Genomic DNA, 144,179 nt, shown 5'->3' with positions numbered 1-144,179 from the left:
TTGAATCAATCTGGTTTAGTCACTTTTTAAAAAATATTTATCAATTTAGCTTAGAAATACTAAGGAATTATCTATCATATGATCTTGTCCATCCAACTTGTAAGTTTTATGAATAAATTTGAGCATAAGAGCCTCTTTAACACCTTCCTCAATAAAAATAGCAGCCAAGGTTGTATTTATTCTGTGTCATCACCCTTTCCTCCTTAGGTCTTTGCCTTATAATCATGAGACGGGCCCATAGAATCCTCCTTTAAGGATTTGCCATCAGAATTTTGGACATTCAGAAAGGTCTCCCACCATCCGTAACATTTAGTACTTTGTGCTTTTGCCAGCTGCTATTTGCATACAGGAGTGAGGCAATTACCTAGTGAGTTGACACCTGGCCATCAGCACAACATCAACATCTTAACTTAATTCTTTGTGGCAGGCATATCTTATGGAGAAATTAAATGTTACAGTGGTACTTATAACTTCAGATGGTCTTAAAAATACACCTCTAAGTGCCGAGGGACTACTTAATCTTTTTGTTGTTTTTGTTCTCTTGTTTCTTTTTCTTAAAGTCATTTGGCTTGCATCATTTATAGTTTGCCATCTAGTCTGAAGATTTTCTATCATTTGAAAATACTTTATTCTGCTGTTATTTTATATGAATGCAAAGCATTGCTTAGCTTTTGTGTATGTGTGTGTGCACTCACATGTGCACATGTGTATTTTAAACATGCCATATTTGGCAAGACTTCAGTTTTCTACATTCCTACTCCCCAATGCCCTTAAGTGACTTTAGTTTCAAAGGCTACCTGACTTACCAGAGATACATCGATGGGTACATTATTTCACCAGAAGTAACCAAGGTGACTACTTTGCAAACAACTATTGACTCTAGATCTCCTGCCAAAATTTCAAACACCATGAGACAGCATTGGAAGACATCCAATAAGAGTTTTCACTTTGTAACACTGAGCTCCAGGGTTGTTTTGCAGGATTCATACGGCACATAAGGTTGATAAGGGCAAGGGAGTTTTGATAAATAAAGCAAACAGCTTCAAAAAAAAAAAAAAAAAAAAAACCATTGGTGTTCTGTAAGTGAGCAGTCAGAAGAGGTAACCGTTGTGTCCCTGAAGCAGAGCCAGCCTCCAAAAAGCATTTGTCTTCAGGATCCGAGGAAGATGTCCTCTGCCTGTGAGATTGTCACCATCTGCCACTTGAGATCCTCTAATATAAGATGGAGTCTGTTTGTTCTGCCATTAGAGGTTACACTTTCAATATGCACCTGCCAAAGGTATCATGTTGTTTTAAATCCACCTTTAGGTATGTTTGGTGTTGGAATGAGAGTCTTCTGGGCTTCTAAAATGATTGAACTAGACTCTGAACTCCTCGAGGGCAGAGACTGGGTTTTTCATCCATACAAGTCACCAATCCTGGCACCATGGCTGGCACAGCCTGAGCATTCAGCAGACCTTCACTCTTTTATAAATGAACTATGGACACTGTGAGATGAAGAAGGGACCACCAAAGATAAACCTCACTCATAACTTTGCTTTGTGCCTTGTTCTCAAGTGTCAAACTAAAATAATGCTGGGTTAGTCTAGCAGTTCAATGCAGGTCATCCTGGACGCATGAATGTTATAGGCTCTGGGTAGTAAAAGTATTTATCTGTTAGCTTCTAAGAGACCCACTGCCTGCGTGTAAATACAAGGTACCAGGTGAGGCTGAGATTTACTCTGTGGTCCCTATTGTCCCACAATCACCTGCTTACTCAGTGGACAACAGGAGCAGTGAGGGGCCTAAGTATGTGTAGCTATTTATGCTGTCTTTCTTACTCTTGGGTTGGAGTGAATAAATGGGTAAGTTGACCACAAAGCAGCAAGAGTCAGGATCAGACCAAATAAAGTTGTTGCTTAGGTTCTCGTAGAAGAGCTAAGCACTAAGTGGAAGAAAGGGCTGAGAAAGCGCTAGTGGTTCTTAGTATCTCCTTCCTAGTTCTGAGCAGATCAGCCTGGTCTGAGAGTTGCACACATCTTTCTTTAGAAAGCAACTGAGCAGACGCCAGCCATTACTAGAATGTGCTCCTGAGGCTCTCACTCTTGCCTCCCCTATAAACAGCTGATGAAAGAATTCCTGAGTTGAATTTTGGTAAATACACTTTTCTTCACTTTTTTTGCATTTCGGTGTTTTCTGTTGCCTCTCATGGATTGCCTACCATTTGACTTTGACTTTGATTTAGATATGGCTGCAGTACAACACAGAGAAGCAGGCTGAAATCTGGGAAGTGAAAAGCTCAGATCAGCTGTTTGTGAACTTGTTCCAAACTGTAGGAGAACAAGCTATGTGGAGGACTATTAGGAGTGAGTTAGCACTGGCTGGAATTTAAACGGAAAAATCTTTATGAAAGTAAATATCAAGGGTGATCAGAAAGGAAATTTGAAAAAGGAAGGACACATTTTAAAAGTGAGGCAATTTCTGTATTAGAAAAGACTGGGATATGCCAGCGTTTCAGTGACTTAACAGCACAGATTCATTTCTCACTAATACAGCATCCATTGTGAGTCAGGCGGCCTTTCTCCATTAATTGCTTGTTTCCAGCATCCTCGTATGATCTGAGGTTACCACGGCAAGGGAAAAGGGAATTGGAGGGTCTTGAAGATGGTTTTTAAAGGACAACTGAAAGTGACAACACCTGTGACCTCATCCTGCAAGCCAGAACCCAGGCATTTGGCCCCAACCTAACTGAAGTGGAAGCTGGGGCGTGTAGTATTCCTATGTTTCTAGGAAGAGACGGAGAAATAGAATTTGTTGAACCACATGCATTGTCTTTGCAACATTCCACACTTCTAATCATCTCCTAACAATTCCATTCTTCTCATTCATAAAACACACTCACCCTTTTTCCAAAGGAGACCTTCCTCGGGGGGCCACAAGTCCCATATCCAGCTGAAAGTCTTGGGGGTCTCTGGCATAGACTCCATCTAGATCTGAAGATCTATGAACTAAAAAGACACACACTCAACTGATAAACCAGGGTGAAGTATTGGTAGGATAAGAGCAAAAAGGTACTCCCGTTTAGAACATGGAATAGTGGGAAACCCACAGCAGTCACTGCTTGCAGCTGTTCTGAAATTCCTCTATGAGGCATGGGGAAGACTTTCTGTCGGGTGGGGGCGCCCCTTGACTAGTCCTGGATCAGGCTGTCTGGGAGGAAATCCCTTGGCCAGTGTTCTTTGCTCACCACGTCTAAAAAGGGCACTGGGAAATATGCCCTCACTGGGGGCTGTACAGCCATCTCTGCCAGCTTCCTGTTCAAAACCATGAACATGGGATAAAGTGCCCTTCACAGAGGCTGAGAGTGATGGCATTGGTATTTAGGGCCCCTCAGGAAAAAGTGAAGTTCATGGGGATGAGAACTGAGCCTCCTCAGCCCCCACCCCAGCCCTACACACACAGAAAGCCACATCAGGCTGACTCAGGAGCCCTGAGCCCCACTCCACCCGCCACATGCAAAGGCTCCCGGCTCTCTTCTTCTCAGCCACTGCTCTGCGCTCCCTGCCCTGCCCACTCGGCTCATTGTCAGCACTACGGCCACTTCAACTGTCTTCTTGCTTCCTCTCACTTTTATGGACTGAATTGTGCCTCCGCCCCCACATCCATATGTGGAAGCCCTAACCCCCAGTTCCTCAGAATGTGATTATATTCAGAAATATGTATGTCAAAGAGGTATTAGGTTGGTGCAAAAGTAATTGCGGTTTTTGCTATGGTTTTTTAACCTTTTAAACCACAATTACTTTTGCACCAACCTAATAATTAAGGTTAAATGGAGCCATATGATTGGACCATATTCCTATATGACTGATTCCTTAAAATAAGAGGAGACGCCAGGGAAGTGCGTGTTCAGAGGAAGGACCATGTGAGGACACAGTGAGAAGATGGCCATCTCCAAATCAAGGAGAGAGGCCTCAGGAAAAACCAGGTCTGCCCGCACCATGGTCTTGGACTTCCAGCCTCCGGAACTGTTTAAGCCACCCTGTCTGTGGCATTGTGTTATGGCAGCGCTAGCAAACTAATACACAGATTTGTCCGTTTCCTCAAATTCTTCTTTCCGTGCCATTAGCCTTCTTCCCTCCACCTTCTCGCCTTTAGTAACACAGCTGCATAAAAAGTAAATAAAGTGAATAAGCTCTGAGGTAAAATTAGAGATAACCTTCTGCCTCTTATTTTCCTCAGCTATGAGATAAGTAAGTATCCATAAGTGGGGAGACTATGTGTCTAAACCACTTCCTTTGCAAGTACCTAGATGACACCTTCAGATTCTTCACGTTCCATCTCCCTTCCTCTTTTAAGGCATCAGTTTTCAAGGTATATTAAAATTATTTCTGTTGATTTAAAATATTTATATTTCAGTAGATTTTTCCCTTTCTTTAATTTTGCATTGCAAAATTTTCAAAACAGAATGACCTATGTGCTAATATGGATTAAATTAGCGTTTGTTTCTCTGGGAACTTAAGTCCCACTTATGATGAAGTTTCTTCAGTAAAATATGCTTTGAGTCCTAAATATTCTATTCACAAGTGAATCTTTGGGACATACTAATAAATTGAGACTGTTTAAACATGGTAGAATTGAAAGAAGTCATAAATCTTGATGCTACAAGATGCTTGTATTTCTTTGGCAATCAGCTTTATTTATTATGAGACAAGTAACTTGACCTAATTATAATAGGAGCAGAAATCTAAGAGGCGACTGGCATTGCAACTTCGTCCTCCAGCCCTAGAAAATTATACAATGAAGGGGTGACTTCATCATGCCACAAGCAAAGGCCTGCTTATAGCCAAAAATAGGCCTCGATCCTCAGCAGGCTGAACATTCCTGAAATTTCACGTAATAACAAAATAGAGCATCAATATAGGGTATTCAGTAAATTAACGACTGAATAGAAGGACAAAGACTTCTGTACTTCTGTCCGATTCTTGCTTACCATCGGCTCTGCTTCCTATATCTGACACTGCTACCTGGACCCACCTCTCTAAGATCTGTCAGCAACCTACTCCGCTGTGCACAGACCCGAGGCCCTCTCCACCTCCACTTCATTTTAGCAAATAGTAAACCTGCCTTATCACATAATGTGGGCCTGAGCTTGGGCCAGCTGTGTTCTCAATTCTGTGTGTAACTCTTTCTCAATATTTTAATAGAGTGGGAAATCAATAGAGAGAAGCAAAAAGGGCTGCTAGCAAAGCAGCCAAATAAAGCATTGGCAACTTGTTGGAGGCTACACTAAGAAAAACAGACCCCAGAGTGCAAAACGCCTCCACACAAATCATTCGTTGACTTCATCACTATCTTCAAATGTTTGACCTCCTACTATGTGTAAGACACCAGATAGGAGCTTTGGTGAGCTATACCATTGACTGAAATACAATTACTCTCCTCGTGGAGCTGGCGTTGCCTGGAATCACTCCAAAAAACTGATGGCGTAAAGGCACTTTCAGATAAATTTCTGAGAAACTAACTGCTGACTCTGCTTGATTGTCTTGTTTCCATGGCCAAAGCACACCTAGGGACACCTGCCCTCATGCCGCAGCCAGCTCGGCACCTCGCTCCTCAGGGACAGCCAGCCCTTGACAGACACACCACGTTACTTGGAGTGCTGTGTACTTCAGGGCACGTCATCACCAGGTTTCCTGGACCTTCTCCCTAACCACGTTCTCCCAAGCACACCCTAAGAAAAACTCCAAAGAAAAATGGTTTCCTGTACATATTTCTCTACATGTAGATATTTTTATGTGTTTTTTTAATTAAAGTTTATTGGGGTGACTGTTGTTAGTAAAGTTACATAGATTTCAGGTGTACACTTCTGTATTACATCATCTATATCTCACATTATGTGTTCACCACCCAGAGTCAGTTCTCCTTCCATCACCATATATTTGACCCCATTTACCCTCTTCTAGAATCCTCCTTCCCCCTTACCCTCTGGTAACCCCTAAACTATTGTCTATGTCTATTACTTTTTGTTTCTTAATTTGTTTCTTCTTTTGTTGTTTTCAGTTTTATGTACCACATTCTTATGTTTTAAAAGAATAATTTCTGTTTCCAGGGGAGTTTAAGTGAATTTCACTTTTTTCCTGCCAGAAAAGTTAAAAAAAAAAAAAAAAAAAAATTACATTTACATGGTGCGTCGGTGATAGTGGAGATAATCAATAACCCCCGTCAGCATTTTCCTGGTTCCCTTATCCCTTTCTCCTCTCCAAAGGTTTAGAGAAACCAGATAAAATTCCAAATTGGGAATTTAAGAGGAACATAAATTATAAATGAAAACCCTAACTAAAACCGCTTTTCAAACCATCTTTCTTCGTAAAAGCAAATATGGCAAATTGGTGAATCTAGATGAAAGTGGGGGGGTCTTCTCTGTGCTCCTTTTCCTTTTCTCAGGGTCTGAAATGTTGCAAAATAGCAAGTAAGGAAGGGCATCATCCTTTCCCTTGTAAGCCCACCCTTCTCTCATAAGCTCTGTCACAAGCTCTTATAGTTCTTACAACTGCCATTCTTTAATCCCTGATAAATTGCTCTAGTGTTGCATCTATACTCTAACTTTGCAACAGGCTGCTGCATGACTTTCATTGGGAAATCGTCCTTTAGAAAATGGAGTTGAGGCTAGTAGACGTTTTTGGTGTCCACTTTTTTCTCTGAAGGTGGGGGTTTGTAAAAATATAGTAATGTAAAAACTTATGAAAATTTTTAATTTTTCTAAGTTTTTTCATGTATAACTTCGTAGATAAGAAATAGACTTTGTGGGGCCTGTGAAATCGAAGGCCTCTGGTTTGGAGGATGAGGTCCCTAATGGTAAATATATATATGCTGGTGAATTCAGCAGATACAGACTTGCTATACAAACAGGGACTTTGTAGAGCCAAGCCTGTCCTGTAATTTGCTGTGCAACCTTTTTAACAAAATCGTTTCTCATTCACTACAATCAGTTTCTAGCTCGAATGAGGGCTTAGACTAGATGAGCTTGACTGGTCTGTGCTGCTCGATAAAGCATCGTGCGGCCGGAATACTTGGTGTCACTTTCTAGGTCCAAGTATCTGGATTGGTATTAGTCGTGGTGCTGGGGAGAAGCTGGTGAGTATTTATTGGGTTCCCATTGTCTACTAATAAGACCCATCCCAATGCGCCTTAATCACAACTGCCTCAAAAATGCCAGGCCCTGATCCTAGAGGAACAACCCTTGTTAATTCCACAATTAACAAATCCAAGCTATTGGTGAGTGAGGGGGATGCCTTCCTCTGTTGAGGGGAGTGTAGTGTGGCATTGCAATATTGTATTTGATTATACTGTCGCTCCTCACAGTCTCACAGGGTCCTTTTGAGGGGGGGTCATCAGCTTCCTGGAAACCTGGACCAGCTGAGCATGGCAGCTGCACTGTCCTCGCCCTCTGGCCAGATGGTGCTCCCAAACAGTAGGGATTTTAGGACAGAAATGACATCATAGATTTTGTTTACTGTGGCCTGTCTTCAATGACCCGAGTCAAGACAGTCTGTCACTTGGATTTGCTAGAGTAAAGAATGCTGGCTCTGGAGCAGAACAATCTAGATTCCAATACTCCCAGCTCTGCCACTTGCCAGCACTGTAACCTTAGGTCAGCAACTGACTTAACCTTTCTGGAGTTCCCGCTTTCTCCTCTGTAATGGAAGGGTGACAGTAACAGGTGTTGCAAAGTTAGAGTATAGATGCAACACTAGAGCAATTTATCATGGACTCTTATAAGACTCAAATGAAATGACCCACGTGAAGCATTTAAGCCTGGACCTGGACTGCAGTAACCCCAAGTAAATTTAGTCAGTAACAGTCTCTTTTAGGCCTGTGTGGTCTTAAATCAAGTTACTATATATGTATCTATATATCTATCTACTATATCGATAGATAGATATATAGATATGTATAGATATGTATTTTTTAAATTTATTTTAGGTCCCTGTTTCAAAAAATCATCTCTTGCCTGTAACAGAATGGCTTAGCCTTCAATAAAGTTCTAAGTTAAGGTTGTTTACGAGAAAATTATATCTGTTGTTTTTTAATGAAGTCCCCTCAGATGCTTTTTCTTTTAAGTGAAAAAACAATATTTCATATACTAGTACATTTTCTTTTTAAGTTAATAAGATTATAGCACAAAATAAGCTTTGGAATTGCTATCTAACAGGCTGGCCAGCATTTCCGGTAAAGAACCAAACAGTAAATATTTTAGGCTTTGCAACCACATGGTCTCTGTTGCAACTACATAGCTTTGCAATTGCATTGCAAGAACAGCCCTAGACAAGAACACAAATAAATTGGTGTGCTTGTGTTCCCATAAAACTTTACTTGTAGACACGGAAACCCAAATTTCATATAATTTTAATTATGTTATGAAATAATAGTCTTCTTTTGATATTTTTCCCAACCATTAAAACATGTAAGAACCATTCTTAGATTTCAATCTATACAAAAACAGGTAGAGGGCCACCTTTGGCCCACAGTTTTATCAGTTGCCACCCACTACTATACAAGAATAATGAAAGCTGTGGAAAGAGGTATGGACGCCTACAGCAAGTTATAAAATATGTTAAGAAACCACATTAGACATTTAGTTAAAAACAATTTTCTACAAAACATCATTTTGTTAACCTTAAGCCACATCTAAATGAGTTTAATTTTCCTGCTGTAAAAACCTATGTAAGCGATAATTCCATGGTAATATGAAATAGCAAAATTTAAAATATAATGAGTTTTATGAAGTGTAATGGAGATTTTTTAGTTGAATGATTATTTTGCTTTTTCTAAGAGATGAAGGATGAACAAAATTGTTGCAGTCTGTCAGTAGGTAAATTGTTAAATATTCTGAATATTTAAAAATGGAAGAGCTGCTCCAGTCCTTCTCTGGGGATGAGGGGTGGGGGGTGGAGGTGGTCCCAATTCCCGAGTCAGGCCCTGCATCTTAGGTGTCTCTTTCTTCACCTCAGCCTGCAGCGCCCAAACTTCTTGTGTTCTCAGGGGTGGGGGTGAGGGCTCAGGCCTGGACTGAGCTTTGGGTACAGGACAGCGGTGACCAGGACCCTAGTTGTGCCATCTTCACCTGACTTCACCCAGCGGGTCCCCCACCCCCAGGCACGGAGGCCCCCTACTAGAGCTGTGCCGTCCTTCAACTACCCCTCCCCAGGGAAAGATGATCAGGTCAGGTCTGGTGTGGGGTGTCCTGGGAGGGAGCTCAAGTCCTTACAGTATTTTCCGATGAGCATTGAGAATCCCACAGAGGAGAAAGGGGCACAGCTCATCACCATGGGTGACTGTGATGAACAGAGATGGACAGAAGTGAGAGCCCCAAGGACAGAGTCATCCTCCTGCACCACCACCCAGACCTGCCTACAACAGCCTGGTAGAGGCTGGGGGCAGGGGGAGGATACACTTAATGGGCCCAAGAAACCGGTAGCTGGGATCCTAGTCGTCACCACAATCCTGGCAGTCTGAGGGGTCCCTCTGCATCCCAACTACCATCATCCATAGGTTTGGAGAAGGGGCTTTGGGCTTGAGTTTCTCACTTGATCTGTTTCTTTCACTGGAGACTGGGGGTCTTTGTGTTCCTTTTGCCTCCTAAGACTTTGTCCTTCCTTTCCAAGCCCCCATCACATTATGGAGGGGAAGGGGAGAAGAGTCCTTCAGCTTCTCTTGCTTTCAGCGGGGAATATTTTCAGCTCCTGGTCCTTGAATGACAGAATGTCTGTTGGGGTCAGAAATGGGCCCCGACCAATCGGCACTGACTCCCTGACTCCTCTTTGGCTTCCCGGCTGGCTTCTCCAGCCACAGTTTTGCCTCCCACAGGGGAGGAGTGATGGGAGGTGAAGGCATTAGAGAGCCACACAGAAGGGAGTGGGGGTACCCAGGAAGGGGATAGGGCCAGAGCCTAATCAGGAATGGAAGACGCTCACCTCCCAGGTTGCAGCGTGGCTCCAAAGGCTAGGCTGGCGGCTGACCTGGGCTGTCTGCCTCTCCTCCTCTCTCCCACATCCCACCCAGTGGTCCCACCTGTTCTCCCGAGTGACTACTATCGAGGCAGGTTGGTGGTGGTGTTGGAACTGACAGCTCCCGGGGAAAGACAGGAGTTCAGTGAGGTGGGGGCGATGGGAGAGAAATACGAAAGGGAACTTGGCGGAGGATGGAAGAACTCCAGCTGTGGTGGAGCTGAGGGGAAAGCACCAGCTGGGAGTCTGGAAACCTGGTTTTTGCTTACAGAGTCACCACCAAGTAACTGGCGAGCCACTGGACTTTTCTGAGCAAGTTTCCTAAACACCACGACATGGGGATTGCAATCACAATTTAGCCCATCTCGCAGGACACATGTGAGATAATAGATGGAAAAGTCCTTAGAAAAGAGAAGAGTGGTGTTAGAAAAGATAAAAACGCCGTTATTAGGGGAACTGGATGAGAGAACGAGAGCTACACTAGGGCGCTGTAATGGCAGGCATGGACGCAGGGGAGCTTCAAGGGCTGCGGGAGGGAAAGCGTGGGAGCAAGTGATTGGGGTGGGCCCAGAAAGCACCTTGCAGATTCCCAACGTTGGAACCCCCAACAGTGAGGAGGGAGAAGGGACGTCCCCTCCAGCCTTGCCCCCTTTCTCCAGGGTCTCCAAAGCCTCAGTCACCGTGTAGAGGTTCTCCCCACACCCCTGAAGCTTCTCCACTTTCCTGTGGTGGGTAGTGTAGGGCTCTTTACAAGTCCATGTCTGGCTCCCTCAGTTGCAACTCTGGGTCCACCCTTGTCTCTTCCTATCCCTCTTTCATCCATTGCCTTGGAAGGTGTGTGTGTGTGTGTGTCTCACAGAGAAGGGGCTCAGTAGGTCCTAGTCCTGGTTCTTCCCTGACTTCTGACTTCCTGTGTGTCCTTGGGCAACTCACCATCACTCTCTGGGCCTTTTTGTAAAACAAAAATCCCCGTAGCTCTGGTAGCCTGTGAGATTCTGGGTGGGGGCATGGCCCTAGATGCCAGCTCCTCTCACGTGGCCTGGAATTCTCAATCTACCCCCACCCCACCCCACTCTTCTTAGAGTTTCTAGATCTTTCACAAGGCTGAGTTTTCAATGTCCAGGGAGTTTTGACATTTGCTGCTGGCTGTGACAGATACACACCTGGAGCCCTGTGCAGTCTTGGTGCTCTTGGAGTCTTTTCTTGGTTCTACAGGAAGCCTGGCCTTGCAAGAAACCTTCCCTGATTGACTGCATGATAAATTGGCCTGATCCTAAAAGTTAATGAGAAGTAAGGGCTGACCTCAAACATTTGATTTAGTGTGGGGAGTTGAAGGGATTCCTTTAGCGTTCTAAAAGAAGACGACAGTAATTGTCATAAGTGCAGAAATGAATATTGTGACTCGGAGAAGATAAACTGGATTCCAGGGACCTGAGTCAGACATGTGGGTATGTTGGTCATACGACATTAAACAGGGACAGAGAGACAAGAACAGAGAATGACCGTGATGTGCTGGCTGCAGGGGCTGGAGACCCCAGTGCCATCCTCACCTATGCAAAGCGCTGTCATGCTCAAGACAGACTGGGCTTTCTCTGGCCCAGTAACAGATCTTGGCCCCTTGAGAGGAGAGGACAAAGAGGCAGGCGAAGTAGAATGAGCAGTTTCCAATGGATGTTCTGCATTATTTATTCCTGCCCTGATAGGAGGGGAAACTTATTCCGGTCCCTGAGAGTGGATACTCCGAGAACTGACTTTTGTTCAGGTAGCTCAAAGTCAAAGCGATTAATATGCATTTGCCAAAGCCCAAAGGCCCTTTGAGGCAAGGAGAATTATTTGTCCACACTGGGCCATTTAGAAGACACTAAAAAGCCCTACTGCATTGCTTTTTGAGTTCTTATAAACACTTTTAATAACACCCCTCCCTACTGCCAGGCTGTTGTTTCTCATTGTTATCATTCTGACTGCCTGTAACAAAAACCTTTTTGCTACTTCAAAAAAATTTCTAAAACATGCACATCCACGCTTTTATTTCTGAAAGGTGAATCATTTCAAAATTATCAAATGTTACAATGTTTTCTTAATATTTATAGTGTAAGTAAAAAGGTAAATAAATTTACATATAAATATATACAGGATGTCACTGCCAATATTATAGCTGATAACTACAATACTTAAAATATTTTACAGAAGCACTGCTGTACACAGTAGTTAAACACTATAATGTGGTCTTAAATTAGTTTTCCTTCAACTACAAGTCATTTAAAGATAAAAAGTATTTTATTTAAATAGGATACAATGTCAAGTCACATTTAATGAACTCTTTGCATGTTTCATATCCAAAGTCATTTTCATATCCAAATGACCATATGGTTATTTTCATCCAGTTTTAATTTTAAAACATATCACATAAGAACTTCTTTCTTTTCACTGATGCATGGTTAATAATACCAGAAAACCTGCCTTCTCTGAAAAAGAAAATCTTCTCTTTAATATGGAATCTAATGAAAGTATAAATAAGATAGCTGAAACCTGACATAGACATTAGAGTTTCTAGAAAGAATAAATAAAAGCACAAAGGAAAATGTTAAAACCATTTTAATGTTTTCAGGACAACAGATCATTATTTTCAAATTCCTGAATACTGGATATAGGGAAAACTGGAAAAGATTTTCTCTTTACTAAAAGGCATAATATAATCCTTTGAAATATGCTTTATAATATAAATCTATACCTGAAGAATCATACATCTAATCAAAAAAATCATGCACTTTCACTAAAACGTGAATTTGTACCTATAATTGTTGCGTAGTTTTTATAAAAATAAAGTTGTTTCCTTAGGAAAAAAAATTCTGCCAATTGGAATATCTTCATTCTGGGGGGGAAAAGACTTTCTCCTCTGAAGATAATGAAGTTTCGTCCCTGACTTCATGAACATTCACTGACTTCTTCAAATGAAAACACATTATTGTGCTCCTAGAAACAAGTTTCTTTCACTAGCACAGTCTGAGACAGCTTCTGGAAACTTTCACGAAAACATTTAGATTCACAAGCAAATATCGGTGAACAGAACTGGACCTAGTGAATCAGCTCCACCACCATTAAATCCATCTGTCCAAAGGGACGGATAAGTGATGGCATTCCGCAGTCCTGTCACATCATCTAGGGTCCTCTTTTTCCAACCATATATTCACAAATGTTTCAATTTGTATTTAAACTCAACATCATTTAATGGTGGTAAAACGCCCAAGCCTGCACGGGACTGGTCCAAAGGAGGACATTTAACATGGCTCTCCACGAGCTCTAGTTCAAAATAGGAAAGCATCAGAATCAAAAATTGCTTGATTTCCTGAACAGCAAATAATCTTCCAGGACATATTGTAGCTCCTGACCCGAAGGGCATGTAGTAATACTTTAACTTGAGTCCATTGCTGTAGAAGAAGGTGGTCTTTGTTTTCCCATTTTCATCCAGGTATCGATCATATTTAAAAGTCTGCAAGAAAAATACAAAGAAAACAAACCTATAAGCTAGTTTTACATAAATGTATCTCTTTGTTGACCTGGAAGCTCTAAAGAATAATTTTCTTTTTAAATTCAATGTATTAGCAGTTTTGCAAATACTCCACTGTGAATCAAAAACTGACAAGGAACAGAAGCTTAATGAAAGTCGATGGGAAAAGAAAGCTTTATAATACCTCCTATTTTGCCTGGGTGACTAGTTCCTCAGTTAGGCAGAGCTTGAAAGAAGGGTTCAGATCAGAAGCTATGAGGGTCAGTATATTATCAGCCTCTAAGCCTTTAAAGGAGACAATCCCTATGGCTTTGATGATCAAATCAATTCTACAATGGTGAATTTCCTCTTTACTTCGATCTGGGTAGACATCACCTGCATATTGAAGTTTGATGAACAAGCACTTACCAAAGGATCTGGGTAGATTTCTGGATCTAAATGCATTAACTGTGGATAGAGAGCTATGATGTCATCTTTGCGGATATTGTAGGAACCATCCTGGAGGTGCAAAGTGAAATCCTCTTTAGCAGTCCGGATGTTCAGGGAGGCACTGGAAAGCCGCAGAGACTCCTTGATAATACTATCTAAATATTTTAAAAGGAAGAGACAAGAAGAGGGAAAGAAGAAGGAAGAACAAATAAAGTATTTAAAGGCTACATAGTATATACAGTTTGAAATGCTTCTAGCAGCCTATAACACAAAGCTAAACAGACTACAGGAAGCTGCCAGATACAAATTTCCCAAAGTTTTCAGTAATTCAATTGTGTCTGAATGTGTTTTTTAATCTGGTAATCTGAGTCCAGAATAATCTTTTGATAAATATATAATCTTCTGAGTCATCAATGAAAACTAGATTTCCATAATTTTACGGAACAGGAATCTTATTTCTACATGACACTAGACAATGCAATTGGGAAAATCAGTAAATCACTTTTATGTGAATTATTCAAAGTTTGTCATTTTTGAGATTTAATATATTGATAACACTTTTACTTAGAAACATTTTTCCAGAGGTTTGATGCAGCTTCAATTCAGTGTTTACAAGAACCCCTTTTTATCAGTACGCTATCTGATGTTGTATGACAAGGCTCCGCTGCCTGGTAAAGACACAAAGGGACAAAAGAACCACCCTGATAATAGCTAAAATATACAGATCTAACAAGAAGGTTGGCCTGACCGTCACCTCTCTCCCTGTCATGTTTTCGGTGCTTAGCACACGATTGTGTGTAAAATCATAGCAAGTTAGCACTTTATTTTACAAATGAGAAAAGTAAGGCCCTCAGAAATGAAATGATATGTCCGAGATCTCCTGTGGCAGAGCAGAGCCCAACAAGGGAACTGCGCTTCTGGCCTCCTAGTCCCTTCCACTAAGACACACTGCCCCTCTGAGCATACACTGGTTTCTTTCCTCTGGACAAAAATAACAAAAACAAAAAGAAATCTCTTTCTTACTATAAAAATAGAATTTTTTGTATTTTTATTAAATACAAAGAAGAAAAAATAATAAAAATAAAATAACCTTCAATCCCATCACCTAACGCATGCAGCTAATTATAGTTTCTTGATGGTACTTTTTTCTCCTTGATTTTGTGAACATAAATAGTATGCTCCCATTAACCATAAAATTGGGAAGAGAAATAATAAAAGAGACAGAATAGGGTAATGCAAAGAAGTGGTGGAGAGTATAGGATCAAGGGTCCCACATTAACGCTGTAATTGGTTCCACCGTTCAATCCCAGACAGTAACTTAACCTCTTTCAGTTTCCTCACTTATTATGTAGAAATAGTAACAGTCCCTAGTCACAGAGTTGCTGTGACGGTCAAAAGAGACAACACATGCAAAATACTTAGCATAGTCCCTAGAACAAGTATGTGCATAATGTATACTGACAACTACTGTTAGTCAGACAGAGAGAATGAAATGTAACATAGTCAGCATACCGAGCACTGGCATATCATTCAGTTGAACTTGAGTCAAACAAATAGCATTGCCCTCAAAACTGATTTTTTGACCAGCATTCTCGAGTGTTTTATTCACTTCTTCAGTAGCTGCTTTCATTGCTTCAGGGCTCCTATTAAAAGTGAAAAGAAAAGATGTACAGAAAAGAACTTTTTTCATACACCAAAAGGTATGCAAACAGATTTATAACATGAGAAAGTACCAGGAGTCTTTCTTTTTCTTTCTATAGTTGAATTTCTGCCTTCTACTAAAAGAAAGAAATAATTGGAAAAGTTGCTAGTTACCTAATCATTTGAAATAAGCTCCAGAAAGTGGCCGGAATGGTGTTTGCTTGCGATGCCCACAGGACAGCGAGTTGCGTCTTTGCCTTCTCCATGTCATCCAAGGTGAAGAGCATGTCATTCAGAAACCTGACCAGTTCCGACATATGGTCTCTCTTTCCCAGGTTCTCATGCCTCAAGCCCTCCGCCAGCTTTTCCCGGGCATGGTGTGCGGTCTTGAACACATGAATGGGAAGGCCTGCTACCAGGGCTGGAAAGATTTTGTCAAATTGCTTGAAGTTGTCAAGGCTATTCAGAATAAGTGCTTTTTGTGCATCTTGCCCTGCAAGATCTCTGCCAAACAGAGTTAAATACCCAGCTTCAAACATCACTCGGTAGCAAAAGGCATACATGCCTTCTGTCACCCAGGCAGACATCTTTGATTCAGGTTGAACAGGAGATCTCATGACAAGTTGGAGGTTTTCCATCATGGCTTCTGTGAGGGAATTCAAGGCATCACCCTGCAGAGTTTTGACAAAAGCTTTGTTTATGTTTTCAGTGGTATTTCCATCACTCGGATCAATGCTTCTGTGTCCAAATGCCTGACAGAAAATGAAATGTGTATTTCACTGATATGTGGTATATAAACCAAAAACAACAAAAGAACAAGACAAACAAATGAGAAACAAAAACTCATAGACACAGACAATAGTTTAGTGGTTACCAGAGGGTAAGGGGGCGGGGGGTGGGAGATGAGAGTAAGGGGGATCAAATATATGGTGATGGAAGGAGAACTGACTCTGGATGGTGAACACACAATGGGATTTATAGATGATGTAATACAGAATTGTACACCTGAAAAATCTATGTAATTTAGTAACAATTGTCACCCCAATAAACTTTAAAAAAAAGAGAGAGAGAGAAAATGAAATGTGTGGGGAAAAACATTAAACCTGACCCAGTGCTAGTAAATGACTGAAAAATAAACTAGATACTTTCATAACTGGGAATGTTTCATTTGCAAAAAATTTACCTATTAAAAACCAAATGAGGAGGGCAGGAGGATTGGCCTTCCTACATACAGTTTCATAGTACTTTATTAATAAATGGCCAAATCATTTTGCCTTCCTTTATGACCAGGTTAAATCCCAGTTCTTCAGTGAAACTTCCCTCAACCACTCTCTTTGCCTATTTCTTATTTTTCTTTCACTGGAGCACTTGTTTGCACATTAATTTGGTACTAATCAATAATGGTTTTTAACCATTAGTGTTTTCTTATATTTTTTGTAGACTTTAATCTACTTAGAGGCGGACACCATGTCTAATATGCCTTTACAGAGACTCAGTAAATATTGGTTAATTTTTTTCTCCATAAAAGAGTCACTTAGGTTACATCTAAGTGATGCCAAAATATTTGGTCAATTCCTTAACCAAATTAAACAATGGTGTGGCATTAGTGTGTTAAAATAATTGTTCAATGTTAAGTTCTCAACACATGCACTCTGGATGTTGTGTAGACATCATTGATATGAGTGAGTTTGTACCTCTTACTCGTACAGTGCCATCTGGCTCAGTAAAATGTTTAATTGTTATTTCATCCTCATTAGCTGGTTAAGAAATGACAAATCTATACTTATTTTGAATTTTAGAATGATTAGTACCAAGAGGTTATATTTAGTTTGATTATATTTCTAACAATCTCCATGTAAGGGTAACTCTCTTTAACATCTCTAACTTGGGAGTACCTCAAAATGACTAAGTGAGCTGACATAATAAAAAGTAGAAAACAAACAAATTTCACATAAATGCAAAACTGGTTACCTTTGCAGAAGTAGTGAAATGAAATTTTTTCCAATCAAAGTATTTTCCATGGCACAACACTTTATGGTATGACAAGGGATTTGTGATGAAGTGGACATAGTTTCCCATTAATTTGCAGGTAAAAACATGACCATGTTTCCTTTGATTTGCTCTGAGGAACTCAAGAGGATTGGCACCAAATTGCAGAGCACACCCCAGGAATGGAATTGACCCATTCTCCAGAGGTGGTTCACCCATTTTTCTGAAAGACACAAATATGTGAGAGTTATGGAAAATTATACATTGTTTTTTATTTAAACCACGTTTTCAGTTTTTTACTACTGACTTCAAACTTCAAAACTCTACTGTTTACTTTTTTGTGTGTTGATAGGACCCTGCTCTTTTATTAAAATAATGGATTATATTAACCGAGTAAGATGATATGTTGGTGAAAATGATTACTAACTCCATCCATCCATGCCTATATTCTATAAACACTTACTGAATGTTCACTACGTGCTGGTCACTTTTCCTGGTGATGAGGATAAAAGGATGAGCACGGACAAGATTTTTGCTCTCGATACAGAGGTGAAACTACATTCTAGCTTTTATATTTGTTTCTAAGCATCATTTGCCTAAGTATTTGATTGTTTTCTTTAAAGATATAGAATACTGAATGGCAGAGAGAATTGCAGAACTGTAGTTTTCAAACTCTTCATTGTTTAAAGATATTATTATGATGATGATAGTTAAAGACAAGGAGAACCTCATTTGAGAAATTAGCTTATTATAAAACGAAATTAAGATAAGTACCGACATGACCATCAATTGTAATTCAAAGGTCTTTCATGCCATTTTAAATGTTTTCATTAAAGAATATAAACATCGTTTTCCAACATAAACTACTATCCCTCATGATCAAATAACATAGTTCAAAATAGTTATTTTTTTCTCTTACTTCAAATAAGCAGTTTAATTAAAACTAAAAATTATCACTCCTGAATTAAAACATTTTAAGGGACAAAAAAAACACAATATTTACATACCTTGCCCCCAAATACTCTTTGAGACAATCAGAAGTTAAATAATCTATGGCTATGTATCTGATTTATTTGTATTTCTTGTATTCTTGAACCAGTTATTAATAAATGACACATACAAATAAAAGTGATGTCATATACACTTAGGTTTCCCAATTCACCATGATTATCATTAATAAGAAAAAAAGTAATAAAATGATCAATGCAGGCTCTATGCTCTGGTCTAAACTTAGGCTGAGCCTATGCAATGCATAAGAATTAGGTGAAAAAAATAACATTTATTTAGTCAGGGCATCTATTTAATCCACATAATGGAAAGAAGCTCTTTTCATTACAGATCCCACTTACTACTTGTATCCTTACTAATCCAGACTTCCTCTTTATATACCTACATAAATATACAGAGATCTCATAAAATTTGTCAGTTACGTTTAACAAGTTTGTACATTTTTGCATTACCGTTGGTATATCAATACTAAAAAGAAAACACGGTCATTATACCTTTTGTTAGATATAATTAAAAAGATACCGCTTTGAAATCTGAATTCTAAATTTTTTAATTTGAGAAAAAATTGAAGAAGAAAATGCTAGTGTATGTAAGTATAGATTTGTTACATAACAATGAAGGTAAAAGAACATTAACTGAATGAACTTAGATGTATTTTAAAGATAAAACTCTTCTTACCTCCTCCTCATTCCAAGAATAAGCCATAAAAAACAGCACACTGACATAACAATCCCCCAGATCAAAGATATGGTCATCATTTTGCAAATCTAATGCAAAACTTTTGAAGAGGAGACTCTTGTTAGAAAGGAAAGGATATCACTGAACAGAAACTGCAGCTAGACTTTTATATATGGAAAGATCTTGCACTTGAGTGACCAAAGCAAACAATTAACTATTTGTTCATCATATTAGAAAAAGAAAACTGGCCTTGAACTAAGTCCACAGGTATCAGAAGAGGATCCAAAACAATCAGAGACGTGCAATACTTGATAAGTTGAAGGTCTGTCAAATACATGTTGACTTAACAGTTCAGACTTGGGAATGACAGCTGGTATTGCAAGTTTAGTATGGTTATAAAAAGAACACATAAACCTGTTCAGGATGGACATATCAAATAGAGATGTAAAATATAATAATTTAAAGAAAAATAAGCGTAAGTTATCATCAAGCTAATGATTTGATCTTGTTACCTTTTTAAGAAGAAATCAACTTAAATGGTTTATGAGAGAAACAATGGTCAAGGTCAAAGGAAAGAGAACTGGGTGAAATGTTTCTGGAGCTTCATGTTTCATGTGCTTTTACAAAATCATAGATATACCATATTACTCACCTGATATCCTCAAGAAAGTATCCCACATAAATGCATCTTCCAATTAAACAGTTTTATGGAAGCATCAAAACTTTATCAACTATTTTTTCTAATTGAAAATATGTTTATTAATTTTTCTAATTGTTAAAGTAATACAATTTCATTTCAAATAACTAACAACTGAAATATATTTCAGTAGAAAGTGAAAGTCAAGTCATAATTTACTTGTTTTTCAACTCACCACTCAAATGTAACCACTGTTGTTTGGTATACATATATCCTTCCAAACTTTATTTCCATGTACACATATATATTAATTGAGCACCTAGTCTGTGCCAAGAACTCTTCAAAGGTATTCTGGTAGCAGGCATTAATAAGATGGACATATTTTCTACTCTATGGAGTAGAGAGACAGATAATAAAATTCAAGTGTTATGAAAAAAATAAAACAAGGTGTAGAGAGTTGTTGGGGGACGAGAACAACTTTAGGGATGGTGATCATAAAAGGGCTCTTTGAGGAGGTGATGGTTGAGATCTGAATGATAAGAAGAGATGAGCCAAGTGAAAATCAGAAGGAAAAGAATTTTAGGAAAAAGGAGCAGCAAATGCAAAGGTCCTGAGTCAAGGATAAACTCAGTATATCCTTGAAAGATATACCAAGAACCAGAAAGATATACCAAGAACCAGAAAGAAATTAAGATAAATCAGAGCAGGATGAATGAGTGGAAACTTGGTTAAGATATAAAGATAAAATGTAGTCAAGAGCTAATTCATATATAGGGACTCAATAGAGTAGGGAGAGAGAGCTTTTGGAGGCCAACAGGTCAAAATACTGTTTTGGACATTTGAAATTTGAGAGACCTATTAGATATCCAAGGATCAATGTCAAATTGACAGTTGAGCTTAAGAGTCCGAAGCGAGGGAGAAAAGCCAGGCTTGGAAATAGAAATCTCAAGTCATCAGCGTTTGGATGGTTTTTAAAGCCATAAGACCTTATAAGATCACCTAGGGAAACAATAAAGACTGAGGAATAAATAGAGTCCACGACCAAGCTATAGAACATTCCATTTGTTGAGGTCAGGCAGAGAGTAGGAGAAGAAATGGGTAAGAAAGAACCAGGAGGAAAACCAAGAAAATACGGTGTCTCAGAAAGCAAGAGGAGAATGCATTTGAAGAAAGATGAGTGATTAACTATATCACACGCTACTTTTAGGTCAAGTAAGATAACAAAGAAGTGACCACTGAATTTGACAACATGGGGACAGATGGTGAGTCACACATCAACACACTCACACAAAGATGGGGTTACATTAAAGACCATTTTCAGAGCCTGTAAAGCAATGAATATATATTGCGGACATTTCCTGGGACAAGACATATGTATTGTATATATGTTTATATATCTTCATTTTTAATGTGTGTATAGTCTTCCATTGACTAAATGTACTTTAATTTAGTTGACTGATTCCCTACCAGTGGACATTGGTTTGTTTTCAATTTTTGGCTATAGAATCCATAGGTTTAGTTCATGCTTTTTTACCGTCTTAAACAGAGAACACAAGTGTTTTTTGTGACTGTGATTTATGATCATAATTATTAATATCAATCATTGCATGGTAGTACATAAATTTCTGAATCTATTTTGGTTTTTTAGGGCTTTGTGCACATTAAAGATATTGAGTCTGAAGTGGTTTTTAAAATTACCACATCTGTTGTTGTTTTTTTCTATATGACTCATTAATAGCTAAACATTTGCATGGCCTATCACAGCAGGATATCACACTTAGAGAAATGACAAATCTAATATCCAAACAATTTAGCCCTTTAGAGACACTTCTCAAATAAAAAAATGAAAACAAACTACCATGTAAAGGAAAGGGTACATGGGAACTCTAAACACTATCTCTGCAATGCCTGTGAATTAAAAGTATTTCAAAATGGTAAAGGGGAAATACATTCACAACCCAGGAAAACTTCCTTAAGTCTTGTCTTTCTCACCACCTCTCAGAACACCACAGATTGTTTGAAAATATAGCTTGGCTAATATTTACCTCAATTTCCCTACCCTAATTTATTCTTTTTACTCGTTCCCTTACTTTCCTTTTTCTACACAACAAAAGCCGAAATACACACAATTTTCTTTAGTGGGCTAAGGAAAAGCAGCAGCGTGAATTATCATACTCATTTTTTCTTGTTATATGTGGTGAATGTCTTCCTTCTGAGGAAGTCATTTCTTGGCATCTATCACACCCTTAATAGGCTGTTTCTAACCTGGTGAGTAGGAATGCAGATGCTTGTTATGCTTGTCAAAATTGTTAACAGGCTGCAAGGAAACACCTAAAAGGTTTCCTGAGTCAAGTGCTTAAAGCATCGTGCATGGATTTTATGACATCTCAATGTGTTTAGTGTAGCGCTCAGAGTATCAGGTAGTAAGTAAATGCTAACAAAGTTGAAAAGTTCTTTGCTTGCTTTTTTACTCTCCTCTGTTTCAAATTGTAAAGTTTTATTTTCTCCCTCCCACTTTCTCTCTTTCTCTCTCCACACACACACACACACACACACACACACACACACACTCACACACTGAACACTTACTATGTGCGTCAGGCACTGCATCAAGACTAGGGACATAGCGGTTATCAAGGAAGTCATGAGCCCTGATCCTGGGGGGTTCCAGTGCAGCAGGGGAAAGCCTAAGGGCCCTAACACAGAAAGGAGTGTGTTTTATCAAGGAGTGTGTAGTTTACCAAGGCCTGCCATGATAAACTAAGCTTACCTAAATTCTCGAATCCCTCCATAGCTTGTCAATTTCTTCTTTATTTGTAGAGAGTAGTGTAGAGTACACACTTACTGACGTGTAGAGGAAGAAATTGTTCTGAGTCTCGGAGAATATAGGGCCCGAGTGCAATACCACTTCCCCATGAATAGACATATACAAAACATGGAAACTCAAACTACAGGCACAAAGTAGAAAGAACAACTAAAGCTGTTAGGTTATGTAAACTGATGGCCCATTTAGATGATTTCTAATAAGAAATGCAATAAGCATAGTTTACAAAGAGCTCCCATATCAATATGTTTGCTTTAAATAAAATGAACTGTGAACATAGTCAAACAACTGAGTCAAACCAGTTGTTTTCCTGAATTTTCAAGTCAAACTCAATCTCTATGGTAGAACTATAGATTGCCTCAATTAATGCAAGGCTCACCATTTTCCAAGAGCATCCCAGAGCTGCCTGGGTCAAGACAGCACATCAGGGTCCTAATTCAGGGCAAGTTAGTGGGAGACCAATGTGTAACAGGCTGGTAAGGTCTTATAATGATTAATTTGGGGCTTTCATAATAAGCTCTTAGGAAATGTGTCTATTCACATTTGAGCTATGCCTTCAACATTTTTTTTTTAGGAAAAAAAACAGTTATGTTATGATAGATATGAAATATCTGATTCTCAAACATAGTTTTGAATCTTAAACACATGGTGTTGTGGTTGTAAATGCCTGGTATATCTATATGTGTCCATTGAACAAATACGATTTCATAGGACTGAAAAAAGGTGTCAATAAGTTGTATTTCAGAGAATCATAATAATGTTTACATTAATTTTGAGGTTTTCACTTTTTAAAACATTTATATATATATTTTCCAACTTGAATGAAATAATCAACTCAGTTAGGCAGAGCAGGTATTTTAGCTACTTTAAAGATGAGGAAATAGGGGCATGACGGTTTAGTGGCTAATGTCGCAAAGCTTGAAATAGTTCAAATGGTCAATGGAATGGAAGCTGGAATTAAAACTGAGTTTACATCTTGGCTCTGCCACTGACTATGGGTATATTTTTGAACAAGATGCTATCCTCTCCAAGTCTTCTCTTTCTTATTATCTGTAAAATGGGGATAATAATAGAGAACTAAGATAATAATAATGAACTAGGACAATGTATGTAAAATGTTTAGTATAGGGCTTGGCACAATCTATGCTTAAAAATGTTTGTTGTAATTATTAAGTGGCAAATCCAGGAAACAACCCCATAATTTTCTGAATTAAAGCCCAGGATTTCTCCTGCACAGCTCAGAACCTCACAAGCAGTTCAATGGAACCAAAGAACATCTCATCTGGTTATAGATTTAGGAAAGGGTAAGCATACCGCCTACATGTTCAAATATAAAGTTGATTCATCAAACATGTTCTGAAAAACAAGTACATGGAAGGTGATGTTAGGTCATGAGGTAGAGATGAGTAGATCATTCAGCAAATGTTTTTCATGCATTTCATTCATATTAACTTATATTTATATGCTTATGATTAACTTATCTACCTCTGTATCTCCAGCACAAAGTAGGTGCTGGAGATGCAGAGGTAGATAAGACAAGCAAAGTTTCTGGCCTCAGGCTGACACAGCGAATCAACAGAACAAATCCACTCTTTGATTTCTGAGAGTGTAGTTTCTGTTAACAGGAAACATCAAGCAATGCACCGGTGTTTTGTGCCAAGATCTTCACATACTTGCCTCATTTACTCCACATGGTAGCACTATGAAATGGACACTCTTGTCTCCATTTGTAGATGACTCAATGCTGAGAAGCTCTGGCCCTACGCTCCAGTTTAGTCCCTGCTATGCTGTACAGGGAGAACTCCTTTTGCCCAAGTTAAAGGCAGGCCTGAGGACCTACTGTGTTCCCCCCAAAAAAGACCTAGCCGGACCATCAGCTCTACTGTGTCTTTTGGAGCAAAAATTAATATAAGACCCAGTATTAAATTATATATTATATTATATTATATTATATTATATTATATTATATTATATTATATTATATTATATTATATTATATTATATTATATGACTCGGTCTTACATTATAGTAAAATAAGACCGGGTCTTATATTAATTTTTGCTCCAAAAAACAGCAGAGCTGATGGTCCGGCTAGGGCTTATTTTTGGGGAAACACGGTAGAATCAAAGAAGGCTGCCTTGCTTTTTATGATAAGTCTGACTTTAATCTGAACCTTCTGGATATTAGGCCAGGAAGCTCAACTGGACAGAAAAAGAAGCTAGATGAATGGTTTATTGGATTCATTTTGGGCCCAACCAACCTCACCAGAAGGTTAAGAGAACTCAGGAAGAGAAAGAAAGGAGAGAGGAGATAGAGGAGAGAAAGAGAGCCGACCCTTTTTCCATTCATTGCTTACCATGAATAGTGCTGTTAATAACCATTCATGTTCAAGTTTTAGTGTGAACGTATGTTTTAAATTTTCTGAGTATATCGCTGAGAATGGATTTCCTGGGTCATACGGTAACTATATTTAACTTTTTGAAGAACTGTCAAACTGATTTCCGAAGTGGTTGCACCATTTTACATTCCCACCAGGAACGTATAAGGGTTCCAATTTCTCCATGTCTTTGTTATCACTTATTATGGTCGGTCTTTCTTATTGTAGCCATTCTAGTGGGTATGTCATATTATGGTTTTGATTTGCATTTCCCTAATGACTAATGATGTTGAACATCTTTTTATGTGATTACTGGCCATCTGTAAATCTTTGGAGAATCTATTTAAATACTTTGCTCATTTTTTAACTGGGTTATTTGTCTTTCTATTGTTCAGTTGAAGAGTTCTTTCCATATTATGGATACTGTACCCTTATCAGATATGACTTTCAAATATTTCCTCACATTCTGTGGGTTGTCTTTTCACTTTCTTGATAATGTCTTTGGATACACAAAGGTTTCTAATTTTTATGGAAGTCCAATTTATCTACTTTTTTTAAGTGGTTACTTATACTTTTGGTGATACGTCTAAGAAACATTGTCTAACCTCAGGTCATGAAGACTTAACACCTATGTTTTCTCCTACACGTCTTATAGTTTTAGCTCTTATATTTAGGTCTTTGATCCCTTTTGTGTTACTTTTTGTATATGGTGTGAAGTATGAGGTCCAACTTTACTCTTTTGTATAAGGATATCCAGTTGTCCCTGCACCATTTGTGGAAAAGAATGCTCATTCCCATTGAAGTATCTTGGCACCTTTGTTGAACACCAACTGACCATACATGTAAGGGTTTATTTTTGAACTCTCAGTTCCATTTTCCATTGATCTACATGTCTATTTTTATGGCAGCACCACAAAGTCTTGATTACTGTAGACCTGTAGTAAGTTTTGAAATCAGGAAGCATGAATACTTCTACTTTCTTCTTTTTCAAGATTGTTTTGGACATTTTGGATCTGTCACATTTCCAGATAAATTTTAAAATCAGGTTGTAAATGTCTGTGAAAAACAAAAAGGAAGCTGGGATTTTGATAGGGATTACATTCATTCTGTAGATCAATTTGGAGGATGGTCTCATCTTAACAATATTAAGTCTTGTGTTTCCATTTATTTAGGTCTTCTGTAATTTCTTTCAATGATGTTTTGTAGTTTTCAGTATACATGACTTGCACTTTTTTGTTAAATTTATTTCTAAGTTGTTTTATTTTTATTGATAGTATTTATAGAGAATTGTTTTCTTAATTTCATTTACATGTTGCTCATTGCTGGTATACTGAAATAAACTAATTTTGGATGTTGATTTTTGCATTCTGTAACTTTGCTAAAACTTTTTATTAGATCTAAGAGGTTTTTTTGTGAATTCTTTAAGATTTTCAATATAAAAGATCATGTCTCCTGAAAATAGAGGTAATTTTCCTTTTAAATATGTATGTCTTTTATTTATGTTTCTTGCCCAACTGCCCTGGATATAACTCCAGTACCAGTACTATATTGAAAGGAAGTGGCAAGAGCAGATGTCCTTGTTTTGTTCCTGATCTTAGGGGAAAAGTTTTAGTCTTTAATCATTAAGTATAATGCTAGCTGTGGACTTTTCTTAGATACCCTTTATCATGTTGAGGTAGTGCCTTTCTATTTCTAGGTGTTTTTGTTGTTGTTGTTCTTTTGTGTTTTTCTAGTGTTTTTATCATGAAAGGGTGTTGAGCTTTGTCAAATCATTTTTCTGCATGTACTGAGATAATCATGTGGTTTTTGTCCTTATTATATTAATATGTTGTATTTCATTGATTGATTTTTGTATGTTGAATCACCTTTGCATTCCTTGGATAAATCACATTTGGTAATAGTATGCAGTCTTTTTTATATGTTGTTAGTATTTGTTGAGGATTTCTGAACCTATATTCATAAGAATATTGGTTTATAGTTTATTTTACTTGTAATGTTTTTATCTGATTTTGGTATCAGATAATACTGGGTCCATAGAATGAGTTGGAAGGTGATCCCTCCTTTTCTGATATTTGGAGAAATTGTGAAGGATTGGTGTTATTTCTTGTTTAAATGGTTGGTAGAACTCACAGTGAAGCTATTTGGTTCTAGGCTTTTCTTTGTAGGATTAATTTAACACTTCAACTTCAATATTTTTCTTGTTAATGGTCTATTCAAATATTTTATTTCTTCTAAAGTCAAGTACAATAGTTTGTGTCTTCCTGAAATGTGTCATTTCATCTGGGTTATCTGATTTGTTTGAATACAATTGCTCTTAGCATTCCCTTATTTATTTTTCCCTTTTTATTTCTGTAATGTTGGTAGGAAAATCCTCTCTTTCACTCTTCATTTTAGTAATTAAATTTCCTCTCTTTGTATTTGTCTTTTTCTGATCAGTCTAGCTGAAGGTTGGTCAATTTTCTTGCTCTTTTGAAAGAACCAACATTTGGTTTTATTGAATATATCTATAGTTTTTCTATTCTCTATTTCATTTATTTCTCCTCTGATTTTTATTATTTCCTTCCTGCTGCCTGCTTTGAGTTTATCTTGCTCTTATACCTTTCTAGGCTCTTAAGGTAGAAAATTAGGCTATTAATTTGAGATCTTTCTCTTTTTTAATATAAGCAGTTATAAATTTCCTCCTAAGCATTGTTTCTACTGTATTAATTTTTGATATGTTGTGCTATTTGTTTCATTCATCTCAAAGTATTTCTACTTTCCTTTGTGTTTTCTTCTTTGATCCATTGGTTATTTAGGAGTGTGTTATTTAATTTACATATATTTGTGAATTTCCCAATTTTTTTCTGTTATTGTATTCTAATTTTATTTCATCATGATTAGAGAACATATTTTGTATGATTGCAATCTTTTAAAATTTATTAAAACTTGTTTTATGTTCTAACATATATCTGTCCTAGAGAATGTTCCACGTATTCTTGAGACTATATTTTGCTCTTGTTGTACAGAGTGTTCTATATATGTCTATTAAGTCTAGTTTGTTTATATTATTGTTCATAGTTTGCTTATATTATTGTTCATAGTTTGCTTATATTATTGTTCATAGTTCGTTTATATTATTGTTCAAGTCTTCTAGTTCCCTGTTGGCTTCCTATCTCATTGTTCTATCTATTACTGAAAGTTAGGCATTGAATTCTCTAATCATTATTGTTGAATTATTTATTTCTCCCTTAAATTCTGTTTTGCTTCATGTATTTTTGGGACTCTTTTGTTAGTTGCCTATATGTTTATAACTGTTATAATTTCTTGATGAATTGATCCTTTTGTCATTCTAGAATGTCTCTAGGAATAATTTTGTCTTACATTTGCTTGATTTTTCTCCTATTAATGTGTAGTTTTAGAAAATATTAAATATATTCCAACCATAGCACAGACCAAAGGTAATATGAAAATACGTTAAATTTTGGTTGTTTTAGAGTTCATTCATTACTTTTCCCCCGGATGTACTAATATATATTTGTGTTAGAATCTGGTTCCGTCTCATGTTTAAAGTTAAAGCTCATATCACCCTCTAGTGGACAACCAGGTACACTGACACTTCCTCTGTAGTTAAGGAAATTGGAGGAAGCAATTAACTCTCACGGGTGAAATTGGAAACCAAAATTAATTTTAGATGGTAATAAAGAATAAAAAAGCATTTATTTGAGCAACGGGAGCTACAGCCTTGGAGACACAGATTCAGGCAGCAACCTAAATTGTGTTCTACCGAGACAAAAGGTAGGCCATCTTTTATAGAGAAAGCTCCCACCCAACTTCCCAATTTTATGCAAATAAGATTTAACATATTGTGCAGTCCGAGTCACGTAGTTTTGATTGCTCAGTATACATTCAAACAATGATACAATTTTCATAGTTCTAATTGGACAGGGCAGGTCTCACTCAGTCCACTGGTAGAAAGCCAAAACCAGGGTCTTCCTGCATTGGTTGACTCAGACAGCATAAACAAACAGGGTTGTATAGTATGGGAACATCAATTTGGGGTTCTTCCCAGCATACAGAGTACATGAGGAGACCCCGTCAGCAAATGGCCACTAAACTCTTATTATTCATAAAATTTGGGCCCCCAGTGGATCGTTGGGAGTCCATCTCAGCAGACAAATTCATTCTTGGGGTTCACATCAAATGAATCTTTCCTCTCAGGGTCCACATAACCATGAACTAGAATCCTATAAAGCACTGTATAAACCCAACTTAAAGAAACAGAGCTCATTCTCCCACTCCATATTTTGGAACCAGCAAAACCTGGGCTCAGAGAAGCCTCCATTTTGTTGTTGTTGTAAGCCAAGGTCTTGGTATTTACAAAATAAGATGTGAAAATGTTAAGGGGTCAGAGCCCGGAGAAGCTCCAAACCTAGAGATATCAGGATAAGTCCACATGGAATGTGGACAATGATGAGAAACCCAGCAGTGGATCAGATTGCGTCATAGTTGCTGCTTGACTTATATTGACCATACGGTTGTTCTGCCAGGTTGTGGTGCTGGATCTATATGTAATGATATTCCCCCTCTAATTGTCTTCAAAATTTTTCCTTTAACTTTGGTTCTCAGCAATTTGACAATGGTGTTCTTAGGGTTTCCCCCCACTCTCTTGAATCTCTGGCTTGTACTCTTTCATTAATTTTGGAAAATTCTTGGCCATCATCTCTTCAAATTCTTCTGCACTTTTCTCATTCTTCTATGATTCCAATTACATGTGTGTTAGTTTGTTATTATCCCACAGTTGTTTGTTTTCCTCTTTGTGTTTCAGTTTGGATGATTCCTATCAACTTATTTTCAAGTCCACTGATTCTTTCTTGTGTAGTTTCCAGGCTGCTTGTAAGCTTATTGAAAACATTTTCCATCTCAGGCCTCATGTTTTTTACTTCTAGCATTTCCACTTGATTGTTTTATAGTTTCTGTCTTTCTAATGAAATCCCCCTTCTGTTAATGCTCATTGTCCATTTATTCCACTAGATCTTTTAATGTTTTAATCATGGTTCTTAAATTCCCCGTCTGTGAATTCTAACATCTTTATCCTCTCTGAATCTGGATTTGTTAAATGTTTTGTTTCTTTATTTTTGTAGAACCCTGTAAATCTATGATGCAATTTAGATTCATCTAAGTTAACTAGCAGTGACTAAAAACTCACCAAGAGAGAAGTGAGGATCTGTACTGGGGACTCTTTCTTGTTCAATAGGAAGGCTTGGATGTTTACGGTCCAGAGCTACATCTGATCAAATGTATAACTGAAGCAAAAAGGGCCTCTGAAACCCAGGCCCCCATATAAGATAGCCAGACTTTGGAAAAATAACTAAATGTGTGAATACAAAAGTTTTAAAAGCCACAAAATAAAATATCAAGTCCAAGATACCCAGCAGCCTGCAGAGGGATTCAGGCAATTAGCAACATCAAACAAGGATACATCTGGCTATATAGAACTGGTGTTTGTTGTTTGTTTGTGTGTGTGTGTGTTTGTGTGTTTATTTGTTAAGTAATAGATATCATTTTTTAGGACAGATTTAGGTTTATCAAAAAATTGAGTAGAAAGCAGGGAGTTCACATATATTCCTTGCCCCACAGTTTCTCCTATTATTGACATTTTGTGTTGATGTGGTATGTTGCTATAATTGATGAAACAATATTGATACACAGTTGTAAAAAATAATATAAATAAAGCCACTTTAAAATGGAGTTGGAGCTAACATCCTGTAAAAGTGATACTCTATTTTAACATTCTAGTTTAGTTCAATTTAACAATGTAATTAGTTTAGGATTTAATTTAGGACTTAAAATTTTTTTTTCTTACCTTTGCCTTCCTCCCCTCCTGCTGGTTTAAATGACTCCATTTGCACAAGGCCAAAACCTTTCTCGTTAATTTACAGGACAACTGGCTTTAATAATTCTGTTTTCTCAAGACTGCAGGCATTCCTTGTTACCAGGTTGAATAGTCTTGTTTACACAAGGCAGAATACATACCTCCTAATTGCAGAACAAACGGACTTAATGGCCCTGCTTTCTCAAGACTGCAGGCATACTTCCAAATCTGCCTAATCTCGAGAGCACTGATTTAGAAGAGGTTAGACTTCCACCATCTGCTTTGTTAACAACTGGAGATTTCCCTCCTTCAAAAGAGACTGAGATAATTTTATCTCTGAGACAAACCAGGCTTTTCCTCTTTTCAGATCTTGGCGCCCAAAAGTTGCCCGATCACCTCCCCCGTGCCTTTGTTGGGGAGATGGGAAAGGTAGTCTTTGTGACAGGACCACTGCCTGTCCCTGAATGCTGGCATTTTGGAATAAACCTGCTTTGCTTTCCACCAACCGTGTCTTTCGTTCTTTGGCTAACGAGGTGGCAAGCAGCCGGAACTTAACCCAGCAAAATCCCAGAGGAACTGCCATGCATGTCTTACTCTTCTAACCTTTGGAATATTAAAACTGGGCAAAGTAACCTTTGGACTGGGCCTAAGGCGGCATTGTATTCCAAACATCTATTTGCAAAGCTAACAGGAAAGCAGATATGACTACTACACTGAAAATTAAAACCATTCTTTAGAATTAGCATCACTACATGAGCTTACCTGCACCTATAGAAACTCCTTCCTTTTATTCATGTAATTATTCCCCTTCCCTTTCTCATAAATACCCCCTGCCTTCATCTCCTAAGCTGAACACCATTTGGATTTCTGCTTCAACGAATGAGTGTTTTCCAAATTCTTTTGAATCTCAAATGAACGCTGTTGCCTCTCACTTTGTCCTTTTATTTTTTGGCTAACGTTGTTAACTAAAGTCAATGGCTTACATTGGTATTCACCCTTTGTTTGCACAGTTCTATGAGTTTTGATGCATGCGTAATGTCATGTATCCACCATGACAGAAGCATATGGAGTAGTTTCACCGCCCTAAAAATCCCCATGCACCTGCTCCACCTACTCGTCACTACTGTTACTGGGCAAAAGGCCCGGCTGCTCTCCACACGAAAGCCAAATCTCAAGAGGCGAAAAACAAAAGCAGGGTTTATTCCAAATGCCAGCCTTAAGGGAAGACAGTGGACTCCGCATCACACAGACTGCCTTCCCACTCTTAATGAGACACGTTAGTTAACATGTTGTTAGACAAACAGGAAAGATCGCTGGTGAAATAAACAAAAAGCAGCCATATCCTGAAACTCCAGGTTCTGGAATGTCTCCTTCACTCCAGGACAAAAATATGAGAACGCCCCTTGAGGTTAATAAATTATCTCAAATCCTTTTTGGCCGGACAAAGGAGCAGATCTGATAGATAAGAATGGGTTATTTCATTAATCTCTTCAGGATGGACAAAGAGGACAAACCATTAGAAGCCTCCAGCTCCCTTCCCCAAGCAGGCAATGGAAGGTATGAAAGTAAGAACGTTTGCCTCAGTCATGGGGCACCCCCATTCGGGACCCCCTCTCACTAGGGAGCTCTGACCCTTTGCTGTCAATAAACTATCCTCTTTTTAAAACTCTTTGCCTCCCTTGGGTCCGTGTTTCCTTTCTTTGGTCTCAAGAGACACGATCCTGGCATTCACTCACTCAAAAGTCCCCTACATTATTTGGGGACTCACAGAGAAATATTCCTACAACATTAATACCGCCAAAGGTTTTATAGACACGCAAAGAGAGGCAGAACAAAGGAAGGAGAAGTTGGCCAGGCAACAACAGGAAAAGGCGCTTCCTAGAGGCTATTCTGCCCCCATACAGATGCAAAAAAAAAAAAAACCCTCCAAGTTACAGGGCCAGGTGTGCACACTGGTCCAAAGTAAACAGAACTCACATTCCGGACTGATATGCATAATAAATGCACACTAAACAGAGTTATCAAGGTTTAGGGGGAGGAGAGCAAAGCAAAGAAAGGAAAAAAAAAACCTTTCAAGAAGTCCCAAGTCAAGCCACTGTCAAATCGAATTACATCAGAGGTTTAAATTTTAGAAACAGAAGATTTAGGGTCAGCATTACACTATCTCTCCAACAAACTCCTGGCAACCACTGATCTTTTTATTGCCTCTAGTTTTTCCTTTTCCAGAATGACATATATTTAGCCTTTTAAGATTGGCTTCCTTCACTTACAATATGTATTTATGGTTCCTCCATGTCTTTGCATGGCTTACTAGCTCATTTCTTTTTATTGCTGAATGATATTTCATTGTATGGATGTTGTGATGGCTAATTTTATGCATCAACTTGACTGGGCAACAGGGTGCCAGATACTTGGTTAAACATGGTTCTGGGTGTGTCCATAAGGATGTTTCTGGATGAAATTAATAGTTGAATCAATATATTGAATAAAGCAGGTAACTTTCCCCACTGTGGGCAAACGTCAGGCAGTGCATTAAACACCAGAATAAAACAAAGGGCTGAGCAAAAGAGAATTCGCTCTTTTTGCCTCAGAGTCTTCAAGCTAGAACATCAGTCTTCTCTTCTCTTAGGACTCAGACTGGAACTTACCCCATCAGCTCCCCTGGTCCTCAGGCCTCTGGACTGCAGATCTTAGGACTTCTCAACCTCCATAACTGAATGAGTCAATTCCTTATAACAAATGTGTATGGGTGTGTGTGTGTGTAGAGAGAGCCCCTGGAAGCTGTTAGAATTAGTTTTGGGTGAGCAAGAGTGACTCCATATTGAATGAGCAAGAGTATCTCCCTTTTGGACATGCACAGAGAACTTAGCAGACAAGCCCAGGAAGTTGCCCAGTTGCCCTGGTAGTTGGGTGTGACCAGCTACACCCAGAAGGTCTGCTACTGAAGATATGAGGACGTCAGGATCGCTAGCCAGCTGCCCCGATAAGTGAAGTCAGGAAGGCACTCAGAACTGCACAAGAACTGAGGACTTTTGCAGCCCAGAGAGCGGGTCTTGACTGGGAGGTGACCACGCTGCCACTCTGCTCCGAGAACCCTCTACTCTGTTCCGCTGGGACAGAACCTATGCTGGACTGACCTCCCGGACCAGCCCCCTTCCTCGCTCCACCAGGACTCTGATTGACTTTGGGACTGGCTTGTTACTCTATTTGACCCAGTTATTGTGTTACTCTGTGTGCTTTACTGTTTGGTGTCTTGATGGTTGATGTTTGAGCAAAGAGCATGTTGAAAGGCATGTAAGATCGTGCGTGCTCTGTGCTTCGCTCATGCTATGGCTACCACGGAGGCCTCAGTCAGTGCCAGGTAGATCCTGGGGGTCTGAGAGTCTCTCAGGGGTTAGTCCCCTGTCTTGCAGGAAGAGACTGCAGCATGGACTGCAGTCACTCGTGACAATATATATGTCAAAAAAATGTATACAAGTGGACACTTTGTTCAACATTGCTCAAGCAGTAGTTCGCCATAATCAGAAGTGTCTGGACGCTGATGGTAACCACTTTGAGCACCTCTTGTAATTGCAGAAGTCAAATGTGACTTGTATTCATCTTTTGTTATCAGTGTATATTATTACAATTTTAGTACAGTTTTCCTTTCATATATATATATATATATATATATATATATATATATATATATATATATATATAGTCTCCTATTGGTTGTGTTTCCTGTGTTTCTCTGGAGAACCCTGCCTAATACAGACGTACCACAATTTGTTTATTCATTCACTTATTTAAGGACATATTGGTTGTTTTCAATTTTTGGCAATTACAAATAAAGCTGCTACAAACATTTGTGTACAGGTTTTTGTGTGAACATAAGTTTCAACTCATCTGGGAGAATACATAGGAGCATGATTATTAGATTGTATGGTAGATTATGTTTAGCTTTGTAATAAATGGCCAAATGTTCTTCCAAAGTGGCTGTACCATTTTTCATTCTCACCAACAATGAATGAGAGGTCCACGTTTCTGTCAGTCTTTGGTGTTGTCAGTTGGAACCAGTTTTCAATAGTGCCATTATGTACAGATACAATGTTTTAAAACTAGAATTCACTCATGAACAAATGGGATTTTGTACTTATCTCTCTGTATCATGTTTGGGAATGAGACTGGCCCCTTTGGATTAAGTGGATCCTTTGGGTCTTTATATCTTGTTGATGAGAAGAACTTACAACAGGGTACTGGATTTCCTTCTATTAATAATTTAGATAGGTGGGTAGTTAAGCAGCTAATTGGGGATATAAAAATGATATTAGCATAGCCGTACTTCAAACAGTAAAAGGGATAATGTGTCATAAAACATTGACACTTACTTGGAAAGATATTTTATACAAGCTACTTTAAATTCTCTCTTTTAAGAGCCTAACTAAAACCTGAAGGTTTAGTCAGCTGACTGTGGGTAAAACCATGATTACCTTTCGTTTGCCTTATGGCCCTTCACTTCCTTTACCACTATGAAACAGAAAGAAGGGATAATAAATGTCTTATAATAACTCCAATTCTTAGCTGTTTATGACTATTTATAAATACGGACTCACCATAGACTATGGCTTTTTAGCTTAAGGTTTTAAGATAATTTTAAACTGGGATTCAAAACTCTCCCTTTTCCCACTTATTTACAAAAAAAAAAAAAAAAAAGAGGAGGAAAAAAATACCTTAGTAATGTTCATTACTTTCAGATAGGTTAATATAAATAACATTTCCAAAAAATTAAATAAATTAATGATGATATTTACATTTCAAGCTAAGAATAGTAACTTGGGGTAGTAGGATGATGGGGATACAGTGTTTCTTGTTTTTTTTCCTACATATAATCAATTTCTCCGGGCTACACTTGCCTAGTAATTCAGCAGACAAACAGTAACAATAATAAAACAGTGTTTCCCTGGTTCATATTCTACCCTGTGAATTATGTTTTCCTGTGCCATTCTCCAACACCGTCCCCTCCACTCCACACACCCTCAGATACCTCCCAACTCTACCAACTGTGTGTTCTGGGCACTGAGCTGGACCATTAGAACAAACATTGATTAAGTATCTGGAAATAAAAAAGTTATCGTGTCATTTGCCATTAGTTCTTTCCCAGCTCCCATCACGTGAATATTTGGTTCCCAAGTTGCCCTAGATGAAGGAGTGTAGGTTGGCCTGGCTCTCTGTCTGGGCTGCTTTGTCCTTCTCTAGCTGTAGCTTCTTGTCAGTGTTTGATCTGGGCTGCAAGGTTAGTTAACTTCCTCCCACATTTTTATCAAACATTATTCACAGGATAGAATGCTGCCCCACCTTGTGCTTTTAATATCTAATAGACAATCTTCTTATCTGGCTAAACAGTAGGCTCTCCCCTTCTAAGAATTTAGTGTAAGATCCTCTAATATAGGGTTAAATGACTGGTTGTTGATTGAGTGTCTCATCCTCTACTCTCTCATATCAATATTTCCCAAGAGGTTTGTCAGTCCTACATTAAAATTGATCTGTCAGTTTTCCCTAACACTATTGACATGGCCCTACGGATAACATACATTTTCTATTGCACTTTCTTCTGATGATAGAATTCACCTTTTTTCCCTTGGGAGTTATCCCTTTCCATTCAACCTGTGTAGTTCAGGTGGGTTGACTCCATCAATGGTTTCTGGAGAAAATTAAAAATGGCTACAATTTGTTGTTCTTCCAGTTGAGAGGCATGAAGGCTAATTCCCCTCAAAGTTACTCTGGGCTGCCTTACTGACTTGCTTGGCTAATAGAATGTGGTAGAAGTGAGGTTCTGGGAATTTACGTCTTCAGAAGCCGTACAGTTTCTACCTAGTGCTCTTGGAAGACTCATTCTGAGGAACACTGGCCAACGTAAGAAGTCTGTCTGCTTTGAGATTTCTATACTGGGGAGAATACTTATGTATTAACATATGAGTGAAGAATCTATCTGGCATATTTTAAGCCCCAGTAGATGCAATAAGGAGAGGAACCAGAAACCCAGCTAGGAGCCAACACCAAGGTCCTAGACATATGGTCCTCATCGAAATGTCCCTATTTGCTCTGGCCATTTGGGCCATCAGATTGGGTCTCAGACATTGTGAAGCAAAGATGAGCCATGCTTTCTGTGCCCTGTCTATATTCTTGACCAACAAAATCATGAGTATAATGAAGTTTGACACCATTCAACTTTTGGGTAGTGTGTTACACAGATAACTGAACAGCAACAGAGGTAGCTCTTTAATTCACATGCAGACTATTAGAACAGTAAACAATAGAATTGGGTTTGGGACTGAGCACATGACCCAGGTCTTGCCAATCATTATTTTCATCCCCTCAGCCACAGTGGTTAGTTAGGAGATGAGTGTGTGATCCAAGGTGGTTCAATGACACGCAATACTTGGAATTTGTTCATACAAAGTGGGACAAGAATCTCTTTTTCGGTAATGTTTCTGAGAGTGTAAAAATGTAAGGACCAAAAAATAGAAAGTCATTGTACCTCCACCAGTTGAACTAAGAATGGAGGAGAGAACTTATTAAAAATCTGACAACGCTAATTTACATATGTGCACAAGGAGAGACATAATAACATTGAAATAGCAAAACAGAAAAGTGTAAACAGTGTAGATCACCATTCTCAGCAGGATGAACAAATAAATTTAGTGTGTTTATTCAGTGGAACACTAAATTGTACTTAAAATGAACTAAAAGTATGCTTAAAACAGACTTCAGAGATAGAGTAAGACTGGGTCACATAACATCATTAAAGCCAGACCTACCTTGGCCTTTTTTGGGTAAAAAAGCCAATGCACACCCTATTTTGCCTAATCTAATTTGATTTTTTGTTTTGTTTTATTAAATAAAATAAAAAACGTAGTAACTCCTACATGTGTGAATCCTTTGGGTGTACTGGTTCAATTGGACTTCCTTGCTAGGGCCACAATTGCTTTTAATTTCCAAATTTTCTTTAATAAATATGTCTAATTTTAATCATAAACTTTCCCACCCTTCTTCCGCCTCCCCCTTTCCCCACTCCAGTTCAAAGCATTGTTTCTCAGTCTAGTTGTGTAGGACACAGCTCTCTGGCACATGCTGGTATTATGAGCCTTGTGCTCCACCGCCCCCCCAGCTGAGGCAGTCGGTCACCTGTCGTCAGTTGGCCGCTCACAGCAGCTCTCGCCGGCTGCCGGCCGCTCACGATGCCTGCTGGCCGCTCACGCAGGCCACTGACCACTCATGGTAGCACACGGTAGCCCCCAGCAGCACACAGCAGCCCACAGCACCCCATGCCAACCTCTGGCTGCTCACGGCAGCCCAGCTCCAGGGAGAGCTGTTGTTCACAATCTTAGCTGTAGAGGGCACAGCTCACTGGCTCATGTGGGAATTGAACCGGTGACCTCGGTGTTAGGAGCAGGGCTCTCCAACAGCCTGAGCCACTGGGCCGGTCCCAATCATAAACTTTTAAAATTCTATTTTTTGAAATGTTGAAGGTGAAAACTCATGGAATTATAAAATATGTAACAAATAATCTGATGGTGGAGATTTATCATCACCATAACTTTTCCCAGAAAAAACTAGGAACCTCATTTTACCTAATTTCTATAAAATGAAAACGTTGATGAAGAAAATTGACTAATCCAATAAGTGCTAAAGCCAGAATTTGAATTCACATCTGGTTCTAAATTCCATACTTTATCCATTATAATCTTAGGAACAGCTTCTTAGGAGCTCTGAAAAATTTGATACAATGCTAGACATTGGAACACAAAATCAAATGTATGATTGGTACCTATACAAATACCACATGCTCACTTTGGTTTGTTAAATCCTGGAGACAGACACAATTATACATGAAAACTCAATGCATCTGATTGTCTCCAAACCTTCCCCTCTTCCTCGTTTATACTCTTTATAAATGTTATGTCTGGCATTCTTTTTGTGACAAGATATTTTTCAGATGTTATGATCAAGTGGACAATAATTCAGAAACTAACAGGTAAAAAAATTGTTGCTATTGTTCCCATTTCTCATTCCCTGTACCTCACCCCAAAGCTCCACCAGACACTCTTGGCTGTATTGATCTGCATGCTTCTTACTTGATAATGTAGCTCTTTTTAAAATTTTAATTTTACTTAATTTTAAAATAATCGAAAATTTACAGAAAACTAAGAAGTACAGTATAAAGAAGTTTTCTGTCCTGTACCATCTGAGAGTAAGTTGCTGACCTCTTGCCCCATCACACACAAATATTTAAGTGTATGTTACCTATAACAAAGACATTTTTAGCGGAACTACAGAATAATCTTCAAAATCAGGAAATATTAATTCTCAGATTCCATTCAAATTTTGCCAATTGCCTCAAAAACTGTCTTCTATAATCAAAGGAGTAAGTTCAGAATCTCACACTGCATCGGGTCATCATGTCTGTTTAGTCTCCTTCAGTCTAGAAGAAGTTGAAAAGGCCTTCCCTTGACTTTCATGAGCTTGACAGTATTGTAGATAATAAGCCAGTTATAGACTGTGCACACATGCAATTAGGGTTGTCAGATTTATCAAATAAAAACACGGAATGCCTAATTAAATTTGAATTTCAGATAAACAATGAAATAAGTTTTAGTATATGTCCAAAATATTGCAACTCTACAAGAGTTTCATTTAGAGAACATAGTAAGAAATGTTGTGTAAAACGACCCAACACACACTCATAGACACAAAGTAACAAGTTAAAGTTTCCAAAAATAATAATTACCCTTATTGATACCTACTCTAATCACTCATTTTCTATTGAATTCTATTCTATTCTTTTTTATTCCATTAAAAAGAACATCTTTGTACCACTAAATTAATTTCAACACATACTCGTGTGCCAAGTCCTATAGTTTAAGAAACACAGTTGGAGAGTCTATAGCCAGAGGTGGAATTGCTGATTTATAGATATTACACTTTCAACTTTACCAGAATAGCCAACTGTTCTCCAAAGTGGTATAAGAATGTTCCCAGTACTCCACAGCCTCATCAACACTTTGGACTCCAGAAGCTTGTCCTGTGGCCCCTGGCATTTGGATGACTTGCTAGAGCCACCAGGGTGACAGAGAAGAGAGAGATCTTCATAAGAAGCAGCCTACACCTCCAGAATTGGGTAGGGCTCAGTATATCCTCAGAGAAAACCTCTGGTGTTGAGTCATTTTGAAAAGGACATGCCCAAAAGGATGGTCTGGAGGAGGGAAATGGGTCCCATAGGAAGGATCTATGTGAGATGAAACTTCAGAAAGCAGGAGCTAAGGATGGGTTATAAATAGGGGCTCGCTAGTAGGAGATGCCTTCCCTCGGGACAAGAGCTCTAAGACTACAGCAGACACAGCATCAGAGAAAGCACCAAAATGGACGTCTGAAAAGAGATGACCTGAGGCCAGATGACAACTGCTCCAGCTTATAAGGATCCATCCACAACTCTCCCAGCCTGACTTGGGGAGGTGGGGGTAAGGAGGGAGAAAGGAGTTGGAATGAGGAGACAGGAAATTCCTCCCTGCCTCCCTTTTTTTTTTTTTTTTAACTTTTTTTTAATTAGTTTCAGGTGCACAAAACAATGTAATAGTTAGACATTCATCATTTATATCCCTCACACAGTGACAACCCCCCACCCCTCCTCTACTACCCCTCTGACATCGCACACAGCCATTACATTTCCACTGTCTCTATTCCTAATGCTGTACTCCACTTCTTGTAACTATATATATATAAATTGTAGTTGACATTCATTATTGTTCAGCCTCAGCTTCAGGTGTACAGTGCAGTGATCAGGCATCTACATCAATTTGGGGAATGTAATCAATAATGTTGTAAAGATTTTGTAGAATATCCAATGGACACTTGTCTCATTAGGGAAACCACCTCAGGGATGATGTAGATGCCTGCCTCCCTTTCTTACTGCAGGTTTTCAAGCTCAAATCAGATATTATCAGCTGGAGGGGAGAGCCTTAAACTGCACACAAAAAGTCAAACTTTGAAAATAGGTACGTCTACAAGTAAGACAGGATCTGCAGGCAAATCTTGGCTATTCAGAAAAAATGAACTATTTTAAACTGTCATTTCTAATAAGTAGAGCCTATTCAATAAATTTTTCTGGGTAATACATTTTTCTGGATATTATCTAAATTTCTCAGTATGTTGACAGAGATGTACATAGTATTTTCTTTTTTCTTCTTTCTAAAAATTTTTTTTTAACTTTTATTTATTTAAGTGTGATTTTGCAGGACCCATCAACTCCAAGTCAAGTAGTTGTTTCAATCTAGTTGTGGAGGGCGCAGCTCACAGTGGCCCATGTGGAATCGAACCGGCAACCTTGTTAAGAGCACCGTGCTCTAACCAACTGAGCTAACTGGCCGCCGCAGTATTTTCTTGTAACATGAAAATCTCGGTGCCTGTAGTTATATTCCTTTATTGTTTCTGCTGTTGTTTGTATGTATCTTCTCTTTCTTGTTGATCAGACTTATCTATTTTAGTGAGTTTTTAATGAATAAGCTTTTATTATGTTGGTCAAGTCTATGTTTTTTGTTTGTTGCCTGTTTCATTAAGTGCTGCTTTTATATTTATTGATTCTTTCTTCTCTTTTCCTTGGGATTATTTCATATACTTTGCCTGTCTTCCTGAATTATATGCCTAGTTTCAGTCTTTTTAGTTTTTATATTTATCTTTGAAGCTATATTTTCACTGGAATACTATTTTAGCCGTTTTTAAAATTATTTTTGACCAAAAGTTGAGGAAACACTCTTTTTCTCAGTACCCAAATTAATTTTTTTTCATAAGACAATGAGATTCAGAATGCCAAGACAGATCTTAAGGGAAGTAGTTTTTCAAGATAGTTACATTTATCTTCTATTTAAGATCATTTAAGTACTTGGGCATTCTCTGCTCTGATTTCTCAACCATCTTATATTTAGACTTCACTAATATTAATGTTTCAGAGCTTTCTGTACAGTGAAGAAACTCCCCTTTTTATATCTTAAGAGGGACACAAACATAAGAGGTAGCTTCATAGACATGTTCTTTAGACACAGTCTGGTCACTACATCTGGAGACAATTAGCAGTGATAATGTTTAATTGCATAATTTCTCGTTTTTTCTCTAGGAGCACTGAAAGACAGATTTCCTTGGTTTTCTAAAAGATATGTTCCAAAAGAGCAAGCATTAGTCAATTTCCACAACCTGGAGTGAGCTATCATGATTTGGCAACACATCTCATATTTTCTTTTCTTCTTCCGCTATACTTTTGTTGGGTGGGGTGGCACGCGGGGTCTCTGCTCTCGCTCCCCACATAAGAACGCAGGGCATGATGAGGCCAAAAAGAAACACCCATGGAGCCATAGATAGGGGAGTCATACCACTATATTCTCACTGGCGGCTGGGTTGGAGACACAGGAAGCAGGAGCCACACGATCCGCAACATGCCTTCCGCTTCTCTGCCAACCCACCTCACTTGCTAACTACAGTCCTCCTCTCTGCAATCCACAATCCACAATCTGCTCTTGCTAGCTCAGCCACCATCTTCTTGCTAGCCCACATTTGCTGCTAGTGTAGCCACAGCAGTTATACCGTGTTTCCCTGAAAATACGACTTAGCCGGACAATCAGCTCTAATACATCTTTTGGAGCAAAACTTAATATAAAACCCAATCTTATATTACATTATATTATATAAGACCCAGTCTTATATTATAGTAAAATAAAACAGGGTCTTATATTAATTTTTGCTCCAAAAGACACATTAGAGCTGATTGTCCGGCTAGGTCTTATTTTCGGGGTAACACGGTATTAGTTAGTGGTCAATGGCTCACTGGTTACAGCTGACGGCCAACTAGCCACAGCTGATGGCCATCAATCACAGTTGATGGCCATTTACTACATGAGTGAGCACCTTTCCACGTCAGGGTGAGAGCCTGGAAACTGTGCTCCCGGCTCTGTCCCCACAACTTTATATACATTTCCTCTTGGGAAGGGGATGGCCTCAAATTTTGTGGAACTATGCTCTCCTAAGTGACAATGTCATCTACCTTTTTCCCCCCAAGTGAAAGAAGTATTGTGACATGTCAAATTGCCAAGAAGCCTTAGCTTACAAGATATAATTTCTAAAGATTCCTTTACGTATTCTATCTTTCAGCACTTCTTATTAATTGGAAATTGATGGATGCATATTTAAGGCATAATAAGTCCTTATATTTTCCATTATTCAAGACAAAGCAAAAGGAAATAGCTGTTGTCCAGCTCACCTGCAACATAAAATTAGTAAAATGATGGCATACAAAGACAGAGCTCTTACATGGGTGGCTTTACCCAGCTGCTTAGAGATCATCATTTATGAGTTCTAAACAGGTGACTAATTTGGCAATGTGTCTGCCCTGTTATTAGGTTTGTTTAGTGAATAACTTTATGGCCTCTCTCTATGTACTGACTTTCTATATAGCATTATATAACTGTGGGGACAGAGTCCCAGAGAGCAGTTTCCAGTCTCTTGGCCTCACGTGGAAAGGTGCTGGCTCGGGTAGTAGATGGCCGTCAGTTGTGGCTAATTGACCATCATCTGTAACCAGTTAGCCAATTAGCCACTGATATAACTGCCGAGGCTGCATTGGTTGGTTAGTTGGTTGGTTGGCAGGCAGAAAAGTAGACAGCAGGTTGCAGGTCGTGTGGATCCAGCCTGCCGTGAGACTAGTGGTATGACTCCCCTATCTATGGCTCCATGGGTGTTCCTTTTTGGCCTAGCCATATCCTGCGTTCTTATGCGGGGAGCAGGAGCTGAGACCCCACAAGCTGCCTCGCACGACAAATGGCGCAGTGAGCAGGGTCCCCCACACAACAATAACATTGTTTTATTTTGGCTTTAAACTGATAACAATTATCTAAATTTTAAGTTTTTATCAATTCTGCTTCATATGTGACATATATATTTAGCATGCCCTGATTCATTATGAAACCTTACTTTCCAATTTATTTGAACATGCTTCGTCATGCCACTGATTGTCTATACCTGGTCCACAACAGCTATTGATTATGCACAGGTATTAACTATCTCTTAACCCATAGAGATAGTTAAATGTTGACCCTCCAACACGTTGCACTGTGAGCTATGCACAGCTGCAACCCTGCACAAAGATTTTTTTCAGTCCCCACCTACAGCCAGGTCAGACTTTATTGTTTCCTAAGCTTTCTTATTCCTGTTTTGCATGTTTCTCTAGTCCATCGAATTTTTAATGATTGGCTGTAATGAAATGTCTCCACGTGGTATTCCTATTACATAGCACAAAAAAAAGTTGAGAAAGAATAATTTCTTTACAGATTCTATCACTTGGAGTCGCATCAGTGAGTGTTTAGTGGATATTACGCCTTGCTGATAGAAATATTTAATTGTACTTGAATACTGTTGGATGTATTCTGGTATACTTTCCCATTTTGTCCATACACCAGTTGTCTAGACATTATTTTAATAGGTAGACACCAATATCAATGTTATTTGTTTGAAGACATTGAATACTCTTATCAATTATGTCAAAGAAGGATTCGGTCACTTCCCTATAGTTGGGTTTGCTCCCATAAATCGCACTCTTCCCACAGATACCTCCCAGACATATTCCTGGGCATTTTAAATAATTAGAATCCTTGGCTGATTCTCCACATAGAGGCCACCATATAAGGGGAGGCCAGTACACATTCAGTCTTTCCTAAATATAAGGGTTTAATCAGGTAGTTATAAGTCATACCACTTATCGGTAGAGGCAGGAGTCTCTTATCCTAAATAAGTATACATGGAAGCCCAGCCTTGAAAAGTAGTTGTTATCACCACTATTTTTTATATCCTACATATGTATCCCTCATTTTTAGAGTCATTGTTGAATTTGCTTGAATATTCATATCTTCAAACAATTTTTTCAAGACTGATGCAATGATATACCCTTAGCTTGCTTTTCTTTGACTGCCTTTCAGTTTGTCCAGAAATCAGTCAGCTGAAGCAATTTCTGGCTTATCCTAAACCAGTTCCACACTCACTGTTCTACCTGTGAGGTGGTAGTGACTGCCCTCTGTCCACATGGGAGGAAAGAGGAAGAAGAATACGTGTACCTGCTCTGTATCCAGGTCCCCATGAATAATTCTGCCAAATATCCTAACAACTCTCTCTGACAATTTATAGCATATTAAAAATGCTCAATACATATTAAATATTTTGAAATAATATTGTGGCAAAGAATACTCATTGCTTCACAATATCCATGCTCCCTTCTTTAATAACAGAACCCTGGGAAATGTGCCTGGCCAAAGACAATATTTCTTAGACCCTTCTGCAACTAGATATGGCCAATGAGATATAATTCATGTGTTCTCTGAAGCTTCCTGGAAAGCTTCATGAAAGGAGGTGGGCTTGTACCTTTTGTCCCATCTGCTCTTCCTCCTTCCTGCTGTCTGGAATGTGACGGGTGGGGCAGAGCAGGAATTTTACATCATGAGATGATCTTCCTTCTGGATTTCTTTTATGTGAGAAGAATCAATGTCTATCATGTTTAAACAACTTGATTTTAGGTTTCTGTGTGCAGTTGAACATAATCTTAACTAAATCAAGCATTTTTTTTTCTTGCTTGTGGAGAAAAAAGAAAAGAAAAGAAATATGGAGAGAAGGTTGAGGAAAAGTGGGGAAAACGCAAACCAAAGCAGTGGTAGGATTCTAAGAGTGGTGTATTCCTTAACATCTCTCAAAGAACAAAAATGTATGGTCTGTTTTGCAATGACATGTGTTTCGGCAATGTGAATTAGCTCATACACAACTGGCAGATAGCAGACGATACCAGAGTAATAATGCTGAAGTTGCTTTGCATCATACACAATTTTTCCCAGCATGTGATTTCCAAGAAATCAGGAACAAACTTTCTCCACAATTAAACAAGATTTCACAACATATGAACATCTTAAGAAAGAGATCCTTTAGTAAAAGGAAGGGCTGGGCTAGTGGTTTCAAGCCGTGCGTTTCCCTGACATAAGCCATCTGGTGAAGCTGTTAAGACAGATAAGGAAGTTGCAAAAATATTCCCTTCTCTGCTTAAAAAAATGTGATGAAAGCTCCTAAATCAGATTTTTAATTTTGATAAATCCATTCTCTTGGAAGCAAACGCCGTGGTATCTCAAAGAAGAAAGTGGAAGCCCAAGGTCAAAGACTGCTAGTAGACAGTAACTGAACTACTTTTTTTTTTAAAATAGATGTTTATTGTTTTTGTTGGTGTTCTTGTTATGAACTTGGGCAGTGCAGTGAGCCCCTAATCTTATTTATTCCATATGCCCTGTTATTTTTAATGTATGCTTTTGTAGAATGCAAAGCTTTAAATGAATACATATGTGGTTTTATAAAGAACTGGCTGTACTAAGAAAACAATAATAGCTTTGGAACAAACTATAACTGATAAAATATTTCTCTTTCACATCTTAACACCAATTTTCAGTTCAAGTTGGTTTTTCAACCTCCTTTCTTCCATAATTTTCTTTTCTTTTATCACCTCGAATAAAAATCTTAAAAAATGTGAAGCCTTAGACACTTTACGTTTCATGCTCCTTTTCTCGGGAGCTAATAGAGAATGTGCTTTTCCAAAATGAAAGCGTGAATGAGGGGATGTAGGAGTCAGGGAATCAGCATGATGATGACGACAGAAAGTCCCAGAAAATAGCTCTGCGGCAGCCAGAAGAACAAATTGCTCGATGGAGCACTGGGAGGGAAGTTCTGGGGAAATGGAACTGAGGGGATATGTTTGAGAGTACTGAAAAGAAACACACAGAAGTATTTTACACATCTTTTGGGGACCCCAGGAAGAATTAGGTATAACCATAGAGAGCCAGCTCTAACTTGATTTGAGAAACAAGAGATATGACAGCGCCTGCAACTCCCACTTTGTAGAATGGATCAGACATTCTACATTGGCTCTTAGGATTTAAGACTGAAAAAATGGATGCCATCCCGTTACTTTTCAAGATTTCCAGGAATAACTTTTAATAGGATATTCACTTCTACTAAGCACGTGGAATCCTTCCTGCTTTTGTGCTGGTGGCATAGCTCAGAGGGCTGCTCTGCCTCCCAAAATCTTGGTCAGGATGTCCCATCTCTACACCTCTCCCACAGGCGTAAAATTCTGATCGTCCTTGTTGTTCTTCCTGAGTTTCCTTATCCAGACCTTAGCCTTCAAATGACAATGATACAACTGTTGCATTCAATTCTGTATGTCTGGCCCAGATCTTGCACCTGAAAGATCCTTTTATACATGTCTTTAGCAGACGGTAGGTTGATTGTGATGTAGGTCTCCTTTGCGGAGGGTGGGCCGTCACAAAGTCAGTCACTGGAGAAGAGGCTAATCCTTAGAGAGAAAGTAGACCTCCCAACATATGCGCAGGGTGAAATAGGAAATCCCATCTCCTTCTGGCCTTGTTTTGTTGTCTTTAATTGTACGGGCAATCTGCTTCTTACCTACTAATTTTGAGTTACTTCACTGTATAATCTTTTGGAAGACATTTTCAGTGACAACAAGGAACCCAAACTTAAGTTAAAAATTTAACAGTTAGAGTGCTATGAATGCAAATAATGCAACTAAGTGGCAATCTGTTAAAGGGGTACATTTTGAGCATGACTACAGAGAACAGGTGAGCAGGCAAAGAAAACTTTCTCAACTTACTCTTTGGCCTAGTAGTTGACATACTCAATTGACATTGATTATTACAGAAATCTTAAGTTCTGAGTTGTTAAAATTTAGAAAACATGGATCCTTGAAACAGGAAAATACAATATATCTAGAATTCTAGAAATCCTTTCTGTTCCTTAGGCATCGTGTCAGGCATCAAAGACCATTTAAAGCATAGCCCCAGCCATCAGGAAGTTTCTATAAAATGAAGTAATGATTAATACAGAAGAAACAGTGGAGAAGAAAAGCAAAGAAAAGACCACTTCTCCTTACATGTAAAATTATATGGTAAGAATGATAACAAGAGCTGAAGGATAAGGGTGGGATCCGAAGGTCAAATTAATATAATCACCCCATTATCCACACACAAGACACTAAATGAATGAAAGTAGCTATAATAATTTTCTATTTGAATACAGTTCAGAAATTATGCATTTTCCTTGCTCTGTAAATAAAACTAATATGGTTGATTCTGAACATCTGGAACATTTTTGGCCATGTGTAACATGGAACAGACCATTTAGCATCCTTCTTAATGGTGTGTGTACTCATAACTTAGGGCGGAATCCCAAAGAGAATTCCATAGTTAAAAAGCGAATATAATTTTTACCATACTGAAAGAGTACTGTCCTGTGTGGTAGAGAAACATCAGTCAATAAATGATGGAACCCAGGGCAACCCAAATGTCAATGGTACATCTCCTGTGGAATGTGGGTGTATTCAAAGACTTCAATAATTTTACTTTCTTAATAGAACCCAGATGCTTTTAAATATTCCAGGTGTTATTAAAAATAAATAAAATGGCCACAAACTATTGCAGTTAGCGAATGCTAACTCTAGCAATTGTTTTGAACACTGATGTAAAAAGAGCTGTATCCATTTACAAACATGGCTAGTTCAATTCTACTATAGTAAATTCTTGTATTATCACATCTTTATATTTTTTGTTAGAGGAATTCTGCATCAAGTGGGCTAACATATTTAAATGTCTCTCCTTGTTACATATTATTCGTCATGGCCAATGCAAGAAGGGAGAAAATAGAGCCTTGAAACAATACAAATAACTCAATTGACAATTGAAACACCTTTCATTTTATTTTTTTTTAAGGTATTAGTCACTTTACCTTTGCTACAAAATTTTTCTGCAAGCCCACAAAATATTTCTATTTTGTAGAAGGAAGGAATTTCTAAATATGGTAAAATTCATTTAAATTTTTTAGAAAAACAGAATTCAACACACACCTATGAAAGGGGAGTCAAACACCATACTATAAATTAATTAAATTTATATTCACAAGCTACGTTTAATTTATTGGTATGTCAACCAACCATATTTTTACCACCTGTCAGAGGCATCTATGATGGAAGAACTTTAAAAGTATCTTTGTAAACATTGTAAATACCTGGGAAAATGGTAATTTAGCAACAGACTATTATTATTTACACAAGAATGTTCTATTATAAAATAATCAGCCATACATACCCAAACAGAAAAAGTGATATTTATTAAACAATTATTATTAATTTTTCACAAGTGTCTAGGCTTTACAAAATGATTTATTTTAATTGTCTTTTTAAATAAGGAGCACACCTTATGTATTTAAAAAATTATTGGGCTGGTGGTTGGAGCTCCATGCTCCGAACCCCGAAGGCTGCCGGTTCGATTCCCACATGGGCCAGTGGGCTCTCAACCACAAGGTTGCCAGGTTCGATTTCCCGCAAAGGATGGTGGGCAGCGCCCCCTGCAACTAATGATTGAACACAGCACCTTGAGCTGAGCTGCCACTGAGCTCCCGGATGGCTCAGTTGGTTGGGGAGCGTCCTCTCAACCACAAGGTTGCTGGTTCGACTCCCGCAAGGGATGGTGGGCTATGCCTCCTGCAACTAACAATGGTAACTGGATTTGGAGCTGAACGGCGCCATCCACAGCTGGGACTGAAAGGACAACAACTTGAAGCTGAATGGCACCCTCCACAACTAAGATTGAAAGGACAACAACTTGGAAAAATACACCCTGTTCCCCAATAAAGTCCTGTTTCCCTTCCCCAATAAAATCTTTATAAAAAATTATTGAATTGATCCCTAGAATGCACGTAAACACACTGGTTCCAGGAAAGTCAGCTGTGGGTTATTTTAAATAGTAATTTCATTGTTCAACAAAACATATTGTTCATAATCTTGCTGATATAAAACCCTGAGGAGATAATTGTGTTTTGGAATACAAGCTAACACTATAAGAAGTTTATTTTAGGGAAGTCTGGTTTGTCATGTGGCTGAGATTTGACAAATGAAGAGGAAGTTACATAATTGAATAGAGCAAGTGACTTACAAGTGACAGACTTTTTTTGTCTTTATGGTAAAATTAAATCTTTAGAAATAACAACAATGCTAATTACAATAGTACCATTCACTGGTAACATTTCAGTAAGCTTAAAAAGACAAAATTCTCAGTTCTGAAAAATGGAATAAAAATGTACTTATTCTCATCTTTACTCCTACCATAAGCAACATTATAAACTAGGAGACTATCCATGGAGGTATCCTTTTAAATAGAATTACTGTACTTTAGGCATACATTGGAATATTAAAGAGATTTTAATATTTAATTTTCTAATAAAAAGAAAATTAATATAATTTTACGGTTAGTCGTACCCTACCATAGTAATTATTAGAGTGTATTCATATTCATATGTGTGGATCTATTTTTGTATCACAGGCTCTTTCAGTGGCTGAGCCTCACAGGTAGCCAGCAGGATGCAGACCTTGGGGTACCCTGTGCCTTTTGCTGAGTGGCCCCAGGCCCGGTACTGATGGTAGCTGGCCTCAGTTTGCAGCATGGCCTCTCCCATGCACCTCCAGGCCCAGCACAGGGAGCTACCAATTGTGGACACTCTGTAGCCCCGGCCTGGTCACAGGCAGCAGTGGACTTTGGCCTGCATGGGAACCCCTCCCAAGAGGCTCCAGAACCAACACACCTGGTGGCTGGCTTCAGACCACAGCACTACCCGACTAGCTCCACAAGCAGCAAGCCCATAAGGTGGTCTAGGCAGGCACCAGAGCCTGCTGGAGTGAACCCCACTCCATGGGGTCAGCTCTCCCGCACAGCAGCTCATATGCTGTAGTCATGGCCAATCCTCATGTCCAGCTTGTCAGCCTGAGGGTCATCCCCACCCACTGACGTGCCAATTGCAACCAAGACCCACCCAAACAAGGGACACACCTGGAGCACCAGCTCAGGTGATCAGGGAAACTGCACCACTGGGCCGCTGCTACATAAGGCCACCTTACCAAGACTGGGAGATGTATCGGATCTATCTAATACAGAGAGGCAGCCAAAATGAGGAGACAAATAAACATGTCCCAAATGAAAGTACATGAGAAAACTCCAGAAAAAGAACTACATGCTAAGTAAAATAAATCAGAGAAAAATAAATACCATATGATTTCACTTATATGTGGAATCTAAAAGAACAAAGTAAACGAACAAACAAAACAAAAACAGATTCATAGATACAGAGAACAAATTGATAGTTGACAGATGGGAGGGGAGTTGGGGGGCTGGATGAAAAAGGTGACGGGATTAAGAAATACAAAGGATTAAGTAGCTACAAAATAGTTGTGGGTATATAAAGTACAGCACAGGAAATATAGTCAATAATAATACATTATAATACTATAGTCAATTATAATACATAATAACTATGTATGGCGCCAAGTGGATACTAGACTCATTAGGGGGATCACTTCATAAATTATATAAATGTCTAACCACTATGCTGTATACCCGAACCTAATATAAAAATATATTGAATGTCAACTGTAATTGAAAAACAAAAAATAACAAAAATAAAAATAAAAACAAAGACGGGCATGTTACTAAGGGGGTTTTGTTATAGGGTGATTAGATCAACTGTCATTATCTTCAGATCTTTTGAGTTTCTCTAGAGAGGTATCTTTCAATCGCCTGCCTTTCAGTCTACAAGCCTGACTGTGAGCATCCTGTAGTCAATGGACAGACAGAGAAGAGGGACCAGGGGTATTCAGTGTATAGATTTCCACTGACACTCCCTTTATTAACTAGGGTGTGGGTTTAGTTTGCTACAGCCATAGGTGATGGACACATCACAGTGATTCTGCAGATCAAGATGTGGACAGGGCTGGTTTCTTTTGGAGTTTCCGGAGGAGAATCTACTCCTCATCTTTTCCAACTAGCAGTGAATGGTTCTGTTGTGTTTGTTCTGCGGCCTCTTGGGAGGGGTTCCCATGCAGGCCAAAGTCCACTGCTGCCTGTGACCAGACCGGGGCTACAGAGTGATCCACAATTGGTAGCTGCCTGTGCTGGACCTGGAGGTGCATGGGAGAGGCCACGCTGCAAACCGAGGCCAGCTACTCCTCATCTTTTCCAACTAGCAGTGAATGGTTCTGTTGTGTTTGTTCTGCGGCCTCTTGGGAGGGGTTCCCATGCAGGCCAAAGTCCACTGCTGCCTGTGACCAGACCGGGGCTACAGAGTGATCCACAATTGGTAGCTGCCTGTGCTGGACCTGGAGGTGCATGGGAGAGGCCACGCTGCAAACTGACGCCAGCTATCATCAGTACCAGGCCTGGGGCCATTCAGCAAAAGGCACAGGGTACCCCAAGGCCTGCTGCACCCTGCTGGCTGCCTGTAAGGCTCAGCCACTGAAAGAGCCTGTGACACATCCTTTGGCTCATGGCCACATAATTTCAATCTCTGCTTTCTTCCTTACAGCTTCTGCTACTAACTTCGATCTTCTATTAATAGCTTCTACTTCCCCCCGTCCCCACCCCTAACCCCTCTCCTTTTCTCTTGTGGTCTCTATCATGCCCAACTGGATAATCCAGAGCAATTGTCCAGTCACAAAATACTTAACCTAATCACATCTGGAAAGTCCCTTGTATCATGTAAAGTGACATATTTACAGGTTTTGGGGATTAGGACACGGGCATATTTGCAGGGCCATTATTCAGCCTACTACACCTAACTCACACGGCACTTCAAATTTAACAAATCCAAAACCGATCTTCTAATCTTCCATCTCCTACATCTGCACATCTTAGTGTACCCCACATTAACAAGTGTGCCAACGTCCACCTACCTGCTCATGCCAGACACCTAGTACTTACCTTAGGAACCTCCCTGTATTTAATCCACATCACACCAACCAGGAAGCCTTCCTGATTCTTGACCCTAATGTTGTTTGGAGTTTTCTGATTTTCTCCATTTTCACTGTAGTAGTCTCCTAGACTGAGCCACACATTCAATTCATCCTCCAAGCAGTAACTAGGGTGAACATTTAAAATGTAAATCTAATCATGTTATTCTTTTCAGTAACTTCAGTAACTTCTGTAGAGCCCCACCTATTTCTGTAGCTTTGTCTTAAGCCATTCCTTCTCCTTACTATTGTGTTCTGGCCAAAATGGCCTTTCAATTCTTGAAACGCATTAAGCTTCAACTCAACCACAATGCTCTTGTATTTGCTATTCTCTGCCTGAAACATTTCCTCCCTTTGTTACTTAGCTAATGCGTACTCTTCAACTTAAAAGTCTATCTTCAAGGATGTCTTCCTTGAACTCCTGGACTAATTTTGGTTCCCTTGTGATATCTTTCCATAGTCCCCTGATCTTTTTCTTCAAACACCCATCACAACTCTATCTGTGTAATTATTATAGTTTTAATTAATAGACTTTGTTTTTTAAGAAGTTTTAGGTTTATGGAAAAATTGAGCAAATAGTGCAGTGAGTTCTCTTGTACTTCCATTTCCCTAAACAAACACAGTTTACCCTACTCTTAACATCTTGAATTAATGTACATTTGTTGCAATCGATGAACCAATATTGATACACTATTATTAACTGAAGTCCATAGTTTACATCAGGGTTCACTCTTGGTGTTATAAGGTGTGTTCAATCCCATCAACAATTATTTGACACCAACAGGGTATTCTATAATTCAATTTAATTCTGGTACTAACAACCCAGAGTTAACGTCAGATGCCACAAGTTATAGACAAGATGTCTAACAAGACAGCTTCCGTTTTAGACAGGATCCTCAAGTGGGGTCCTCATGTATCTGCACTTCAGTCCAACTGAACTACAAATTTATTCATTCCCACAGATTTTTTTCTCTGTTTTTTGGTAGAAGCCCAGGTGTTCCAGCAACATTTGTTGAAAAGACTATCCTTTGTCCATCTTTGCTCTTTTGATCCAAAGATCCATTGGGTGAGTATTTGTGTGAGTCTATTCCTGGGCTCTGTATTCTACTTCTTGTCTCTGTATTTTGTTTTATTCATCTATTTGTCTAATCTTTTGCTAATACCACATTGTCTTGATTACCATAGCTTAATGATGTAGGGCACTATTAGGCCTGTGACTTGGTTCTCTTCTTCGATATTATGTTGGCTGTTCTGAGATTTTTGTTGATATAAAAGAATAACTTATTAGGATTTTGATTGAGGCTGTGTCAAATCTATCAAGTTGAGAAGAATTGACATCTTGACAACATTGAATCTTACTATCTATGAACATGGAATATATTTCCATTTACTTGGAACTTTTATTTCATCAGAATTTTATAGTTTTACTCATATAGATCTTGTACACATTTTGTTAGATTTATACCTAAGTATTTCACTTTTTTACATTAATATAAATTATATTGTTTCTTTAATTCCAAATTCTAATCATTCACTGCTAGTATACAAAAAGCAATAATAGTTTTATGTATATTAAACTTGTACCATGCAAACTTGCTGTACTTGTATATTACTTTTAGGTTTTTTCTTTTTTTTTTGGGGGGGGGAGGGCCCACTTCTTTGCGATTGTGTACATAATCACACCACCTGCGAACAAAAACGGTTTTATTTCTTCCTTCCCAATCTAGTGCGTAATTATTTTTAAATGTCAATTTTATCCACCAGTCCATAAATTCTCTGAGGGCAAAGTGTTCATGTCATTTACTTGTCATCTCTTTTCTGCTCAGACTTTTATTAGTTTTACCAGTTTATTGTGGCACTAAATAACAGCTAGACATAAAATGCTTCTAAGTTAATGCTATTTCGTATTCTATGTTACTCCATGGTAACTATGGTAAACTTAGGTAACTTAGGAAAAGTGTGCTTCAGTTTCTTTGTATGCTAATGCAGATGTTATCTATTTTATAGATTGATGTAAGGACCAAATAAGACTATATACATCAAGTTCTTAGGACAGTGCCTGGAACATAGTTAGCAATGAAGAAATACAGTTTTTCAGTTTTTATATTAGGATACAGAAATTTTGTGCAGGACTACACAACCTTCAACAGCCAATGAACTTTAGTTCAGATGGACAAAGAGTAATAAAAGTCAAAGAAATAACTTGTAACACAAAGAGGGCAGGAGCTGAAAAAGGTTAGTGGGAGGAATGTTTCTGAGCCTGTGGGTGAAGAGGTTAGTGACCACAGTGGTGAAGTCCAAAGCTGGGGTAGGAAATCTCCAAAAGATAGGTTCTCTGGACTCCCTTTGTGTCGGAAGGGATGGGTATCACGTGACCAAGCGCCACGAACACAGCGGTGAGCAGGTGGCCCCGGGGCTTGGGCAGGAACTGCCGAGAGGGTGGAGAAGGTGGTGAGCACAACCGGTGTCAGCGTGGGCGGCTCTGCATTCTTCAATCCCGCACCGGCCCCGTCACCGTTACCACACCGCTGCCCTGTTACCATAGGGACGGGTCACCTGACTGGGCATCGCGCGCCTGCGCGGGTGGACGGCGGGGGCGGTTCCGTGACGCGACTCGAGGGCGGTCTTCGGGCGCCCGCCGCTTTCCTCCCTTCGGGTCTCGGAAGTCCGTGCCAGTGACCGGAGGCGGCGGTGGCAGCGAGCTGGTTTCTGCGGCCTAGGTGAGCATCCCTGAGGAGGAAGAGGGACGCTCAGGCTGCGTCCGGGGCGCGGGGACGGGGCGCGGGGACGGGGGGGACCCTGGATCACTGAGCGGAGAACGTCTCGGTTTCCACGGGTTTCGGGAGGTGCCGGCGGCGACGTCCTCTCCTCAGTGGGTTCCGCGCCCCCTCCGTGCGCCCCGCCGGGCCCGGGGTGAAAGTTTGCCTGAGCGGCGCGCTGTGCCTGCCGGCGACCCTGCGGCTTTCGTGGTCCCTCCCGGGCCGGGGCTGGGGACAGAGCCCTGAGGCCGGGCCCGGGGCGCCGCCGTCAGCCCCCGCCTCAGCTCGCGGACTCTCTCATTCCGGTCCTTGTCAACCCTTTTTGTTCCTCTTGCGTGCGATCCTGAGACCCGTGAAGAACGGGCCCGCTGGCTATGGTTCATCGTCCCTCCGCATTCCTTGGGGTTGTACTTAGTCACCTTCCTTGGTGGCACAATCGGAACGTCCGGGATTTGGTAGGAAGAGGGAGTTGTTTGTTGAGTGGGCGAAGCCTTGATTTTCTGGAAGGGGGCGTGGGGGGGAGGGGATTGTTCTCCGTGCCTGTTTCTGGAGAAGTTGAAGGGGAGGGGAAAACGTTTCCAGCAGGGTGTGTTCAGAAGGAAATATCCCTTGAGATCTCACGACTCAGAGCTTTCATTTCAGGATTTCCTGGTAATAATGGGAAAAGTGAAGGCATATGGACGTAAAGTTTTCCTTTTCACTAAAGTGGAATTATTTAATCATGGAGTTTTCTAATGTGCCATTTTTTGAAAGGAATTTCTAGGTTTCTCTAGTCTGTATGTGTTGTCTGCATGCACATTTACTGTTATTTTTTCCATTATGTAAGTCCATTACTCAGAGAGTACACTCGGTTTACTAAACTCTTAACATGAATTTGCTTCAAAGAAGAAAACAATCGATTAAAAAGGAAAATTACACTGAAAAACAGCTGCATGCTGTTAGCTTTATCTCAAATATGTATTAAGTGATTAAACTCAAATTTGTCCAGTCTTTAGTTTTTCTATTTGCGGTTGAGGGCAAACGGTAAAAAAAATAAAAAATAAAAAAAAGTATTTTCTGTTACCAATTTACCAAAAGTTTGTTCTACAAACTTTTATGTTTTAAATGGTACATTGATACAAATGATAGATCCAATGGTTTGTGCCACAGAATAAAAATAAAGAAGTGAAATGTCTTCTAAAAGGTTCAGGAAGTAGTTACTATAATACATTAATCTAAATATAACTTTGGCAACATTAATTTTTAGTTATGTTTGTGCATTATAAGAACGGATATAAAAATCATGACCCAAAGAGGAAGAATTTACTAATAGTGGCATTCGAATGATGTAGTCAGTAAACACTTCCTTAAATTGAGCATGACTCAACTATTTTTTTCCTGTTTTGCCAGATCTTTATAAAAAGAAAGATCCCTTAAACAACTTTTAAAAATAATTACTACATCTAGTGATAGTTATATTAGCACTTACTAATTTCTTTCTAAGTACTGCAAACACTTTTTTTGTATATTTATGTAGATTTTGAGGAAGTAACCAGTAACATGGTTCAAAATTTAAGCAGTAAAAAAGGTATATGGTATAGTCTTCTTCTTTCTAGGTTCTCCAGCCAACTATATTCCCTTCTTATAATAGGAGCCAACTGTTTTACATTTCTTAGGTATCCATCTGGGGGTATTTTATACCTATACAAACAAACATACATATAAATATATTTCCATCCTGTTTTCCACTCTTTTTGTTGAGGTAAAATACACATAATGTAAAGTTTCCCATTTTAACCATTTTAACTGTACAGTTCAGTGGTATTAAGTACCTAGATGTTGTGCAACCATCACCACTACCATCCATCCCCAGAACTCTTTTCATCTTTAAAATTGGAACTATACCCATTAAACAGTAACTCCCCATTCTTTCCTCCCCTTGGCAATCACCATTCTACTTTGTGTCTTTATGATACTGACTAAGTACCTCATATAAATGGAATCATACATTATTTGTCTTTCTGTGATTGGTTTCTTTCACTGACTATGATGTCCTCAAGGTTCATCTATGTTGTAGTATATTGCAGAATTTTCTTCCATTTTAAGGCTGAATAATATTCCATTGTATATACAAAGGGTGCCAAAAAACGTATACACATCTTAAGAAAGGAAAACTATTAAAATTGTAACACTCAATATATACCGGTAACAAAAGATGAATACAAGTCACGTTTGATTTCTCCAGTTACAAGAGGTGCTCAAAGTGGTTACCATCAGCGTCCAGACCCTTCTGATTACGGCGAACTGCTGCTTGAGCAACGTTGACCAAAGTGTCCACTTGTATACATTTTTTTGTCATCCCTGGTATATACCGCATTTTGCTTATCCATTCATCTGTCCATGGACACTTGGGTTGCTTCCACGTTTGAGCAATCGTGAATAATGCTGCTATGAACGTAGGTGTACAAATAATCTCTTCAGACCCAGTTTTCGATTGTTTTAGGTATATTCCCAGAAGTGGAATTGCTAGATCATATGGTAATTCTATTTTTAATTTTTTGAGGAACTGCCATACTGTTTTCTGTGGTGGCTATAGCTTTTTACATTCCCACCAAGAGTGCACAAGGGTTCTAGTTCCTCACCAGTACCTATTTTCTTTCTTTTTTTTTTTTTTTTTTTTTACAGTAACTGTCCCTGTGGATATAAGATAAGGTATCTCTTAGTTTTGATTTGCATTTCCATAGTGATTGGCGATGTTGAGCATCTTTTCATGTGCTTATTATTGGCCATTAGTATATTTTTGTAGAAATGTTTATTCATGTTCTTTGGCAATTTTGTTTTCGTTGTCGTTGCTGAATTTTGAGAGTTCTCTAAATATTCTGGATATTAATTACTTATCAGATATATGATTTGCAAATATTTTTTCTTATTCTGTGGTTTGCCTTTTTACTCTGTTATAGTATCTTTTGTATCTTTGTTAAGAGATTGAAACTGATTCATTCTTTTTACAAGTTATAGATCTATTCAGATTTTCTATTTCTTTGTGATTTAGTTTTGGTAGATTTTGTGTTTGTAGGAATTTGTCCATTTCATCTAGGTTACTTTTTGGTAATATAGTTCCTAGTACTCTTATAATCCTTTTTATTTCCGTAGAATCCGTGGTAAATTTTCCACTTTCATTTCTGGTTTTAGTATTTCTAGTTTTCTCTTTTTATTTCTTAGTTCATGTAGCTGAAATAAAGCTTTGCCATTTTGTTGATCCTTAAAAGAATTTACTTTAGTTTCATTGATTTTCTCTATTTTTTCTATTCTGTGGTTTATTTATCTTTGTTCTAATCTTTGTTATTTCCTTCTGCTACCTTTGGGTTTTTTTTGTTTTTTTTGTACTTCCTTTTCTATTTCCTTAAATTCCCCTCCTTTTAACACAAATGTTAGCATACTTGTACTGTTCTAAATCATGCTTTGTTTTTATAGTTAATGATAATATTTTGAACCTCTTTCAATATTAGTGTATATAGAATTTTCTTCTTTGTTTCAGGTGTTTTGCTGTTATAGTTGGTGCTTCAGTGAATGAACTTTTGCATATATCACTTTTTATGTACAAATATATTTGTAGACTAAAGATCTGAAGTGGTGTTGCTGGGTTGGAGGGTATCGGCATGTAATTGCTTTATAGAAATTGTACTAGTTTAATACTTCAGTAGTAATGTATGAGTGTTTCTGAAAGCCTTACTCTCAGAGGGTGTTGGGTTTTTGCCAGTCGAGTAGATATGAAGTGGAATCTTTTAGCTAAGAAGAAATTATTCTACTTAGAATAGACTTTATATGACCATATTTCATAGAGGCTATCATCAGAATCTCCATGGATATTGTTAAAAAGAAGAGTCTCTAAGTTCTTCCATGAAATGTGTGTCAGACTGGGAACTATTTTTAACCAGTGCCCAGGTAATTCTGATCTGATCATTAGCCAAGTTTGAGAAACATCGCTCTGAAAGACTATTTAGGACTTTATCGAAGTGTACGTGTTCCTTGACCCTATGTATGAACCATCTGGAATGCTTATTAATCCTTAGTACACGATAAAAAAACATGATCACCACTATTTACCATTGGAATCCAATGGACATTTTTTTATTTTTTTATTTTGGGCCACTTTATGAATAATTTGCATGAGTGGAAATAAAGGGATAATGAAAACATTTGATAATGACTGGACCATAAGAAACCCAGATTTTTGTTCTAAATTTTCCTGGTTTTGAAGTATATATAGCTGAAATGGGCAACATCTTTGAGTTCAACTAATTGCTCAACTGTCATGCATTAATTTGGAACATACTTATCTTATAAATATTGTTCCAGATTTCAAATACATCTCTAATGTATTGTAGCTTTTTATTACTTTTGGTTCTTTATGCACTTGGTTGTCAAAGTACGGTTCTGAGTCTAAATTCAAATAAATTGCTAATAGTAGAACCTATCATTACTACCTAGCAATTTTTGTACTTGCATTGTCAAAATGCAGTGCTTTTGAAAACTTTAATGGCTCATTATATTATTCGGACGATGACCATCTTCTACATTATATATTTGCAAGTAATTTTTATTCATACTCTTATAAACATCAAATAGAATAATCAGTGCAATGAGTTTTTAAAAGTACTTCTACTGTTTCCTGCTAATCATCTTGTTTAAACACCTGCTTCATTTGGCCATGTACCACGCCAAGTAAATTTTGGTGTACAAATATAAAAGATCAAAGAAGATGCTGCTATACTTTAAATAAAATAGAATCCAAGAACTTGTTTCAAAATATTGCATGATAAAGTCCTTCTGAATGACTGAGTGAAAAATCATATTTCTTTTATTACTGCTGTATTGTTTAGCTACTGATTCTTTAGTTTGAGGAACTTCAATTAAGATATTACTATGTGAAAACTCAGTTTTCTTTTTTGCTTATATGATCAATTTTTTTTTTTTTTAATTGTCGTAAGACTCTAGAATGTAGCTACTTGTCATCTAATTTGTCTAATACATGTCTTCCTCTTTTAGTTTTCTTCTCTCTGCCATTATGGGTAAAAGATTTTAAAACTCCAAATTTTGTACCATGTTCAGTGATTACTTTTTAGAAAAAAGGCTACAAAGATGGTGTCTCCAGGCTATATACATTCTTGAAAGGATGTAATACTTTGGACAATACAAACTGAAGGATGACATAATGTCATGATTTATTTCGCTATTGCATCATCATTCTAGGTGATCCTACTTTTTGTTCCTCTTTTCATTTTAGTCTTTTTAGCCTAGGTGGGAATAACTGATGACTAATGATGAAATAATTCCTAGATTGATAAAATAGCAAAATGTTTCAAGATATGGGAAAAGTAAGTTCACTAAAATCCCATATGGATCTTAGAATTATAAAAGGGTCCGGTTGAACCTTTGTGATATTTGTAAAATAGAATGACTTTACTTCATTTAAAGATTCTTTGTTCTCTTTTTTTTTGTAAGATCTCTAAGAATAAAAGTCATGAAATAAAACTGCTGATAAAAGAAACTAAAACATTAAAATTGGGTCCATTGGATACCGATGATACTGTTTTATGGACCCTACTCCAGACTTACTGTTTCGGTTTCTTGTGCTAAGACTCAGGAATCTGTGTTGTTAACAAGATTTCGAGATTATCATTATGGACTTTAAAGTTGAAGAAACTCTGTTTTAGGGTCTTAAGGTTGTTTTTACTTTGCTATTGTATGGTAGAACTTTAGGTTATTGCCCTGGTGTGCATTTCAGTTATTTCCTGTGTAAATTAAAAAGGTTTTGTACCATTTTTCTTTCACACTAATTGAAGCTAATTAGGTTACTCCTATATTTAAACAGTAGTTTGATATGCTGGATTCCTGTGAAAGTGATTTATGGAGCTAGACTGTTCAAGCCCTTTTCTGTTGAAGAGTTAGAGGAATATAGCTTATAGTAGCAGATATTTAAAGAACAAATGTGTCCTTAGTCTTTTTTGCTTTGCAGAAAAGATTTGTTGATTTACTATATCATATGTTAAGTTGAGACCCTGGAAAGTTGGTGGCAAGGCTGGTGCTAGGACTTGGGGTTTTGAAATTTTTGCACTATATTTTTTCTTTATTTTAAAAATTCAGGTATAATTGACATATAACAAATTAGTTTTAGGTGTACAACGTGATTCAGTATTTGCATGTAATGAGAAATGATTACAACAGTAAGTGTTGTTAACATCCATCAACTTCACTGAATTCATTTATTCTAACAGTTTTTTGGTGGAGTCTCTAGGGTTTTCTATAGATGACATCATGTCACCTGCAAATGGAGATAGTTTTCCTTTCTGACTTGGATGCCTTTGATTTCTTTTTCTTGCCTAATTGCCCTGGCTATAACTTCTAATTCTATGTTGAATAAAAGTGCCGGAGTGAGCATCCTTGTCTCTACATTTTAATACCGCCCCACACGTTTTGTCTTTGATGTCACAATTTACATTTTTTTGTCTTGTGTACTCCTTAACAAATTGTAGTTATAGTTGTTTTTACTTTTGTCTTTTATCGTTCATACTATCTTTATAAATGATTAATCTACCTCCTTTACATTAGATTATTATGAATTTTACTATACACTTTCTTTTACCAGTGATATTTATATTTATGTTTTCCTGTTACTAATTAGTGCCCTTTTGTTTTAGCTTAAACAAGTCCCTTAACATTTCTGGTAAGGCTCGTCTAGTGGTGATGAAGTCCATTAACTTTTGCCGGTCTGAAAAATGTTTTAGTCTGGACAGCTTTGCCATCAAGCTGTAAAGTATTTTTGGTGGCAGTTTTTAACCTTTGGCATTTTAATTATAATATTTCTTTGTGTGGTTCTCTTTGAGTTCATCATTTTTGGAACTCCCTGGGTTTCCTGGATCAGGATGTCTGTTTCCTTCTCCAGGTTAGGGAAGTTTTCAGCCATTATTTTTTCAAATAAGTTTTCTGTCCCTTCTCCTTCTGGGACCCTTACAATGCGAATGTCGGTCTGCTTGATGTTGGCTCATGAGCCCATTAAACTATCTTCACTCTTTTTTATTTTGCTCTTCTGACTGGATGAATTCCACTGCCCTGTCTTTGAGTTAACTGATCCTTTCTTCTGCTTTATCTAGTCTGCTGTGGAACCCCTCTATTGTATTTTTCTGTTAAGTTATGGTATTCTTTGGCTCTTTGACTTCTATTTGGTACTTTTTAATATTTTCTGCATCTTTTGAAATTCTCACTTTGTTCATCCATTGTTCTACTGAGCTTGGTGAGACTCTTCATGACAGTTATTTTGAACTCTTTATCAGGTAAATCACTTTTCTTGGTTTCATTAAGACCTTTTACTGAGGTTTTATGTTGGAACATATTCCTGTATTTTCTCATTTTCCTTTGACTCTGTGTTGAATTCAATGATTAGATAAAACAGCCACCTCTCCTAGTCTTGAATGACTGGCTTCATGTAGGAGATAAATCTTACCTTTCAACCCTGCCCTCCCTCTTCATTGTCTCATAGCTTTTTAATTGTCCCAGCAGACTATTTTATTCATAGTGGCTCCCAGTAGTTGAAGGTGGACCAAGGTCTCTCAGTGTCCCAAAGGAGATAATCTTAGTCAGCACCTACACTCAATTTGAATGTAAGCCAGAGGCTCAGGCTGCAGCTTTTAAAGTATGCAAATATACCTTTTTAGAGGAAGACGGTAGATGATGTGCTTTTCTGTTTGCTCTCTTTGTACTGAGCCCTAGGATGATACCCAGTTAATTGTTTCTTTATTTGGTACTGTCCTGTTGCACCTGTGAACACAAGCCCTACTGGCTACCAGGGATGTGCCCTATGGGTGGCAGCCACAAAGGCCAGTGTACCAGACGTGTGCACCAGCTCCTTTCTAGGAGTCACTGGCAACCTGGGATAGGGCAGAGGGAGAGCACAAAGATGGCGCCCACTGGCCTCCCTGTCGCTGGAGAGAATTGTAGTCCGCCCATAAATGTGTGTTTAATTAGGAAACAGTCCCTTAGGCCACAGCTGTTAAGATAAGCTACTAGATCTCTTTCATAGACTGATATGTTTGAGTCCTATGGGACCCTTGAATGTAAGCCCTGCTGGCCACTTGGAACCAGGCAATCAAGAGGTATCCCATGGGTGGCAGCTACAAAAACTGGAGCAATACTAAATTTTCATCATTCCAGGATTTCTTTTTAACAGTTTAGATCAAGCAAACACACATTATTTTACTTAAACAATCATACATCATTTTTAAAAAGGGAGGCCAGTTGTAGTGGGTCGTTTGAGAAAAGTAGTGAGCAACTCAGAAAATGGTGAGTATTGCTGTTCTAGGTGATGCTATCTGGACAACTTTACTAGTATGTTTGCTACTTCATTAATCAGAGTGTGGCATCCAGAAAGCAAATGAAATGTTCCAAAATGTCACATGCAGTATTTGCATATGGAGGCCTTTGGTCGGTGCGCATATTCAAAGACTCCAAGGAGGTTTCTGGGACGTTGCCCCGAGGGGGTGAAGGGTCAAATGGGAAACTTGATAGTGAGGCAGAATAGTCAGGTATTTTTTATCTTTAGATGTTCTAAAGAAACTCTGAAACTACTACACTGAGAAACTTCTTAGTAGAAACGAATTCCAGGGTTATTTTCTAAAGCCTAAGGACGCATTAGGTTTAGAGGCCTTTCATGAGGTCTGAGAAGAGTCCAGGAGGTTGCAGGGAGCTTAGAGGGGCCAAACCTGGTTTAGCGGTAATTGGAGAGCTCTAGTTTTTCCCCAGGAATTAGACCAATGAAACGAAGCTGTTACAGTCAGGAATGTTGCACTCCAACTGTGGTAGACTGCAAGATGTTTTGCCTACTGATCTCAGGAGCAGTGGGAACTGTATCTTATTATTGCTTACTCAGTCAGCTGAAGGGAGGGCCAGAAACCAAATTCTATACTGTAGTTTGTACGTCAATAGTGTTTGATAGGAGTTTTAAATGAGGGTAAAATGAGAATTCTCACACTGACTTAATAGAATTATTTTCAGGATCCCCGTAAATCTCATTATGGGTCATTCTGAAATTCCAGCCATAATTGAAAGGATTTTTCAAGAGGAGCTTTGTGGTTCTTCAAAAGGGCTAAGTATTTCTGACACTTAGCATTAGCTCAAAGATTTAAATATAATATACAAATGAGTTAATGGAACTCTTCAGAAAAATAGTATAAAAATGTATTGTTTTCCTGGAATGCTTTTAACAGTGTTCAGAATTGTAGACCTGCAAGATAATATGAATTTTTCAATGTTTTAAAAATACCTTGTTTGCTATTATTTTGATAATGTTGGTCAAAATATTTAATAAACATTTGATTCCTTTCAGGATAAGGCATCAGGGAAGATAAATAAGAAATTAAATGTGGTCCTGGACCTCAAGTAACAGATAAGCATAAACTGGCTAATGTAAGGCAGAGTGAAACTGCTGAACTGAGAAAAACAAATAACATCAGACTGAGATCATCAAAGAGAAGTGGCTCTTGACTAGGATTTTGATAGAGAAGTCCTGAAAGGACATATTCCAGAAAGAGGAAGCAGTTTTTCTAAAGTTATGGAGGCACAGAAGCCCTTGACCTGGGTGGGAAAGAACAAGTAGTTTGTGGCTAGAACACTGTAACCCTTGGAAAGAACTTGAATGAAACGAGGCTAAGAAAATAATTTGAGGTAAAATCATTGAGGAATTATTTACATTTTAGAAGAATGGTGAAAGTTAATTAAGGTCAAGGTACTTAGAGCAAACCTGAAACTAAATTTTTAAGAGAGTGGTAGTTGGGGTGATACTTGTTATTAAAAAATCTGAAAAGCCCATTTCTCTTCCTGGCCTGAGTGTGTGGGCATATAAGTGACCTCAGAGTTGTTCAGACAACTTCAGTTAATATTTGTTTAAAGAAAAGCTTTTATGGAGGAAAAAATTGGGTAACTATTCATTGAGTTTTGAAATGAACCACTCATCCGGTTCATTTTCATGAGGAAAATGGGATCTTGTAGGTAGCTAGTGGCAGAACTAAAAATAGAAATAGTGCTCGATTGCCAGTCAACATTTGTTCCAGGGAATTTAAAATGATTTTGTCTATGATATTGATAAAACGGTTGAACATTTAAATAAAATGTATTTAAAGGAAAAGCTGCTAGGGAACCAATCCATTAGGAGACAAATGGTACTCCATTTTGTTTTCCTGGATTAATAGAATTAAGCCATATTTGATTGTGCTTTCTCAAGAATTTGCATTTCATTCACTAAATGGGGAATACCGTTTCCCATTTTCCCTTTAAAAACTGTGTCAGTCCACTTCTGTTCAACATTTTATTGGAGGTTCTAGCCCGGGGCAATTAGGCAAGAAAAAGAATAAAACGGGCAAAGGATTTGAATAGACGTTTCTCCAAAGAAGATAGACAAATGCCAATAAACACATGAAAAGATGTTCAGTATCATTAGTCATTAGGAAAATAAATCAGAACTATGGTGAGATGCCAGTTTACATCCACTAGGATGGCTGTAATAAAAAAGACATAGTATTAGGTTGGTGCAAAAGTAATTGCGGTTTTTGCAATTATGTTTAACTTTTAAACTGAAATTACTTCTGGAATTCCATCGCTTCTGGAGTGAGGATATGGAGAAATTGGAACCCTCCCTTGTATGTTGCTGGTGGGAATGTAAAATGTAAACATGTAAAGAACTTTGGAAACCAGTTTGTAGTTCCTTAAAAAGTTAAACATAGAGTTACTATATGGACCAAGAGATATACTATTAGCTGAATACCAAGTGAATTAAACGTATATGTTTACACAAAACTTGGATGTAAATGTTTGTTTCTATTATTAGCAGCATTATTCATAATAGTCAAAAAGTGAAAACCAACTCAGTGTTATTGATTGATGTTGAATGGATACCCAAAATGAGACACATCCATACAATGGAATGTTGTTTCTCAGCCACAAAAGAGAATGGAGCACTAATACTTGCTGCAACATGGATGAGCCTGAAAGCATTAGAGTAAGTGAAAGGAACCAGACACAAAAAGCTACAATATGAGGTGTGATCAAATAATAAGGTGACTTTAAATTTTAAAAAAGTACAGTAAAAGATACTCAAAATACTCCCCCTCACTTCGAACACACTTATCCCATCATTCTTGCCACTTTCTGAAGCAGTTCTGGAAGTCCTTTTTCGTATCAAAAGTTGAGCTGTCGTGGCTGCCTCGATGTCCTGAATCAATTCAAAACATTTACGTTTCATGGTTATTTTGACTTTTGGGAAGAGCCAGAAGTTGCACGGTGCCAGATCCGGTGAATAAGGTGGATGAAGACACACTGTAATGTTTTTATTTGACAGAAGTTGCCACTCCAGAAGCGATGTGTGACACAGACCCTTTCCATTGTGATCCTCAAATACAGTGAATACTGCTGCTGAGTGCCATCCAATGGAAAGGCAGGGATCTTCAAGTGGTGCGTTGAACCTTAGTAGCAGTGTGTGACAAGTTTCAGCTTGTTGGGTGCAGTTGGGTGTGAGCTACGGTTGAGAAAAGGTGGGTTTTAAAGTGTGCCGAAAATCATCCTCCATCATGACAATGCTCTGTGTCACACATCGCTTCTGGAGTGGCAATTTCTGTCAAAAACATTACAGTGTGTCCTCACCCACCTTATTCACCAGATCTGGCACCATGTGACTTCTGGCTCTTCCCCAAATCAAAATGATTCAGGACATCGAGGCAGCCATGACAGCACAACTAAAGACACTCAAGAAAGAGGACTTCCAGAACTGCTTCAGAAAGTGGGAAGGATGATGGGATAACTGTGTTCAAAATGAGGAGGAGTATTTTGAGGGGGGTTAATGGCAATGTGTCTTTTAATATAATAAATTTTTTTATTTAAACATTCACCGTATTTTTGATCACACCTCGTACTGTGTGATTCTAAATTAAATGTCCAGAATAGACAAATCAAGAGGCAGAAAGTAGATTCGTAGCTGCCTGGAGCTGGAGGAAGGGGAGAATGGGTAGGCATGGGGGTCTCTTTTCGGGTTGATGAAATGTTCTAATATTAGATGGTAGGGATGGTTGCACAACTCTGAATATACGAAGAACTATTTAATTGTATACTTTAGTGGATTTTATGATGTGTGAAGTGTATCAATTAAAAAAAAAACTTATTGTTCAGCATTCAGCCAACATTCAACCAAGAGACAGAAGCCATATAGTAATTTGAACAGTGAAAGTTTAATGTACAGAATTACAAAGTTTACCATGATTGAAGAAACGGATTGGCTAGTAAGAAGTAAAGAGGACTTTTTAATTTAATTTAATTTAATTTTTATTAGTTTCCAGTGCATAAAACAATGTAATAGTTAGACTTTTATCATTTATATCCCTCACACAGTGATAACCCCCCTCCCCCCATCTACTACCCCTCTGACATCACATACAGCCATTACATTTCCACTGTCTCTAGTCCCAATGCTGTACTCCACTTCTTGTAACTATATATATATATATATATATATATATATATATATATATATATATAAAATTACAGTTGACATTCATTATCGTTCAGCTTCAGCTTCAGGTGCACAGTGCAGTGGTCATAATGAATACAGGAAGAGCAGGTTTAATAAGCATCTGCTAACCCTAGGGCTTGAGATAGAGTACCACAGGAAGATCCAGGCCTTGTTGGAAAGAGTGCAGCCATCATTCAGTGGATGGTAAAGTTGCTGAGATACCAGACTCACTGGAAATCCTCCCTTTGGGGTGTTGGGGGAGGCCATTCACAGGGAGGTGCTGCACTTTGGAACTGGCTGCAAGCCCGGTGAGAGCCAGAGAGAGCTACTCAGGGGCAGATGCCTTGCTGGCGGCTGCTGGGAAGCTGCTCGGCTGAGTGGGTGGAGGGGGGTGAGCTGTGCACTGCAGGGGGCTGGTCCTTAAGCTGGTCCCTGTGGGAGCCAGATGCTAATGCTAGAGAGGGCAGGTACTGCAGGAGCCTGGCTGGAGCAAACCTCCTCCAGGGTACCTCTAGCTCCGTTTATTGACAAAGCTTAACATCATGCCCTCTGGCAAAAGAGCAACATTTAAAAGGCCTTTCAGTTTTACAGAGAAGTCAATAATGGTGGATTTGGAGATGGGAGGTAATAAATTGATAACCGGCTCAAGAATCTATGTCAATCCCTCTACCAATTTAGGTATATTCTTTTATGCTGGGTGTAAAGAAAGTACCAGGTATTCATCTCAATATAGCTAGACAAAATTTCAAAATACATGGCATTGGAATACTTTTAAAAAATTTTGTTTTAAATCACTACAAAAAGTAATCATGGTCACTAAACAGCATTGAACAATATTGACATGTTTAAAATGTGAAAATTTCCCTCTTATCCCTCATTCCCTTACCATCTATTTTGTTCATGTCTCCTGAAGATAAAACTACTAACAGGTGGTATACAGTATGTTGTTTTTTCTATATACAGTTGACCTTGAATAACGGGTTTAGAGGACCAGACTGTCCTCAAAATCGAAAATCCGAGTGTAACTCACATCAGCCATCTGTGTACACGTATTCCCAACTGCAGGTGGAAATATAATCGACAAGGGTCAACTGTACATATATATGTACATATGTGTGTACATGGATATATATTTTTCCTAGTGATAGAGGTTTTATAGATAGAGATTGCATATGAGCTGTTTTTAGTTTTTTTGACAGAAGGATGTAATCCTCACTCAGTTGCCAAGCACTTGTGTACGTGAGGTAGATCATATAACAGTTCTCTGCTATTCTAAACTTTTGAAATGAAGGGAATTGTACTTAAAGGGAAGTTTAAGATCTGTAACGGGTATATTTTGATAGTAGTGGTAAGGGTGGGTGAGGTAGTTTGGTAACTATTAATCAGTTAATTTTTAGTACAACCTAAATGTTCATTTTTCCATGTGTTTTGCAATTAAATGTTTCTTATTGTGTTAAACATTTACACGTTTATGTCTATGTTGCTGGTTATCATACTATTTAAATTTCAATGAAATTTGAATCAGAAATTTTTTTGTTTTTTCTTTAGAAAAATCTTGCCAAAATGTCTCTGTACCCATCTCTTGAAGACCTGAAGGTAGACAAAGTAATTCAGGTATGTTTTGTTTAAGTGCTTCTTTCTCCCGTGCACTAGGGCATACATTTTAGTGTCAGTTAAAGTGAAGCATGAAGCTTAAATAGATGTATTTGTTCACTTTTACACTTCATGCACTTTTATTTCTCAATTAATTGCAGACTAAAAAGTTACAGAAAAGCTAGCAATTCTTTTTCGTTTCGCTGTGAATGAATGGATATAGGATATTATTTCTTTAAAACTGGACTTAAACTATTCAAAGATAACTTGATTTTATGACTAAAATTTAAATTCAATACAACATATGAATTGGTGAAATACACTCCAACTTTTTACGTGTTCTAGTTTTGTTTAAAATTAGTACATTGTTCTTTTGGATCTTCAGGTATGACCAATCTTTAAAATAATTATTTGCCTTGTCTTTGAAGTTAAAAATTATAGAAATAATGAAGTGTACATGTTGCTTATAGAGAGTAGTAGTGGGAAAGCACACTGAAAGCATAGTGATTTATTTCCTTTTAGATATAAGCAGCACACATTTCATGTGTCCATGCTTTAAATAACCATGTTAGAGATTACAGTACTTCTAATTGCATGAAATCAAAGCTTTTTGTAGTCCTTTCATGTATTAGCTTTGGAGATGTGCTTCTGCTGAAGAAGGTTTGAGACTGGGGTCAAGTCTTGCTATTTTGTACATTTTTATTCTTTTTAACCAGAGATAATTTGTAGTATTTAATGAACCCATCTTGTTTCCAGTTTACTTTCACCTTGATCTCTTATAAACTCAGTTTTTTCAGCAGTTGTTTATTCTTTTAATTTGACAAGATAAATGTCTTATACTTTTTTATTCCTAAAATCTTTTTAATATAAGTGTGATGGAATTTTTTGAGTTGTTTTTACTTCCAAGTTTCTTACCTTAAAGATCATTTTACTTGAGACCTTGACCTCAGTTTACTTTTAAGTGAGATTTACTTCTTAATAATTATTAAATGAGCATAAAGTGTTTATTTCAAACTTGTGAGAAGTCTTAAGCTATCTCAAGAATGTAAGTGTTTTTAAAGCACCTTTTTAGGGTGAAAAAAATTCTAGCAGTACTAACAAATATGTAGCTGGAATGATTAACTTTGTAGTAATGATTGGATGAATATGGGGGTAGACCAGTAAACACATATTTTCCATCACAGATCCACTGTGGATATTAAAATGTGGTTTGTAAAATCTCTGAAATCTACTGTTCAGCTGCCAAGGCTTTGATGCCTCACAATTTCAAGTGGCCTATTCAGTCATCTTAAATGCTCTCACTTCCTTCTTCAGTATTTTGTCAGTATTTTTCTCATGTGGTTTTTATTTCCACAAAGTTCATCTAAACAAGCACATTTCCTTTTTAAAAAGCCTTTATCTGAAATATTTAGCCTTCAAGAATAACAATTAATGGTGCTGCCAGGCAGCTCAGGTAGTTAAAGCTCTGTGCTCATAACACCAAGGTAGCTTGTTTGATTCCCACATGGGCCAGTGAGCTGCGTCCCCTACAACTAGACAGAACAACGGCTTGACTCGAAGTTGGAGGGAAAGGGGGAAGGGGAAAAAGGGAAAGAAAAAAAAAAGACAATTAACCATGAATGTAGCCATTAATATGACATCAGAGCATTAACTGATAAGGATTTGCAGATGGATGGAACGAATCACTAATCTTTCATTCTTTTTTGTTCATTTTTATGGAATCAAACTCTAAATTAACCATAGATCACTTCAAGCAGAGGTTTTTGATTTTTAAAACAGCAGAAAAAGAAGAAAAGAGTTGATATTGACAAATAGTGGATTGGAAAATAAAAGAGGGCTACAGCCTACATCAGGCTGACCTCTTTAAGGAGAAGCAAATTATATGGATATTTCCAGTGGAAGACCTTTTATGTTTTGAGCAGAAGTCTAGTGGCTTGGAGATATAACAATGAGTAAAGAGGGGGAAACATTTTGTTTTCTGTTTTGTTTGTTTTTATTCTCACTGGATTACAAATATTCCTAACCTAGTTACCAAAGTCTTGAACTGTTTTCTTTCTTTGTTCATTTTTCATGGTAGTTGATACTTAGGTTTATTTTTGTTCTTGAGATGCCTCTGCAGAGGTGGTATTTATTTTCTCATCTTCTGACCTTTTATATCATAGCAAAGCTAAATTGCTGCCAGTGAACTGGCAGTTCATATTTTGTAAACTGTTTTACAATACCCATTAGGCTGTGGCTTTCAGCATCACGTGATCTGTGAACCTCTCTATTATGAATCCTTAACAGGAGTCTGTGATTGCTATACCTATATAAAAAAAGCTTTTAAGAAACAATGATAAAGAGATTCAGTACTCATCAGTTTCCTAACCCAGTGAGCAGAGGCTGGCAACGGTGACTCCATGAGTGTGGTCCCTCCACACTCTGTCAGTAACGGCAGAGACAACATGCCCTGGCAGTAACTGTGCTCCTTCACAGTTAGTTTTTAAATAGTTTGAAAGTTCAAGTAAGTGTGAAACAATTTGCTACATTTAATGACTCATAGTCCTTAAGCCCTTGTTGTACCATTATTCCTCCAATAATGTACCATAATTCCTCCAGATTACGTAATAATTCAATATATAACTTTGCAAAGAGCTTTTTATATATATTCTTCAGTATTCCTTGGATAAGAGTAATAACAATGAATGAAAGAATAGAAAATAATAACCAATCTAAAAAGGACCAATTTTTTTAAATTAATAAATTGTGCCTTTTAGAGCAGTTTAAGGGTCACAGCAAAACAGAATGGAAAGTACGAAAGAGTTTCCATTTTACTTCCCCTCCCTATACAATGCACATCTGCCCCACGATGGGCATCCTCACCAGAGCGGTACATTTGTCACAGTCGCTTACTGACACTGACACGTTGTTACCACCCAGAGTGCGTGGTTTACATCAGGGTTCACTTGGTGCGTACACTCTTGGTTTTGACAAATGTATGATGACATGTGGCCATCAATTGTAGTATATCAGATACTTCCACTGTCCTAAAAACTTCTCTGCTGTCTTTTCCTCCCGCTCCCCTCACCAGTCCCTGACAACTGCTGATCTTTTGGCCTCTCCATAGTTTTACCTTTTCCAGAATGTCATTTAGTTGGACTTCTACAGTAGTCAGCCTTTTTAGACTGGTTTCTTTCACTTAGTAACGTGAATTTAAGTTTCCTCCATGTGTTTTGTGTTTTCCTAACTTGATAGCTCATTTTTAGTTTAGAACAGTATTTTTTTTTTCTTAGCTGTTATCCAAGAAGTAATCCACGGGGCGCTAGTTTTCTTTCAGCTGATACCTGGTCAAAGAACTTTAAAAATTCAACACATTTTGAGTTTGTGAACTGTTACTTAAAATTATAAAGATTTCCATGCTGCTTTTTATTTCAACTTAGAATGTGACAAGTTATAAAAAATAAAAATGGCTCAACACACATATCAGAACACTTCCTTATGAGTGAAGTACCATTCAATGCTTTTATCGGCTGTACTTACTTAAATTAAGATCTGATCTCTCCAAGGGTCTTTTTTTTTTTTTTTAAAGTGAAGTGATCTAATGGCTTTTTTTCCTTAAATTTTTTATTGGAGAATATTGGGGAACAGTGTATTTTTCCAGGACCCATCTGCGCCAAGTCAAGTCATTGTCCTTCAGTCTAGTTGTGGAGGGTGCAGCTCAGCTCTAAGTCCAGTCGTTATTTTCAGTCTTTAGTTGCAGGGGGTGCAGCCCACTGTCCCATGCAGGATTTGAACCAGCAACCTTGTTGTTAAGAGCTCACGCTCTGCTGAGCCATCCGGCCGCCCCCCCTCCAAGGATCTTTTGGACTACTCTTGGTGTTAATTTTAGGGCTAGGTTGAGATAAAAGTATAAAATTACTTAATCGACATATTTCTGCTTTTATAAAACGTGATATTAGAGATGGGCATACAACTTATTCCCAACCTTATTTCTAACTGACATATGGCTAGTTCAGAAACTCAGATCTGTCTGTAAAGGAGAAAGGATTTCTGTCAGTGGAATACTGAAGATGACATGGGCTACACAGGCAGCCCAGAGAGGAGTTCCTGGCATACTTGCGCATGTATACGTTGTTAAAGTAATTTCGGCAAGTTTGCTTAACAGTTATAAATTATATTCTTTTATCATCATTCTTTTATTCAGTGATAAAGTATGTGTTTTTCATACATTGTAATGTTTTTTAATTTAGTATAGTGTAACACCTTCTTATACTTGCTAAAGTGAAGATAGGTTATTTCAATAGGATATGCTAAAATGGCAAACTAAATATTAGCAACTTAATAGGTATTTAAATGTATAGGCGGTTTCTAACAGATGACTTTTTATGTGATTACAATTGAACTCTTTTTCTTATGAAAATAAAATGTTTTTACTTAGACTAGTAAAAGATCATGGAAAATGGGTAGCTATGCATTTTGTAATACATTTTGAAAATATTAATTTATTAATCTGCAGCACCCCTATGAAATATTGGTTATAAGATATAAAGAATGGTGCTTAGTCAAGTTTTTTGTGCATGGTGTTAAAATATTTAGAATATGAAATATATTTTTGATTTGCAGATTTTCTTTGAAAAATACTGAGGGTGCCAAAAAACGTATACACATTTTAAGAAAAAAAAAAAAAAAACTATTAAATTTATGCTGATGGTAACCACTTTGAGCACCTCTTGTAATTGTAGAAGTCAAATGTGACTTGTATTCGTCTTTTGTTATTGGTATATATTGAGTATTGCAATTTTAATAGTTTTTTCCTCTCTTAAAATGTGTATACATTTATTTTGGCACCCTCTGTATATTGCTGAAGCATTTGAAATTAAACTTTCTTGAATACAACTTCAATGTTTTTCTTTTTGGAAGCACTGAATTTAACTTATAAAAATGATATAAGAATTTTAAATATGTATATATAATATTGTTGTTAGAATTTTCTTCTTTTCTTTTTCAGGCTCAAAGTGCCTTTTCTGCAAACCCTGCCAACCCAGCAATTTTGTCTGAAGCTTCTGCTCCCGTCTTTCAAGATGGAAGTAGGTTTATACTTTGGGTTCATTCTCCTTGAATAGAAATGTCTTTCTTTTGCTGAAATAGGGAATCCGAGATTTTTTTTTAAAAATTATGCAGCATAAAATTGGTGGTTAAAGCTCTAGTAGTAAGAAGAAAAAAATGTTTATTTAAAAAAATAAACCTTTAATCAGAAAGTGAACTATGAAGATGTGTTTTATGGCTTAATGAAAATTACGTTAATTAAATGAAATTTTAGTCCTCATGAGTTCCTAACTTATGACTGATTCATTTATGTGAACTGTGCCCATACGACTGCTCTTCAACTTCCTGAACTGTCTTCTATGTTGGGGTGGGAGAATTTCCAACCACCTTCTTTTGGGGGAACCTTCCCAAATCCTGGAATCTCTCCATGTCTTTCTCTTCAGTCTCTTTTCCTTTTGAGTTCATAGGGATTCAGGAGAGAGACCATAAATAATATGACTTAAGATACAAAAAGAGTGTTAAGTAGGTTTTCGTGGCCTCTCGTCTTATAACTATAACGTTGTTTGTTGTAGAAAATCCATTTTAAGTCATTTTTTTTTTTGGTAAAAATCACGTGAAATAGTACCTGACTCTACCACTAAGTTAAATACTGTTAAGATTTCTTTGGAATGTGGTTAACATTCTTTGGAATGTGGTTAACATTCTTAAAATGATATGACACTAAATAAGTTTACAAGCCTTAATTTTTAAAAGAATTGTAGTTAATGCAGAAGAATCGTTTCCTAGCCATTTTTACGGACTGGATTATAAAATAGCTGCCTTGACATTTTTGTCAGTTGTTCTATATTGGAGAATCAGTGGTATGTTTACAAAATTGCTAACCAGATTGGTTTATTTTAAGAAAAAGGAAAGACAATTTACTTGGAAAAATTATTTCTACTCTTCTGAGTCTTTAGAAGTCTGAGGTTATTTTAGCTCAAGTGTCTTCATATTTTACAACTTTCATATTAAACTGTTTCTTCCCCCCGCCCTTTCTTCCGCTCCCCCACTGCAGTTCAAACCATTGTTTCTCAGACTAGCTGTGTAGGACACAGCTTCCTGGTCCATGCTGATACTATGAACCTTGGCTCCCCCTGGCTGAGACCTGGCTGAGACAGTTGGTCACCGGTCGGCTGCTCACAGCAGCTCTTACCAGCTGCTGGCCAGCCACTCACGCTGGCTGCCGGCCTCTCACGTTGGCCACCGGCCACTCATGGCACCACATGGTAGCCCATGGCAGCACACAGCAGCCAACGGCAGCTCACGATGGTTGCCGGCCACTCATACTGATTGCCTGGGCAGCACACAGTAGCCCACGGTCGCTCACGCCAACCTCTGGCTGCTCACCGCAGCCCAGCTCCTGGGAGAGCGGTTGTTCACAATCTTAGCTGTAGAGGGCGCAGTCACTGGCCCATGTGGGAATCGAACCAGTGACCTTGGCGTCAGGAGCATGGCGCTCCAACCACCTGGGCCACTGGGCTGGCCCCACATTAAACTGTTTCTGTAGTTTCCATTTCTGATTGTCATTACAGAGACAGGGAGGTGCTTTTCCAATTTGCTAATTGAAATTCATCCTAAAGTTATAAATTAATGTAACTTTTTAAACATAAGTAGAAGTCCATTATAAAAAAGTTTTTATTTGTAATATTCTATTGAAAAATATTTCATTTGAATGTGTTTTTCTTTATTCATTGATTTATTTATATTAGATCTCTATCCTAAACTATATCCGGAGCTCTCTCAGTACATGGGCTTGAGTTTAAATGAAGAGGAGATACATGCAAATATGGCCATGGTCCCTGGAGCACCATCTCAGGGGGTATGTATTGTGTAATTAATTTTGAATTACAGAAAATCATGCTTTATACATAGATATAAGTTCTTTTTGTGGCTAATTTACAGATGCGTAACTTTACCGTTGATTTCTCTTGTCGGAAATTTTAGACTGCCTTCTGAATATTACTTCTAAGTAGTCTACTTTCTTTTGTGCTGTTACCACTTTTCCAATTTATTAGGAGTTAAAAATTCTTAGCACGCCTTGACTAGTCCATTCTCCTTTGTCTTCTGCATATAGTCCGTTACTAAGACCTAGTGATGCTGTCTCCGCCACGTTTCCTGTATTCATTTTATCCAGTCCAGTCCCACTGTAACCCTCTGCAGGGTTTCTATACTTCTAACCTAGCTTGTTCCAGTAGTCTCTCACACTCCTCTTTTAACTTCTTCCAACAAACAGTGCTTACTAGCTGCTGTTAGAGTCATCATCCTGAAGTACAGGTCTATCATATCTTTATTTTGCTCATAATCTTTTAACATTTCAAGGTCTAAAGTTCCTTATAATTAAACCCCAAGTTCTAGGCTTAAATATGCTGTATCTTGTAGCCTTTTATTAAGGTCGTTGCTATAAGGCCGTAGTACTTAGCACTTACAATTACAGTTAAACACTTCATGAAAACAGAGTGCATGTCTGTCTTGTTGCTGTAACCCCAGTACCTGGTGTTTGTTTATTTGCCAAATAGTTTTGAAAACTTGCATCAGTTAGAGGTCACTTGGGAAAACAGAAATCACAGTAGGTATTTCAACAGAGACAATTTAAGAAATTAGACAAAGAGGATTAAGAATTGAAAAAAGCAATAATGGAATACATCCGTAATTGCAGAAAGTAGCTGTTCCTCTTAGCACTGGAGTAACACAGGGCAGAGATCGGAGTTGTGAGAACCAGAAGTGTGGGGGACCAGCTCCATGGAGCTGGGCCTCAGACCTTGGCGGAGGGCACACCGTTGACAGCGCTGGTACCTCAGAGGGGTTGCACTGAGGCTGGTTTTGGGAATGTCAGTAAGAGTTGGACAATGGAGTTAACTGCTGCCACCAGGCAGTGGTGACAGGAACAGGAAGGAACAAGACACTTATCCCTCTTCCAGCCTTCCGGTCTCCCTCTAGTGCCTCACGTGGTGGATGCTAACCAGAAACCCGCCGACAAAGGAAAATGTAATTTGCACATTTTAACCCCCAGCATCACTAGCTAGCGTCTAGAAGGGTGGGTTTGGAGCTGACGGGTTTGTAGCTTTTTACCTAGCACTGCCTACTCCTTTGAACTCAGTATGTCCACACACTTCAACAAATACTCTGAGTTCACAAGACAGCAATAACAACTTTATACTTTCCCCTTAAAAGATGCAAGTCTTCATAAAATTGAGGTTGAGCAAACATTTTCTATTAAGGGACCCATAGTATTTTAGGTTTTGCTGGGCACACATGGTCTCTGTCGCATATTCTTGTTTTCTGTATTACTTTACAAATTTGTAGAAATACAGAAGTCATTCTTAAGTCGGGGTGCATAAAATCAAGCCAATTACCTCTGATACCTCGAAGTTACTCTTCCCCTTTCCCCCACATGGGACAGTACCAGTTATTGTGGCCATTTCTGGGCGGTGGTCCATGGGATTGATTACTGCGCAATATTTATTATCCCCTAAGTATTCACACTCCCAGATGAGTATTTTTTTAACCAAAGATAAAAGTATAAAGTTAAACACTAATTCTTGTATTAATGTAAAAGGAAGTAGGGAAAAACAAAAAAGTTAATTGCTATGTGTACAGAAAATGTATAGATACAGCAGAGAAGGGGATCACAGCTGCTGTGATTCTTATTGTGGTAACTGGTTGGGAGGCCCGAGTCAGTATGGAGACTCCCTGTGTCTACTTCACATTCTTCTGGTCCTTTCTTTTCTAATACCTAGTGGGGTAACCTGAACCTTCATCTCTGAAGTGTCTGAATCACCAGGGCTCTGTAGTGCCCTACCTTTTTTTAATTTTTTCTTTTAATTTGTTGCTGGAGATTTTTATTAACTCTTTCCATCTAGTGAATTTTTCATTTCACATGTTATGTTTTTCTTCTCTAGATGTTCTATCTGGTTTTTATGTCTTCTATTTCTCTCCTCATTCATTGTTTCCTTTAAATCCTTGAGCATATTGAGCATATTATTATAGTAGCTGTTTTAAAAATTTGCGTGCTAATTTCATGAGCTGTAATTTCCAGATCCTTCTATTGATGTTTCTCCTGATTATGGGTTACATTTTCCTGCTTGTTCGCACACCACCTATTTTTTTAATTGAATTTGGACATTGTGAATTTTTTGTTGTCAGGAGCTGGATTATGTTGTATTTCTTTCAAGAGTGTCGGCACTTTGTCAGCGGGTTTCTGGCAGGCAATTAAGTTACACGTGCATCAGCTTGATCCTTCTAGGGCTTGTTTATACACTTTCCTGGGGTAGGTCGGAAGCATCCTCTACCGGAGGGCTAGTGGAGCCCCCTACTAAAGAAGTGTGTCCCCTCTAGGTTCTCCACTGAATGCCCTGAGGAGTCTGCTCTGGCTGGTGGGAGCATGAATGTCTCCCAACCTGCGTGAGCTTCAGGAAATGTTCTGCTGCAGCTTTCTGCCTGGCTTGTGGAGCTTCACCACATGTACTTAGGCTAGTATTCAGCAGCAGACTCGGGCTGTCTGGAGCTCAGCCCTGAAAATTCTAGCTGCCTTACAAGCTGCTTCAGCCTCCTTGACCTCTGGTCTTGGTCTCCTCAGCTCATCAAGAGCATGGTGTGCTGCATGGGGTTCGGATCTCTGTGCTCGGGGCAGAAAGCCGGTGATGCTAGGGCTCCCCTTGTGTGCTTCTCCTCTCTCGGGGATCACTGTCCTACGCTGCCTGTTGTCCACTGTCCAAAAATGCTTGCCTCCTATGTTTCTAGTTTTCTAGTTTATGGCAGGAGGTCAGTCTGGCTCCATCATGACTGCAAGCAGAAGTCTGCTTTTCTGTTGATTTTCCTGATGGACATGGAAGACCTAAAAGGCATCTCCTGGGTTCCAAATATAGTCTGGAACTCATTACCTAGCAGTAACCCAGTTTCCTCTCGGTAACCAGAATTAACCACCCTAGTCTGGTCAGTAACTTCTTCTTGCCTTTGTTTCAGTGGCCTGTGAAGTCAAAAGCAATTAGGTGGCAGTCTTCTTATACAAGGGAAACACTGTTGGGTCCCCTGCTGGAGGCATTCCTCCCTTGTAAGTAAGACCTCCAAACTGCAAAGCTCAAAGATGGGGGATGAGATGCAAAGGTGTCATGCATGGGTGTTTAGAGGTAACAGTGAGAGGGAACATTCCAATGGCCACGCCTTGGTTTCTACACCCTATATTTGGGCCTTGGAAGACAGTACATTATGTGTTTGGTTGCTCATTCAAAGCTTATATTGTATCCTGTAAGGTAGAAGCCCAGCTGCTCAACATGCTGTTCTTCCCCAGGCACCTTAACTGAGTGGAGAGGAGAGCCAATAGCGTAAGAAGTCGCCCACACCAGGCACTGTGCTACGTGTGGTAGAATAGTTAGGATAGCGAACCACCATGCCCTGCCCCTCCCCACGCTAGCGAAACTCAGAATTCTAAACAACTAAACCAATACTTACGACATGTGGAAGAAGAGTAAGTGAATAGTCTGCCAGGGCTATATTTCACTGTGGCGAGAGTGTACATTCTCTCTGAAAGGCTGACATTTGAGCAGAGAGCTGAATGAAATGAGGGAGTGAGGCGTGAATATCTGGTGGGAGAACATTCCGTACAGTATAGACAACTCAAAGGACTTCAGGCAGAAATGAACTTGGTAGACCTGAGAGACAGGGCCTCTCAGTGATGGGCAGAGGAAACAAGGTAGAACGTGAGAGCAGATTGCATTGGAGGCGGGTGGTCAGGGCCAGGGGTCTGTGGCCTTGGAGACCACCGTAAGGGGTTGGGAGCTGAGTTGTGGGAGTGGCATAATCTGATTTTTTTAAATAAAAGATTTCTGTGCTTGCTCTGTGGAGATTGGATAGTAGAAGGGCAAGAGTCTAAGCAGAGAGACTGTCTAGAAGGTCATTGTAGTGGCCCTTCCAGAGATGGTTGCTTGCTTAGGATGGCAGAGGGGGCAGAGGTAATGTGGTCTTGAGAATGGTAATAGTAAGTAAGAACTCATATAGGTACTTTAAAATACTTGCTGGAAAAAATAAAGATTTCTTTTCCAAGAATTAAACCTACTGTAAAGGCCTTCCGTTTGTTCTGTACTCCAGCTAAACTAAATAATAAATTTGCATCTGAAGTTTTTCTTTTTCTATGCTATTACTAATTTTCCTTTGTCTCATAGCTATTTCTTTTGAATCTTTGTAATCCTTCATAAATAATAGTTTCTGGCGCTGTGTTCTGATTTCTAGTATAGTTGTATGTGGTGTGTGTGTGTTACTCCTGGTAGACTATCAGCTTTGAGTTCTGAAAAAAAAAAAGTTTGCAATCCATGGTGTATATGTAGCTAAGGTTCCTCTTTCCTTGTCATTGCCACTCTGAGGAATGGAGGTTGATCAGAGCTCTTTATGACAGATTCCAATTAAGAGGTCTTGGCGAGCTCTTCCTTCACTGTCTTTTTAGTTGAAAAAATAAGAAACCAGGTTTAGTCAAGAAAACTTGAAAATACAAGAAACTTGAAATATATATGGTACCTGCCATGAGTCCCTAAGTTAGATATTCTCGTTTGTGCCTACAATTGGGTAATCCACAGGTATTTACTAAAGGGGACGAGAAATAATATTAGTCCTATGTGCCAGCACTCACGTAACATGCACTTCTTTTAATCCTCACAGTGGTACTGGCAGGTGAGAAGGTTGCTCTTTTATAAAAACTCTGAAAGGGTGACTAGATGCTAAGAACCAGACCATATAAAAGTTCAAGGCCTTTAAGTTCAAGGATAATACATTTGAGTTGAAGACAAACCAAAATACACATGAAATAAATGGCAGTGAATTCAGAAGGCTGCAGACAGAGAGTAAGTCATTGAATCTACCGGAGATGATAAATGTGGGAATACGTTACCTGGAGAATTAGTAAGTAAAAACCAGCGTCATTTTTGCATAAATCAAACCTTATCTGAAGAAAATTTCCAGATTACTTTTTGGGAAACCACAACTGAGTATATTCAAGTTATTTATCATTTTAGATTTTTTTCATGGAAAATGTTTGTAAATATTGACACATTGTATGTTTTTGGCAGCAGTTGGTAGCAAGACCTTCCAGTATGAACTATATGGTGGCTCCTGTAACTGGTAATGATGTTGGAATTCGTAGAGCGGAAATTAAGCAAGGAATTCGTGAAGTCATTTTGTGTAAGGATCAAGATGGAAAAATTGGGCTCAGGCTGAAATCTGTAGATAATGTAAGTATTTTTAATGTCTATTTGAATTTGTCTAAATAGCTTATTGGATATTAAGTGATCAATGTTAGAATAATTTAAAATGAAATGCTTTAATTAGCTATAATGGTGTATTTATAATTGAGAATATTTTAAATCTGCTAACTTAAATTTTTCCACTTGGAGAGATGCCCTGTTTTGAAAAGGCAGAGTTGGGACTTCCAGCGTTACTATGCGTGCATATATTTTTTTCTTTTTTGAGTCTTCTCCCTGGAATAAAGTTCACTGGTCTGTACATATTACAACATAATTTATATGAATAGAATTCTGGCATTGAAATAGGGCAACATACATAGAAGTTAAGAGAAGACTGACCAGTGAGAATCAGTGTCTTACGATGAGTATTTTTATGCCAAATGATGATCATTTAACTTGGGAAGAGATTTTGCAGTTTTGTTATTTCCATCCTTCAATTTGAATTTAATAGGTCATTTCTGAGCAAAGGTGGCTTTCTAATTAGGGCAGCCTTACTTTATAATGACACTACCTCTCCTCTTACTTTAGTGGAGAAATCAAACAGGGTTACTCTGAGGAAGCGTTCAGGTTGAGGATATACCCAGTGTTTACCCCAGTGTGGTTGTAGGCATTGCCTGTTTGGATTCCTTTTTAGTCTCGAAGTCTCAGCTCATTGTGTCCAATCTTTCGCATAGGAAATGAGCATGGCGCATTGTGGGAAATGGCTGAGGCTGATATTGGCAGGAAGCCCCAATCTTGCCTGCCTCCCCAGAGGGCTGAGGGCATTGATGTCTTTGCACACTTGTAGTTTACTCAAGACAGCATGCTTCTTTGAGCAGCTCTGACTTTGCTGCTCTCCCTTCCTCTTCAGTGAATAGAGTATTTGCTGCCCCTTCTGCCAGGGTTTCTTCTGCGCTCCTTCCTCTGTCCATCCTAAAGAAATTAGATGCTTTTCATAGGCCCTTGCCCCCCACTGCAGTTATCCTTCCAGTGGATTTGTCCAGTTGGTCAAAGCTCATTGGTCAGGCCGCTTTACAGAATGCTGCCTAGTTTCCATGTACCACCCTAAACTGACGTGGAGGACACAGACAGAAGTCATGTCTGACCCAGCTTAAGATGGTTGATAGGGTCTAGCCTTGTAGATCCTTTCACATTTTACCAGGTTTGCTCTTCTTTTATACTTATTTGTTTAGATTTTGTTCAACATGTGAGATTCAGAATTTATATAAGTAAAAATATCCATATGGGTTTAGTTCTTAGTTAAAATGCTTGAGTTACTTCCTAGTGGATTCTTTGTAAGAACTATAGTGGTATTGAATGTGCCCACCTTTTTAGGCTGTTTAATAAATCATAAAATCTTACTTGATTATGAATAATTTAGCAAATGGATAAAGGAATCCTTTAGCTTGAAAGGTATCATTAAACTATCATAAAAGGTATCATTAAAGTATCATTTTTTAAACTGTAAAAGAAATCACGAAATTCCTAACACTTGACTCGCTTTCCCCTAAATAATGATCATGTGGCGAACACCTATTTGATTTTCTGTCAGACTCATAGAAGCTCACATTTATTACAATAACCCTACTTCATTTTCCTAAGTCTTTTTATTCCAAGTTGAAGGGCTGACTGAGACTAGCCAGATGGGTCCTGATTTGAGGTAGAAATCACCACTTGAGGTCTCTCTTTTTTGCTTTATTTCTGGGGGTTATTGCCTTGATAAAATTTTTGGTTTATTTTTGGGGGGTAGTGATGCATATACTCATGTAATTTTTGTTTGTTTTTTCACTAGGGTAGATTCCTAACCCAAACAGTTGGTTCCTAATTTTCTAGCATTTTAAAACTATACCATAACAGTGGTAAATGACCAGTTATTGTCTTCTCCTGTAGGGTATATTTGTCCAGCTCGTCCAGGCAAATTCTCCAGCCTCGTTGGTTGGTCTGAGATTCGGGGACCAAGTGCTCCAGATCAATGGGGAGAACTGTGCAGGCTGGAGCTCTGATAAAGCACACAGGGTGCTCAAACAGGCTTTCGGAGAGAAGATTACTATGACTATTCGGGACAGGTAAGCTGACTAAACAGCTCAAATAGAAATTCAAGACTAGTTTTCCATTTTCTTACGCTTTTAAGATTCTGTGAATGTAGTATTTTGTTGCAGAAAATAATCAAATGTTTTTGATGAGCCTTAGTGTCTTAAAATTGTGATGCAGATTTTTCTCACATAGTTTGTTTTTTTTTTTTTTTTTTTAGCATTCTGGTTTTGTATACACCTCATTTCAGAGCTTACAGAAATTTGTCCTCTAAGTTACTTTCTTGTCTTAATCTGTTTCTCTAAAAAAAATAGAAAATGTCCATTGGAAAAGGAACTAAGCAGAATGGTGTCCCTGGCCTCACTTTGTCATTTACTGCTTAGACATCCCGCCGAGGGTGTAAGGGCCAAGATTCCCGCAGAACTCACAAGTGTTCTGTGCAGTTTTGAAAACCAAAGCTGGCCTGTTGGGGTGGTTATGAAGCTCTAGTTTTCAAGGTGGGGGTTGGAACATTTTATTTAGCAGTTAGTTCATTTGTAACATTTAGCACATGAAGCATGGGCCTCCATGTATTTCTTGCCCCAGCCCTCACACATGTTAAAGGTGGACCTATATCCCATTTTCACAGTTAGCTTTTGGGTTTTTGTTCTCAGATAAACTTCTGTTTATCTGCTTTTGTGTTTCCAGTTTCTCACACATGGTAGGTATTTAGTTGTAGGTGAATGCCATTTTTGCTTTCTATCTAAGGAAAAGAGTAACTTGGACTAACAGAAGGATGTAACTGTTCTAATTTTATGAAAGCACAGGTTTATCAGAAAACTCATATAATAACCTGATGGCAGAGTTGTAGGGAGGTGAGCAATCCTAACCTGCAGGACAGCTTGTGAGAGCAGATAGCCCAGATGCACACCTGCCTTTCTCTAAGGAAGTTTCTAAAATCCAGTTGTCTTTGATACTTCAAGAAAGGACATCTTGATTAATAAGTTACGCAAACTATCATGGAGAAATTTGTTTTAAATTACAGTTGACCCTTGAACAACACGGGGTTTTGAACCACACGGGTCTGCTTATACACGGGTTTAATTAATAAGTGGACCCGTGCAGTTCAAACCCATGTTGTTTAAGGGTCAAATTCTTTGCTATGATGTTGGGAATCTGCAGATGTGGCGGGCTGACTGTAGTTCAGTTTCTGCAGAGTCAGAAGTTCTGTGCGAATTTTTAGCTGCACAGGGGTCAGTGCTCCTAACCCCACCCCCTGCATTGCTGAAGGGTCAACTGTAATCTTTTGTGCTAAGGTGTTCTGTGAATGTGCAATGTCGGAGCCATACTTAGTTGCTTTTATTGGAAACACTGAGATTATTATAACAAAGCATCCAGTATGGCACAATAGAAGACATCCATTAAAATGTTTACCATGGAATTACATTTTTAATCGAACCCATTATATTTGCAGGCCCTTTGAACGAACAATTACTATGCATAAGGATAGTACTGGACATGTTGGTTTTATCTTTAAAAATGGAAAAATAACATCCATAGTGAAAGATAGTTCTGCAGCCAGAAACGGTCTTCTCACAGAACATAACATCTGTGAAATTAATGGACAGAATGTCATTGGGTTGAAGGTAAGGAACAGAACTTGTGTCTTGCTCTGCTGGCTGTATTTGTAGCAAGTGTCTTTTTCATTTGTCTGTCTAGTTGGTGCTGTTTTCATATTGACCTCCAAAACATAGAAACTCAGTGGGGAGATGGGCAACGTGGGGCCTGGGGCTCTGGCTAGGCTGTGAGCTAGCTGTATTCTTAAGCCAGTCTAAGGAATTACCTGAGCTATTATCTGGAATTGTTCCTGTAACAAGGGGCCTGGACTAGACGATCTCTGAAGTCCCTTACACTAGAATTCTGTGGAGACGTGGGCATTGAAGATTAGATGGCATTCTGAGTGAATGATTGCCCAACGTTTGCAATCGATTGTAGGAAATGAGTAATAGTTTCTGTTCATATTAGTACTTTGTTTTTATAGTTTTTTTCCTTCCACAAATTCCTGAATAGGGCTATTTTAACATCTAAAGGTTTTCATTAAGACCTGCTCATTTCATAAACGGTGGCTAAGAATACAGTTAACTGAGGGGATATGATAATATTGTATATGGGGAAATTATTTAATCTTAAGTAATAGATTTTTTTGGCTAATATATGCAACTCAGATTACTTAGCAATTTTGCTACTGCATATAACATTGTGATTCTATAGAATTAAACTTGGTAAGGAAAATAAGAAAAAATTGTAAATACCAAGGGTTAGGATTTTAGAGAGATTAGCAAAACGTAAGAGGACATACGTATTTATCAAGAATGACATAGTTTTATATTTATTAAATAAAACATCTGGAATTTTCATTACGTTTCAACAGGACTCTCAAATTGCAGACATATTGTCAACATCTGGGACTGTAATTACTATTACAATCATGCCTGCTTTTATCTTTGAGCATGTTATTAAGCGGTAAGTAGACAGTTCTTGTTGTTTATGATCATGTGACTTAGTATAAGCACTGTGCTTTCTTTTAATTCCCAAACCTTTGGTTCTTTACCTAAAAGGCATGGGTATTTATCTAAAAGTTTGAAGTAAATTGTTTAAATCAGAGGAATTGGTTTGTAAGGATGACTCCTCACAACTTCCCAAGTATGGAATAACATTCACCAAACACTTCCTAAATTTTGACATTTCCTGTAAGAAAAGGGTGCATGATCAGACATGGGCAGGCTTTCATTCCAGCTCCAATTTTCAGTAAAATGGGCTGTGGTTGCACTCTGCCTACAAATCTACTCATGGTGGTTCATGATGGCGAATTCTTGCCTATAGGGTTTTAGGAGTCCCAGTTTTCATTCTCGAGCATCTCAAGAAGCTTACAGAGGTGTGTGGAGGGTGAGGGCTGGAAAACTCAGTAGGAAGACTGCAAAAGGGGAAGCAAGGGTTATCGTCCCTAGTGCTTTTAAAATCCTATTTTTGCCAAGCGATCTTAGAATCCTTTCAGAATCTATCTTGTATGTAGAAATAGAATTTAAAAATTCAAAAATACAACTCCTGTAATGAAAGTTTTGTTTGTTTCAACTTCTGGGTAGAAGGTAGCTAGCTACTTTTGGGGTAAAAAGCGTTATTGTCATCACTGATCATTCTAGAGTGCTCTCTTTTAAACTAGTGATAGTTGCCCCCATCCCACCCCCAGTTTCCCTCCCAATTTATAACAGCATTGTGATTTTCTTTCTTTTTTAAATCATCAGCCTTAATATACAAGCACCTCCTTGTAGGAGTATCTTATCTAACTTTTCTAGTCAAGGTCCAGATAGCCTTTCACACAGGATATTTGCAAACAACTAGATTACATGAGACCCTTAGATCAGAACTCATTAGGAAGACCTGCCCCTCCTCATCCTCTCCCCAGCACCCGACTGATGCTTTCTTGTGCTAAGTTTTTGAATTGACTCCGGTTGTTCTTGGCTCAACGTAGCATTTTTGAAAAAAGAAACCCAAGCTTCAGCATTTAATAAAAGTGTGATTCTCTCGTAGGATGGCACCGAGCATTATAAAAAGCCTGATGGACCACACCATTCCTGAGGTTTAAAAGTCATGGCACAATGGAAACTGCGCTGAACTTCTCCAGTTTACTTCTTTGGCAACTTAACTTTATATTATGCACATGAAGCTTTCTAGGAGCCAGAGAGCATATGCTGCATGAGGACCTTCTAGCTCACATTACGGCTGGGGATCTCTGTTTGATCTGGTACCTTGTTCAGACTTCACGATAGTTGTAGCCTTATCCTGGTTTTACAGATGTGAAACTTTGAAAAGATTTACTGACTTTCATAGAATAGTTTCTCTACTGGCAACCTGATGCTTTTATAAGCCATTATCATTAGAATGACTGATGCAGGCTTAGCTTTGTTAGAACTTTTATCCTAGGTATCAAGTAATGCTGTTCATATTACTTTAGTTCATTTGCATTTTTACTGTTAACCATAGTATATTTAGAATGATTGCTTTTGACAGTTTTTTTTTAGCGTGTGTATGTGTGTGTGTGTGTATAGTGCATCTGTAAAACACCAATTAAATAACACTGGTTTCATTCCACGTAAGCATTACACAGTGTATGTAGGTTGCAAGACATTGTGTTGATTATTAAAATTTAACTACCTTCAATTAATATGCTTGAACTGTCGCCTTAACTATGTTAAGCATCTAGAATAAAAGCCAAAATATAACTTTTGCTGCCTTCTGAAACCCAAAATGCAGTTCTATATTAAACTGAAATGTACACTAGCCCAGAATAATTTAATGATAGATACTGAGCTATAGCATCGCTGCTTAGTTGCATTTGAGATTTTCTAGTCATTGTGTAACAGAAACTTCTTTCTTCTAAAAGTTACTGGTATCGTTTTCTGAAAAGTGAACTACTATATTTAATGTAAAAATTCTTATAAGTGGGATAAACTTTTGACTCCCTTTTTTCATTTGTAGATGAAGTGGAATAATACCTAATTTTGATACTTCGCTCTTACCATTATGTAACCTGGCTACTTTGGGATGGTCTTAGAATGCTGTCCTGGTAATCAGTTCTGTTTCCTGACTCCTCCCTGCAAACAAATGGCATTGACACTTTATCCTGCCTTTTTTTCTTTGTGGTTTATGCCTACTCTAATGAAATATGTATAAATAAAGTTAGATTTTAGTCTGCCTATTATTGCATCATTTGGAAACTGTCCATGGCTTTCTCCAAACTTGTGCATGACCTAGAAAGTAGGCATGGAAATCACCTTGGGCCTGTGGGAGAGCGTCTCCACCGCAGGTGACACCCAGGGGCCCTGAGAAAAGCCCTCTGTACGGAGAGTTAGGAGTGTCAGGAAAAGTGATTCTAGCTGTGAACCCCAGATTGACAGGTCTGCACCCCTCAGGTCCGAGCAGCAGGACCTCAGGCTGTAGACTCTCCCTAGCAATACCTCAGACCAAGTGATGTTTAAAGACACTTAAAACTGACTGAAAATTCTATCACCCTGGTCTGATTCGAGTTTGCCCCCCAGCCATACTGTCTACAAGATACAACAATATTTTTAAAGAGTAGGAAAATTTTTTAAATCACGTAATTACTGTGGTTCAAAAAAGAAACTCAGTGCTACTGCCTTACAGTTACTTTGCTATCTGGACTTGGGTCTGAAGGTAGTTCCAAAAGTGTAAGAACAACATTCACCTCACTAAGTGTAGGTTTCTAGAAGGATTGATACTGAAAGTTCTTAAAATGTATTTGTCTTTGTAATAAATCATTTAAATAAGAAAATGAAAATGGCTTTCATTACAGAAAAATATTTTTAATGTAGAAAAGATGAGCATTTAATAGCTGTAATGAAATAAATGGTTCCTATACACAGTAAACAACTGCTAATCCTTCCCCAGGTTCTCAGAATCTGAGGACAGTAGGTTATAGAAAGTAACCACTCCATGAAAACACATACCCAAAAAACCCACTAGGCAGGTTTTGTGTAGATCAGTAAGACAAAATAGAGTGACTCGGAAGGAGAGAATACTGCACATTTTCTTGGAAAATTCTAAATTGTTCAATGCTTTCTGGAAGTTTACCCAGCCCAGCTTAGTATCTCTTAGCTACTTTGCCACTCACACCTGTCTTCTGACCAACCATCTGCCTTATAAATGTAATGTTTTCTCCCTAACACTGTCATATCTTTATCTTCCTTAAAAGGTGGCAACTAATGGCTTTCAATGAAGTCACCATGATTTAGAAAGTTTAAAACCACACATTTCTCATGTGGTAAAACTTCTAATTACTATCATTGCACATTCACCAGTTCATTTAACAGTTAACATTAAATAGAGTTCAATTTAATACTCAGGAGAGGAAAAGGCACTTAATACTGTAATTTCCAGAACATAATTTGTCTGTCTTCCCCTCCTGTGATGATACTGCTACACTGTTCATTCATCCATATACATGTCACAGCACCTAAGAGAAAGAGACATTGTGGTTAGGGCGTAAGTTGACCAGGAGGCTCCCAAAGATAAACTAATACATACTATGTTGTCTTGCCTCATCCTAAAGTCTTTGTAGAAATTAAAAACTGCTTGGTACAGGGAACTTGTGAGGAATAAGAAACCATTTAAAAGTAAAGCTAAAACTGGCAATTATGGGTACAGAACAGAATGCAAATACATGTTCCTCTTATAAAAGGAAGCAGATGAGGGAGAAGGTGGTGAATTGGTGTTAAGAGTGTTGATTTACTTCCATTTCTACTGGAAGGAGTCATGCTATTTAAAGCTAGTGAGTTGGGGGGATAAAGGCATAGACGCATCACTTTAATGTGCAATACTAAGAAGAAATAACCGTACAAAACTGAGTGACGGAAGAGAATGAAGGTTAGACGTTACTGCTCATTGTGGGAAGTCAACAGACATATAACCATAGATCCTAGAAAACTTAAAAGCCATAAATCCTCCAAATAAACAGGAGGAAACATGCAAATGTAAGCAGAGGGAATCTCCAAGAGACACTATTAAGTGAAAAGAACAATGGACAGACCAATTACATACACATGCAAAAACACCTGCTCAATAATAAGGACACACATCCAGGACAAACTGGGAAACGTCCTCTAAGAACTGGGAGGTAGGAGTCACTGGTGGGAAGGATACTTAGCTTCACTGTGATTCATTACTTTTGTATTGTTTTTTTAAACTCTATTTAAAAATAAACTTAGAGCTGTTACTATGGTTTTTAATTTTTCATATGAAAGTTAATGTAAAAACTTCCTTTTTGGAGTCAAACATCTGTGAACATAAATCTAAATCCCGAAGGACCCAAGAGATACAGATCACCTAGCCAACCAGGGTGCTGGAGGGGGGTGTTTACAGCACGCAGGGCACCGGGGATGTTTTCTGCCTGAGAGCAGCATGTTTCCTGATAGGAAAGCAGGTTTGAATATTAATTTTGTATCCGACTTTACTGAATTCATTTATCAGTTCTAATCGTTTTTTGAGGTTCTCTATATGTAATATCATGTCATCTGCAGCTGAGTTTTTCTGCTTCCTTCCCAATTTGGATACCTTTTATTCCTTTTTCTTGTCTGACGGCTGTGGCTAGGACTTCTAGGAAAGCAAGTTTGAGTTCAATATTTTAGGAAAAAAGGTCAAGTCAACTGTGTAACTCTTTACCTGTATGGCCCGGTATTCTCTCCGTGACTTTTCCTCCGAGGAGGTCCCAAACAAGCAGTTCACCAGACTGGCTTCCAGATAAAACAGTGTTTCCATCCCAGAGAAAGCACCTGCAAGAACGACTTAGAACTAAGCATTTCATTCATCGTGAAGGAAGGGCTATATTGCAAGCCAAATGACGTGACCATGAACTTGTGTGTACGTAAATGTCTTCACGAGTTTCCCAAGAAAACATACCTCTGGGGCTCATCTGAAGTCATAGAGGAGATAAGCATTCCTGTCTGCACATCGATGACATTCACACAGCCATCTTCTCCTGTGCTGAGGACATGGCGACTGTCTGTAATGCGAGGCAAAACACAGCTACAAGTTATAGCTTCAGAGTGGCTTTTACATAGAATATTCTCATTTTATTTCTGAATCTGGTGGCCTAGTGTTCACTTTAACTTCCCTTAAGCTACTTGTTTTATTTAACCAATGACTATCCTGTCCTTGAAATGCTTCTGTTTCTGAGAGCTGATGACACTTTGGTGTGAGTTCATTTATATCTTACAAACTAATTTGTCTAGTGAGTTGAGGAATTAAGAAGAATATCCAACACAGCTTTTCTACTAGCACAAATGCCAAGTATACGGGATTCTGCCACGAAGCAGCCTTAGCTACAGGCAATATGCCTTTTACCAGAAAAGTGTTTTTCTTTTTACATTTGTATTTATTTCAAAATAATAATTCCAATTCCCCCGGTTTCATCTGTATTAAAAAGGATAATACTACCTGGGCTAAAAGCAGTATCACATACAGTTCCCGAATGGCATGGAACCTGCTGCAATAAGGTGGCCGTAGTGAGATCCCAAATATTCACGGTGCCTTCTTTGGTGCCTGAAACCAAGAGTGTGCTTGCAGCATTTAGACTGATTGTATCCACCTAAGGAAGAAAACACATACATATTTCATTTAGAATTATCATAAGCTATGTTTCCCTAGGCCAATTCAAATATGCGGACATAATGATATAAATTAAACGCTATGGTACAGTGTAACGGTGTAACTAATGCAGATGTATTTCAACATCACCTATTGAATGATAATTTATTTAAAAATGAAATTCTTCATATGCTAGTGAATAAAATGAAGTATTGCTAGGGGAAATGTAATGCTGTTTTAAAATAGCCTAAAACTGACAGTCTAACTCCATGAATAATAAGATGGAGCCAAACTTCCTGAAGCACAGGCGATGGGTGTTTATTTGAGGGGTTTGGGAGAACGGGGGGATCTCTCAAGGTTCTCCTTGCATACCCATCGTGAATTACTTATTGTCTAGTTGATCTGTCAACCATGTAAATTAGGCATCAATTCCCCACCTCAGAGAAAAGGCAGTACTGTAAGCTACAGCCTAAGATGCAGCAGTGTGACCCAGTAGAAACAGAGCAAGTAAAAAGAACAAAGTGCCAGCCTGGTTCTGCCCCAGGCTGAGTGCACTTGGGCCATCCAGATATCAGGTCGCTGTCCTCAGCTGTTGCATGTGCATTGTCCTAGACAGACGGTCCCTTCCACTTTCTATTTCAGAAAACATGAGAGATGGGTCACAGCTTGTTGCCACAAATAGTTTGAGGGTACCCAAATATTCAATGTCATGCTGAGAGATTGGTATTTTGGAAATCTAGTTAGATGGTGGCTAATTCTCAGGGAAATAGTAAACTGGAGAAAAAAGGACAAAGTAGACTTAGAAACCCAAAGAGTCAAATCAAAGAACAGAGTGAGCCTATGATCGCCAATAAGCAAAACAAAGCAAAAGGTCATAAACACTTAAGTAAAACCAAGAATCTCCCCCTCACCCCTGACTTTGAAGCTCAGCTTTCATGCACTTTGGTGGCCGGTACTCACACTGACATCATGTTCCAGCTCGGCCAGCATGTCAAACTGGTGTCTTTTGGTGCCTGTCATTTCTGCAGGAACAGCAGACCACACCTAGAATGAAAGTGCAGAAGGTATTTGAAAACATTTAATAGGAAAGCATTTCTAACACATTCAGGAAGAACTCTCTTCACTGACCAACTTCCACTGAATATACTTGCCAACAACAGGAAGCTGCGTTAATGCTCTGGTTCCTGTCCCACAGGGCCCCTGCCTGTATTCCCACCACCATGTGCCGACCAAGAGTCAACTGTCTGTTTCCATCCCTTGCACTTGCTGTTGTAATAATGTGACTTAAGTAATGTGTAAACTAAGGAAATGAGTACAGAAGTGTTGTAGTGTCTATTAACACTTTGAGAAGACTCAAAAAGGCGAGTCACCAAGAAAACTACTAAAATTAGGTATAGGTAAGAAAACTTATCTACAAAACTCGTGGAAATAATTCTTACAAATCTTTCGAAGGAATTTTAATGGTTTTAGGTTCTTGCTTTCTTTTTATATAACTGAAGATTGGAAATGGAAGACAATGAATAGTGGTGTGGTTTATGGATGGTCCTACATCAATAGAATGGGGAATGAATGTGCATTTGTATGCTCTAACTTTCAGTAAAATGCATTATCTTTTAATGATTCCCCACTTTCACTTGACATCTTCTGATTAACTGATCAACTGCTAGTTCAAACTGTATTAGATAAGAGGGGCTGCGACTGCACATTTCTCTATAACTCTGCTGTGTAACAAATAATAGATCATTCAACCCCCAGTTAAACACACAGTACAAAAATTAGGAAGACTTCCTATCATATTGAGATGTGCACACATAAAGAAACAGGCAATAATATTCAACTTCCTTATGTATCACTTACATACTTTGTGAAAAATAGTGAAGTGATTGAACACATTAACAGGTAATTGAATTCTTTATAATATTTGAATCATCCAAACATTGTAAGTTAGAAATTATATATAAACCTTCACTGTAGAGTCCCATGATGCAGAATATAGCCTGTTGTCATGCCAACAGATCTTACTAACAGCATCATCATGTCCCATTAATGTGTCCTGGCGTCTTCCAAATGCTATGGAATAAAAATAGCTAACATAAAAGATAATGAGAACTATTAAAACAATATTCAGCTTAATTTTAAGACTCTTAAACACATATTCAAGAAACATTGTTTAATTCTGCACTTACTAAGGCCCAACAGAATAACAAACTACTTGTTCTCATGTTATCAAACCAAAATACTGAAAATCTTAATTTAAAACTAGAAATTTCCACGTCTGGCTCATCTGTTTTTACTTCAATTTAAAACTTAAAGAAAAATAGAGTTCAATTGGAGAAATTTATTAGATTCAAATAATCATATTCAAATCCAACAGTATTATCCTCATCTAATATTTGTTTTTTGTTTTTTTTTTAAAAACCAGTGTGCTGCCAGCAGATTTTGTCCTCCCCTGTTTCACATCCACAAAGGTAGCTACGTGCGTGTGGAATTACCAAGACGCACGCACAGATACATACACGTTATTATCCCATGAAGAACTTATGACAGTGGCATCTCCTGGTAAAAGTAAACACGATGATAAAGCCTGAAATACAAATGATTCAACATTCATAACCTACAATAATAATGAAATCCCAAACATGTTGAAACTCTTATATGATCCCCCCCCCTCCACGGCCCTTCCGCCCAATTAATGTTCAAATTCTGTTTTTGTTGGCCCTCCTCATATTTACAAAACTTTTTTCAATGGGCTAATTCAAGATGCCTTATTTCCTCCCAAACGTAGGAAAGAAAGTCAAAGTGTGTCAAGTGCAGGAGGCTCTGCCTGATGATGCTCAGGGCTGGGGAAGGCCCTCACTCACTGCAGGGCTAGAGGGACTCCTAAGACAGCAGGTAAATCATGGGGGAGGGGGAGCGGGAATTATCCTCAAGAATGCAAATACCCTCTCAGGATTACAGATTTATGTGGGTAAGGAAAACTTCCAAAATTCTCTAGGGAATTTCAAAATCTTTCAGATGAATTACATCAATAAGAAATATATTATTTAGGAGAATTGGTTTTCTAGTATTATGTATCCCACCAGCTCAGAAATGCATAAGTTCTTTAAGTAGCACATACACATTTAGTCTGACAATTCCGAAAAAGGAAAAAAACATTTTTTCTAACCTTTTTTTTTTTTAAATTGGGGGATATTAGGGAATAGTGTGTTTTATCAGGATGTCAAATCATTGTTTTCGTGTTTTTTTTCTCAATCTAGTTGTGGGGGGCACAGCTCACTGGCCCATGTGGGAATCGAACCGGTGATGTTGATTTTATGAACACTGTGCTCCAACCGCTGAACCAACCGGCTAACCCAGGAAAAATTTATTAAGGAGAATTCTACTGGGTTCAAGTTTTTTAGGCTAAAAATGAAATCACATTATTATGAGAAAGGCAACTTGAAAAAAAGTTAAATTTAACGTAGACGTAATCTAAGGTATTCTGTAGGTACTACACAGAAATAAACCTAATTGTTCTGGGAGAAATGAAATGTCTTTATCTGTGTGTGTACAAAACAAAGTGCTACATGAATTTCTATCATAATAGTGATTTAAAATTAAAATGAACTCACCATATTCGAAAATGATATACTTCTTTGCAACATTTTGGATTGCTTAGAAAACATCTTCAAGGTGGAATCTAATTTAATAATGAGAAAGCAAACATGTAAGAACAATTCCCAGACTCTTACAGAGGACAAAGAACGCTGCCCTTGTTCCTGAAGCCCCAGCAGAACACTCCTGGTATATCCTGGGTGGTAAATGGGGCTAGATGACCTAAGGCTTCATCCAACATTAAGATTCTATCTATGATCTGCAACTCCATGACAAGGAAATCAACTTAAACCCCGTACAGCCACAGCATACTGTTGACATTTGCGCATGACAACGCAGAGTTAAGTCTAATAATGGATAGAAGCTAAACAGGAGTAAAATAGCAATTTTAATATTAAAGAAAACGAAAAGGTTGTGGTAACATAAGTTTTTTAAAACAAATTAGCCCAATTATCTTGTGATTCCTTGTCCTGAATCAATATTTATGGAAGAGAATCACTAGTTTCTAAAGTAATAAAGTAGGGATTAAATTGTCGAAGCTTTTAATTTCCCCTGCTAACAGAAGTTTTAGAAGTGAATCAAAACAACCTCTTAAAAACCAAGACTGGGAAATTACAACGTACTCCAAACATCCCATATTTGAAATATGCAATATTTCCTCATTTGTAAACATACTTGTGTTACTGTGCAAAAGGTCTGGCTGCTTGCCGCATGAAAGCCAAAACTCGAGAGGCGAGGTTGGTGGAAAGAAAAGCAGGTTTATTCCAAATGCCAGCATTAAGGGAAGGCAGTGGACTCCGTGTCACAAATACTGCTTTCCTTTGAATACCGCCAAAAAGTTGTATAGACACGCAAGGAGGGCAGAACAAAGGAAGAAGTTGGCCAGGCAACTTGGGGGTGTGGAGGGGCGGGGGAAGGGGAGATGTAGGGAAAGGCTTCCTAGAGGCTATTCTGCCCCAGGGTCAGAGTGAATCCCATACAGTCCCAAAGAACCCCTCCCATGTTAGCAGATTAAACAGAACCATTGGAACTGGTATGCAGAGTAAGTGCACAGTAAACAGTCATCAACGTTTGCTGGGGAGAGGGAAACAAAAAAGGGAAAGAAAAAAAACCCTCAAAAAGTCCCAAGCCAAACCACCGGTCAACTCGAATTACATCAGAAGTTTAAATTTCAAAAATAGAAGATACAGGGTCACGATTACACTTGTACAACATGATAAATAAAAGGTCAGAATAAGCTTTAAGTAATTTATTCTGTATAGTAAAATTTAATATTTCAACCTAGTTTTTGCAACACCAACATACAGAAAAGCTGAGACTGTATAAACATGAGTCTAAGTAAAACATCCTCCAGCATTAGCTTGAAAATGAAAACAGAAGAACGAACACAATATCCGTGAACTTTACCCTGAGGGGATAACTCACTGATATTCTATTCTTCCCAACCTTGCCTTTGATTCTAAAGAACGGCCTCTCTACAGGCCATTCCGAGTGTTCTCACCACGAAGTCTACTTGAGCTCACTCATTCGGGCATCCTGCAGAAAACCAGGAGCCAGCCTGGTATGGACAATGCTTTCCTTGAAATCAAAGGTTCCCTCAAGGTACCAAGTGAGAACAGGAAGGAAGTAATCATGTCGCAGTGGCTGGAAGCACTGGTCTTATAGGTGATGGGTGGGTCCCTGTCATGTCATGGACCTAAACATGCACTGCATATTTGAGGAAGAAACATAACTTTGGTGTGGCAATCAGGAAACAGCTATAAATCAGTAACAGGAATTATTAAGAGTGAGAAGAAACCAACAGAAAAAAATAGAAGCTTTTGACTTAAAAACAACCTCACAAAGAAGCACTGTAATGTTTAATAAGTCGCCGAGGTTTAAAGCCTTGATGCTCCTAAAACTCATGGTTTACAAGGACCTACAATAAACTGAAGGATTCAACAAACCATGTCAGACAAATCCAGGTAAGAACACAAGCTCTGCTTAAAGGTAAACAATTTTGTCTTGTGTTACAGTGTTGGCAAACTCAGCAGGTAGGAATCCTGGCAAAACACGGACTGCTTCCTTCTATCAGCCATCGTCCCAGTGACCCCAACATGGCCCAGTGTGTATCCTGTACGTTAACTTCCTTTGCTCTACAGTATTTTCTGTGCTGTGCGGAAAATTCTGTTTTATAAAATCTCAGATTGTATTTGAAAGACACAGGAATGACATGCGACAGTTAATAAACCATGATTACAGAACCTAAGAGTAGTCACTGATTTACCTGGAAGTGTTTAATTGGATAGCACCATTTCTTAACTTAATGGATGAAAAATACAATGTCCTATGATAAAGACTAAAGAGGAAGTAGACTCAAAAACAGCCTACTACTAAATTTGGGGTACAACCAGTTATCTTTAGACCTAAGCAGGATAGCTAACATAGTATCTCTCTCATCTTCACACCTTCCAGAGTGCCTGTCACCGTACACTGAACATAAGGGGGACAAGGCATGCTTTAATCACATACTGAGTAGACTGCCAGGAAAAGCAGTGGTGTGTATAGCAAGAGACGTATAGTCCTTCTTGAAGATCAAAACGGTAAAATTCTAATGTGTCATTAAAATATAGGTCATGTCAACCAGCCACTGCAGGGTTTTTCATAGTTTGATAATGTATAAACACATTAACAACGTATGAATTAGATTTCGAGCTAAATTCTACAATAAACGCCCTGAGTATATGCTGAGTGACAAAAATGAAAACCTTAACAGCAAATCTGCATTTCTGCGTGCTGAACCGCACCTCGCCCTGTCAGGCCCCAGGTCTGACCTGGCAGCTGCTGCCCTCCTTCCTGTTCTCACTTGGACCCGCCAGGAGCATACCTGCCTCCCAGGCTTGTGGGAACGGCTCTCCAAACAAGTAGATGGGAAGCAGCAATTCCTGTCGGATCTCTTACAGTTTGGGAAACCTTCCCAGAAACAGAAAGGCATTTTTCATGACTGTTTTTGGCAAATGCCAATAAAATTGGATGCAGTATACTACAAATCAATTGCTCAGAATCTATTTTACGTGCAGGCAGCACATGCAACTACAGTCCTGGACTGAGAGTTAAAGAACTTGGGCACTTTAGGATTCTAGGTAAGCCACTTTTCAGGTAGGAAGACATACCTTGTGAGGTTGTAAAGACTGACGACCCATTGCAAGACACCGCTATTCCAGTAATCGTCCTGTTGAAAACAAAGTTTTATAAATTATCAACTATGTACTAGGTCACTAGTCTCTTTCAAGTCCTTGATTTAATTTTACTGAGCTTCTGGAATTTTTTTTTCTCCACAGCTCGTTGGCTGGATCTATCCCATAGGAGACCAGCCATTAACAAACCATCGCTTGGCAACTTCTAATTGTGTTTTGGCAATACCTGTGCCTAGAAAACATTCCCATTCTTCCCTTCCCTAGCTGCCACATTCGAAGTTTAAAATATTTCTGACAACTGGGAAACTACTAATGCTTCTTCTTCAATTCCACCTTACTTGACCATCACTCAAATTACTGAAACTCTTCTTTACAATCACTTCACTTGCTTCATTACTGAATTGAATTTACGCAGCATCTGTGCAGTAATGATACGACTGTCTGGTTCTAGCAGGTCCTGGTAAAGATTCCTTCATGTCTTCACTGCCTGGATGACAAGGCCCCTTTCTACATGCCATTTAGAGAAGTTGAGAGAAGAAAAGCCATTGTTATCACGAATAAGGAGGAATTATGTATTCTTTTCAAGAGGCTGTGCTCTGGTTTTAAACCACTGTTCTGAACTAGACTGGCACATTCCATTTCACGCATGACCAACAGTGTACGTGGTATCAAAATGTTAGACAGGATGTCTAACATTTGTCTCTGGGCCTGGGTTTTCTTATCGGCAACAGGGTGGATGAGGCAACATCAGTGCTGCTCAAACCTTCCTTTCTACCCAAGTGTTTTGTAAATATCCTTGGCAGAAGACGAGGAACACTCATCAGCTCTCTGGGTCCAACAGCAAGCACAATTTCTTGGTAGTGTAGGTATTCTTTTTAAAATCCCTGTGAACTTCTCAATGTTCTCTCTCTCTCTCTCTCTCTCTCTCTCTCTCTCTCTATATATATATATATATATATATATATATAAACACACACATATATATGTTTATATATATATAAGTATATATATAAACATATATGTGTATATATATACACACATATATATACATATATACACACACATATATACATATATACACACATACATATACATATACATATATATACACACATACAGAGTGTGCCAAAAAATGTATACACATTTTAAGAAAGGAAAAAACTATTAAAATTGTAATGCTATATACCGATAACAAAAGATGAATACAAGTCACGTTTGACTTCTACAATTACAAGAGGTGATCAAAGTGGTTACCATCAGCTTCCAGACAATTCTGATTATGGCGAACTGCTTGAGCAACGTTGACCAAAGTGTCCACTTGTACACATTTTTGGCACCCCCTGTATACACACACACACACACGTTTCTTATCATTTTTTAAAAATATTTTTTCCCTTACAACATCAGCAAATTCAATATTTAAGTAAGATACCCCATGTTTATCCCATAGCTTCACACAATCAGACTCGGGGAGCTGTACATCCCAGTTTGAGAGGGACAAAGCCACCTGCTGTCTACAGACCCCATTTCTTGCTCTAGAATGACTGACACAGAACTGACACAGTGTGGTGGGCCAGCACAAATCCATTTTGTGCCCAGCTCTCCCTTGCTACATAGACTTCATGTGGCTGATCACTAAAGACATTTTGAGGGGATAAAAAACAATTAAGATGATACCGAAAGAGAATTAATTTCCCCCTTGACTCAGCTTAAAACATTTTCACCCCAGGCCAAGACCCCTAACTTCTGCGAAGACGGCACAGAGACATTCTTACTCTTTGTGAATTTTATGTTGCTCGTGTAACTGCAGTTTGGCGATGTTATTCCAGGCCAGTGTTTTGCTTTCTTCAGTCAGGTCTTCAAAAGACTCTTCAGCTGGAGAGACTACATTGAATTATTGCTATGTGAGTCAACTAAATTACTAACAAGCATCACAGACAACAAGCATCAGAGTCACAATATTTTCTATTAAAATCAAACAACCAAGAATACAAAATATCCCACCAAAATATAACAGCTTTGAATGTACTTGATAGATAGCTCTATGTTAGTCAAGGAACAACAATGAGGTAGACAATCTAAATACAAGTCATTTGGAGAAAGATTAAAAAGCATCTTTGAATACTAGAGTCTTTTTATACTTTTATCAATGTTTGCAAAGTTTTCACTTGGCTTGTAACTTGGGAACTTCAGGAACTACAACACTGAATAACCATTTCCTTGTCAGTAATCTTTGCAAACATCTGACGGTGGATGATTCAGTTCGCTAAGAATGCGGCAGTTTTGTTTCAGTTTTGAGGAGGAGAAAGCAGATAAAAGCAATTCCTCCAAGTGCTCCTAGACGGGACTAAATAATCCTGTCACTTCTGTTCTAAGAAGGGCTGGATAAAAGAATCACAAGACAGAGTTATGAACCTGGTGACTAAGCAGGGCATGGGTTTAAGAGGCATCACAAGATACTCCTATGGTCTTTATGACTTAACCGTGTGGGGTTATGTCTTCGAGAAGCATTCCCAGCCAGCCCCGGGTCACGTGACTCTAGCCAGCTATTCCTCCAAGCTTCAGAGCATGCTCAGCTGTGTGTGCCTAAGAGACTGAATGTGCCTGGAACAGGCAGTAGAACTGGAAATAATTAAAAAATCAAGTGATTTTGCTCTTGAAGTTCCATATAGTGTCAAACTCCTGAGAGCCTGTAAGTTTGAGGCTATCTTATGTGGAACAGGAAACATGGGTAACTGGATGAAAGTGAGGGCTCTTTCCTTCTTCTCCAAATACTAGATGCGAAAACAGGATCAAGTTCATTTGAGCACCTACCATATGTCTGGCACAGAATAGTCTGAAAACATCTGTCAAATGATTGAATAAAAAAACGCAATCAAATAAAGAAAACACAGAACCTTGAAATCAAGATATGTATGTGGGGATGGGAGAGGAGAATTAGAGACAGAGGAAGTCATTTCTGGGACAGAGTAGGAAAGCATAGGGTGGATGGTGACTGTTAAAGCAGCTATGGCCAGGATGTGCCAATGTGAAAAAGGAAATAGCTAAGAAGCAAACACCAGCTTGGAAAAGCACAAAAAAGAAACAGAACCATAACCGTTAACAACAACAAAAATATTGCCAAGTCTCAAATTACCAGAAAGTAAAAGTAATTTGATTTCCTTTAAAGTCACTAGTTAAAAACAAACAAAACAACAAAAATGGGTTTGTTTTTTCCGCAGCACCACAATAAGATGGTAAAACAATCATCTCTAAGCAGCAGCACAGTTCATGTTTGTTCTCTGCAGAATCATCAGAAACATCTTAGTCACAAAAGAGAAAAAGGTGTTCACACTTAATCTCTTTGAAAAATTTACCTGGAGAATCTGCGATGGAAGCACAATGACTGGAGATTTGGGACAAACTTTTAGACTTGGGGGTGATCCTTCGAGGATGTGGTGTCACAAAGAGCTGTTTTGGGGTCTGCCCAAATTCCAGGATTTGGGTTAGCATGGCTACTTTCTCATCAGGATCCTCGATGCTTTAGAACAGAACACAAAGAATGCAGTGAACCCCTAAGCTCAGTTCCCTGCAAGCACACGTTTCAAATAATGCAGATCAACAGGAGACATTAACCTTCCAATACTAACAGCAACTATGTGCCGGGATGGTCTCAACCTCATCATAGATTTTTTTGATAATTTTCTGAGGCTCAGTAACTCACATAATGGTGAAAGCAAGATACAATTTGTTGTAAAATTTCCATACTTTCATATTATTAAATAACTGCCTTAATCATTTAGTTAGAGGTATTTTGTAACTCATAGACATTAGTACCTGTTCAAGTCTACGCCGCCTTCATAGGTCAGGGGGTGAAATACTGAAAAGAGAGATGGAAAACACTATTGAAAGATGTACTGTTCAGTTATGTTATACTCCGTTCAGAATTTTAAAACCCAATAACTTTACACTTTTATTAAAATAAACTGATTTTCACTTTGCAAAACAGACTAATATCCAACTTCAGTAAATATCAGTTTGAATCATCTTTTTCTGAGCAGAAATCTAATTGGCAGGTTATCTCAGCGTCTTTCCCAGTCAGCATTATCTCCCCCTGAGGGATAGCCCCAGCCACTCTGCCGTGGGCAAGGACCTGTGAGGAATCAGGCCCCAGCTGCCAGCTCCACTTCCTTGTCATCACACTGCGGCACCTGGAGGCAGGTAAGAACTGCGACTGATGAGGTGTGTTAGTGCTGGTTTCTTTCTGCTCAGTTACAAAGAAATTCTGGCGTCCTTCATAGCAGCTGAGGCTGCTGTTCTATCGTGTTTTGATTGAGTTTTAATTGGAATTATCAAACGGGATGGAGAGTACATGCTAAAATTAGGATCATGGTGAAACAGACGTTCCTTAGGCAAAAGTACTTCCTCCTCTGTTGCTCAGTATTTATCTAATCCAGGATCACTGAGCCAGGAGGCATGGTCTGCTGATTGAAGATGCTTCTGTTAAAGAAATAAGCTTGACCGCTCTGCCTTCAGTTTTTTGGGGGTGGGAAGGCGTGGTTGTTTTGTTTTCATCAAACACTAAATGAACTTACACTGTTACATACCATTATGAGCCCCAACGGCCTCACTTCCTTTTTGCTTGTAGCCAAATATTAGATCAATCCACTCGTGAAGGTGCTCTGACACGTAATTACTTTCCAGTGCATCTTTGCTCTTCTGCAGAAAGTCCTCTGGACCTATTAGATTAGACGTGATCAAAACATCACAGCCTCCATTTTATTTTCTCTCATTTCTTTTGTCTATCCACATGTAGATAAAGCTTCTAGGACAGACAAGGGGCACATATCTCTTAATGAGTTCCTCCATCATATAAAATATAAATTTTGTGAGGGAGAAAGTGGTAAAATCATTTTCACAGCATTCAGGTTTCTCAAATATACATACATCAATGTTTTTACATCATAGACTCATAGAATACTTCCGATTTGGAAAAGGACTGATACTATCTCATTTAGATAGAGAATTATGCTGTTATTTCAAAATGTAGGCAACTAAATAATTAATACTAGTGAAACTGTACTACTAGGTAAACAATTTCTGTAATGCAATACCTCCAAGGTGGTACTCACTTTGTGCCCAAGAGGGAAGCTCTACATCATCAACCATCTGCCCTCCTTGTCTCTTCCCCAAATCCAGCTTCAGATTATTGACTAAAAAGTTGACATCATCACCATAGAATTCTGGAATCAACTGAAAGTTTCAGGGGGTAGAAAAACAGCAATAAACATTTTTAAAGCAGAAACCACAAGCCCAGTGAATCATGAACTATTTAGATATTTATTTTTATTTAAGTAGAGTTGGTGTACAGTCTTATACTGGTTATATTAATTTCGGGTGTACAATATAGTGATTTGACATTTTTATACATTAGCTTTTTTAAACTGCTTACCTCTTTAAAATCTGTTGCACCATCCAAACAGTTTTTCCAAGTTTCTGCAATACTGAAAATGAAAAAAAAATTCAACTGATTTTAAGTCTAGTATATGGAAACAGCAACCATAGCACTCTCTCTGAGATTGGAAAGACAGAGACTAAAAGGTTAACAATACATATTATCTCAGCTTGGTGGGATGCCAAGTGAACTTTATTTTCCTTTTGATAATTTCTGATGTTTCGGGGGAGAGTAAGGAAATACTTTTACAATTAAAAAAAGTTACGCACTCACTGGGAATTGCATTTGATTCATTGCAGAATTATTTAGAATAATAAAATGCTGGAAACAGTCTAAATGTCCAACAATAGAGAAATGTTAATAGCTGAAATAAATATTTAAAATATATTACCATGTTTCTCTCAAAATAAGACCTAGCCGGACAATCAGCTCTAATGCGTCTTTTAGAGCAAAAATTAATATAGGACCCGGTCTTATTTTACTATAACATTAGACCAGATCTTATATAATATAATATAAGACCAGGTTTTATATTAATTTTTGCCCCAAAATACGCATTAGAGTTGATTGTCTGGTTAGGTCTTATTTTCGGGGGAAAATGGTATGGCATGTGTTAGGATGTGATACAATAATATGGGGAAAACTTCAAGATTTAATACGAGGCTACAAAAGGCGGGAAAAAAAACAGTATTTAAATATGTTTTCACATTTATGTGCACACACACACGAAAGAATCCTGAAAGGAATGGATATAACAATTAGTGATTTTTTTTTTACATATCTTTACATTTTTGGTTATATCTAGTTTTTTGAAACATACTGTATATATATAAAGTTTAAAAAATGGTAAGTGAGGCATTTATGGCAAACCTGTTGAACATTCTATCTGCATTATCAAATCTTCCATTCTGCAGGCACAGCATATACTCTGGTGCTAGACGGGGAGAAAATCAGAGTTAAGTGAAATCACAGAAATACTGAAGCATCCACGTGAAATACCTTTGAATCGAGTGTGATGATAAAGAACCTTACCAATCCTGACAAGATAAAACAGCACATAACCTGGGGAAGAGTAGTGACTGCCATACATGAACTTTGGCTCTGGCATCTCCTGGTAGCGCGTCTACAATACATGGGATTAAAATATTGCTAAGTGAAAATAATAACTCAAGGAGTAAAAAGCTGAAAAGAAATCATGGCATGGATATATTATATTCCTTAATTCCTTAATTTCTCTCTTAATAGGAAAATTACAGATAAAATGAAGAGGGAAAATCTGTGCATAAACACAGCATTCCTGTGACAAGTATTTTGCTTTTCTTGGCTCAGTGGTAACAATGTTGGGGCTGGATTGAACAGAATGGATTTCATGTGCCTCTTGTGCCATTTACCAGAGAGCAACTTCATGAAAATAAGTCAATCAACCTGTAATCATGTCAGCCTCACACTTCCTCAATTGCAGGCAAAAAATGCAAATGGTGAGCAACTAAATTCATGGGGGAAGGCAGGAGACAGAGAGAGAAGTAAGACAAAGTATGATCACTCTGGCTATATCACCCGTAAGTTGTGGAGAAATGAATTTCAGTCACTATAAAAGCATAAGTCATGGTGCATTAAGTTTCGTGTTAACCCAGAATACCTAAGTACATGCACGTACCAATAATCTCTCCAGCCGTTCTTTATTTAGGGCCCCTACTGGTTTACTAAGATCCCGGAAGGTTCCTGGATTTGACAAATCTATAATTAAACACATTTAAAAAAAATAATTAATTAGAATAAACGAAGCAAGCAAGCTTATGCTTAATAATATTATCCCCCTGAGCTGATTCACATGCACACATTTATTTCCACAAAAAAGTTCTATGAAAATTGGCACATCCATTAGATAGGTAGTATTTCTAATAGTTTATTTATATAGCTGTAAAGGTGAGAACTTTTGAGTTTTAAGTTAGCAACAGCCACTGAAGAGCAGTATCTCTAATTTGAAAATGCCCTGAATATTGACTTTTTAAAAAAAGACCTACTCTATATTCCAAACAACAAAAATAAATTTTAAAAGCTATTATTCATATACTAAGATTTACTTTGTAAGTTTGAATTACAGTGAATATTATTATTCTGTGATAACAGCATAATTTGAGAACTACCATGTTTCCCCGAAAATAAGACCTGGCCAGACAATCAACTCTAATGTGTCTTTTGGAGCAAAAATTAATATAAGACCGGTATTATTATATTATATTATATTATATTATATTATACCCAGTCTTATACTAAAATAAGACTGGGTCTTATATTAATTTTTGCTCCAAAAGACACATTAGAGCTGACTGTCTGGCCAGGTCTTATTTTCGGGGAAACACGGTAGGGACCTGACTATTATCAGATAAATAAATTATCATATTCCTAGAAAATCTGTTATCTCTTTCAAGTACAAGGGTTCAATAAGTGAACTGAGAAAAGGAACTTATTGTCCACAATACAATTTTAAAATATTACAAAATAAAATTACAATATAATCACAATTTTTGTTAAAATAACGAGAGAGAGAAGTATATATACCACAAAATTAAAATGGCTCTTTCTAAACCATAATTAAAAAATTTTTAAAAGGCTACCTCTCAGTAATGTAATTATTGATGACTTTTATTTCTTTTTTGAATACTTAAGTACTTACTAAATGTTCTATCATGATAGAACATTTTTAAATGTGAATTTAAAAATAACATAATAACCTGAGATAATTTTCACAGTGAAAAACTAAAGTATTTCAAAACTTGGTATTTATGGGTAATAATGGTAACATTGGCTTAAAATCATACACATATTTTCTAGTCATGTCCTTTAAGAAGTATGTGAGTACTTTTTTTTTAGGATTAAAAAAATTAAGAGACAGTGGCGAAAACATAAACCACATATAATTTATATAACACTTATCCAGGATCTTCAAATAAAAACTGGCAATCTTCAGTAATAAAATCAAAATGGGTTCTAAGTTGTTCAAATATCACATTATAACTCTGCAACACAATTTACTCTCCTTTAAAAACTACGCTTTGTGGCATTTACCCAGTTCCGAACTGCAATAATCACTGATTATCCATGGAAATACGGGGTACTGGGACAGGTCATTGCAGCTGCGGTCGGCCAGGTTGTTGAGGTGCAGGAGGTACTGGTAGTTGGACAGGTGCCCCCGCTGCCACTGCAGCGTGTAGCTCTCTGCTGTGCGCTCTGCGACGTGGTGCTCTAAGGAGGAAGGGCCCTCAAGGTCACCACTGAACTTGGCTAACTTTTACTTAGCATGTAAAAACTGGATGCTTTAAATGTGGGCCCTTTGGTGCATTTTTGAAAAATACATTTTAAGAAAAATAAAAGTAGGTTACAGTTTGTTTTCACTAAACAGTCGTTCCATTAAGTATAACTATCTTGAGGATCCAGGAAGGAAAATTACTCAACATATGCTAGAATGCATATCATATATGAGTATATTAAATATATAGCATTGAACAAATATAAAAGTATGAAACAAATATACAAATATTACATGGTAACATAATATTTACTGTATTATATATAATCGATAATATGTAACTAACAAAGAATTTTTCCAACTGTGCTTGAGTTTTAATGCTTTTTAGAAGCCATGGCCATTTGTAAAAGCTTATTTCCTCCATTTGTTATGAAATCAAAACAAAGTAATCTTTTAGTTTTCTTTCAGATCTGGAAGAGATACACTACTGCTAATCTGTCAATGATTGTATTATTTATGCATGTGAGGAACAAGGAAACTGTTAAAGGAGAAAAAAGATATTTGGCAGGAGGACATGATTTCTCAAACTAGAAGAACCAGAAAGACGACCCCCAGAAATAACCTCAGAAAAAATGGAATCACAAATTACATGGCACCAAGGATAACTTTCCTTTCAAAGAGTATAAAATGAGTCAACTGTTCTATTTTGTTCAAAAAATTCTGCTTTCAACTTTTTATTGGCTGCATCAAGCAACTTATCTAACTCATTTGTTGATTCAATATTTATTCCTATTTACTTTTACTAAGTTTCTTGTCTAATCAGATACTAGGAAAGGGCTTTAAATATAAAAGCACCATCCTCCTCATTTTCCATTCTCAGAATACCTCAGAGAAAGTCTGAACAATCTTAGAAATAAGCTCAGAGAGAATGGACAGCTTTATAGACGGCAGACTTTTTAGGTCATGGCAAGTGTTTTGACTTGAGATTTTAGGACTCACCATGAAAGTTGAGTTTTTTGTTGTAATCTTGTTATAGTTAGAAAAATAAAATGAAAACAGTTAAATCAGGAGACAGGAGATAACAGTAACCTTGTACCAAAGCTATACTTACGCATTAAGTTAAAATGAATAGCTTAATACTAGTGAGAAGAAAAAAAAAATTCTAAACCTTCTGTAAAATAAAATGTGCTCCTTATTGAAAATAAACTATTCCTCCTTGAGAGGAAATTTCATTCCTAAGGGAGGACTTCATTATATATCTCATAAATGGTTTCACTGTACACTAGAACAGCAAACAATATTAAGATGGTATTAATAAAACCCTAACATCTATTTTTAAAAGTCATTCCATTCTAGTCATCTGGCAACTGGATAAATAAGAATAATTTAATTCAGCCATTGAACTTAAATGCTTATGCTTGAAAAGAAAAATATAGGTGTTTTTTCCTGATAAAGGTGGGAATGTTCAATTTTCCATGGAAGACTGAGGAAATATTAATTAAAAGCACATTAAGTCGCATGCTACCATACTGATCCCAGAAGGTTCACATAATTAAGACCACAGTTAATGATCACAAACATATGACTGGATAACTCACTATCTCACATTGAAAAACTGAGTCTTGATTTTCATAAATTAACATTGTTTTCATAAACTAACATAAAACATGACTAGACATAAAAATAATCAGGGGAATTCTTTATAATCCAGTGAACTTGGGTGTTGTTAAAATACAAAATAAAACATTTAAATATATTTATCAAAAGTTTTTAAAACACATAATTGGAGTTTACCAACTAGAAGAAATAAGTAGAACCATAGGGAGGCAATTCTAGTCACCTGGAAACTTTGTACACAAGAACAATTTAATTCATTCAAATTCATAATTGAATAACCCATTCAACTAACTAGAATAACACAGAAAAAGCATGTTTCTTCTCTTATTTCCTATCCCAGTTACTTAGGAGTTGACTACCTTCATATGAACATATACAATTAAGTGTGAGCACCAAACCTAGATATGTGGCTATATAAAAATAGAGGTCATCTCTGTCTTGAGGGTCATAGAACTTCAGGTAGATGTCAGAACACAGATCATCTTCTGTGCAAAACACTTCCAAGCCCTATAAATTCAGAAAGATAAAAATAAAACAAACAGCATTTTATTCATCTTGCAATTGCAATAAGCTACATAAAAGCCTTTCAAATAAACATCTATATTTGTCTTGTATTCATATTCTCTCAGAATATATATATTCTGAATCAAATTTATAGCTGGAGAATATGAATACAAGACAAATATAGATGTTTAATATATATATATAATATATAATATTATATATAATATATATATATATAGATATATATATAATAATATATAATACATATATAATTATATATATATATATCTCCTGAAAACAAGACTTGTATCTTTTAACTTTGCAAAATCCCTTTTGGTGTTGAATACTTTTATTGATAATAGCTTTTGTGAATTTAGTATTTTGAAATGCAAAATTGGCTGATCCATGTCTTCACGTATCTCCTTCAAACATAAATGTTTAGCTTTCTTTTATAAATTAAATGATTATCTCAACCCAACAAACTGATAATTGAATAACCCATTCAACTAATAACTTGCAGTTATACTTAAGAAAACTATGAGTGTTGTGAATGTTGTTGGTGAGGAAGAGATAGGACAGGAACAGACAAATGATGAAAGCAGAGTTGTCCTTGGTTCAAACACAGGCTTTCACCATTTACTAGTCAAGGAACAGAGGAAATTAACTCTTGGAATCTCAATTTCTTTATAAAACAGGATACCATCTACCTCACAGGGATTGTCATGATAAATAAAATATTATATATAAGTTTCCTGGTACACAGAAGACACTTATCAATGTCAATTTCTTTTCTTTGTCTAACTGTATTTCTATATCCAAAGGAAGAGATTTTTAATAGAATGTTTCCATAATCCTCTATTAGCATTCGAAATAGGGAGTAGCTTTTTAAGTAAAACAGACAGGCAGACAGATAAATTTCATAAATATAAAATTAAAATGATGTGCTTAAAATTCCACAATGCTTTTGTAATGCCACAAGGTTATGGGTTAATCTTCGAAGGAAAAAAAATGAATTTATATTGATGTCAAATTAAAACACCTTGGAATCACAGCTTATGTGAGAATTGGTTTCTAAGGTAAGCATGTAAGACTAAAATAAGTATGAACATATGCTTATTGAGAGGAATGGTTGGAAGAATTGCCCACATGATTTAACTGGTTATTTTATTTATTTCTCTCTGTTACCAAGCTCGAAGGTTGAATGTAAGATAACTGAAGATACTGCAGCTCCACTGAAGAATTAATTTTGTACTAGCTTCCAGGTTTTACTTTGAGACATAGCTATCAACAGGGGGTGGCAAGTAGCACTACATTACCCCTGTATAAACCCAGAAACTCTGAGAACACTGGAATGAGAAGCTCTAGCCAAAAACATTTTGCAATAGCCCTCTTATGTGGAGAAAGGAGTTATTACTTTATAAATTTCTAGCTCATCCAAAAGAAAGAACAGCAAGATGCAGAGTCCATTTGCTTACAATACAACATACTTGTACTTTTCAGTCATGTCGTAGGTGTTTATAAGTCAATAAAACATTAGCTAAACTGAAGGTATGACAATCATTCACCTAGAACTGACATTCCATTTGAACTCACCAAAGGCATGAGGCCGTGCCTCCTTTTGTAAATGCGGCGGACATCTTGGAGTGTTATGCGGACCACAGGTTTCTTTAAAAGTAAAAAGACAATCTTAAAAGTCATCATTCTGACACAATCAGTTGTCCTTTAGTATCAGAAAGGGGGGAAAATGACCTAATCTTGCCTTCCCGATGTGTTACAAGTACACGATTGAAAAGGGAGATCTTAAACAAGGCATATCTGGTTTTACATTCTTGTTTGCCCTTTTTCACTTGTTTTATGACCCTGAACAAATCCCCTACTGCCATCTGGTACCAAAAAATATGGTAATGCAGTCATCTGTCTTTCAGGTTATTGCAAGGCTGTTGAGCGATATGGAATATTAAAGGATTGGTATAGATAACCTCTCATCAGGAATTCTGCTGTCTTTTTATAGAACAAGTTTGCTTAGTACTGATTCATCTTTTTTTCAGAATCCTATCTTTTTATCTCTTTAAAAATTATAGTGTATTAAGGCTCATAAACAAGTATACAACAGGGCCTCTAAACTTTTTCTTTCTTTATGAGAAGGGCAACTTTTTTGCTTCTCTAGAGCCTTAAAATGCTAGTAAGAGAGAAATGAGGTTAGAAAAGGCACTGAGACTGGCTAAAAGGCGACAAGTTTACCTTCCTCCTCCTGAGTGGGAGGGATAAATGGAGGCTGAGACTACGGCACATACTCAGATATTTTTCCAGAAATTTTTGACCTCAAAGCTACAGTAACAGTAGTGGCCACGCCAGTTTCTTATGCCACTGGAGAATGCCTCGGCAATGGGTATTGTGTCTAGCGGAGGGCTTGGCCAGTGTGCACCGCCACCTGGTGGGCAGAATTATTATAGCACCATCTTTCATTAGAAAAGTATCGGATGTTTTAGGGACCTACAACGACTGACCAGCCCGGAGAGCTTCCAGGATACAGCCTTCTACAGCAGAAAACACTCCTGTTGTTTAAACTGCCCTGCCAAATGGCCCAACAGCACTATCAGAGTGTATTAGGAGTCCAGGTCTTTTAATGAACCACTCCAAAAAGGGGTCAGATCTAGATAAAGCAACAGATCTTCACAAGTTTTGGTGTAGCTATCTGAGTTCATCTTTACTTTCTGGCCTGGTGAATCTGAAGTCATTGTGAAAGAGAAAACTGTTTCTACCATCATAGTAAGAACATTACAGCTGCCCAGTCTCTGTCTGCATCTCTGAACCAGCTAGAAGAGCACCACTTCATACTGCTTTGTTGGGAAAGATTAGGACCTACTGATTTTGTTTGTAATTAAGGAAAAACAAGAAATACCAACATATGTGTACATATAAGCAGATATACAGAAGACATCCATTTCTTCTTAATCATCGTACATATTATGGGTTTCTTCCAGAAGTGCCTCCGAGCAGAAAGGTATAAACTCCAATGACCCTTTACTAAAACCGGGAGGGGCAGGGTTTCTTTTCTCAGCACTGAGAGCAAGTAACCCGAAAATGACTGAAAATAGATCAGAAGAGCTCAAACTCAGATTACAAAGGATTACATAGGGAGCTTGTTAAATACACAGATGCTGGAGGGAGTTGGGGCAGTAATTTTGATCTTCACCAAAATGTGAGAACACTGTGATGGTGAAGTCAAGTTCATAGGAAGGAGAACACAAGGTGAATGCTCCAACGCTAAGGGAGCTCTCCATCTGACCCTGCAGTCTTCACTTACCGGGTACCCATTGAGAGGTTGAAAATACAGGTTGGTGTCAGTGATGCACACGTGTCCAGGATTTGTCACCAGAGGTGTCACCATTTCTGCTTTGCATTCCATGTGCAGTTTTTCAGAAACACTTTGAAATCTGAGAATATGATTTTTCAGCAAAAAAAAAAAATCAGAAATCAATCTACTCTCTAGGTTTAACTTTATCTAAAGGAGCTACAGTGTGACTTTGCATAAAATTTGTATAAACACTGGTTTAATATAAGATAAATGGTAATATAAATTGATTGCTTAAATAAAACCCGCGTGAGGTGAGCCTCTGTAAAGCTCCCCTGGAATTTACAACTAATCGAACAACAAAAACTCCACAAAGGACTCCCTGCACAGCAGACAGGCAAGACAAAGAGGCCCACTACCCACTGAAATCACCTACAGGTGGGAGACTCGCGCGAGTGGAGGGAGGAGGAAAGGGAGAAGTGTGGAGACGGAGCTCCGCGGGAGCAGGACGCAGACCTAGCTCAGTGCTCCGAGCTCGCTGCATCCCAGAACTACCGCAGCTGCAGGAGAGGGAAGAATTTGGACTGCTAGGGCTTTGCTTATGGCCCACAGGGCTGAGGGGGCAGCATATAACACGGCTGAACCCAACGCTCACGGCAGAGACTGAGGAAAAAAGGCTGAAAACGGTGGTTTGAGCCCGCACTGCCGAGCAGAGAACGGAGCCTTAGGCACTGAGACTAGCCGCCCCCTCCCTCCCCTCCCAGAGCTCGCCCCGCCCCCACCTGCCCGGTGCTAGAAGTGGAACAGTAGCAGTGTCAGATCAAAAGAACAGATTATTTGCTGTTCTGAGAACTGTGGACCGCAGACAGATTCGCAGCCCAACTACTTCCAGCATAGGGGAGGGAGCTGTGGAAGCAGGACCGGCTGTGGTGGTGGTTGCCGCCATTGCTCTGGGCCACCTCACAACCCACCCGGCCCCTGGCCCCACCTATCTGGGCGGATCCCTGCAGGAGTAAACAGAACTGCTGAAACATATGGGCTCTGAATCAGGAGCTGGAAGAGCTTTGGAACATCAAAAGCTCTCCGCATACCCACTGGGACACTGCGCCCTGTGACCTAGATGAACTATTAACAGAGGAGAAGCCCGTCTGCCAGGGAATCCCCCCAGTGTGTGAGAAGCTGGAATAGTGCAGAGAAAACATAGCACTACCGTGTGAGAGAGAAAAAAGGCTGCAGTTGGAGAGAAAATAAAACATTCTACCAACAAGTAAACAAAACAAAGAAAGACCTCTTCCTATCAAACTGTTCCAGAAGCCACTCCTGTAGATGTCTAGGAAGAGAAATCATAAATCACAAATCATAAATCAAGTAATTGCCATGAATAACCAAGGCAACAAGACAGCTCAGAAAGAAAGTGGAAAGTCTCCAGAAAAGGAACTTAAAGATATGGAAATATGTGACTTAAATGACAGAGAATTCAAGACTGCAGTTCTGAAAAAACTCATGTCACATTGAAACTCTGAAATCTTTAAGCAGGAGAAGCACAAAGAAAACTATACCTTACACATAGGTAACAATACAAATGGTACGACTTTTCACAAGAAACAATGAACACCAATATACGATGGAACAAAAATCTTTTAAAGTAGTGAAAGAAAAACCTGTCAATTTAGAATTCTATAGCCAACAAAAAATACCCTTCAAAAATGAAGGTGAAATAAAGATACTTTCAGACAGACAAAACTAAGAGAATTCAACTTCAACAGAACTGCACTATAAGAAATGCTATAGAAACTTCTTCAGGGTGAAGAGAAACAATATCAGAAGAAACACTAGGTCCACAGAAAGGAAAGAAGTCACCAGAAAGCGTAAATACTTAAATATCTGAGTAAACAGAAACAATTGTTTTTTAGTATTTTTAATTTACATACACACATATGTATGTATCTAAATTCTTTAAAAACCTAATAACTTAGGCCAGCCCAGTGGCTCAGGTAGTTGGAGAGTCCTGCTCCTAACACGGAGGTCACCTGTTGGATTCCCACATGAGCCAGTGAGCTGCGCCCTCTACAGCTAAGATTGTGAACAACAGCTCTCCCTGGAGCTGAGCTGCCATGAGCAGCTGGAGGTTGGGTGAGCTGCCATGGGCTGCTGTGTGCTGCCATGAGCGGCCAGTGGCCAGCATGAGTGGCCCGCAGTCATCGTGAGTGGCCAGCAGCCGACAAGAGTTGCCGTGAGCTGCTGTGAGTGGCAGAACCTACCACTGGTGACCGACTGCCTCAGCCAGGGGGAATGCAAGGCTCCTAACACCAGCATCTGCCAGGGAGCTGGTCCTACACAATTAGACTGAGAAAAAAACAGCTTGAACCGGGGTGAGAGGGGGAGGTGGAAGAAGGGGGGAAAAAAGAAAACCTAATAACTTTTTGAAGCAAAAATAAAAACACTATGTATATGGGTTTTATGGTATATGCAGAAATTTAATAAAAGACCACAAGATCACAATGAGCAGGAAAAGCTAAATGGAAACTGTGTAAGGTTCTTGTATTGTTGTAAAGTAGCACAATATAATGTGAAGGTACACTATGGTACAAGGTGTATATTGTAATCTCTAGAGTGATCACTAAAAATGACACAAAGTGGTACAGCTACAAAGTCAACAGAGTAGATAAAATGGAACACTTAAGAATACTAGATTTACACAAAAGAAGGCAAGAAAAGAGGATCAGAGAAACAAAGAACAAACGAGATGCTAAGAACAACTACTAAGATAGTGGGTTTAAACTATGTCAATAGTTATGTAATTATAAATGAATTAAATATTGCTATTAAAAACCAATCATTGTCAGACTATATAAAAAGCAGGACTCAACTACTATATAAAGTGGGTGTTTTTTTTGGAAACAGAAGAAAGACACTGACAGGTAAAAGTAAAAAATCACACAATCACAACACATAAGAAAACTGGTGTGATTTCATTAAGAGAAGACAAAATAGACTTCAAGACAAAGAATATTAAGGATAAGGAGGGACATTTCATAATGATGAAGGGATCATTTCATTAAGAAGACATTACATATCTAAATGTATGTATACCTTATAACAGAGCTTTACAATACATGAGGCATAAATTGACAGAAATAGGGAAAAAATAATTATACAATCGTCACTGTCAATTTTAACACCCATCTCTCAGTAACTGATAGAACAAGTCAACAAAAAAAATCAATAAAGTATAGATGATCTGAACCATCTTCAACCAACTGGACCATTTATAGAACATTATATTCAACAATAGTAGAGCACACATTCCTTTCAAAGGCATATGAAACATCCACCAAGACAGACCATATGTTAGGCCATAAAAAAAAATCTTAAAAAAAATCTAAAGATTGAAATCATATAGGGTATATTCTCTGAACCAAGGTAATATTACATTAGAAATAAGTAATAAAATAAATTCCTCAAATCTGTGGAAGTTAAAAACATATTTCTAAATAGCTCATGGGTTAAACAAGAAATGACAAAGGAAATCACAAAATATTTTTACATGAATGATAATGAAAACATAACACCAAAATTTGTGGGATGCAGCTGAAGCAGTGCTTAGATATAAATTTATGCTTACTACTTATACTATAAATAAAGGTCTAAAATAGGTGATCTAAACTTTGTTCATAGGAAGCTAAAAAAAGAACAAGTTAAACCCAAAGCAAGTTGAAGGATGGAAATCATAACAGTGGAAATCAATTTTATAGAAACTAGAAAAATAGAGAAATATTAATAAAGTCAAAAGTTCGTTCTTTGAACAGGTTAATAAAATTGGCAAACCCCTGGCAATAGCAAAACTTGACAAATACAGAAAGATTTAGAGCAATATCTCTCATGAATATAGATGTAAAAATCCTTTACAAAATATTAGCAAAGCAATTCCAGTAATACATGAAAAGAATAATACATATACATCATGAGAACAGGTTAACATTAAAGTATAATTATTTGAAGAAAATGCAATGTATACTTAGAAAGCCAAGAAAATCAATGAAAGAAAACATGAGATCAGTAAGAATATAGTCTCTTGGTCCGTATGGGACACGAGGAAGGTACCTATCACAGCTTGAATGGTCAGGATAGACTTTCCAGAACTGACAGTTAAGCTGAAATCAGAAGAAGGAAGAATTAGTCAGGTACAGAAGAGGAAGGAGGCTGGGTATCCTCAGCAGACGGGACATGTAAAGGCTCAGAGCCCAGAGACCACATGGCACCCTCGGGAACTGCATATACTACAGAGAGCTGGAGCACAGAACTCAAGGGCAATGGGCGACTACAGTAGTGAACCAGCGCTAGAACAGAAGCGGACTGTGTGCCACCTGAGACTTTTACCCTGAAGGCAACGGGAAGTCTTGGAGTGTTTAACAGACAAGTGATACAATTAAGTAAGTTCTGTAGAAAGAACATATTGTAAAAGTACACTAGGTGCAGTGGGGAAAAGAGACTAGAGAAGGAAAGACTGGCGTCAGGGAGAGAGCAAAAATCTGTCAGTGTTCTGAATGGGAGGTGATGGTGGCTCGAACGAATGAGGCAAAGAGTGTGAAAAGACAGAAGCTGACAGAGGAGCTCTTAGGGAACATTAGTCAACAGGCCTTTCTGACTGACAGAGGTCAGGATGGAGAAGGCGAGGAAGCGTCTGGCGTTGCCCCTGCACTGAGGTGGGGCCGTTCCCTAAGACAAGCAAGTTTGGTGTGAGGAGGACAGCATCAGTTTTGGACATGCTGAACGAGGCAAACAGATGATGTCCACTGCTCTTATAATCAGGAAACCAAATAACAAAATCATTAAAAACATACCTGTTTTTGTCAAATGATGTTCTAGCCAAACGTGACTGCAAAATTGCTGTTATCTATTAAAACAGAACCATTTAAAAAGTATGGATATAAGTATTTATAAGTAAAATATCAATACAATTTAATTCATAATAAAGACAGATTTTTAGAAACTCTTACCATAGCAGTTTGGTCCCCTAGTTTGTCAAGGCAGGACGCTCTGTGAAGCTACAATATTATAAATATACATGAATTTATATTTCTCTCAGATGATATGAAGTATTTCCTTAGAAGCAATGGAAAACAGCAATCATTCTGTTACTTAGTAACAGTTAAGATTGCTTCTGATACATCTGCTGCTTCTTCCTAATATATAGTTTTCAAATTCAACATAATCAAGTAACATCTGTTTCATATTTATAAGACATTATGATTTCAGTAAGATGTATAAATATGAAAATTAAAGTTTCTGCCTAAGTTTGCTTTGGATTCCCTGCCCAGTAAATGCCTGAGTGAGGCACTAGCTTACCTGAAGCAACGTCTCCACAACATCTTCCACTTTCCCTGAAACATCCAATTCAAAGACATATTCCATTTTTCCCTGAGAGAGAGAGAGAGAGAGAAGCATTATGTTAAAACACGTTGCTTACAGAGCATTTGCCAATCCCTAGCTGCATTCCGAGGGCCTCTGCCTGGCATGTCCTCCCTCACCCCACCCTGGAATGAGAGCCTCAGGGGATCGATCAGAGTCTACGGGATTTAAGCCAGATTTATTATGCCCCACCTTCTGCTAACTTTGGGCTTAGTTTGCTGTTCTTTTTTTAGTTCCTTGAGGTGTATATTTAGGTTTTAAAATTTGAGATTTTTCTTCTTTTTAACATAGGTATTTATCACTTCCCTCTTAGTACTACTTTTGCTGCATCCTGTAAGTTTTGGTATGTTGTGTTTTGTTTTTCTTGAGATATTTTTAAATTTCCCTTTAGATTTCTTTTCTGGCCCATTGGTTGTTCAAGAGTGTTGTTTAATTTCCACATACTTGTGAATCTGTCCTCTGCTATCTGTTAAGCCTTGTTTTGTGCCCTAACATGTGATCTATCCTGGTGCATGCTCCATGTGTACTTAAGAAGAATGTGTATTCTGCTGCTTTGGGTACAACGTTCTCTATGTGACTGGTAGGTTCGCTTGGTCTGTAGTGTTGTTTAAATACTCTGTTTCCTAACTAATCTTCTGTCTGGATGTTCTATCCATTCTTGAAAGTGAGACATGGGTAATGATAGTACCATCAAAAAAAGGAAGGAAGGAAGGAAGGAAGGAAGGAAGGAAGGAAGGAAGGAAGGAAGGAAGGAAGGAAGGAAGGAAAGAAGGAAGGGAGAGAGACATGGAGGGAGGGAGGGTGGGAGGGAGGAAGGAACAGGGGCATGAAGTCTACCTTATTGTGTTGCTGTCAATTTCTCCCTCCAATTCTGTTGATATTTGCTTCATATACTAAGGTGCTCTGAGGCTGGATGCATATATATTGTGATGGTTATTTTTATGGGTCACGTGCTCCACTCTTCTCTGCTGAGCTGTATTGGCCTCTGTCTGCTATAGCACAGGACCTAAGAGCAGCAGCATGACGCCCAGCTCCTTCTTCTTTTCAGTGGCCCCCTGGCATCCAGACTATGCCGGGTCCTGTCAGTACTCCAAGACAGGCAAGACAGAAGCCAGTGCCTCAGGAAGCCACCCCGAAAGTCAGAACATTGGACATATGGTCCAGTCTTGTCTTTCCCTGCCCAGGGAGAAGTTGCAAGCTGGGAGTATCCTCCCAGTCTCATGGCACTATACTGAGGGGGGACTGCGGTAAAAGAATGCTACGAATTTTCCTACTAGCTTCAACGAGGCTGATTTTATGGTAATCTGCGGTGCACGGACTCTTGTTTCCGAATTTCTCACAAAGGGCATTGGTCCATGTATTGTTGAATCAGTGTCTCCGTGAGAGGAATGAGGGTCTGGGGATTCCTAATCTGCCATCTCTTACTGTCGTCATTGATGTCACTATTCCCCCCTTTTTTAAAAATCTGAGAGTCCTTTAGTTTTCTAATTCACATAGAAACAAAAGAGCTTTCTTTGCCTCAGACCACCTCAGTCATTTCCTTTTACAACATTTTTCAATGGACCAAGTGCAGCTTTGCACTTCAGGTGGTTATCGGGAGAGCCTTTAGAGGGAGAGAACCCCAGGCAGTGGTTCTTGACTTGGTGTGTGTGGGGGGGCTGTCCCACTAAACCCATGGCCCTTTTGCCAATGTGAGGAGGTGCTACACAACAAAGAGGGGAACAGTGTAGCAGGGGCATTTAGTGGGTGGGAGCAGGCTGTAATATAAGGGAAAGCAGCACACAATGAACTACCATTCCAAAAATGCCAACAAGCACCCGAGAGTCATGAAATATCAGTATTTAGTTTCTGACTAACCGGCACATGCAAATGTTTCTTGTACATAAAACCCAAAGGCCCCTGCATGTAGTCTGTGCGTCCCTAAGCTGCTGGCTGAGAAACTACATGCTGGCCTGAAACTCAAACTGAGATTCAGCTATGGGACTGTGTTTACCCAGAAAAGGGTGACTTTTCCTACTCACAGAGGTGTCGTTATAAGGAGGACTGGCCCTGTCTCTAGGTCCTGCAAAAACTCTCTTGGTAGGAGTTACCCCTTCACTATGCATTAAGCTGATGCATAAAGAATGAAATAAAATGCAGAATGGTTAAATGTGGTCTACGTTTACCTGACAAGTCCTGGATAACCAGATATTGTATTCAAATCTAGTCATAGCTTCTACCCAATTAAGAGAATTTATAAATTATTATTGAGCTCTTAAATAAGGGTATTTTATAAGCTATAAGTATTTCTCAAACATTTTTAAAAGTAAATTCTCAATAATATCCAGTAAATAATCTATAAATGATGTACATTCTGATTTAAAATTTCAGTCTAGTAATTTAGGCCTTATTTCCCTATTAAACACATTTTTTTTTAATCAAAAAGTTCATTGAAATCTCTTGGGCTTAAAGTGTGTGGCTCCCTTGGTAATTTTGTTGTAACTGCTAGGTAACAAGCTTTTAAATACCTATTATTAATATATTTGATTAAAGATGTTAATAGAGTCACAAAATCTTACTCTTAAAATCACTATATTAATTGCTGAGAATAAATGAAAAGCTTTACTTACCCTTTCTATTTTATATGGCGCAACAATGTTGTGTTCTTTAATGAAATATACCTAAGAAAGACAAATCAATACTTGTAAAATAATTTAAAATTTTCATAGTAATGAGTAGCTATAAAGTAGGAAATTACGAATTGAATTTAAATCATTGTTATATAATCTCTATTTCCAAAAGCACTTGCATTAATATTAGTATGGCTTTAAGGTTTTGATGTTAAAATAACAAATATTCTATTAAAAAGAGATTCATCAAGGTAACAAAGTAGCAACCATTACTGGATAAACAAAATACCTACCGTGTTTCCCCGAAAGTAAGACCTAGCCAGACAATCAGCTCTAATACGTCTTTTGGAGCAAAAATTAATATAAGACCCGGCCTTATATTATATTATATAAGACCTGGTATTATATTATATTATATTATATTATATTATATTATATTATATTATATTATATTATATTATATTATATTATATTATATTATATTATATTATATTATATTATATTATATTACCAGTCTTATATTAATATTATGTAAGACCCGGTCTTATATTATAGTAAAATAAGACCGGGTCTTGTATAAATTTTTGCTCCAAAAGACGCATTAGAGCTGATTGTCCGGCTAGGTCATATTTTCGGGAAATACGGTAAGATGTTTTATGAATGTCATCATTTGTACCAAGTAATCAAGTAGACAGGTGACGGAAGCTAATCTAAGTGCCACTTTTCTAAGATATCGGTAAAACAAATCACTATGGCATGAAATACATTCACTAACATAAAGAAATTTATCTTCCCTAGAGGTGATCTGGGCCCTCAGTGTTTCCACATGCACCAGGCCACCTGTCCTTACGTTGTGTATTAGTAACTATGTCAAACAAGCAACACCGTCCGCCAGAGCCAACAGGCTGCTCACACCTGTACCTTTTTCCCTGCCTTCTCTCCTGTTATGATGGAGGGTATGCTTGGGCTCTGGAAGACCAGTCACTCTGCTAGGGTACAGAATGGGGACCTTCCCCTACCCGTCCGTCAGCTATTCAAAAACTTTGCTCCGATGAGTATATGCTGCACTCTTGTCCATTTGCAATAAACCACAGACAAAAACTCTCCATGGTCTGACATCCTCCTTTTGCCATTTCTCTGTGTTTTTGTGGCAAAACTCTTTGCAAGAGCTGACGTGCCTTTCTCTTGAGCCTAGGACAGACTTTCATCTGTACTACATTATTGAAGCCACTCCTGAGAAGGTCATAGAAGATGCCCAAGACCTCTGTGCCACCACATCCAGGAGTCCATTCTCAGGACTTCCTTGACTATTTCTTAGAGCAGGTGACAGAGCTGACAGCTCTTCCTGAAGCAGTTTTCCACTTGGCTCGCCAGCCACGTGCTCCAGGATCTCCCCAACCTCACTAGCTCCTCTGTCTTCCTTCAGACACGGCTCTCTTCCCACCCTCTAGCGACAGAGAGCTACAGGCCTAGTCCTTAGCCTCTGCGCATGCTCAGTTTCTGGGAAACCCATCCAACTCCAGGTCTTAAAAATGTATCTGGAAGCTGCAGACTCCAGTTTATCTTTCTAGCCTCAGCCTCTTCTCTGCGGCCCAGGCGAATGCTTCTCAGTGCCTGCCTGGCCTCTCCTCTCGGAGGTCACATTTTAAACAAAGCCTGCTTCTTTATCGCAATAAAGGGCACTACTATCCACCTGGCTGGAGTAATTCTTGACTGTTTTCCTTTATGCTTTGCAACTAATTCATCAGCACATCTGTTGGGTTTTCTTCAGAATAAATCCGGACACTGACCACCTCTCACCCTCCTATCGCTGTCATCCTGGTCCAAAACGCCAGGGTTCTGAACACCCCTAAAGGGTCTCCTTGCTTCCACTCTTGCCGCCTTATAGCACATTCTCTACCCAGACTGCAAAGAGGTTTACAAACACATGTAAATCAGATCGTGCCCCTTCTCTTTCAGCTCTCCAGTGGTTTTTCTCTTTTGTGTTTCATTCTAGCTCATTAGTGGCCCACAGGCCCTCCACGACATGGTTTCCAGCACTGTCCTAATCCCAGGCCCCAGGTGCACTCACCCTCACTGTGCCTTCCACCTGCTGAGGACACGCACGTCTCAGGGCCTCTCCCCTGCCTCTCTGTGCCCACCTGGAACACCACTGCTATGGTAACCACATGGCTCATGCCCTCACACTTTTGAAGTGTACACTTCCAAGTGGCATCTTCTCAGCGACACATCCCCGACCATTCTATTGAAAGCAGCACACACATTCCTTATTTTCTATCGTTTTGTTCTGTTTTCATTTTCTTCATCATATTTATTACTGCCTGACAGTGGAGAAGATATTTCCTTATTGTCTGTTGCCCCCATTGAAAAGTAAGGTCCATGGGGAAAGGGCCTTCAGACATTTTGTTCTTCCCTATATCTCTCAAAGCTCGAATATAATACGTATTGAATGCATTAATTAAAACTATTATTACACACACGTTCATTCACATTAAGAAAATATATTTACTATGTGCTTCTTACCTGACTGAAAATGAGTGAAATCCCCCCGGATTTTGCACTAAAAGCAGAGAAAAGTCATTAAACACATATAATTTTTTGGTAGAAGTAAAATTAAACAGTTAGCGACGATGACATACTTTGCAAAGTGTCTATGGGCTCCATTTTCTCCATGTTTTCCTATTTTTATACAATCTCTCAAAGGAATCTGAATAAAATTGAGAGAAAAATATCATATGAATAAGCAAAGGTAAAATATACACAAAAAATAGGAATGTCTTTATTTTTACAATGTATTTACCTTAATGATGGGCTGGGATATTGCATCTGGTTCAAAAATAACTGATTTTGAACATATTTTTAAGGAGCCTCTGATTTTCCTAGGGATCAAAGTACAAATGATTACTATTAATGAACATAAAAGTCACAAAAGAATCATAATACATTTTAACTAGCAAGCAGATGACTACAGCATCAACTAATAAAAGATCAACAACAAAATTAAACAGAAGGGCATAAAAGGTTGGAAAATATAGCAAAATAATTTTCCTCATCTCCTAGGGATTAATGAAATCTGCATATATTGTAATACGTTTTATTTGTTGAGCACTTCCCATGCATTTTATTTGTATTATCTCATTTGGTATTCATAACTACTCTGAAAGAGAAACTAAGGATTGGAAAACTGATCCTTAAGAAACACTGATTCTATCTACCCTATCTCCAGTAAATCCTTTTGACTTCTAATTCCCCATATCTGAATGAACTATTCCAAAGGTAATATGTACTAAATATCTAAAATGGACTATGTAAGGGATTTTTTTCTTATTTATAATAATAAAAAAATAACAAAAGTTTGAATTTAGCACCTATAATGTTTTTAATGGTGATTTTGGGGTATATGGGAATTCAGGGAAAAAAAATCTGTCCATAATAATAAACATTTTTAAAGACTTTCAATTCAAATGTTAGATCCAGGGGTTTTAATTTCACTTCTTGGATTTGTATCTACATCTCTATATAGTTTAAATAATCTAATGGTTGGAAACTTACAGTATCTAAAAAAGTCACACTGAGAAATACAGTCCTACAGTCTAAGAGCTTTCATCCCCCTCGCTCCCACCATCTCCAGAGTAACACTCTCTTCTTTCGCTTTTACTTCAGCTTTCGACCTTCAATGCTCAACATACATGTTCTGAATGGATGAGAAGGCTCATTATGTGAGGGTCATGATTTAGTTTGCAATTCTTCCTCCTCACAGGACTTTTTAAATTGTTGATTTTTATATCATTTTTTCCATGCTGTTAACTGCATTACTTTGCTAACACCCTAAATTCCCTAATAATAATGTAAGAAAAGTACTTTTGTGGACTTTTCTAAACATGCAAATAGAATAGAAAACAGCCAAGCATCAATTACCTGGCTTCTGCAATTGTTAACATGTGATCATTCTTGTTTTGTATATAATGCTCCCCCCCCCCGCCGCCCCGAATGCTGGATTATAGAGAAAATTCTAGACATCATACATTTCATCCATAAATACTTCAGTATGAATCTCTACAGACAGACTCATTTAATAAATGAAAAATCATTATCACATCTAAAAAATGAATAATTCCTTAATGTCATCAAGTATATAGTTAATATTCAATTTTTTCTATTCCATAAATGTGTTTTTATAGTTGGTTTGTTCAAACCAAAACCCAAAGTCCATATTACATTTAGTTGATATGTCTCTTATATCTCTTAAACAATTTTCATTTTCCCACTTTATAAATTTTGCTGAATGCACCTTTGTGGTTTTCTTCTATCCCATTTCCTTTAAATAAATGGTACGATTAAAAGCCTTGACCAGATTCTGGTTTGATTTTCTGACAATAGTGCTTCAGAGGCAGCACACACGTACTTCCTATCAGAAGGCTCTGGTGAGTTCAAGCGAAGTCAGTCCTGATACATCTATTACAAAATTTCTCAGCAGCTTTTCACCTGCTGGTTTTAGCAGTCATTGAAGATTCTGCCTAGATCAGGGGTTGGCAAACTTTGTCTATGAAGAGCAGACAGTAAATATTTCCACTTTGCAAGCCATGTGGTCTCTGTCACAACTATTCAACTCTGCTGTTGTAGCAGGAAAGCAACCACACACAATATACCCCGTTTCCCTGAAAATAATACCTAACGGACAATCAGCTCTAATGCGTCTTTTGGAGCAAAAATTAATATAAGACCCGATATATTTCATATTATATTATAATATAATATAATATTATATTATATTATATTATATTATATTATATTATATTATATTATATTATATTATACCTGGTCTTATAGTAAAATAAGACTGGGTCTTACATTAATTTTTGCTCCAAAAGACGTATTAGAGCTGAATGTCCAGCTAGGTCTTATTTTCAGGGAAACATGGTATAAACAAATGTGTGTGGCTGTGTCCCAATAAAACTTGACTTACAAAACAAATGGTAGGCTAGACTGGACCCAAGGGCTGTAGTTTGCATCTACATAATGGATGTAGCTGTATTATTCATTAGGGATTGAAATTTCTATCATTCCTTCTGTTTGTTATCTAGAATTCCTTAACCAAGAACAACTTTACTTATCTATGATTTGTTTACCCTGAATTACAATTAGCACAAGGAAAGTTGCTTGATTCTTTACCTTTATGTATCAAGTTTCAAAAAATGAGTTGGTCTAGTAGTATTCTTCCAAGGTAACTGGTGTCTGTGTGTGTGTGTGTGTGTGTGTGTATCTCATTATGAACTCATGGATTCTAACAATTCTGATACTTTAAGTCCATGACAGTTATTATTTTTCATGATGCTCAATCTGTCCCATTTTTGCCCAACTCTTCAAGTTGGCCCTGTGTCCTTTTCATTCAATGTATAGTCATTTTTGATACCTTCCTCCTCACTTCCAGGCTGATCTCGCACCTTTCCTACCCCAGACAGACAGCCACCTCTCCAAAGAGCCCTCATTCCTTTTAGCGGGAAGTGGTATTCAGAGACCATAATCTCCATGCTCATTGCTACAGAATTGTTTTAGACCTTTTCAGAATGTAGAGCTAGAAAACACTTCTTTAAAAAAAGTATAAGAATCCAAATAGCATTTCCAATTCAAATGTAAGACTACAAGGCTTTTTATTTAACTCCTTTAATATTATGTGGATCCATATCTATTTTGTACTGAAAATCTTGCTCTTGACATTAACATATACTTATTTGCTTTATTTAACAATATAAATCTATGTGCATAAAAGTTTCAAAATAATAATACCAAAATTATTAACAATAATATTTTTACTAAAACAGTATACAACTTTTTGTAATTCATTTTCAACTTAGGATAAATTATGTGTCTCTGGTAAATTAAAATTGAAGTTGATTAAAATAATTCTTCTGTGGTTAACCCTCCAAATTTATATACAGTTGAGTTCATTTGTTTCATTTTCTTTTTGATTTTTAGGATTTACTATTTCTCTTGAAATTTAATTATACAGTAAAATATATTAAAAGTATTCCATGGTTCCAAAACCAAAGTTATAAAATATGATATATTTGGTGAAGTCTAGTTGTCATATCTATAGTGTCACCTTGATCCTTCCCTCTTCTGTGTAGACAACCATTTCTATTAGCTTTTAGTTTACGCTTTTTGAAATATATAATTAAAAAATTTTTTAATTAAAAAAAAACAAAACCAAAAAACTCACTCCCCCTTTTTTTATATGAAACATAGCATACAGTACACAGTATTGTGCCTCTTGCTTTTTACATTTAAGATATGCTGAAGATCACCCCTCAACAATACATGGGACTCCTCGTTCCTTTGTTACAGCTGCATAGTACTCCATTATATGAACATTCCATTCACTCAGTTCTCTATTGGACTGTTTCCAGTATTTTGCTATTACAGGTAGTGCTATAATAAATAACCTTGAACATATGTCCATTTATAGATTTTCCAGTGTATATTTGAAATTGTTTCCTAGAAGTAGCACGGCTAAATCAATAGGTTAATTCATGTGCAACCATGCTAGATATTACCAAATTCACTTCCATGGGGTTGTACCATTTAACCCTAATGATAACTTCAAAATCACAAAAACAGGTTTCAGTTTGTTACTTTATATTTGTGTTTTAATACCAAATAAATGTATTTCATTTTAATCAAGACACTATGATATAGGACACAGGAGTGTTGGGAGGAAAAATGGTAAGGAATTAGAGAAAAGAATATGAACAAAATTCTACAGGTAAGAAAGCAAGGTGCTACTTTCAAGGAATAATAATTGTCTAATTTGATTAAACGCTAACGAAACATATACATCTTAAGCTACCAAACAAAAAACTAAATTATTTTTATTGTGGCTTGTATTTAAACAAATACTACATGGTTTTGATCCTCTCGGGATAAATCCTGAAGACTACTAAAAATTAAAGTGTTTATCTAACACCAAAGCATGTTCTAATTGTGGCCTATGCTTGTTTAGTAATGTCCCCAAAGGAAATCATTAGCAGAAACATTTTTGCTGGAACAATTTTCATTGTAGTTAATTCCAAGTTGGCATTTTAAACAAAAACTTCATTATATACTTTTGTACATAGCTTTCAAAAGGTATAACCAAAGAATGTTTTTTATAGTAATAAGTAGTTACTAAAATATAGAGAAAAGTCACTTTGATTCACTTCAAACTGAATTACTCATTTTGAAGTTCTGATGGTTATACCACTCTGGTGTTTTATGATCATTACTTTATAACATCATAACCCAAATAACTGAAAGTGCAAGTACCAAAGGGATGTAAGAAAACAGTGATGGAATGAATGAGAGCCCTAGCCAGCTGATTGAAGATACCCACTATCTTAGAGGAATTAGTAGCACATGCTGCTTCTTAGCTTTGGGAAATATCGGAAGCTGTGACAGCAACTTATAAACCCCCTACTTCTCATCACTTTCCCGATACAAAAGGAGGGGGGAAAAACCTATATGACCATACATTTAATTTTTAAAATATCAGACAAAAGAAGGTTTGCTGGTCCACAGAAATTCACAAATCTTCCTTACCTTTCATTCTGAACGCCCTTACGCTGAATATGATGAGCTGTATGCTGTTCAAAGTAGTATTCTTCCAAGTTAAGCAGGAGCAAGGAAAATCTAAATATGGAAAAAAACAAAAACAGCAAAACCTCATGCTTATTTTTTTCAGTACAAGAAAACAGAATACTTAAAGTATCTGTTCCCAAAGTGCTTTTCCACTAATTAAATCAACAAATACTTATGAAGTGTATATTATATGCCGGGCACTCCTCTTTATCCAATGGGGAGGAGACAACAGACAGACCAGCTGGCTATGCCAAAAATAAAATAAATAACATGTTTACCAGGCAGATTTCTTTTCAGAAACCCCAAATTTCATGAAATAAAACTTATTCTTGACTGAATAAGCATGGAGCTTTCCCACCTATGGAGTTTTGATCCTTTGTTTACTGACTGACACACTGCCTTCCCCACCACATACAACCCCTCCAGTGACAAGTCTTAAGATTAGCTGAGTTTATCTTTCTACTCCCACAATATGCCCTGTAATAATCAATCTAATGCTTTGTACACAATGGGTGTTATAAATAAGTAAACTGAACTGACTGGGATTGAAATATAGTTCTTTTTAGAGTTTTAGATGCTTTTATACTTTTAAAAACAAAATAAGGAAATAAAAAAATATTAATTTAGTTGTATGGCCACAGAAACAAATACATATATGGCAAGGAACTGCAAACAGTGTTTTGTTTATTTTGTGGCAAGGACCAGGTAACAAAGGCATTTAGACTTTCGGGGAAAAGCTTTCATGAAAAGTGTGGGACTTAAGATGGTTCTTGAAGTTCTGGTGTGTTGGAGGAAGATATTTGGATTAAATATGGCAGATTAAATATATGTGTTTATTTCTGCTCCCTTTGGAAACACCACTAAAATGTGAACAAAAATATTTTTTAAATGGTAAAACCCACACACCAAAGAAAATTGGAGAGACATAAAAGCACATGAGCGATATCAACTAATCTGTAAGAAATGGAGAGCAGATGGGATTTAAAACCACAGAGATTTGAAACCAGAATAGCAGCTGCCTCCAGAGAAGGTACCAATGAAGAGAAAACCAACTCAAGTCTCAGGACTTGTCAAAAGTCTGTAATTGCGGTATTAGGGCCTAAGACTGCAGGATGAAGCTGGAGGGGATGGTTGAAAGCCTGCAGCAGGTCAGTGGCTTAGACTCTTCCCCGGATGATTAATTATCCCTACCTCACTCTGGCACACGGTTTTTCTATGCCAAAGCTGAACAAGAGGCTCTAAAATAGACATCACACACAAGGGAAAGCAGGGCTTTGGAATGAAAAGAGGGTGATTAAGCACAAAGCAGGAAGACATGTACCACTCCCAGCAGCAGGCTGGTGGATTATTTTTGGAAAAAACTAAATAGCCCTAAAGAAAAAAACCTATGGATACTAGTATTTGAAAGAGCCAGGTCTCTCCAATATCATCCCATTGAGAAGCCCAACAGAAATGGCCTGCCCACAGTGACACAAATTGCACACTTCACACTTAAATATGAATAGACAACCCAAGATCACCAGCCTCTAACATGAAAGAACTAGACCAAAACAAGCAGAATACCACCTGAAGGACTAGAGATAATGACGAGAACACAAGAACAGGTTAAAAGACTATAATTAGTATCCTTACAAAGAAGAAATTACATCCATGAAAATAGAAGATATTGATCATTAAAAAAATCTGAACCAAAAGAAAAATAACTCATAAATTAAAAAGGAGAACAGGAACCAGCTTTACCATTCTAACATGTAACTTTTATTGTCTTGTTCTACATTTTAAAATCCATGAACAAGGATTGATCACAGGCTAAACTGTCAGAGCTCAATGTAAAATGCTCACTATTAATACTTATTCTGAATTTCAGTACAATCCCAAGAGTTAGGATTGCTAGGAACAGTCTTTTCATACACCAGATAATTTTCAGGAAGATATATAAATCGGAGAGACACTTACTAATCAGCTTGACCCTTATTTTCAATTTGTATCTTAATAACTCCAAATACTTTGCTTGGGCTGGAGCTATGCAACCTTTGCTTCTCCCTCTTGATCTCCCCACTTCTCCCCTTAAAGAGAGAGTAAAATGAGTATACTTCAGTAAGACAATGGCATAATGTTATTGCTAGGAAGCCCAAGTAGCCTTCAAAGACAACCAGCTCTTCCATTTAATTATTAAAATATAATCCTATCCTTAATATTTTTAAAATGTTTATACTACCAAAGAAATCTATAGATTCAATGCATTTATTGCAGAAAAAGAAAAAGAAAAAAATCCTAAAATTCATATGGAACCTAGTAGCCAAAACAATCAAGAAAGAAAAACAAGGCTGGAAGCCTCACAGTTCCTGATTTCAAAACATGTAACTAAAAAGTCAGTTTTGAAACAAGTACGATATTGGCATAAAGACAGACATACACACCAATGGAACAGAATAGAGAGCTCAGAAGTAAACCCTCACATATATGCTCAAATGACCTTCTACAAGGGTTCCAAGACCACACAACGGGGAAAGGATAGTCTCTTCAACAAATGGTGTTGGGAAAACTGGATATCCACATGCAAGAGAATGAAGTTGCATCCTTACTACTTTATACCAGATACCAAAATTAACTCAAATGGAGTACAGACCTAAATATAAGACCTGAAACTATAAAACTCCTAGAAGAAAACATAGGGGGTAAAGCTTCATAACATTGGATTTTGCAATGACTTCTTGAATATGACATCAAAAGCAAAAAATGACAAATGCAACTATATCAAACTAAAAAACTTCGGTGTAGCAAACAAATAAAAACAAAAAACAATCACCAGAGTGAGAAGGCAACCTACAGAACTGGAGAAAAGGTATGCAAACCATATATTTGATAAGAAGTTAAAACCCAGAATATATACAGAACTCCTACAACTCAGCAAAACAATAATTAACCCAATTAAAAAATGGGCAAAGAATTTGAGTAGACACTTCACCAAAGAAGATACACAAATGGCCAAAAGTGTATGAAAAAATACTCAACATCACTAATCATCAGTAAAATGCAAATAAAAACCACAATGAGATATCACTTCACACACTATTAAAAAAAATAAACTACAGAAAATAACAAATGTTGGCAAGGATGTGGAGAAATTGGAACCCTTGCACACTACTGGGATTGTAAATTGGTACAGCTGCTAGGAAAACACTATAGAAGTTCCTCAAAAAATTAAAAATAGAACTACCATGTGATCCACCATTCCCAAATCTGGGTATACACCCAGTGGAAATGAAAACAGGATCTCAAAGAGGTATTTGCATATCCATGTTCACTGCATCATCATTCACAATAGCCAAGATGTGGAAGCACTCAAAATGTCTAGCGACAGATGAGTGGATAAAGAAAATGTGGTATATACATATCATTCAAACCTAAAAAGAAGGAAATGCTGTCATATGCTACAACGTGGATGAATCTTGAGGGTATCATGCTAGGTGAAATAAGCCCGTCTCAAAGACAAATACTACAGGATGCCACTTATATGAAGTACCTAAAGTAGTTACACTCTTACTAAGAGAAAATAGAATGGTGGTTGCCAGGAGCTGTGGGTAAGAGAAAAAGGGAAGTTGTTGTTCAGTGTACAGATGAAAAAGTTCTAGAGATCTGTGTACAACAATATGAACACACTCAACACCACTGTACTATACACTTCAAAATGGTTAAGATGGTAAATCTCATGTTTTATGTTTCTTACCACACACACAAAAATAACAAACTATTATATAATACAACTAAAATCATTATTTTGGTAAATGAATTATATCCTCCTTAATTTATCAATATGCATATTTTGTAAGACATGTAAAGCACATGGTGAAGGGATAAAACCAAATCATATTATTCAAAATTAAAGGACTAAGGAACTATTCTGAGTTTCCTTTTTCTGTTTACTGAAATGTTCAGGTATACCTGTTTTAAAATTTTTGTATGTAAAAGTTATTAGGATAAGGATTCATGCTGTTTTAAACAATGATTTTCAAACTGTATTTCTATGGGGTAAAAGGTTCCATGCTTTAAAATTTTTTTAAATCTCTTTTATAATTTTATGACCTCAGTTTATTCCATCTTTACACAGGTGTAGTGGCACTCTCTTTAGATAAATTGACTCATTTAACAACTTAACTTCCCTAAAAAGATGCTGTATCATCCTCATGTTGCCTAAATTTTAATGCATACTGTTCAACTCTTAACCAACAACATAAAATAAGGTCACTCCAGACAGCACTCAGAGTCAGCCTGCATTCCACGGCGACTCAACGTTATTCAACACTCTGTTGATGGGCAGTATTTATAATGGACCCAGAAGATTTTGCTAGTCAATCATTTCTCTAGATTGCAGATGTAACACAGGCTTCACGGTGTTGAGGAGATTGTGATATGTACTCCATGGGAGAAAGTGCCGTGACGCCTTAGTGATGTGTGCCCCGGTGTAGGAAAGGGCACAAGTGCCGTGTATCTGCCATCTCTACTCTGAATACCCCAACACCATCCTTGGATTAAGCTAAACTGTTGTGCCCCCCACCACCTAGAAAGTCGGTTTAACTAAATTGGGCATTTTTTTGTAAGCTTCTTAAAATGGCCTCTAAAACAAGGAGGAAATTAAGAAAAATGTGGGACAGAAAAGGGTAAGAACACAGTCTTGTGACCCACCATTTGAAATGTTCCCAGTCATACATGTGACAGCAACCTCTGAATAGTCATTCAAACAAATATTATTCTATCTTACTACACTAACATTAATTTCTCCTTTCTCAATGTACAATTATCACAAAACCAAATCTTATTCTTTGCCAAAGTTCAGATGAACTAAATCTACTGTATTTTCCTGACCTACAAGTCAGAACTCTGTCAAAAGAGATTAGATTAGCATGACATGACTTCATAGTGAATTTGAGCTGGAGACTGATAACAACTTCCTGTTTTAGTGGTTTATAAATAATCTGTCTGATCTGGAACTAGCATTAAATATACAACACACGTTCTTTCTGCACAGTTCCAAGTTCCTGGATCATGATTTCCAAACTGATTCTGTGGTTCCAAACTCAAACTATCTCCCAGGAGTTTATGGCAGGAGACACAAGCACAGGAGTGACCTTTGCATCTTCACCCATTTAATGAAAATTTATCTGTCACTTTCAGTCTAATAGTCTCATTAACAGAGTACAAAATAAAAGCCACGTTCTCTGTCATAAATCAACTTTACACCAACTCCCAGGCTGGGCCCTAGGCAGCAGCCTAGTTTTAAATATTAATACAACTTCAGGAGACTTAAAAATTTTTTTTCAATTTATAACATTTTTTAAAACTCTTATTTGGGGCTTTAATTTTTTTATGCTAATTGCGCAGGTCCGTGACATCCTCTTAATCTGTCCTTGGTTTTGCCCTTCTTCTTTTATATATTTTAAAAAAATTATAAGTTCAGAGGAACATTACCTGTACAACTATTCTATGTTTAATTGCATGTCTGATTTTCTCTAACTCTTCACAAAAGACCATTTGGATTGGATGTTCTGAATTATATTTTTGACAGTTTCACAAACTTCCTGGGTCAATATCCTTTCCAGAATTGCCCAGTAATAATACCTACTTTTTCTCCTTGAAACTTTCAATATCTGCCTTTCAATATCTGAAAAAGCTGGATTCTATGTATGACAGAATCTTTCTTAATCCCCCTGGGCTTCAACAAGAAATAACTTGATATAACTGCTTTTTCTGAAGGTTTCTATCCTTGCTACTTGGTTAATTTCTCTTTAATATTCAGAATCTTGTGAAGTCTCAAATCCTCTGCCTTAAGATAAATTAAAACTTCAAAAGGGAAGTCAAGGAACTATAGATATCTCATAAGTGAGGTCCCTGTCATTTTCTCTATTGTCACTTCTTGTTTCCAATCTACATAGGTATACATCTGCCATTTTTCCTACTCACTTAGGTGGCCTCTAACAAATGAATGCAATTATGTTATCTCTGTTCCTCTTTCCAGTAAATTCTCCAGTTTTTTCCTCCTCTTATTCATGGATTCCTCTGCCAATGTGTATCTTCTTGACATTCAGAACCCACTGCCTCACCTCCTAACAGGTCTCCTTTTGAATAGGTCTATAGCTTTCAGCACTAGATTCCAATCTTGAGTCCCATCCTAATAAGATTCAGTGACACCTAAAACACACATTAATCCTCTTTTGTAATAAAATTCCAGTCATTTTATTATCCATGTTCTACACATTTGCATAGAGACATCTGAGTGATTAAATGTTATTTCTAGTCCCCGAACCAATTGTTTTTTGATGTAAATTACTGGCCCCTCCTCCCCTAGAGTAGCATTTCATCCTTGCCTGCTGTCCTCCAATGCAACCAATTTCCCTGTTTCATCTGGCCTTTTGATCACTTCCCTTGGGAGTAAGTTTAAAGCTCTATCACTGGGCCTGACTTGATGAAATTACATTCACCTTTGACTTATGTGAGATGCAGTTACTTCCTGGCCAAGATGGTTCAGATAGAAAAATCCCTTTCACTGACATCATCCATAAAGCCAGTGTTTCTGTTTTTAAGCCTCAACTATTTATGAGAATGAATGGCAAAAATATCACCTATACTCTCAAAGTCTTAATTTCCTCATCAAGGGTCATATAAGGTTCTATCAAGATAAAGACCGAAGTATAGTTTGAAGGAACCAAAACAAACAAACAAAGCAATCAAGATGTTTAATTACTGTTATCTAGAACAGTGCTTCTCAAACTATAGTGTACAATCATCAGGGGATCTTGCTAAAATGCAGATTCTGGCATTAGATCTGGGGTGGAGCCTGAAATTCTGCCTTTTCTAGCACAGTCTCTCAGGCCATGCTGATGCTGCCGGCCCACTGATCACACTTAGAGTTACAAGGTTCTAATAGCGACATAAACCAGCAGTCGATCATTACTGAATCCTTCTAAATTTCAGACATACCATAAGCATTGGCCTAGTATTCAAAACGGAAGCAGCATGTTTTGGTGGAAAAGGGGCTAGGCTTGGATCAGGAAAACATTTGTTTTAGCCTTAATTCAGCTATGGCTTAGCTGTTGGACTTTTAGTCAAGTCCTTTTACTTACTTAGTCTCAACTATAAAATTGAGGGGAGAGAAATATAGACTAGATTACCTCAAAAGTCCCTTCTTAAACCAGTAGGTTTACAGATGTACTAAATAAACGTGGGCTTAAAGAATCAGCAGGAATTCCTTTTCAGGCATTTTGGCAAGATTAGACGTTTAGAAAAACAATCTCAGTACAAATCCTCTAAAATTGCTCGATAAAATACTAAAATTTTTTTTTTAATGCTTGGTTGAAGTGATGAAAAAGTAAGGGAAAATCCTGGAACAGAGAAACAAAGAACTTAGCTGGAATTGTAGCAGACTTTGCCTGGGGGCTTTGCCCAACTCTCCAGCAGTAGAAAGCCTGAGTTGATTAGGGCCCTGTGCCTTGAAGGGACAGTCCTGGGGTGGGAGTGGGGGGAAGGGTATAGTAGAAGAAGCTACTAGGATCCCTAAAGCTAACACCCTTTGAGAGTGTAAATAAAAACCAGCCATCCCAACTTCCCCAAAGGAAGATGGAAGGACCTTGGCTCTGGGCTGTGGACAAAATAAGTCTACCTTGAGAATTTGAAACCATAAGCCAGCCTTGACACACATTTGCAGCTAGAATTCACACTACCTGTTTAGCCCAATAAAACTCAAGCCAAACCAATGTGGCCCCTCTCCCAACCTACCCAGCAATAAACGCAAATACTTTCTGGAAAAATATACTTTAATAAAAATATACTTTAAATATTCTTATACTCAAAGAATTCCCAAGGATAAACGTCCAAGAAACACAAGAGACTATAATCAAAAATCGTTAAAAAAGTGAGGAAGTAAAATTACTGAATGAAGGTCAGCAACAAACTACTCAATCAAACATGGAAAGGTTACAGATAATTTATTTTCTGTATCTGAACATTCCAATGGATAAGTTTAAAGATATGTAAGTATATCAAGAGTACAACAAAGGAACAGACTTTTATAAAAAATGACCAGGCAGTTATAAATGACCCAAAAATAGAACTAGAAATTTAAACATATAATAATTGAGGTTAAAACTAAACTAGTGGGATAGACAGCAAATTAGGCAACGAGAGAGAAAATTTGTAAATTATAAGAGAGATTTAAATAACCTACAACACAGCAAAAAAATAAAGATAAATATTAAAGAGTCATTCTGAGACACAAAACAATGGGGAAAAGCAATATTTGAAGAGCTAAAGGCTTAGCTCCAAATTTTCCAAAACTGTTTCAGCTTCAGAAACCCCAATCAGGACAGGTAAACAGAAAGAAATCTCTACACAGACAATAGCAAAACACTACAAAGACAAAATCTAAAAGCAGCCAGAGAAGAGAGAGATTACTTATAAAGAACAATTAGACTTAAATGACATGTGGTTACTGCAGGCTGGTGCCCCAGAACAGAAGGTGGCCTCCTACAAAGCTACATGGAAACCTGCTATGGTCTTGTGTTAAAGGAAACAGTCCTGGTCAACCACAAGGCTAGGACGCCAGTGCCTTCATCACGCCACAGAGAGTGCTGATGGTTCCCTAACCATGAATGCAGACAACAAATCCTGCTACATCATATAGACTCAAGCACAAGGCTTAGACGGGGAAGGGGCAAGGCCAACCCACGGCCACAAACGCGGAGCTGGACAGGATGAGCCAACGTTGTATGAAAGTGCAGTTCAACTGGTCACTCCATAGGAATCAGGTCTCTCCTGGAGGCTGGAGCCCGACCCTGCCAGGTAGCTAAGTGCCGCCGCAGGGGGGCATGGCACACCTACTACTAACCTTTTCTCTGTTGCGTTTCCCCCATGGAATGCTGCTCCAGTAAATCACATTCCCTGGCCATTTGCCTTCCTTTGAACAATCTTCAAAATGTTGAGAGAATTACACATCTAACAAAACTGATTTTCAAAACAAGGACAACATGAGGACATGTTTAGACAGACAAAAACAGTTTACTACCATCAGACTCTCATCAGGGGAGCTTCTAAAGGATGTTCTTCAGGAAAGAAAATAATTCCAAAGGGCAGATATGATATGCAAGAAGCAATATTGAACTAAATATGAATGTAAAACTATACAAGCATTAACTAGACAATTGTACATAGTCCCCACTTCCTGGTGATTTCGCTTTCTGCAGTTTCAGCTACCCGTGGTAAACTGTGGTCCAAAAATATTAAATGGAAAACTCCAGAAATAAACAATTCATGAGTTTTAAATGGTGGCACTGTTCTGAGTAGCGTGATGAAATCTCTTGCCTTCCCATTCCATCCCACTCAAGACATAAAAAATCATCCCTTGGTCCAAAATCTACACGCTGTAGAGGCGCCCTCCCCTCCCCCCTTCAGTACTCAGTAGCCGGCTTGGTCATCACATCAACTGTTTCGGTGTTGCAGTGCTTGTGTTCCAGTCACCCTTATTTTACTTAATAATGGCCCCAAAGTACAATAGTAATGCTGGCAATTCAATATGCCAATGAGAAGCTGGAAAGTGTATGTATGTATAGGAAAAAACAACGTATATATAGAGTTCAGTACTACCCTGTTTCCCCGAAAATAAGACCTAGCCGGACAATCAGCTCTTATGCGTCTTTTGGAGCAAAAATTAATGTAAGACCCGGTATTATATTATATTAATAGGAAAATAAGACCGGGTCTTATATTAATTTTTGCTCCAAAAGACGCATTAGAGCTGACTGTCCGGCTAGGTCTTATTTTTGGGGAAACATGGTAGCTGCGGTTTTAGGCATTCAGTGGGAGTCTTGCAACGTATCCCCCATGGATAAGGCGGGACCATTGTAATGTCTAATTTGTAGGTTTAAAAAAATGCATAGAAAATTCTGGACAATAACAAACTATAATTTAGGATGGGACATGAATTAACTATTCCAAGGTACATATATTATTAGGAAGAAGGGTAAAGAGAATGATTAGCTTCAGACCTCAAGTTAAATATAAACGTTAAAATTTCAAGGGTAAACACTAGAAAAACAGAAGCTGAATATGTAACTTCCATACTCTTCAGGAAAAATTAAAGGGAGCAAAGAAGTCTTAATTAACTCAAACAAAGGAAAAAATTAAGATACAATTAAAGAACAAAATGAAAAAGTAAAAATGAATCCAAGTATACCTATCATAATGGTAAATGGACTAAACTAATCTGTCAAGACAAAAATTATCTGAATGAATTATTCAGAAGTCCAACTATAAGCTATTTAGAAAAATATGCCTAAAACCTAAAGACACAGAAAAGTTGAAAGCAAAAGAATGAAAAATTCTATATAATGCAAATAATCAAAAGAAACTGATATAGTTATATAAATATCAGACAAAATAGAAAAAAATCATTACCAAAAGAGGTCATTATATATTGATGAAAGATTCAATTTGCTAAGAAGATATCAATTCTAAATTTATATTGACTTAGTAACATACCCTGAAAACATATATAGCAAAAACAAATAGAAATACAAGGCAAAGTTTGCATCATAAAGTATCTCTCAGTAATTGATAAGTCAACCAGAAAAAAATTCATTAAGGAAATAGAAGGTGTAAACACAATTAACAAGCTAATGTAATTCCTTCCGACCCATCAGCATTCCTGATTATGTAAGTGCTGATTCTACAGTTTATCTCCATTTTCAGCACTTGGCATATCCCATAGAGATATTAAAAAAATAGGGTGATCAGACTTGGAAATGAAAGATGAAACAGGAGTATAACAAATCACTTTGCCCTCTAAACAAGTATTAGTATAATGAATACAGAACCAATTGATAAAATAAACATATTAAGTAAAAGATACTTCATATTAGCCAAGAAATTTAATATCAGCATAACCAAGGGAATTATACACATGGAATGTTTGAAGCAACGCTAAGTCTAAGAAATGACTGTAAAGCTATTAATGTAATATGTATACCCAATATAGAATTCATGATCATTAATTTCTTTTTCAATTACAGTTGACATACAACATATATTAGTTTCAGGGGTACAACATAGTGATTAGACATTTATATAACTTACAAAGTGACAGAATCACTAAGATTTTATCCTGGAATGATAGTTTCTCTCTAGAGAAAAAAATGTGACTCTTCCCCAGTAGGAACGTGCCTCAACTATCTAAATTTCTACATCACCCAAGAAAAAAATAGCTACCATCCCACTCCTAGGTGTGAAAAACAAAATCACTTAACAATTATCTTATTCTTAAACCTTAAAATGGAAATATAATAAATAGCAGCAGTTTGTAGACTATCCTTATCTGCTATTTCCAACTATACGCATCTGCCATTTCCAACAATTCCAAACGAAGATACGTGAATTGTCTTTTAAAATTTTTTTCCACTTATCTTCATTAACACCTGCATAAGACATTTTTAAAAAAACAGTAAAATTAATATGGTTCCTGCCATTTAAATTCTAACCAGGATATTAGTGTAATTTGAATGCTCAAGTATCTCTGCTCTCTAATACTGAAAATTACCAAAGCATTTCTTTAGAAACATCAATAAATGGCACTGCTGTACAGATGTTCAAACCAGAAAATTGAGAGTATAACTGTCATGTTTAGCAAATAAAAATAGAGGATGCCAAGTTAAATTTGAATTTCTGATCAGTACAAAAATTTTCAGCATAAGTATGTACCAAATATTGCATGGGACATACTTACACTAAAAGCTTATTCACTGTTCATCTGAAATTCAAATTTAGCTGGGCTTCCTATATTTTATCGGATAACTCTAGCTGGAATTCTTTCTCTATTATCTCCTACAAGCAAGCCACCATACCAAGACCTGTCAATACCGTCTCCAAAAAACATCTAAAATTCACCCACTTTTCTCCATTTCTTCTGCCACCACCTTGATCTAAGCACCAATCCAAAAATCTCCCAACCAGTCTCTCTGCTTTGACACTTGTAGAAATATCACTTACTCTAAACGCAGTAGCATGAACTTAACTAAGAGAAATAAATGCTAACTTCAAGTATCTCCTTTTCTGGGGTCATTATTTGGTAGCACTAGAAATTGGCCCTTCTAAAGCAGCCTGAGAGGGACCAATGAACTCACAGCTCTGAAGAGGTGAGGCCTTTAGTGAGTAACCTCTGAAACAGTCCCAAATAAAGTAACAGTTCTCTTAGGTAAGTGGGAGCCAGTGACCTATATTATTAATCATTTTGCTAACTGGTGTTTATTGCCACAAAGAGACTGAGCCAGGAAAAAATCTGTGCAAAAATGGTAAATTTAGGGCTCAATAAAGTTGGTTTGAAATATTCCTGTCTTTCAGAATGAATTCTAAGCTTTATAAAGAGACTGCTTGCTTCTAACCCACATTTGATTATGAGACAGATTCCTATGGTTCAAATTGATATTCTGTGGACACCATCCTAGTTTGAGTCTGCCCATGAGCCCCAAATTGCAAAGCCATGGGGCAGACATCTTTAAAGAATTTGGGCAGTCAGCAAGTAGATTCAAATAAATATAAAATATGTGGCACCAACTTTTTCAGATGACTGATCCTCAGGAACAGTTGCTGCCTCCTGACTGGTGGATAAATGTTTTGGTTGTGAGAGCTAGTTATCTGGGAGTGCTGCTAGCCTGTCACATATCTGATCAATGGATACCGACAAAGCAGATTACACATAAAAACGTAACTGCAGACTTGTGTGACATTGCAGAGCTGTCTAAGCTAACCAAATTCAGCACAAATTACTGCCATCAAAATAAATGGCAGATCTAAAGAAAACAGGTTTTCCTGTATATCAACGAGGCAATGGAATTGTTACAAATGACTCTTAGATGTAGAACACATGGCAATTCAAGTGTTTCAAAGTTCTTACGATGTAAATTTTAACATTTGTCTGTTTAACGTTTTTGGTACAGAACAAAGAAACTACTCAGCTCTTTCCACATGAAATGAGAATTATAAATGAAGTTAGATGAGCCTCTGCAATTGTGAGTTACTTTATTTATGGTCCAGTTATTATTTAACAAACAAATCTTTTTGTGGATGAAACCTAATCACACTGCCTAAAACGTTCTTGGAAGCCATATCCAAGATAGTTTTTTGGTACGTCTTATCTCCACTACAGTAGGGAAACAAAATTTCAGACTATGGATATCCTGGCCAGGCCAACATTCGAGATTAGAAAGGGACACGAACGTTTGGACTAAACGGGTAGAGACAACACCTATAAAACGGTGTGGAAGCTACAAGATCACACCTTAAAGTCTACACTTGCATTTCCATGTACAATCTGCTTTGGTTGGTATCCACTGCTCACACAACGTGACAGGTTAGCAGCCCTCCGACATGACTAGCTCCCACACCCAAAATAGTATTTGTAAAAACAAGTCATTTACAGTTCCTTCTGGCACCTGGGGCCCGGGGCCCGCGTGTCTGCCAGTTGTTTCGGTCACCAGAAATGCAGTGGGGAGTATACTTGGAGCAGAAGTGAGCTTTCTTACAAGAGACTTCCCTTGGAGACTACGGATTAGAAACTCTGAAAGGGCACTGCCCTGAAACCAGATGGCTTTCCCTCCTAGGACCCTAAGTCCTCACCAGGATGCCGGTGATGAGCGTGGTGCCTCACCGCGTTTCGGGACGCAAAGCCTTACAATAAGGTCCACCGCTTGGCAGAAAACGTTTCGGGGGCTTGGACCTTCCTTGGCTTTTCTCAGAGAAAGGCCATTTTTGTGGCCCTCGTCTCGGGCCAGTAGGGCATCGGCTTTATGTGTGAGGAAGTTGGCAGGAAAAGGGCGCGGTGATGTGAGGCAGCGATGTCCACCCCTGTCCCCCATGCAGGCGGGGTGGTCGCCGGCCAGCGGGCGGCCTGGGTGGGACAACCCGGTGGCGCGAAACCAAGTGCTCCGACCCAACGCGCGCACCTGGGGGGGGGGGGGCGGCGAGGGGGGGGGTGAGGCTGGGAGGGGGGTCCGCCGAGCGCTTACACGCCACCTGCTACCCTCACCCAGAGAACGCCCCGGCTCGCGCGCCGGGGGGCGGCCCCGCGCTCGGTGACATGGCGCGGGCGAGAGGACTCTGCCCCCGAGCCGCAGGGCCTCTTCCGGGTGAGCCCGGCCGCAGCCGCCGGGTCCTGAGTGGCTGGCCGAGTGCGCTCGGCGCCGGCACAGCGTGGGGCGCAGGCTGCGGCCCCTGCTCCCGGCTGCCTCCTACCCCGACCAGGCCGCCGGCCTCCACCCCGAGCCTGGGGCCCGGGCGCCGAACGTGCTCGCGGCCGCGGCCGCAGTGTCGGGCTCCACGCAGGGTCCGTCCCTCAGCTCTCCGGCCGGCAACCCCGCTCCTGCCCGACCAGGCCCGGCCTCCGACCCCCGCTCCCGCTCTCCCCGCCGCCGCCGCCGGCTGTCCCGAGGCCGGGCGCTCACCTCTCCTTGGAATAGAGCTGCAGCAGCTGCTCCTGCTGCTTCTTCCGGATAAACGCCATGGAAGGACGGCAGGCGCAGGCGGGCGGGGGACGAGCGGCTCAGGCCCCGCGGCCGCCCGCTGACGAGGTGCGGAGGAGCCGGCCTGAAGTCCCGGCCGGGAGGAGAACGCGGCTGCCGGCTTCCCGTGCGGCGCCGCTCGGCGGCCAAGAGCCCGACGCAGCGCCCCAGGGCCCGCGGCGTCCGAGCCGCGCTCACCGCAGCATCTTCGCGTGGGGACTCCGGCGGCGCGGTGACTCAGGCCCGGAGGAGGGGCGCGCGGTGACCCAAGGCGTCCCTAGGCGTCCCAGGTGCTCGCGAAAGACTCAGAGGTCGGCCTAGGATCTCTCCTTGCACACTAAATGCTCGCCACTGCACCAACCACTGCACGGCTCCATGTTTAATATTTTACACCTGAAAACGGATGCTCGCCCATAAACTATACCACTTTGTTCACCACAGGGACTCGGAATAACTTTTGGGCCCTCAGTCTCTTGGTAGTTGAAAGAACTGGTCGCATGACTTTTTTTTCTAACAACTTTATTGAGATATACCTCACGCACCAAGCAATTCACCCATTTAAAGTGTACCATTCAACGGTTTTTAGTATATTAACAGATATATACAACTGTCACTACAATTTTGGAACATTTTTATCACGTCATAAAGAAACCCATGCACTTTAGTTATCATCTCCCAACCAATACCGTTCAGTTATCACACACACATCCCAACACCAACCCTAGAAAGACACTTATCAGCTTTCTGTCTATGAATTTGCCTGTTCTGGCCATTTCATATCAATGCAAACATACAATATGTAGCCTTTTATATCTGGCTGCTATCGTTCAGCATAATGTGTTCTAGATTCATGTAGCAGTACTTCATTCCTTTTGATTGCTGTAGAGTATTCCACTGTATAGATATGCCACATAATTGACGGACATTTCAGTTGTTTAAGCCACTTGGCTATTATGAATAACGCTGCTATGAACATTCATGTACC

The 144,179-nt window shown here is 38.2% G+C and overlaps 3 protein-coding genes across 6 annotated transcripts; 1 reads left to right on the top strand and 2 right to left on the bottom strand.

Annotated features, from left to right (window-relative positions):
* Positions 1–11,996: 11,996 nt before the first annotated feature.
* CYP7A1 (cytochrome P450 family 7 subfamily A member 1) lies at positions 11,997–19,391 on the bottom strand. Its single transcript, XM_019756957.2, has 6 exons — positions 19,240–19,391; positions 17,536–17,776; positions 15,739–16,316; positions 15,436–15,566; positions 13,903–14,078; positions 11,997–13,476 (listed from the first exon to the last, which is right to left on the bottom strand). The coding sequence occupies exons 1-6, from the start codon at positions 19,317–19,319 to the stop codon at positions 13,174–13,176; spliced, it is 1,509 nt and encodes a 502-aa protein (XP_019612516.1). The 5' UTR covers positions 19,320–19,391; the 3' UTR covers positions 11,997–13,173.
* A 36,011-nt stretch (positions 19,392–55,402) lies between these two features.
* SDCBP (syndecan binding protein) lies at positions 55,403–88,743 on the top strand. 2 transcript variants are annotated; one of them, XM_019756951.2, is made up of 9 exons: positions 55,403–55,543; positions 69,663–69,728; positions 74,695–74,773; positions 76,481–76,590; positions 81,830–81,988; positions 83,870–84,045; positions 85,464–85,635; positions 86,421–86,512; positions 87,578–88,743. In XM_019756951.2, the coding sequence occupies exons 2-9, from the start codon at positions 69,678–69,680 to the stop codon at positions 87,630–87,632; spliced, it is 894 nt and encodes a 297-aa protein (XP_019612510.1). In that variant the 5' UTR covers positions 55,403–55,543; positions 69,663–69,677; the 3' UTR covers positions 87,633–88,743. The 2 variants fall into 2 exon arrangements, with proteins under 2 accessions (XP_019612510.1, XP_019612509.1); XM_019756950.2 differs by having other exon boundaries at positions 81,827–81,988.
* A 606-nt stretch (positions 88,744–89,349) lies between these two features.
* NSMAF (neutral sphingomyelinase activation associated factor) lies at positions 89,350–143,689 on the bottom strand. Of its 3 annotated transcripts, XM_019756949.2 has the most exons (31): positions 143,138–143,689; positions 128,616–128,705; positions 123,841–123,919; positions 123,680–123,747; positions 123,564–123,600; positions 121,041–121,091; positions 118,369–118,440; positions 118,020–118,067; positions 117,864–117,916; positions 113,032–113,161; positions 111,318–111,389; positions 109,619–109,727; positions 107,423–107,599; positions 106,011–106,090; positions 105,386–105,476; positions 105,224–105,287; positions 104,351–104,402; positions 104,031–104,151; positions 103,506–103,637; positions 102,736–102,778; positions 102,276–102,439; positions 100,695–100,803; positions 98,896–98,954; positions 95,761–95,828; positions 94,666–94,733; positions 94,113–94,236; positions 93,110–93,193; positions 92,000–92,150; positions 91,463–91,565; positions 91,226–91,335; positions 89,350–90,020 (listed from the first exon to the last, which is right to left on the bottom strand). In XM_019756949.2, exons 1-31 carry the CDS (start codon positions 143,194–143,196, stop codon positions 89,926–89,928), a joined length of 2,763 nt encoding a protein of 920 aa, XP_019612508.1. In that variant the 5' UTR covers positions 143,197–143,689; the 3' UTR covers positions 89,350–89,925. The 3 variants fall into 3 exon arrangements, with proteins under 3 accessions (XP_019612508.1, XP_074175075.1, XP_074175076.1); XM_074318974.1 differs by lacking the exon at positions 121,041–121,091 and having other exon boundaries at positions 118,369–118,403; positions 143,138–143,416; XM_074318975.1 differs by lacking the exons at positions 109,619–109,727; positions 111,318–111,389; positions 113,032–113,161; ... (7 more) ...; positions 128,616–128,705; positions 143,138–143,689 and adding an exon at positions 108,603–108,624.
* Positions 143,690–144,179: the final 490 nt, after the last annotated feature.

The sequence above is a fragment of the Rhinolophus sinicus genome, linkage group LG14 (genome assembly GCF_036562045.2).
Source record: "Rhinolophus sinicus isolate RSC01 linkage group LG14, ASM3656204v1, whole genome shotgun sequence".
NCBI lineage: Eukaryota > Metazoa > Chordata > Mammalia > Chiroptera > Rhinolophidae > Rhinolophus > Rhinolophus sinicus.
The sequence above is the reverse complement of the archived record's forward strand: the minus strand, read 5'-3'. Positions and strand labels throughout refer to the sequence as shown.

What these genes read in the sequence shown, in the direction of transcription:
- SDCBP (XM_019756950.2), top strand. Translation starts at nt 69,678, where the DNA reads ATGTCTCTGTACCCATCTCTTGAAGACCTGAAGGTAGACAAAGTAATT. An exon ending in GGCTGAAATCTGTAGATAAT is followed by an intron (nt 81,989 to 83,869) that starts GTAAGTATTTTT and finishes CTTCTCCTGTAG; the next exon opens with GGTATATTTGTCCAGCTCGT. An exon ending in AGAATGTCATTGGGTTGAAG is followed by an intron (nt 85,636 to 86,420) that starts GTAAGGAACAGA and finishes ACGTTTCAACAG; the next exon opens with GACTCTCAAATTGCAGACAT.
- NSMAF (XM_019756949.2), bottom strand. Translation starts at nt 143,196, where the DNA reads ATGGCGTTTATCCGGAAGAAGCAGCAGGAGCAGCTGCTGCAGCTCTAT. An exon ending in CAGCTCTATTCCAAGGAGAG is followed by an intron (nt 128,706 to 143,137) that starts GTGAGCGCCCGG and finishes TTCCATATTTAG; the next exon opens with ATTTTCCTTGCTCCTGCTTA. An exon ending in GGCCGTTGGGGCTCATAATG is followed by an intron (nt 102,779 to 103,505) that starts GTATGTAACAGT and finishes CTCTCTTTTCAG; the next exon opens with TATTTCACCCCCTGACCTAT.
- CYP7A1 (XM_019756957.2), bottom strand. Translation starts at nt 19,319, where the DNA reads ATGATGACCATATCTTTGATCTGGGGGATTGTTATGTCAGTGTGCTGT. An exon ending in ATTCTTGGAATGAGGAGGAG is followed by an intron (nt 17,777 to 19,239) that starts GTAAGAAGAGTT and finishes TGTGTCTTTCAG; the next exon opens with AAAAATGGGTGAACCACCTC. An exon ending in GAATGATATGCCAGTGCTCG is followed by an intron (nt 14,079 to 15,435) that starts GTATGCTGACTA and finishes TAAAATATTTAG; the next exon opens with ATAGTATTATCAAGGAGTCT.